This window comes from Carassius gibelio, chromosome A5 (assembly GCF_023724105.1).
Source record: "Carassius gibelio isolate Cgi1373 ecotype wild population from Czech Republic chromosome A5, carGib1.2-hapl.c, whole genome shotgun sequence".
Classification (NCBI taxonomy): domain Eukaryota; kingdom Metazoa; phylum Chordata; class Actinopteri; order Cypriniformes; family Cyprinidae; genus Carassius; species Carassius gibelio.
The window spans coordinates 25,339,908-25,462,357 of record NC_068375.1 but is presented as its reverse complement, the minus strand read 5'-3'; the positions used below and the strand labels follow the sequence as shown (position 1 = coordinate 25,462,357).

Genomic DNA, 122,450 nt, shown 5'->3' with positions numbered 1-122,450 from the left:
CACTTCATGCTTCTTTCTGCTGACCAGCTTTTAGAAGATGATGATTTCATTTTCCAGCAAGATTTGGCACCTGCCCACACAAGTTGGTTAAATGACCATGGTGTTGGTGTGCTTGACTGGCCAGCAAACTCACCGGACCTGAACCCCATAGAGAATCTATGGGCTATTGTCAAGAGTAAGATGAGAAAAAAAGAGACCAAACAATGCAGATGAGCTGAAGGCCACTGTCAAAGAAACCTGGGCTTCCATACCACCTCAGCAGTGCCACAAACTGACCACCTCTATGCCACCCCGAAATTTAGACAGTAATTAAAGCAAAGGAGCTCCTACCAAGTATTGAGTACATGTACATTAAATGAACATACTTCCCAGAAGGCCAACAGTTCACTAAAAATGTTTCTTTATTGGTCTTAAGAAGTATTCTAATTTGTTGGTGGGTTTTTGTTAAATGTGAGCCAAAATCATCACAAATACAAGAACCAAATACTTAAACTACTTCAGTCTGTGTGCTTTGAATTTATTTAATACACAAGTTTCACAATTTGAGTTTAATTACTAAAATAATATGAACTTCTCCATGACATTCTATTGGGATGCACCTGCCTATAAATGGAAAAATTCAGTTTGGGCTGCAAGAAGCCAGAAATGTCCTATTTAAATTAAACGACGTTGCTCAGAGTCTGAGATTTGAATTCGAGACGTTTTCAGCACATTGTGAAAACAGCACTGTATCATCTGTCTGTTTGCATTTAATTAAATATTTAATTATGTAATTCGATATGTCATTGAGGTTTTTATGATCATTAATTGATTCTTGTATTTTATTTTCCAACAAACCTTGATGGAAGCATTCATTTAAAAAACGTGGAAAAGTTTTACTTGTAGGTTTAGCTTTGCATTACAATATGGGACGAATCTAATGTGTGACTTGGGTAAAGTTTAATTATTAGACCACTGTGGTTACAATATTAGAACACACAATTTTTTTAAATACTTGTGCACAAAAATATAGGGATAAGTTACATGCAGCCAGTTGTTATCTCAGAATAAACCCCGATAGGGTGATCAGGACCCCGAAGTGATTCTGACATAACAACCAGTTGGATATATATTGTCCCGCTTATTACATGGTTAAAAATATTTGTTTTGACCTTATATGTTGATTGTTAAGTGTTTTCAGTCAAAAGATGGCGCCAGACAGTCAACGGAGTGACTCATTAGTAGTACAGGTCTATCGACAGAAGACCGGTCAAGATAACTCGTAGAACCCGGATGAGCAGTGTATTAATAATAGTAAAAGGTCACGTTTTTTGTGCTTTTTGAAGCTTTGATTGTGTTTACAGTGTGCAATATAACATGTTCATGTTTCGCGTGTAAAAAAACACAGTATTTTTCACACAATTCACCTATCTGTATACCGCTGTTTTCACTGTCATAAAAACGGGTTGATGACTTCCTTGTTCTATGAAGTCCCTCCTTCAGAAATACATAACGAGTTCTGATTGTGCCAGCGGTACCTGTGTTGTGATTCGACAGCAGCTGAGCGCACACTGCCCTCCTGGAAACGTGATTGGGCTAGGTTTGGACTAGTTTTGAGAAGCAAGTGGGCAGGATTTGTTTTGAAAACCTGGCAATCCTGATCTGAACCATAGACAGTAGAAGAACGCACGTGCTGGAGATGTACTTATAATCACAGGAGCGTTTTTACTGACGAGATGCCCATGAAAATCGCATTCAAATTTTTTGCACAGCCCTACCATCTAGTTAACAAAGCTAAACAGCGTTGCCCTTTGTGTAATAAGTTACAGAAACTGTTAAACGCACCAACTAAAATAATAAAATACACTTACCGCTTGTGGTCCATAAACAACGCCTTCTCCAGACAAAGAGGGAACTGCTCCATCTTTCAAGAATAATCTTTGTGCGAATCTGATATTAAACTGATTGAGACTGAGGAAGCTGTGCTCAGCAAAATGTGCTGCACATAGTTTTACATGTGGATTATAATTTTCGGGAACCGAGTTAAACATAAATTGCAACCATTAATATCCAAGTACAGTGTCCTTTGGAATCCCAAACAAAGGTGATTGGACTCTGAGATGAAAATAGCTGCGTTTCGACAACATGGCAACAAACACAAATGCAGCTTTTCCTCTTCTCCGTCAGAGCGCAACAAGGCCACGCCCCCTTTTTTGTGTATTCGTGTGGCCGGAGGTTAGTCCAAAAACTGTTTTAGTGATGTCATTAAGGGATGTAGTCCAAACGGGTCGTTTTTTTGTAGGCAAATTCTGTTGAATAAAATATCTCTCTTGGCATTGAACTTTGACCTTTAGAATTTTACAGACAACAACATAACACACTGACTAAAGTTTAAAACATGGGATCACGAAGAACGGGACATTTAATAAGCATGTCTGTAGTCTACAGACACCTGTTAAAACACAAACTACATGGTCAATTTCATAAATATTTATTTAATATCAATGAACAATATTAACTACAGCAGTGGGCTACAACACATTTCAAATAAATGTTATAATAATAATAGTAATATTTTGAGGCCACATCTGAAACACAAACATTTACAAGTAGTACTTGGCATTAAAAACAATGGCAATACAATGTTTTAAGACACTTGGTGTTTTTTTTTTTTTATTATTCATTTTTGTTTCATTTCAGATATCACAGAGTTTCTGAAACAGTCTAAACAGTTAATATTGATATAGATACAAAACCACTGCAAAAACAGGAGGAGTGGGAAGACAACGGACAGTTAGCCAAAGGGGGAAAAAAGAAAATATATATATATATTCCATCAGACTCTGGCTCACCCAGCGCTCATCAAAGACAACAAATAGCAAATAAATAATATGTAAAACTTTTCATTTACAAAAATATTATTGTTTTCCCTTTTTATTCCAGGCTGCTACTAGAGTTGAGTGGTTCACATTCAGATGGAGAAAGGCTGAGAGTGGGGTGGGGGGTGTGGGGTGTACATGCATTCAGCTAAGCAGTTTAATACTTACACCTCCTCTCGTGCTGTTCCTGAGGCTCTTGTGTTCGTGTCACTTTGATAAAATGCTTTAAACATCTCTGAGTTTGAACTGTAAACAGCAGAATCAATATTCTCATTCTCAAATTACACAGCAAAAATAATTTATCTGTATTTTTGTGTTGTTTTCCAGAAAAAATATCTAAACATTCTTAAATAATTCATGTTAAAAGACTTTTTTTCTAAGACTATATATATATATATATATATATATATATATATATATATATATATATGTATATGTATGTCTGTGTGTGTGTGTGTGTATAAATGCTTAAATCAAGAAAAAAATGGGGCAAAGAAAATAAGAAAAGTCTTTATCTCTTTGCTTCTCAAAATGATTGTTTTTTAAGATTATTTAGATTCTATTAAAAAAGACAAAGATTGGTGATCTATCAATCTATCAATCTATCTATTAAATCCAAGTAACCCTGGAATGAATTCCTAGAGTTTTTTATATTTTTTTATTTTTTAATTTCTATCAAATTCATGAGAAGAGTAAAGATAATATACATCCTAATTCTAATCCATTAATACATCAAATCCCTTTTATTTCGTAGTGGGATTGAGTGGAGGCATGCAGGTGATCTAGAGCCCTTTTCAAGAAACAACATCTTAACAACTTAAAGAATGCGTTTTGACTGTGTGCCTGTAAATGCGGATATTCATGGACAAAGCTCATACTGTTAGCATAGTAACCAGCTGCAGATTTACCAGATGTAGTGACCAAATTGTGTTATGATTTTTGTGCGCTTCTGCCTCATGATTTATGCAATCCATGGTCAGTCTGATAGAGGACGCCAGTGGTTGACGGCTGCAGTTGAAAATGGCACTTGTGGGAGACTCCTGCCCTTTCTGCAGAGTGATTGCATGTCAGGCTTTAAAAGCATGGTGAGGGTGAAGGCAGGTTAGATCATAACATTGATATACATAAGAAGATAGTTTTATTTCTCCATAATACAACTAGAAAGGTATATATATGTATATGTTTACATTTGTATGTTCATGTGCATCTGGCCTGAGATGCATATAGAGTTTTTTACAACTTTGATAATCACACAATGTACAGTACAAATCACAAACATAGAAAACATTTAAAAACGCAAAATAACAAGTTAAAAAATATGTTTCATTGTTTTAGGAGCATCAATCTTACATTCTGGCCTTGGAGTGAAAAGTAATATTTTGCCTTAACTTAAATTGTGGCTCAGACCTTTTAAGAAAGGTTTTAATGATCTTATTTCTGTTCATATGGCTACAAGTTTGCTACAAAGCTATAGATTTGTCCCAAAGCTTATGGAGAATGTGTCTCACCAATCCAGCCTTGAGTCATTTAGATTTTTGGAGTTTTTGGAAATTTTCTGTAAATTTATTTCTTCTTCGAACAGAATTTGGAAATGATAATCTGATTTTCTAGTTGTATTTTTATCTTTCTTATAGAGTAAACACAGGATCATACACATATGCACACACATGCATACATCCACCAGGAGTAAATTTTGACATCACCACACTGTAAACTCATTCTCCTGTAAAGTTTAAAGCTCAGGGGATGCATTTGCACACACAGATGACTGGGGAAAACAGAAAATTCTACGTAACATGGTTAAAAGAATAATATAAAGTAAAAGTTAGTAGGAGGTGAGAGGTGCACTGTGATCCACAGACTGTGATTGTCATCACTTAAGATCCAAAATATCCTCCTCAAAAGATGTGGCGAAGGTAAAAGGGCAGGACGTGGGTGGGCTATCACCTCGAGGCTCCACCTCAGAGCCAGATGAGCAAAGCTGCTGGACATCAGTTTCTCCATCTACAGACTCCATTCCCACTCTGATTGGACATACCCTATAGTCAGTATACATAGCTGGTATATTCATGTCTAACATGCAGAAATAACCTTTCATTTGCTGTACTGGACTGGGTTATATATATATCTTAAATTACAGCATGATATTTTCAGCCTATTACCAGAAAACAGTACTTTTTTATGAAATTACAGTTTTAAGCAAGGACACACTAAATTGATCAAAAGGTACACTAAAGAAATTGATAATGTTATGATAAAATAATTACATAATATTATTTTTTTTTTTATTTTGATAAAAGTATCATGTAAAATGTATTACAGTTTTAACAGCTTTGGTAAGAATAAGACTAAGAATAAATTATTCTTGAGTACCAAATCAGCATATTAGAATGATTTGTGAAGGATCATGTGACAATGAAGTAATGATTAATGCTTCAAATTCAGCTTTGCCATCACAGGAATTAAATACATTTAAACAAATATTTTACAATTAATAATATTTTACAATATTACTGTATTTTTAAAAACAAAACAAATAATGACTCCAAACCTTTGTGCATATAGTGTGGGTCTATATTTCCAGTAACTGTAAAATTCACAATTTTTTCACTTAAAAATATAAATATAAATCTGTAGTATAATATTTTAATAAATGTTTTTTTTTTGTGTGTGTGTGTGTGTGAAAATTTTTAATTGACAATTCTACAAACTGATAAAACGTCTCAGGGAATGAGACACTGCATCCTCTAGGGGTCGCTATGGGGAACGCCTTGTCGTGACCCTTGTCTAAAGCATACAATGAAAAAACAACAACAAGTTGGTTGTGGACAGCCCCTGATGTCACTACCGGTGCGGCTATAAACAGGCTCTGGGAGAACAAGTCATTCATTTCTTCATCTGAAGCTTGCGTCCGAAGCATGGCAGGAAGCTAGAGGACACAGTGTCTCATTCCCTACTCAGGGAACCATGGGTACATTCGTAACCTGAAATGTTCCCTTTCAAGGGAACTTCGAACTGCATCCTCTAGGGGTTGCTATGGGGAACAATATACCCATGCCGCCATGCTGAAGGAAGTGCAGACCAGAATCATGGAGAGCACAGAGTACCAACTCTACCATGCAAACTTACCACAGAGTGGATTTTAGAAAGTGTGCAAAGACTCATAGAAGGAAAGGTGCATCCCAAAAACAATATGTTTGAGAGTCATCAACTCGATCTATGGTAATAATGCTGGAGTGGCTAGCAGTAAATTTCTAGCTGAGGGGAGGGGTAAACCCCCAGCTGTCAAACGAGGGGGAGCTTGACCTACCGCATATTTCATCTGCAGTATGTTCCATGCTGGAACGGTCAGCAGTAGGCTACCTAGCTGAGGAAGCACAACCCCAACTCTCAACAATCTCAACAAAAGGGGGGGCTCAACCTACAGCCTGATCATGATAGTCAGAAGGGTAAGCGTACTTCTAGCTAGCCAAAAACTCAGCGCATCAGAGAGGTGAAGGAAGGACCTAGTTTACCTAATGCTGCTGGATGCCAGGTGCTCTGGGAAAAACAGAGAACTCTTACATGAGAGGAGAACTCAGAATTCAGAAAGGATGTAGTATGCTCATAGGAAACCCTTTTTGGTATAGGGGAGCGCTGCTAAACTACCATGAGAACAGCCCACGGAGCGAGGAATTCAACTCCTCACAAGGGGAGAGACCTCGGGCGCTGCTTGAAATGTATTAATAAAAACACACTAGTTGAGTGGTGCCCAAGGGACCAAGGTCTAACCAACTCGAAAGAATGGAACAAAGGTGAGCGCGTATCCCTTACCGTACCAAATATAATATATTTTATATATTTGAATACATTTAATAATATATTGATGATACGTATATTATATAATATATTACAAAATATACAAATGATTGCCACTTTCAATATATTGCAATATATTGGAAAAAATAAATATATATAAGAATATATGCCTAATATATTACATGATATTTTCCAGTATACTGCAATATATTTTTGTTTCATAAGGGCAACTCGGGTAAATTATGAAATACTCACATCCCCTTAGAGTCTCGCGAATGCATGTCAATGAGCACAGCAGAGCGCATCCAACTCCCTCGAGAGCTGAATGCTTGCGCTTGCTCTTGCTCTTCACTACACACACCACAGTATACGAGCAAAGCCTCTGTCGAGAAAACTGCACTCCTAAACGCTCCTAAAAAAACACAGTCAATGAAGACGAAGAAGACAATGATGTATTCTTCCAGCACCTATTTATCTATAGTTGCACTGGTAGTGATGTCAGGGGCTGTCTCTGACCAACTTGTTGGTGTTTTTTCATTGTATGCTTCAGACACAGGTCACAAGGTGTTCCCCATAGCGACCCCTAGAGGACGCAGCTCGAAGTTCCCTTGAAAGGGAACAATTAACAACCAATTAACACACACACACACACACACACACACACACACACAGACATACAGAGACAAACTTACTGCTGATCAGTGGTGCTGATCTCTGCTGTTCTCCTCTGGTCTTCCTCCTTGGTTTTCTTGCTCATTCTTCTCTGTTTCACTGAGTTACCATCTGCCTTACTGCTGGGTTCCTCAGTCAAACCTACAACAGATACAGAGGACACAGACAAACTCAGACACACACAAATTCATAGACTAGTGATCATAATTCAACATGTTTGGCTGTAATTATAAGATAACATTAAATTGCACATCCAGGAGGTGCAATAGTAGGGGGGTGGGGTTTGGGGGTTGTGTGAATTGTGGCAGTCTACTACATCTAGCAATTTATCTAATGTGTGATCAGGATGTCTAACTCCCAACACTTCATAATGAAAAATGTCTGTCTCATCTCAGTTTGACTGCAGAACATGCATTACAACAGATCAAGTATGCGAGTATCGTTACAGTTTTTTTTAACACTCATAATTGAAAGGTTAATAATAAATGGTGCTGAGCTGCACCACTTGGAGCTTTAATGTCCAACCCTTAAAACAGATCTCCAGCAGCACTTATGCTGCAGCAGATTTCTTTCGGTATGTTTCTTGCCAGCTTCCCACTGTGCCACACAAGCATAATGATAGCTTTCAGTTTAAGAGTGCACAAACAGAGAGACACTCACCCAGTAGTTCTTTCCGTGTACGGCTGGCGATCTCTTTGATCTCCATGCGAGACAGTGAGAGGGAGGTTGTGCTTGAGATCATGGGAGTGGGGCCGATCAAACTGGAGGCGGGTACCGTGAGCACTTTATTGACCAATGGAGACTTGAGGGGCCTTTCTATGCTCCGTCCAACTAGGTTGCTCAACGGGATCTTATAGATGTGTTTTGGGGGAACTTCACCTTGAAGAGAGAAAGGGATGGTTGGAGAGGGAAAAAAGGAGACAAAACTAAAGAATGAGAAGTTAGAATTAAAGGTGTAACTTCTACACTGTTAATCAGTGTAGGTCGAGAACTACTGCACATTAATATCTACTCAGCATAGAATGAGGTAAGAACACACACAGCCTTCTTTCGTAAAAACACATACAGAAATGCACTTGCAGACAAGAGTCACTGCTGGATCCATGACACTGTAATTAGCTCAAATGAAATTATTTTTTTGCATTTGTGGAATAACTAGAACACAGTTTAATATAATTCTGAAGCAACAGTCTATTAGTAAACATAGACTACCATTCAAAAGTTTGAGGTCAGTAATTTTTGTTTTAATGTTTTGAGTTGGTAAGCCCTTTACGCTCACGAAGGCTGCATTTACTTGATCAAAAACAGTAAAAACAGCAACATTAAGAAATATTACAATTGTATTTTGCATATGTTTTATCTCTCTAAAGTGTGGGCTTCAGACTAATGACTTGAACTTGAATCAGACTGGTGTCTGTTTTTAGACTTTTACTTGTGACCCAGTTCAATCTTGATCTGATGACTCTAGTTGTGTTATTTATTTACAGACTGGCATTGCTTGCTTTTTGGGTGAAGTGAGCCTACATTTATATGTGTTTACATTTGTCAACTGTCAAACATTCTAATCCAGATTAGGTAAAACACTTAATTCAACCCAATAGACAAAATAAAGCCCATTAAACTGGAACAGGAATGGGATTTTTAGGAAATTTGATGGTCCACTTCTAGTAAGTCTGATTGGATAGGACATTATTGATTTTTGTTTTTAATGCTGTCAATTAGCACAGAAAACATACAAAAACAAACAAACAAAAAAACATTAAAATTAGTTTTTTTTTTTTACAGTACATCTGTAAGGTAACCATTCAGCACCACAGATTTATCACAGTTGACTCATTTTCTATCCGTTTGACTTAAGACTTGACTAAGACTTGATATAGACAACTAAAAGAATAGATAGGGCAAGCACATGGGAATGACAGGTATTTAAAGGGAAAGTCAGTTAATCAGTGCTGACTGTCTGTCTGTTAATGAACTATTCCAGTGTTACTGGATATGCAGATGAGGTAGTGTTACTAGTAATAGTGATACTATATTTGCTACAGTATCTTGAATACCGTGGAAGCAGTATTGACATTTTTTTTTGTAAAAATTGTTACTTTTCTTTCTTTCTTTCTTTCTTTCTTTTCTTTCTTTCTTTTTACAGGCATATTGATTCAGAAAATAATTCACTCATATTTTTAGTATCAACAAACAAGAATCTTGAAAACTGTAGTCATGTTAAATAAAAGAGCGAGGATCTGAGACATGGCAGTGTCCAACAGCATACACAAATTTCCAGGCGAGGAAGGATGCTTCCCCTTTTAAGTTAATTTTGAGCAATTAGAGGGCCATAATCAAACACAGGACTATTTCATTAAAAATACATGCGTGCGTCTGGAATATACTGAAAGTATTCCAGAGTTATTTTTGTACCATGGGACAGCAAGATACACAAAAAATGTGTGTTTATATCAGTAAGAAGGTAATGGTACACTATGTGACTTTTTAATGTACAAAATTGATTTAATGAGTGATTACATCATGAATCCATCTTTCCAAACATGTTTTTGCCTCAACCTGCATCACTGAGGAGAAGCCCAGCATTTGAGTGACTCGTCATATACATAAACCAAGTAGGTATATTCACAGTGTTCTTCTGCAACACACATGCCCTTTTGTTTTATTCGATTTCAGTCAGGACCACTTATTAATGTCAAAATATTGTAGAGGTCTTATGTTTGGCTACACGCTTCGCACTGAAGGGTTCAGATTCTGAGCTATCCGCAGACAAAACCTCACTGAGGTTTGAATGCCCTGAAGCCTATACAATTTCCAGATATTTTTACATGCAGTTATATACCAGTAGAGTAACCCCGTACTGTGAAAATTTTGAACAATCTGAGCAACATGTGCTGGATAGATGATATATCTCCATGGGCGAGCAGTTAAGTGATCATGTATCTGCATAGGAGGAGTTGGGGATGGAGAAGGGTAAGTGCGTGTCTGTGCGACAGACTATGGCAAGCGTAAGTACGCAGGGTCTTATATATCTTATTAATTGTAGTGGGAGGAGTTACGATCAACTGAGCGTCAGCTGATGCTTCAGTCACGCCGTGTTCTGCCTGGACTACTTCAATTAGATTTAGTGTTACAAGAGATTTAGAGTATTACAAGAGATTTCAAAATAATTGCTGTTTCAAATAAATGCTGATCTTTTGAACTTTCTATTCATCAATGAACACTTGAAAAAATACATTATGATTTACACAAAAGCAGCTCAGCTAAGTTTCTTTAGTACCAAGTCATCATATTAAAATGATCTCTGATGGATCATGTCACACAATGTCATCCCAGGAATAATATATATATATACCAAACCCCAAACGGTAGTATATGTAAAATAATAATAATCTAATTTGTTATATACAGACTGAAAGAAAATAAAAACTTACAACAAGAAATGGTAACACTTTACAATAAGGTGAAATTGCTTAAATTTAGCTAATGCATTACACATTAACAGCATTTATTAATTTGTTAATCCAGGTTAATGTTAATTCACAAATATAACATTGTTAATTATTAATTCATGTTTGTGGGAAAAAAACTCATGTCAGTTTATACAGCTTGAAATGTTAGAAATGTCTATGTAGAAAGAACAGATTAATAAATGCTGTAAAAGTACTGTTTATTTTTAGTTCACGATACCAAATGAATTAACTAAGGTGCATATTGAGCCTTATAGTAAAGTGTTAGTAATTGGTGTATAACGCAGATGTATTGCATTGTGAAGATTATGTTGGGATGAGTCATGGTATGCTTTTTCCCATGGTGCAAAAATGGCAGACACAGACAGTTGGCTGGATGTTTAAAAACACCAGGATGTGAATTTTGTCACAGCATCTTTGACATCCCTCTTCAGGCCTCTTGTGTAGACAAAAGTGCTAAGCTCTGAAGGGCCGTCCAGACTGTGTGTGTGTGTGTATGAAGAGGGGCTTAGACAAAAGTATCCATGGTGACACAGCGATCTGTAACTCATGCTCCAGCAAATGTGTCCCATTTCCCTAAAGCGTCTCTGTCTCTATGTATCTGTATCTCTGTCTGTCTATTGATTTCCTATCCCACCTCTCTATCTCATTCAATTCTGTTTCTCTCTACTGTTCTTTTTTCCCATAGACTCCTCATGCCACCATTTCTCGCTTTTTGTTTTTTGTCATTCTTTCTGTGAGACTGCAAGAAGGAAGGGACACATTATGTTAGCTGCATATTTCTCTCAACACTGGCTACATGCGTCTGTTAATTGAATAAAAGACAGGGTGAGTCTCCGTGGTAACGTGCATTAGTGAAGCAGCATGGGAAATGTAGGCAACAGAAGTGCCTGCAGTACCTTCAGAGTCTTTAGACATGTAGAGGGATAGCTTGGTGCCGTAGGGGATCCGAATACAATCTGGACCAGGGATGGAAGAGAGCAATATATCAACCCAACCCACGCACAGATTAAAAGACCAATGCATTGTAAGCTAATAAACAAACACAGGTTGACGACTTGCATATGAAACTCTGTACTCTTAAACAGAAGAAATGCATCATATACTTATGCAAAGTCATATACATAGGCAAAAATATCATATACTTAAGCAAAATCACACACTCTCAAATACTGAACACAAATACTCAAGTTTAACTTCTATATTAAGTTCAATAGCATGGGAATTCAGTTTTAATCAGTAAGGTAGAATGTGTACATGTTCCATCAAGAGCAGAAGCCTACCATCTCCAAGCGGTGAAGGGAAGACAGGCATCTCGTAGCCGGTGGGAGTCTGAGGGGAACTCTGGGAACTAGTGTCTCTGGAGCTACAGTTAGAGGCAGAGTTTATAGGTGCTGATGAGATGAAATAGATATCCGACTACAGAAATAAAGAGAGGAAGAAATAAGAAGATAAAAACAATGAGAAATGTGACCTGTGTGATAAATGTTTGGGATGGAAATCTATAATTTATTGTCATACAGAAGAATGATACTGTCATCAAAACATTTTCTGCCATTGTTAATATGTTTTCCATGTGTTCAGTCTGTTAATTCTTTTCTAATAGAGTACACTACCATTCAATAGTTTGTGGTCAGTAAGATTTTTTTTTATATATAAAAAAAAAATAAATAAATAAATAAAATTATGCATTAAATTGACCAAGAATGCCGGTAAAGACCTTTATATAGTTACCTATTTTATACCTATCAAAAATCTATTTTAAATAATCTTACTATTCATCAAAGAATCTTGAAAAAGTTAAAGGTTTTCACAAAAAAAAAAAAAAATCAGTTTTTCAAAAATGATAATGACAAATTTTCCATCACATAAATTAATTACATTTTAAAATATATTAAACTAGAAAATGGTTATTTTAAATAATAATAATAATAATAATGTTACAGTTTTTACTGCATTTTCAATTAAAGAAATGCTTGAGCATCTTGGTGAGCATAGAAGATTTCTTTCAAAAACATAAAATCTTAAAGACCCCTATCTTTGAAAAGAACTCTATAAAGAGTGTTGTAGTATTACAGTAGATTTAGGCTACATTTACACTAGTGCATTTTCATTGTAAAATGCATAACTTTTGCTATGGTTACACTTTTCTTTTACACTACCCCCGTATTTTGGCCCCTTGAAAACACTGCAGACCCAGTTTTAGTTTGAAAACTCCAAATAAACATGCAATTTACACCAAATATATATATACAGCTATACAATGGTATTCATAGGTATAACCTTATGGCTGGAACACTTACTCTGGACGCAGTCAGTTGCAATTCTGGAACGACAGCTGTATATACTAGGTTGCCATTAACAACTAGCCGGATCTCTATGGAGTCAGTGGTGAATGCAAGTATATATGGAAACGCACACACTGTGACACAGGAAGTGACAAAGAGATTTGTAATTATTTCCACTAATGCAAATGCAAAATGATTGTTGGATTGTATAAAAAGTAATAATACAGAATATTCAAGATCCTAAAGGTACTGACCAATAGCATTGGGCATTTGGTTCCAGCTGAAATGGAAGTCTGAAGTGTTGGGTTGAATCATAGGAGTTGCACCGTTAAACGGACACACCTTCTTATAGATGCAAATATCTGTTGAAAGAGAAGTATAGCTTTAGAGGATATGCTTACACAGATACAGTCACTGATATTTTTACAGACACTAACTGTTATAGCAAAGAAGTAGTCCAGCCTCTCCATCTTCATACACATCTATGGCAGCAACAAAGTTCACCTGGAAAAAAGTAATAGACACTGATGTTACAAATCAAAAACTGAAAGCAGTTTTTACTGTATAATAGTACTGATAAAAGAAAGGATATCTGGATTATGTTATATTGTGTAAATTAATGTGTACACTGCTGCTCACCTAAGCTGCATTTTCTATACCAAAATACAGTAATATTGTGAAATATTACAAATGAGTGTTTTTATATTTTATTATATTTTAAAATGTAATTTATTCCTGACGGCAAAGCTGAATTTTCAGCAGCCATTACTCCAGTCGTCAGTATTCACAAATCATTTTATATGCTGATTTGGCGCCCAAGAAAAATTTCTTACTATTATCAACAGTTAATATTTCCTTGGTAAATTTGTGAAAAATGTGATAAGTTTTTGTCTGAATTCTTTGATGAATAATCCAAATGTACAGTGTTTATTTAAAAAAGAAATCTTTTGTAACATTATAAATATATTTACTGTCACTTTTGATCAAATAAGTACATCCTTGCTAAATAGAAATATATATATATATATATATATATATATATATATATATATAATTATAATTTTATTTTTTATTTTTTTCAAAAATAATAATCTTACTGTCCATAAACTTTTCAATGGTAGTGTATGTATTCAAGTGGTTGTTCCTCACCCGGTTGGAGTCTACATGGTGTAGTCTGTAGGCATCTCCTGTACTTTCATTGATCAAGTCAAACTGATGTCTGTAGGCCACACAGATCATGTGATCATTCTCTCCTGTTGGGCCATCGACCAGGGCCATGACCACCGGGGAGTCACATAAGCAGATCTCCTAAGACAGGGGACAGCAAGCATCCGAAATGTTGAGTAGCTAAATGTCTGTGAGAACCCTTCCTATAAGCTGCAAGTGACAGTGAAACACATTTAACTTAAACAGCAAACTTCAATGCATGATGTGTGAGAATCCGTGCTGAATCCGTGTCCTACTCTTATGTATTGGAAATCGTCCACAGGTGAGTCGGTGGTCCCTGTGACTGTAGCGATAGAGCTGAGGCAATCCAGCCGTGACTGTTTCCTGGTGATCAGAAGAAGCTTGTTTCTTATCGCCACAATGATTCTGAGCTCCACCCCATGATGCGTGTTTATGGAGTAGAGATGGCAGCCTGAGGAAACACAGTTCTGTTACTTGATCGTTTTATTAGATAATTATTAAAAACTTCAATTTTTTCAAAGAGATGGCATGGCTTTACTTGGCTTAACTACTTGTTTGTAAATTGAAAAGCTTCAATTTCACAAAGTTTCTTCACCAACACCCATATTTAGAGTTTTAATAATATTGTCATCATTTCAAATATTTGGGTGGGTGATGACTGAGGTCTTTCTTTCGTACCTTTGGTTTTCTCAAGCTTGTTCTCTCGACTGTCACACTTGGTGCGGACAAGCTGCCGCTCCTCGATCCCTCGTTTGAGCGTGCTCAGTCGGTAAACATACAGTCGAGCATCTTTCCCTGCAACACAGATGAAACTGGATATAAAGCAATGGAACTTAAAGCTTAATTTGATGTAAAAAGACTCAAGCACGTTGGATATGTTTAAATATTCAAATGAGTGTGATTAATTCTTATTGTTTAGTGAATTCTACAAACAACAGCTTTCAGTAATGTTACTATTTGATATTAGGCTCACAACAAATGAGAGACCGGTCTCATCAAACTGAATGACATCTCAGCTTATGCAACATGTTTGGTTTTCAAATGCCTGTCATAGTGAATGAAAGTTGCTTGGTGACCGAGTTGATGATGGATTCATTATTTTCCCTCTGCAGAAGCTGTGCTTTCCAATCAGAGTGAGAGTTTGCTGTACACCGTCTTGAACTAATGATCAGAATAGAAGATGGAGGTAGACTCTAAATTACACGGATCTCTACTCTGGGCTTCTCTTTATAATGAGCTAGACAATACAAACCAGAGATAGTGCATGTGTGTGTGCTGGAGATACCATTTTGTGCTAGTCCCTGTTGGCTGAAGATGCTCATTAGAGCAAATACCAAGAGTTTCCTTTGCCGCGTTGCTTTGGTCTCTTTCTTTCTCACGCTCTCTATCTTTTGGCAGATCATTTCACAACCCTTCTTCAACCCACATCAGAACAGTGCCATAATCATATGTTCATTTAAATATAAAAACAAACACATATCTTACCCTTATCTGCTCTTGCAATGAGGAGATCCTGAGGTTCAAGGACGTGCATTTGTTTTACAGTCAAGGTTTTGTCAAATACCTGCACCGGAGGCAGAGTTGGTGTATCTAGACCAGCATGCAAAGCAAGAATAGTTTGTGGTTTGTATGGTAACTCAATCCCCCACTGAGATTCGCTTGCTTCGATTAACAGACACATTTGCTATCTATCACTACTGGATACATTTAGAAATGTTTTGTAATATTATTTATAAGCATTTATTTCTACTGTAGTGTTGTGGTTTTGCATTACATACCTGCATTGGGGAAGAGTGGATCTGATGCTAAAAGAAAAGACAGAGGTGGTCAGATTTCAGTTTTTTTGTTTCAAAAAAGTGCTATGTGTCAGAATTTGTGCTCTGCATTTAACCCATCCAAAGTGTGTGTGTGCGCGTGCACCCGGAGCAGTGGGCAGCCATTTATGCTGCGGCGCCCGGGGAGCAGTTGGGGGTTCAGTGCCTTGCTCAAGGGCACCTCAGTCGTGGTCTTGCCAGCCCAAATCAACAGTGCAATTAAAGTGATCTATAATGTTACACAATAATTTTTCTATTATAAATTATATTATAAATGTTATTTTGAAGAATCCTGAAAACAAAAAAAAGGATTACTCATGATTATTAAGGCTATTAAAAAAAAATAAAAAAATAACAAAATCAGCACAACTGTTTTGGTTCTATCCTTTTTTATTTTTTTTTGATAAGATAGTAATTATTAAGAGGAAGCAAAGTGGGAGAGAGAGAAAAGGAATTTTCAAACTCGAAATGCCCGCTATATATCGGCGTGATGTCATCAGGCTATCAACACTGACAAACAACAGATTTCAACAAGGATATTTAAATGAAATATTAATTGAGCAGCAAAACAGCATATTAGAGAGATTTCTGAAGGATTGTGACAATGAAGACTATTCAGCTTTCCCATCAAAGGAATACATTACATTTTAAACCGTTAAAATAGAGAACTGTTCTTTTAAATTGTAAAAATATTTCATAATATTCCTGTTTTTTTCAAAATATTCCATTGTATTTCTGATCAAAAAAATGCAGCCTGGGTGAGCGTAAGAGACTTCTGTCAAAAACATTATTTATTTATTTATTTTTGCTCATGCTCACGTTCCAACCCTGTATGATTATTCTTTCTTCCATAGACCACAAAAAAATGTTAAGCAGGATGTTCACGTTGAAATCTGGTGCACAAATAGTTGGCACTAGTATTTTTGTGCTTTTTGTCATTTATTAGTTTGACAGTCCCTGTTTGCTGTTCCCTTATATTGTATGGAAAAAAGCGGCATCAAAATTTATTTTTGTGTTTCACATTTTGCATGTCATTTTTAAGAAAACAGCTGACCAATTGTGTTGTTTCTCATGAAAAAGCATTCTCACCCTCCAGTAGCATGACCCCTGCTGAATCTGTGGCGACCAGTAATGACTGTCCCCATGAATCTCCACAGACTATATCATACGGGAAGCTACTGCAGAACGACTGTGACTCCCATGGCTGCCGTGAACATAGGAACAAACAGTTAGAGATGGACCACAAGCAAAAGAACAGCCTCTGTCTCACTTTCCTCTTGCCCTCTCACCTCTTTCCTGCAAAGGCCAGTGGTGACTAGACTGGTGGGCGCATCCCCTCGAACGATAGTTTTCAGCTTCAAGGCCTGGACACAATATCATAGTTATAAATAACATTACTCATATTGTGACATTAACTTTTAGACAACTGTAGATCCTACCTGTCCCACTCGAACAAACTCAGCCTGACGTGCCTCCTCTTTTTTACGGGCGGATTTGGGCGACTCTGGCAGTACGTCGCTGAATGAGCGTCGGTTCAGCATGTTCTGCGGAGAGAAGGGAACCTACAGGAGCGGTACAGATAAAGATGGGTCTGAGAACTGACCCAGAAACAGCCAGAAAGACAGAGTAGAGCAGAGCAGAGCAGAGCAGAAACTTACAAGTTCTTACACCACGTTACATTTCCAGCCATCGTAGATAGAGAAAGGAATGAAATAATGTTTAAATTCTGATTCTACTTGAATTCTGTTAATAGCTCTTTCAGCAGCACCTTTCCCCTTTTTAAAAAAGATTTGTGCTATACAATACTTCATCTTTTTGATAAAGACCTGACTCAAGGTCTAAGATTAATTTGTTAAAAAAATAAAAAACCTCACTGGTTGAACTGTTTACTTGTTGTTGCAAATGAGAGCAAAAACAACAGAAAGGTTTACTGTCAGTTTAGTCTTTGAATTATTCAGCAAAAGTCTTGCTCTTTCATTAAAATAAACAGAACCGGTTCTTGATTCCCAACCCTATTAAATGAAGAACAGAAGATCTGTTCAATAGAAACATTCATAGACATCAATAAAAAGACAATGTCCATCTCTAGTGCAAGCTAATAGGGGACTGCAACAGAATTAAAGGGCTAAAAGAGAAACGTGTGAAGAAACTGAAAATTGAGGTAAAAGTTTGAGGATATATGTAGTGAAATTTATGAAAAAATATTGTGCTAAATCAGTGTTTCTCAATCTATTTAACTCCAAGGCCCCATGGCTCTTCTTTGTAATTTAGTGGATAGGGATTTTTTTGTTTTGTTTATATATCGTTTACAAGTTGTTACCAAAAAATATTTTAAAACTTAGCATAACTAGAAAAATGAGCAATCATATTGACTTTATTATTATTTTTTTCATGGAATTAAAAGGTTTTATTTTAAATAGGGCTGTCAAAAATAGCGCGTGAACGACGTTAATTAGTTGTTTGTCGTTAATTACGTCAAATTTTTTAACGCATTTCACCGATGCGCAGTGTGACAAATTATTTAGGTCAGGAAAGTGTCGTCGATCTCTGAATTCTCAAGATAGTAAAAAACAGCGGAAACACAGAAGAAGCTTAAGGTTTTACCCCAGTTACTCTCAAATACATTCATGCCAAGCTCGATAAACAGAGATGACTTTGGTAGTTGATACGCTGGAGCTTCTTCCTGTTGTAGCGTCCTGTGTTTCACACTGCTCATGCGCAGAACGCCTACATGCAATGCAGCGAAAATTACAGCTGTTTGAAAAAGCATTTGCATTTTTACTTGGTTTTACTGGCACTTGAAGCCTTCAGAACGTGAAAATATCGATCCTAAAGTATTGTGGCAGAGCAAATGAACACCTCCCAAAAACAAGAGTGCCCAGAGTGCAGAGGGCGCATGTTTGTGTTTCTGAGTTCATTCTTTCGAGTTTCTCTATGCATAATTTCATAGATATGTGGCTATATTTAACCACTGGTTCACCTAAAACTCTTACAGTATCTGTAGTTAAATGGCATGGTTTGATATAGTGCTCAGGTAAATTTGATTAAGTAAATGTTAAACTTTTGAAAATGAGAAAAAAAAAGAACCACATATTGATGAATCAATACATGAAAATTATGTATCTGTGTCCTGCATCTTTTGGTACGCATTTCAGAAAAAAAAATGGTTAGGATTCAGGTGTAATTGCAAATAGTGATTAATCATGATTAATCCACTGAAAATTCAGATTAATTTGATTAAAAATTTTAATCATTTGACAGCCCTAATTTTAAACCATCTTGAGGTCCTCTTGGAAGTTTGCTGAGGCCCTCTAGTGGGCCCTGGCCCCGACTAAGAAACAGTGTCCATACCTTGGGCATGTCAGGCATGAGATCCTGGTACAGGGATCTAATCAGCATGTCCAGTGTACGCTGACGTTTCTGAGCAAAAGTGGGGGTCTCAAGAGTGGCTTTTTCTCCATTTATTACTATAGGAGACAGAGGGATAAAGGTATTATGTAACAGAATTACCCTGACATGACACAACAACATGACACATTTTACAAGGTCTGTCTAATGAAAGCATCTGCTTTTGGAGTTCATGAGCCAAAACAAATCATTAAAGCTGGCAAGAGAAAAGCACAGGTGTACATTCTAACAGGAGATCTGTGTGCTGCAGACAACATGAATGCACATTTAAAATGATGTAATATAATCTATTTTTGACTGGGATAAAAAATTCACTGTGAGATGGAACATTAGTAGAGTTAGATTTAATGCCTTGAATATTATTAATAGTATGTGATATGGCTGGTGTTCACAGCTGACAGGCTTGGTTACATCAGCAGAAAAATGATGTTACATTTTGGTGAAAGATTATGAAAACAAACATTATGAAAAAAGGTGAATTTACTAACATTTAACTAGTAAAAAGTCCCTGAACTCCTGGTGGTCTGTGAACACTGGTGGGGAAGGGAGGGGAGGGCCAAACAGCGGCACACTCTCCTCTGAGAAAATCTTCAACCTGCAACATAAGAAAATGATTAAGATACAAATAATATACACTACCATTCAGTAACACTCTAAATGTCTTTACATTCATTTTTGATCAATTCAATGCATCCCTGTTGAATAAAAGTAATTTAATAAAATCTTTGAAAAATCTAACTTAACCCACATTTTGACCAGTAGTGTATATACAATAAATTAATATTTAATATATTTTTAAAACAACATTTAACATACTTTTAATTTTCAAATAAAAGTTTTTACCTGTAACTATCATTCTGGCTATTATATCGAACTAAGGCAAAAATATCTGTGGGGTACGTAAAGGAAATCATTGAATTGCCTGACGTGCAAAGCTAATTTACACAAAAATCTAAATGAATTTATATCTATTTTTAAACTTTTGTCTTGTAAAGAAAAAAACATCAGCCATAAATAGCCTAATCACTGTCATTGGGTGACTCATTGCATCATTTCCAGTCAGCTTGAGGATGAAGGATACGTGTGAAATGGGAGCGAATCATCGAGGGTTTGAAGGACGGCGAGGCGTCATCTCCCTCCTGAAACACAATGGTCACGATGTCGTTCCCAATGTGTCTCTTCCTCTCTACCTGCACAGAGTACAATAATGAAAACTATAATCATGCATTCATGAGCATATTTCAAAAGGCTGCTTTTGTTTCCTGAAAGTATATAACCATTTTATTTCTCTCCAGTATGAACAAATGAAGGATAAAAGTTTCATTTTGAAAAGAGCACATGCCTATGTGTGTGGGTTTGTTGGTGCGTTTGGCCTGTGCGCATGTGTGGACATTCAAAAGCTGCTATATGACCTCTGACACCTCAAGCCTGTTAGCCAGAAAGCATAATTGAGCTTGTTAATGAGTCTTGGCCATTATGGCCAGAAAGGAGCATTTATCTCAAGAGCACACATACACATAAAACACCCCCTTAAAGCTCAATTACTACATGGCTGCTTTTCACCTGCCCCTCTCCACCAGTATCTCTCTCATTCTTTCTCTCTCTCTCTCACACACACACACAGATGCATCCAGACACAGATACATGGGTGTGACCATGGGGTGTGACAGGAATGAATATTTACTTATTGCAGTGACAGATTCATTTCTACTAAGAGCTCTATTATGATTCTCTGCCACTTCCTCTCTTCCTTACACAAGAGCATCCTTCCAGTGACATACTGTGTAACACTTGAACAATAAAACAGGCTTTCATGACTGAATCCCACATCTTTCTAGCATCTGACAAGCAGGGTTGAGCCTTCTAGGATCAGCCTGTTAACCTCCCCCCATCCCCCCCAAAAATTGCTCGCCCTAAAGCCCTTCCAAACCTGTATGGTGTTCATGCCACAGTAGAATTTTTTGTATAAAATTTCCAAAATTGTGAATAACATTTCCTAAAAACAATTATTTGGCCGGAGAGAAGAAGAAAATATCATCAGACCAATATAATTGCATAGCACCATTCACTTTGATGACGCTTGTATGACATGGTTTTTTTTTTCTGTTTGGAGCTTCAGTGTGAATTCACTTGAACTGAAAATAGCTGTAAAGGTTCTTAAATACTTCTTTTGTGTTCCACGGAAGAAAGAAACTCATTCGGGCCTGGAATGACATGAGGGTGAGAAAGTGATGAGTGAATTTTTTGGTCAACTTTAAAGAACATTTTTTTTTCAAGGAAAGACTCCCCCTTCCACGTGAACTCTACTTGATTTCTGAGTCTTCTGACAGTTTGTTTTGCCTGCATGCTTTAATGGGTCAGCAATCGACTTTTAGAGCGCATCAGCTCTCCTGCTCATTTCATGAGCGGTTCAGCAATGGTAAAGGTAGCTATTGACATGAAGGGCTGAAGAGGCTCTCGGCTGTAGACTGCCGAGACCTTGAACCGACAGAAATACTTTGAAAATCCTGCTATTGTGAATGCTTCCACAAGCAATCCAGCGCACAAGAGCGCTACTTGTACTCAATCAGACATATGATCTGATAGAAAAGTGAGAAACAGAAGGAGAGAAAAAGAAGGATTACTGTGTGATATAATAAAGAGAAGAGATGGATATGAAGTGAGAGAGACTGAAGTGATTGATGCTTGATGTAATCAGGATATGGATCTGAGGGGGGAAGGGGGAATGGGAACGGAGAAAGGAGAGGGAGAGACTGACCGCTGTGATGTCCAGTGCTTTTGGATGTTAAATATAGCCTGTTTTCCCCTCACCACCTACTGAGCTGCAGACTGCCTCCTTTGTGCCTCAACAAACACATGCAGCTCCCTTTTCTCGATCTCACCATCATTCAGATTTCCCTTTGATTCTTCCCTACCTCTCTGTCTCTGTCCTCTGTTCTCTATTTGTCTTTCTCTCATTCTATTTGTAGTTTTACATTGATGTGCTGTTTTTGGTGGTTACTGGATTTTAGAAAAACCCATTTGGATAATGGACAGTGATCATATCAGAAATGGACTGAGAATATTGATATGAAAATCTGATATATATTGTCATACTATGGTTGATAATGGCTGTATGACAGATATTAAAATTCTGTACCATTTCGTCTATTAAAAAGTGTCAAATTAGTCATTTGGGAATTTAGGCAGCACAAAATGATAATGTACAGAGTTAAAATTACATCTAACACTGTTATTAAATTATTGATGTGTTCGAAGGTTAACTCTAAGAGAGCTTTAAATTATGGCAAAGGTAATCTAAATTTTAAAATAATAAGGATGTAAAATGTAATATTCATTATTGGCTGATATACAGTATATATATCCAGGACTGACTGATGTATAAATCCGCTAGATTGTTCTAAAGTTTTGGGTTAGTAAGATTAAAAAAATAAAAATAAAAATTAATGTTTTTATTCAGCAAGGACATGTTAAATAAATAAAAAATATTAAAAAAAGGTATTTTAAACTCTACAAATATTTCACAATATTAATATTTTAATGTATTCTTGATCAAATAAATGCATCCTTGGTGACTTCTTTCAGAAACGGTGGTAGTGTAAAAAACAAACATTACAGTACCAAGTTGTGTGTTATGTAGCTTATGTTAAGCAACAAGTTACCTGTTGCTTGTTCTCTTTAGAATAAGGTAACATGGTTGAAACATGGAACATGAGCTCATGACCCTGATAGACTGTGTAGATGGAATTTATTCCTGTAGTGTCATCTAAACACAGAGAGAGAAAGAGAAAAAAACATGAATGTGCAAAATTCACTTGATTCATTTTTTTTATGTGTATTTGTCCTACTCTTAGTATCCAGTCCTCCGCGATAACCTGCCCAGCCCTGCAGACAGATCGCGTCACCAAGGAGATTCAGAAATTTATCAAAAGTCTCACTTCCCGATTCTGAAAAAACAAAAAAAACATAAACCTTGAACATAGCGCATTAATACATTTAAGTGACATCAAGGGAGCTACCATGTGCTGGTCACATTCTACAGTTAATGTGAATTATAATAAAGAATAAATATGGTATATTTCTGATGTCTATCAGAATCTATGTCTGTTTGGCGGTTACTAATTAGTATTCAACAGTCAGCAGAAAGGGAGAGAAATATTTAGTATTATGAGCATGTTATGAGTGGTTCTGTGCTCACCATTGCTGAACATTTCATCATCTGTCAGCTGTCCATCTTTGGCATAAAGAACACCAAATTTAAAATTTACACTACCCTGTAACAATATAAAAACATATGTGATGAGCATTCAGAGTTAATTCATTCAAAAATGGATATAGAAATAATTAAGAAGGTCATTTGTTTTCATTTCATACACAAATCAACCACATCCACACATCTGACAGTACACACCTCTTGCTCCTCCAGCACCAGTAACTCCTGCCAACAATTAGAAAACGGTTCAAAACATCAACTATATCTCTGTACAATAAAACATTCAGTTTCCATCGAAGTTACATTTCTAAACACCAGTTAGGAGCACTAATAGTGTGGGTTACACAAACATTACAGAGAGCGTATTCATGTATTCAAATATCTGAATGCCTCTGACAATCGCCTTTGATTAGCGGCACACATTTCCACAAAAGCAAGGCTCTCTGGTGCAACAGCAGCTCAGATTGTGCCTGCATTCGAATCCTAGAGTGATTATGAAGCAGAACAACGAACCAGAGCAGAAACAGACAGTAATTAACAGAGCAGGTGACGTGATGTTGATTGACAGGTGTGGGTGGGCACCTTCTGAATCTCTGGGTTAAGGATCTCCCTCGGGCCCTTTTCAAAACGGTCCACATTCATGGCACTGGAAGGTGAAAGCTCGAATGAATGAATTTGCAAATCTCAAATTAAATCTTTTCATGTGCATTTGTTTACAGGCAAGAAAAATGCATTACAAACAGACCTACCTTAATATAGATTTGACTGATAGTGTTTTTGTTGGACTGTATGGAAGGCTGATTTTTAGAGTACCCTGAAGGAGAAGGCCACATTTCACAAATTAATACAACATGAAGTGAAATATGACACGGCATAACAAGCCAGTATTGCTGGAAGCTACGAAACAGGGTTTTATAAACGAGACCTTGTTGATCATTGGAAAGTGACATTAAATACCATGTGCTATTCATGTTTTTTTTAGGCATTTAGTCTTCACATACCACCTTTGAGACAACAGAGCCAAACAATGTAGAGTCACTTCATGAAGAGGTCAATCTGTTTTGTGAGTCACTGCACAGAGCCAAAGTGACGCACACACATGCTGTTACCTGTCAGTGGCTGACTCACCGTCTTGCGCCAGAGGATGGCTCGATACTGTGGGATCCTCTGGTTGTTCTGGTCTGACAGAACCACAGACAGGAAGAAGGGGTTCTTCTCAGCATCCGTCCCCACATAGTTTTGATGAACTACAGAATAAAGGGAAAGTCACTGCAAATCCCTGCAATGCCTCTGCATTTTTCATTGAAATTAGCTACGCAATGCACATTGCTTTTTGGTGGATGTACTTAATCTCAATGTTAAATACTTTCACAGATCTTTGTTGGATCAAAAATACAGTCACATTTGAAAAGAAATGTCTTCTATTGTAATATATAATGTGATTTATTCATGTGATGGCAAAGCTGAATTCTATTTCTTCAGTGTCACATGATGCTTCAGAAATCATTCTAAATGCTGATTTGAGGCTCAAGAAACATGCATTATTATTAGCAATTTTGAAAACAGTTGTCATGCTAAATATTTTGGTGGAAACTGTTTTTAAGGTTTCTTTGATAAATAGAAACTCCAACAAAACAGCATTTATTTAAAACAGAAATCTTTTGTAACATTCTAAATGTTTTTATTTCCACTTTGCATCAATACAGTGTGTCCTTGCTGAAATCAAGGAATCATTTCTTAACAAAAAAAAAAAACATAAAAACTGAATGACCCCAAGCTTTTGAATGGTAGTGTTGACACACACACACAATTGTTATGATGCTTTCCTTGTTGATCAATAGCTGTGTTATTGACAGTAGAATTGAACATCAGTTCTCAATTGCTCATCTTATGCATATTAAATAAAAGTTTTATTATTTGCAGATGGAACAGAAAGTGTCTTCCCAGTGAACTGAATACATGAAGGGACGCACCCTAAGATGTTGCTATTGATTCACATGTAATGATTTATACATGTATTTTATGTTTATAAAGATTTGAAGTAATTTAAAAGATTACTGACCAACAAAAATGTACAACGATTAACATATTTCAGGACCGATGTATATGAATCAGATGGAATTTATTCAGTGCATCAAGAAAATTAGTGATTTTTTTTTTTCTTCTGGGCTATTTTCTTTTCTATATAAGGTAACTTGTGCCTTCTTGATGTGCTGCTTGCACAATGATACTGATAGATGCCACACCAAAGTGCTGTGACCATGTGAACTGTCCTTAGAGACGTGACTATGAAGATGCCTGTTTATTTAGATCTATTCCTGGCGCATCAGAATAAAGAGGGGAAGAGGAAGGCAGGGATGGAAGCCTGCTGTTTGAGGAGAATATTTTGGACCGAGACATGCCTGTTTAAAAGACAGAAGACAAATGAAAAGAGGCTGAAATCCAATTAGAAGACAAGATCTGGTCTGTCTCAGCATCTGCACCCTTCCTCTACTGTGTATTCAGTCTCTCTCCTTCTCTCTCATTCAATCTCTCTCTCATAGAATAAAAGGTATTTGGAATGATTTAAATCAATTAAAAAGACATAATGCAGCATCTGCCTTGAGAATTTGACCAGTATTTGTTTTTTATGTGAGGAAGGGAGAGAAAGAAAGCCAGTTAAAAGAAAAAGAGAATGATGAAGCATATAGCAGAATGTTAAGTAGTGTCAAAGCATTTTATACTCTTTTTATACTAAAACACTAGTTTTAAGTGCTTCATTTTCTTCAGCATAAGAATGCAAACATTGGAAAAAAAGTTCCGTTTCAAATGTTCCTGTGGCTCAGTGGTAGAGCATTGTGTTAGCAGTGCAAAAGGTTGTGGGTTTGATTCCCAAGGAACACACATTCTGGTAAAAAAAACAATTATAGCCTGAATACAATGTAAGTTGCTTTTGATAGAAGTGTCTGCTTAATACATACAAAAATTATAATATTTAAGTTGATATTTTTAAATGGAACTGGTTTTGAATAGGAACTCAAATCCCAACCCTACTCAAACTGTGTTCAATTATTCCCTGCCAATTTAATTCACATTTTTCTATCCCATATATAAATAAAAATATGCTAGCCAAAATATAATTGAATGGGATTTCTCAAAATAGTGTTATGCCCCATTATAATGCTTTGTTGAGTAAAAAGAGATCAAATCCCAACATGGGTACGTGTGCATGTACAGTATGTGTATGCAAGAGAATTTGCAAATCTGTGTGTGTGTGTGTGTGTGTGTGTCTGTGTATGTGTGCATACTCTATACTTGGCAGTGGAATCCCACCTTTTCCCAGGAAGTACTTGAAGTACCATCTGGTGTGATACTCTGGGTTCTCCAGATGGACGTCAGTTCTCCTCCATGTTCCAGGCGTATGGTCAGAGGTCTACAGAAAAGTCCCACCAACAATTTAACCAATCAGAATTATGCATTTTTTTCCCGCGTCTTGCAACATTTCCATTAGCCCCAACAAAAAAGAGTGATCAATATTTATTTTTAGCTGTGAATTTTTGTTAGAAATATTTATATTTAATATAAATATAAATGTATATTTACTATATAAAATACATTTTCTTTAAAATTTCTGTTTATTCACAAATATTTTTTTTTTTCTTTAAACAAGGCAGTTTGCACAAAGCTGTAAATGATACATTTGTAATGTTACTTTACAATCAAATTTTGACATATGGTATATGATGTAAAACATTACTGATAAATATTTTTAAACAGTTTTTTTGTGCCTGCATGCACAGGACTATTACAAATAATTCTTGTAAATTCAAGAAAACCTCTATGTTAACCAGCCACATAATATCAACAGAATATCAACAGAAAAGTCAACAGAATTTGCAACAATAGGGTGACCATAGTACATCCTCTTTTTCCTGGAAATGTTCTGGCCATGATTTCTAAGTTGCCTAAATTGTGTGGGTTTTGGCTTTTTTTTCCTATTGCATTTGCAATGCTTGACCGTTTTCTGTAGATCCCACTCTCTCGCACACCATGATTGGCCAATTATGTACAATGCCTTGCACGCTATTGGTCAAACTACTTTTCAATCATTACCTTCAGCAACTATAAAGACGATAGGAAAACAAAGATTAAATGCAGACATTTAGGCAATTTAGAAATTATGGCCAGACAATGTCCGGGAAAAAAAAGAGGACAAATAGTTACCCTAAACGACAATGTAGAAAATTTCTGTCCCAAATACAAAAAAATAGATTAAATGTAAGATTTCAGCTGCAAAGCAACACTGGCTCGAGAGGGGAACTCTCTCACTTTTTTATTGCTTTGTTGTAGGGCCGCACACATACATACAAACACAAACATGTCTGGCACACCTCTGCTCATCTCATAATCAATCCTATCATGTTCCAGAAAAAAATCCAAACAATATTTTCACACTGACAAATTATAAATAACTAAACAACAGCCTCCCTATTTACTCAGAGGAACCCTAGGAACCCATCACTATTGGTGACAGTCCAGCCTAAATCATTAACAACCAATCAGAGGTCTGTTTTGGTGGGATACAGCATTGGGGGTTGGCATAGCTACAGTCTGGTGCTTGAAAAGAAAAGGACAAGTGGATGGAGGGAAAGAGAGAGAGAGAGAGAGAGAGAGAGAGAGAGAGAGAAGAGGGAGAATAGGAGAGCAAGAACATTGGGGACTGATTGAATCACTTGGCTTCGATTGTTGTTTTTGCTGATGCTTGTATGTTTCATTGAAACACCTACAGACACGCTCACAAAACAGAAAAGGTGGCAGTTTTGATTTGTTGCCCACTGCCAGATGAATACATCTGTTCTCTTTCTCTTTTCTTCATCCTTCCTCCCACTTCTTTTAATCTGTGCTCCTCTTCCTGTGCACCTTCACATCTTATGCATGTATTTACATACATTGTAGCGCCCCCGTGCCTGCAGTGCTGCACTGACTTGAACCCGCAGCCATCGAGCAGATGAGTTCAAACCCTTGTTCACTCTCTTTTCAACACTAGTAGAGCTATTTAACCTTTAGCCTGGCAATTTTCAGAATAGTTTTGTAATACTTTTGGATCTTTTACAATTCATCACATACTGTGGTCAGTCTGCGCACACACATTTCACACTGTACAATATTTCATCATATCTTACCTCTTCTATTGATCCATTCTCCACTCTGAATCTCCCAGCTCTCTGTATGGCCCCGTCTGCATCACTAGAGATGAGCTGAGGAGAAAGACAGATATGTCATGATGTTAAAAGGGAAGAGATTAAGGAGTACAGCTATACAGCAGGGTCCAAAAGACTAGTATAATGCATTTCTCTAAATTATTATTGCTAATTATATTATCAGCATAAAGATTTGAGTGAGAAATTGTGACAATTTTTCTTTTTGTTTCAATGCAGAATATCATTCTAATATGCTTTCCATTCATACGTTTGGGGTCAGCAAGGTTTTGCTTTGTTTTTTATTATTTTATTCAGCAAGGATACATTACATTGATCAAAAATGACAGTAAAGACTTTTACATCTGTTACATCTACCCTTACAGAATAACCACATGGACTTCACATGTGCTGTCACGTGTTAAAATGACATATGAAATATGTAAAACACATGTGAAGCACATGAAACATGGTTTTGGAACATGTACAGCCTTGTTTAGACATCTTTAAAACAAAAGTAAAAACATAGCAACACCAAACCTATAATTTTTATATATATTAATGTTTAGATTTCCTGAAAATTTCCTTGTATTCATATATGGAGCAGATATACTAAACAGGGCAAATTAGTGTGAAAGTACAATCCTATAAAACATTGATGGGAGTGGAAAGTTCTGTGGTTGCTCTACTGACAATGCATGAATTAAAGAATACGGACACAGTCAGATCATTTTTATAATGACCAGAGCAATCTACCCAGAGCAGTGCAAATTTATGTACATCAGATAATCAGGTGTGTGTAATATACTAATAACATGGGCGCAAAATGTATTAAGACATACATTGGGCATTAAATTATGGCACAAGTACCAGTAAACTGACTACCGCAAACCTTAGTAATTCACCTTGCTCAGGTCTGAGACTGCTGAAGAGATGCTCGTAGAAAGACACAAGAAAGACAGAGAAAAGGCAGCATATAGCGGAGACACTCTCAACACAGACACACACAGATGACTTTGTTTACATGAAAACCCTTCAATATGAATGCAGAAGCAGCTGCACACTAAATCAGAGTCTAATTACAGGCAAGTGATCCCTGTGTGTCTGATATGTGTGCAGCATTGATCGTTTCATCTGTGCTCACTCGCTCACACACACACACACACACATGCACACACTTCTGTCTTAACACCTATTTGTAAGAGAAGTAGTCTCACTGAAAGTGTATATCTGCAGATATTGTGTGTGTATGTGGGACAATCACTTGCACCTGACACGATGTAATCTGGTCTTTGCAGTAAAACTGCAGCATCCCCCCAGATGGAATAATGTTGGTTGCTAGGCAACAGAACACAGAACCTCTCCCATTTCCTTTTTCTTCAGTCACCCTGTTTTCCTCCTCACATTTCTCCCACCTTTCTTCTCCACCTGTTGGTCTGCCTCCCTCTCTTTCTCTTCCCTCTTTTCTGTATCTGGCAGACCAAGCTGCTAAAAACAGACTGCAGCTGCACTGCAGCTAGAGAGAGACTAGCTGGAAGGGTGTGAGATTGACGTTGTATGTATTTGAGTGTGGCAGATGGCCTGCCTTGGCCTCAGAATGCCAAAAGTCCAGGCAGACGATTTTAGATAAACTCTTGCACTCAGACTAATCACTTAATAAGCACCCATTTGACATCCTAGTTGAGATAAATCGAGACCAGAATGGAAAAAAATTGTTTATATGAAGTTGCTCTTTCTATAAGTGTATGCTAAGAAAACAAACTATCCACTTCTTCAAATATCTGAACATGATGCTTCTGTTCTTCTGATTAATCATCTCTATTATTATTGGATGGTGGTGTAGGTGTTTGTATTGGGTGTGTATTGGGGTGTACATTGACATTGTGTAGTTATTAATATATATGTAACACTTTATAGTGTCAATTTATTATTTCAAACATATTTCAATACATTTTTACATTTGTATATCTGTATTAGATAGTATTGTTCAGTAAACTTCTTATTTTAATATATTTTATTGACACTAAAAAAAATATATTTAAAATGTATCAGCAGTATTTGAGCTCAGTGTAAAATTAAAGCCTGTATTAATTTACATTGAATGTACACTGACTGCAAACAGTGGTGGTTAAATTATTAAAAAGGTTTTGTTGATACATTTCTTCATGTCCGAAATGGATGCAGGGAGATCAAAACCCTTGAGACAACTTGACATTTGCTCATGACACATGCCTACGATACACAAGATCCCTCTAATGGACTTACACTAATGCAGGAGCACACAGAGACACAATTACGTGTCTCATAAGATCGCTTTTTTCTTCTTCTTTTGCCCAGTGACATTCTGTGGTGCTATTAAGGTGTTTTAATAAATGCCATGAGGTTAATGATAGCAGGATAGTAACAGGACAGTCTACCAAACTCAAGCAAAAGTTCAGGACAAACACACACACACACACACACACACACACCAATATCAGAGAAGCACGAGAGAGAGAGAGAGAGCAAGAAAAAGAGTGCACAAGAGAATCAATTCTATTGTGACTGGGATGTAACATTGATCTTTTTAGAGAGCTTCTGTATGTGTTCTCATGCCCCACACAATAGAGTGAGTGAAAGAGAGAGAGAGAGAGAGAGGCAGAGAGACAGATGAGAGGAGGACAGAATATGGAGAGCGGCACAAATGGAGAAAGCAAAGCATTTGAGTCTGAGAGAAAAGCAAAAGGAAACATTTCCATAATCTAAATCAGTCTACGCTGTGGAATGAAGCTTTGGGTGAAGTGTGAAGCACAGAACAGGTTTATACAATGAGACCATCAAACAGTGGCAACTGCAATTACCATAAAATTATCACAAGTCTCTTTCATTTTTTGGAAGGGGCAGGAAATTAATCACTGCAAGTTTTGTGCTACTTAAACTTTTTTTTGCTACTTAATTTAATTGCATACAGATTAAAATGAAAGTATAAACCCTGTTTGCACAACCTGACATGCAGCTATGGACAAATGCCAGAGGAGCTGCTTCATGTGTCCTTTTGGTGAGTGGTGGACCTTTATTTTTAAAGTTTAAGGGGCACAGGTTGTAGCAGTGATATCAAACCAGCACTTTTTTTTTGTATTTTTATTCAGTTCACAAACTTAATAAAACTGTAAGTGCGAAGGCACACTTATATTAACCAATTTACTATATTTTCGACACGGTCATGTAAATTAGAGTGCATTTGATTAATTTAGAATAAACTTACCTTTTAATGTTTGACACTGTCACCCCAATTAAGTTTGTTCATTTATTTATGATTGAACTATTATATATGATATACAGTAAATTATATTGTTGGTTAGTTATTTTTAATTTATTAAAGTTACCTTTTTTCACTGCATTTTTGTTTGTACATGAGTTATATAACTTTATATAAATATAATTAGCTTGTAGCTTGAAAAGCCAACACTATCTGCACAATACATACCGTACATGTGAACTTGTCCCCCAAAGCTAATTGAAAAATTTCTTGCAGAATGAGTGGCAAAAAGGAGAGTGGAGGAAAATTATATATCTGGTTTTAGTTTAGTTATATTTAACAAATCAAAGGATTTCCCCCTAACACACACTCCAAACATACAAATTAATAAATCATACGGACTTTATTTAAATAAGTGCGCTGTTCTTTCCCACACAAGACATTTCACACCAGAACTACACTCAAAGTCCTTGACAAGTGGTCTGAACTCACAGATAACTTTCAGACAGCCCGTGAGTAAACAAATATATTGTGTCCCATCTTTTGAGTGACCCACCCACAGCATTGGACACAGTGAGCGTGAGTCATTCTCGAAGCTTCATATGATAGAGCTGCAGGCAACATGCTCTACTGAGCCCAACATGCTCATTTTACACAACGCAGTCTGCAGCCATCCCTCCCTCTGCTCAGCATATGTGTGGGCATGGGGTTTGAAGGCGTTTGGACTTGGTTAGAATCAAATAATTATAATAAGAGCAGTACGTCAGAGGCAGAAGATGCATACTGGGAGATGTGTATGTATCATCTTGCAGCATTATACGCATGTCTGCACATCTCCCAGTTCCTAACAGACAGCAGAAGTGAGAAAAAAAAGTGTTTATTACATCTGAAATCAAAAATGCATGGATTTGCTATAGGGGGCCTTTATTCGCCCCCCAGGCGTGTGAGATACGTTTTATTACAGATGCGCACACTTTATTTCACGTCTTCTGAACTGTTGACAACAAACACCCACTTACACCCACTGAAAGGCTTGGAAGAGCAATGACAATATTTAATATAACTTCGGCTGGATTATTCTGAAAGAAGAAAGTCACATACACCTACAATCCCGGAAAAAAAGGTACAAAGGTTGTCACTGGGACGGTACCTTTTCAAAAGGTACATGTTAGTACCTAAAGGTTTTCTTTTTGGTACCTTAAAGGTACATATTAGTACGTAAAGTGTGCATATTAGAACCTAATAGGTATAAACGTACCTTTTGACCGTCCCAGTACAGCTTTTGTACCTTTATTTCTGAGAGTGTATGATACCTCGAGGGTGAGTAGAAGATGGATGAATTTTTATTCTTGGGTGAACTAACCCTTTAAATGTTTTGGTATAGCAAATGTGTTTTTATTGCACACTTGCTTTTGTTAACAGTGTTGTTTAGGTTTTGGTTTAGGGTTTAGTGTTGGTGGTATGTTATTTTTAAATATGATTAACCTTTTAGCAGCACATATTACAAAAACCAGAATAATAAAATGTTGCCAGATTCACATTCATATGTTTGGAATAAAATGAGCACACATTTGTCACTGCTCACTGGATCTTTTACTTAGAACAGGTTAGCTACACAGCCATTTAGTGACATAACACAGTGTCTGAGTGCGCCTTGGTTTCAGACTGGATTCAAAGCTATTTCAAACTCATGTGTAATGATTCCAGTCCAGATCTAATTCAAGCAGGCTGTAGACATAACCAAGCAAATGAGACTACATGTAACACAGTTCCTGTTTCACGACTGAAATGGATTCTATGAAAAAGAGTAAAAAAACTCAATACTTGAAATTAGTTTGCTGTGTCCAAAAGAAAAATGCACTGAGCACTTTTTTTATATAATAAAGAAGATTGCTAGTATCTTGGCAATATCTTAGTGATATTTTTTTGGGATACACAGCAAACAGATTTCAAGTATTGAGTTGTTTACTCTTTTTCATAGAATTTATTGATGAATTGTCATAAATGGAGTGGATTAAAACAAATACAAAATCATCCTTTTCCTCTTTCCGATAGAAATGGAATCATATATATATATATATATATATATTTTTTTTACCTTTTCAATTGCTCCAACAGGTGCCATATAACAACAACAACACCAACAAAATTTTTTACTTCTAAATGTTCATTTAAAGAGCTGTAAGAATGACGGAAAATCCTCATGAAAACTTTTCTTTAAATCCATACAAAAGTAAGCTATTTAATGGTGAGAGACTGAGACAGAGAATTTGTATGAGGAATACTGAGGACATTTAAGGCAACGGCACATACAAAAATGTGTCTGGTTGGATAAAAGGTGATGAAATGAAAGAGGGACAATGAAGCATTGTTCTGTTTCACTCTATATCAGATTCCTGTTCCTCAAGATTCCTGTTGGTATTAGAAATATTCTCCAACACATCTTCAGCCTATGAATTGGTGGGTACAGTGGGTCAGCTGTGTTTTTTTCAATGATTGATGTTATCGGCTTTCACACACTGCAGCTGAGCACAGCTGAGACCTGTCATAGACTTCAGTGAAGCTGCTTTGATGATGACAAAGCATTTTCATCTGCTCTCTTTGAAACACTCCATCTTAGACTCCTTTATATACTGATTCCTGACCAGGTTTGATGCAAAAAGCAATGAAAGGAACCTCTTAATCCTTGACAGTGATAAGTGATTAGTGACAGTATATTTTATCAGCCAGTTAGTTTTATTTCTGCTGTGTCCCACCAGAAAGCACCACACAGAGTGAAATTTCACTAAACCAAAAACATGGAAATAAACATAAGAGATGAGAGATTGATTGTGGTAACTTTAAAAACATTAGATACAGAAACATTCTTAAAAAATTTTTTTTCTTTTTTTTGAAAAAGCATACCGTTTGTTGATGCATAACTGAAATCATAAATAAGGTAAAAATAAGGTATGTGCCTTTAATTTGTATGGTCTTCAGCTGTGCTATGTTGCAAGTGTGACATAATGAGTTATTTAAGAGAACTAGTTCACATACTCTTCTGATTGGCTGCAATTTTTCTGCATTGCCCAGCATTTTCACTTTTGATATGAACAGAAAAATAGCTTGTTGCTGGAATCAGGGTCATAACCATCATAGACACTGAAGGGGGCAATTTTTAGGTGGCCTGCCAGTAGTCTCGTAAATGTCAAATTGATCACATCAAACAAAGACTGGCTTTACCATTCACAGAAGAGCCCATGCTTCAGATTTAATGATAAAAGAGTAAAATAGCTCAAATGTAATATTTGACATCTGTTTTACAATAAATAGTAATGAATAATATCCACTGATGCAAGCTATTTTTATTTATTTATTTATGTTTTTTTTTTTCAAATGTTCCTGTTTGGAATTGAAATTAGTCTATATCATTAATGTAATTCATGTAATATCTTTTGTAATTGAATGTGAGAGATAACGTACATTAACAAAGAAATTTTCGGCATATTTGTCATATGATTAAGAGTTAATGGAAGTATATTTTAAAATACTTATAAATAAAAAGGTCCATTACATTTGTAACACCACCTAACCAAATAAAAAGTATTTCTCTAATGTTTGAGATATCGTTATGGCCTAGGTCGGAATTATATTTTCTTGGTATTTCATTAAATATATTAATTAAGGAGCCATTGATATTAAAGTCCATAGTTTGCAAAAAGCAGTATTAGATGCCAAATCAGTAGCATGTCCGAATTCAACATGGCTGATGTATTCCATCCATTTATACTACACACATGAATATTTGATCAACAATAGAGAAGTCATAAAATGCAGCACATTTTGCTTTCCAACAAAGATATTTTATTGGCTGATGTTCTTTGATCAGGTCTAATGTATTGCTTGAGTTTTCTATGATTATAGGTTATAGAATCAGTTTCTAGATGATATATAGCCTCTTTTTAGAAATGGTGTCTAAACAAGAATCACGTTGACATTAAGCCATCATGCAGTTATGAGAGGACGGGGGACTTGGGAAGCTTTTAACTCAAAAACCACTCTCTCACACACACGCACACATATTACATTCTTCAGCACTTAGATACACACTTTGCACTTAGAGGTCATACACTCACTTATAAAAGGATCTCTGGACCTAATGCACTTATATAAAACTGACTGAAACATACAGCTAGTCAGCCATGCAGAGATTTTACATCCAGAGGATACACATTTCTTAATCATTTGGTTCTCAGGTTGCAGCCTATGAAAAATATATAAAAAATGTATCCCTCTAACCATGTAGTGTGTGTTAAATCTGTGTGACTGTCTACCTTGTGTATGTTTGCACAATGTAATTGTATAATAATGTAATGTGGTCAATACTGCAATTTTCCCTAATGATGATTACACTATTAAATGCAAAACACACACATGAAAGTGGAAATGTAAAATTATGCAACCACTGCAATGAAAACCATAACAGAATCAATTAATAGTATAATATAATAATTTCAGAAAAACATTGTCAGACAGATACATACAGAAATCCATAATAAAGAGATAAACATTGTGGAATAATGAATGCAATTAGACAAAGCCAATCTTTAGAGAAAAAGAGAGAGACGGTAGAAAAATGTTTCATAATAAACTCAGCCTGGTTTAAAAAGAAAAACAAATAAACAATAAGAAACAGATTAAAAACAAAATAATCATATGGAAAAATAAAGACAGACAGCATAACAAAGATAAATATGGCTTGCATGCTAATTAAAAAAAAGAATTTAACTAGATATTTCTTGTTTTAAATTTACAATGGATATAAAAGATGGGTAAGCAATCAGATGGTCATTACTGCAAAATAAACCCCAACAGAGAGAAGAGGACACTGATGGGAAACATATTACACGGCTACTTACTAAATAAATTGGCATGAAATACTGATTTGAGTAGAAATTATTTTATTATTTGACAAGAATGAGACTTTTTGAGAATTTTTTTAAAATATTGATTTAAGATGCCTTGTTAGAAACTGTAGAGAAACAGAATCCAATCACAAACAACGGTCATTATTCAGAAATATCAGACTGCAAAATGCTACAATTTACAAGTACCAGAATCAAAATCAAGTACCCCTGAAAAAAGAACAAGATTACATAATTCTTTGAACTTCTATACAATTAATTTTCACTGTTCTAAACTTTCAAAACAATTACTAGGCTGATAAAATAAACTGTAATAAAAATAAATTTGTTTTTCACTACGGGTCTCACACGGCAGCTTTAAATACCAAATCACAATGGCTCATGCAGTAACAAATGCCCTTCTTGCTCCTTTTCTCATACAGACACATGCAGTTGTATATACACACATTTATATGCTCCATCTGTCGTGCATGATAACGCATGTGGTTTTGTGACACGGTTCTATCTGACACAAGGTCACACATTTCTTTCTACCCACAAACCTCCTGCACGTTTCACATGGGAAGTAGCATCTAGTGTGGTATCAAGCCACTTCCTCCGTGCAACAACTATCTGGCAGAGACAGACACCACTGAAAGAAATACAGCCACACCTACTCAATGAAACACGTGCGTTTGACCAGACAAAATTCTCTGAATCATATAAATGATGCTATACTTGTGCATATGCTCCCAGAGATCTTGGGTGAGGGTGAGATGATATTTAAGTGATAAATGTAATTACGAATATATTCAAATCTCATCTGATAAAACAGACAGAACCGCAGACATATACAGTATAAGGAATCAAACAGAAACACATAGCTACACCTTTTACAGCAGTGCACAGGAGGAGACAAATAAATTAGAAAAAGGGAAATACATAAGAGTTCAAATATGACAGTCCTCACCAGTTCAACTGATCCATAGTGTTTCCGGCTGAACTCTCCCCGCCTGCACCCAAGATCCTCTGATGCTGAGCTGCAAAATAGAGCACATAACCATTTCAGCTGAATTCATTAAGTTTAACAGCACACGATAAGATTTGCACTTTATTTTCTTGTAAAGAATCAGCTGAAATACTTGTATATTAAAACAACCATATTGTTCATGTGATTTCGCAGAAAATGTTCATGTGACATCACATCCCTGTGATGTCGCAGCTTGATACTTTTTGAGTGAAGTAGTTTCAGATTATTAGAGTGAGAACCACATGCTCAGTGACTCAGCTGAAAACTAGACACCTCAAAATCTCAAAGAGGATCTCTCCTGTTGAAACCACTTCACAGGAAGACCATAATGACACTAAAGGTGTGTAATTTCTGTGGCACTAGCATTGCCAAAACAAATACCATGATAATGACTGTTTCAAACAGGTTTCCCAAATATTCCCCTGCAGAGCTCAACATTAAGGGTGACCCACTAGACGGTATTATCACACCTGATCTGGACCTCACTACTTGAGCCCTGTCTGCCATTGGCTGGACAAACACATAGCCCCACCCTCAAACTGATACCATTTTTTGAGCCAGTGTTGCTATGTCAGGATGAGATACTCAAACCCAAAAAAACATTGTTTAGATGCCACCAACCGACAGTGTTTACTTTTCAGGGGCATCAACCTACAAATGGCTTACTTATAGTTGTCTCTGTATATTATAAGAAAAGTATTTAAAAGTTATACAATAGAAACATCACTTTTAATAATGCTGCTGTTTCAGTCAACTACTTGTGATTCTGGTTAACTCCTTTCTCATAATATTTGCTGTATCGAAGACAGCATTTCTTCTGACTGAGGTTTAAACATTTATTATTACTTCAAGTGCAATGTAAATCGTGCAAGTGAGCAAACACATTTCTTCTCTGTTCCTCATTATGTTTCCATTAGTGCAGAATTCAGCTAAGAATGTCTTTACTGACACCAGAAGAGATACTGTGCATGTCATGCATGTATATATATATATATATATATATATATATATATATATATGGTGCAAAGTTGTAAGCAGGCGGAATCTGCAGACTTAAAATACTGAGAAAATCTAAATATTGAGAAAATTGCCTTTAAAGTTCTTAGCAATGCATATTACTAATCAAAAAATAAGTTTTTATATATTTACAGTAGGATATGTACAAAATATCTTCATGGAACATGATTATTACTCATTATCCTAATAATTTTTGTCATAAAAGAAAAATCTATAATTTTGACCCAAACAATGCATTTTTGGTTATTGCTACAAATATACCCCAGCGACTTAAGGTCACATATGGTAAAATGTGCTTAATGGTACTCTTACATGTATTTAAAGCTGAAAGTGTTATAAAAGTAAAAATATTGAATAAATTAAATACTATGTTATGTATGTGCAGATCCCGTGTGGGCATGGTTGTATGCAATATGTTTCTGATAACAAGGCTGTGCATGCGTTCTTGCTTTTTTTTTTACCTAGCTTTAGAAGTTTTAACATAGATGCGTCATTTCCTATGCACTTCTGCTATGCACCATACTGCACAATGCTCTCAGATTGGGGGAAGGGAGATGGTTAATTGAAAGATTGAAAAAAAAAAATGAAATGAGATAAAAGGTCGACTTCAGAAATGGCCTCATAATCTTGTTAGAATGACCCACTGGGGAATTACAGTCAGTTACTTTTAAAAATGCACAAGTGATTCTGACAAACAAGACAAGGAAAGAAAGGAGTGGCTCATTAGATGATTTACTGTGGCACAGGGATGAAAGAAACCTGCTTCAAATTCAGAAACACTACCCTCGAGGAGAAAGCAATTAACACCCGAGGTCATAAAAACATCATAAGATGCAGAATGGCTTATTGTTTTACTCATATCTTCAAACAACCCTTTGATTGTTGCTCATGATTGAATGGTACTATTGATATAAAGAATCATCTCACAAGAATGAGATTTTTTCAAGAAAAGAAATCCTATAGGCTAATGGCGATGATAGTAGTAGTGTGCCGGCTAATGACCGTGTTTGTGATTATGATAAAGATGACAGCAGTATTACATAATTAGCGTAGCCATTATCCTCTGGTAATACTGTGAAACCAAATACGGTCAAGTTTGTTCACAGTAATCACTCCTGTTTTGCATCTGTGATAATTTTGTTATAATCTGGCATGATATCGTGTTTCCAATGATCCAGAGCTCAATGCTTTAGACATCTGCAGACCACACACTTCTGATATCTTGCCACATGACCGAAGAAAAGGTTACAAGTGAAACTGCTGCAGACAGTCTGACAACGGACGTCTAACACTGCAATCATTGAGAACAAAACTGCTCTCTGAGCTCCAACTTTCTCATTATGCACCAACTCTGCTGTAGAAAAGAACACAGCACTGTTAAAACAGATTGATATAATTAAGCCAACACTGCAACGGGAAGTCAGAGAACTTGCCTTCGAGAATGTGTGATAAAAATGGATAACAAAGACAAACACATGCAAAAACAGTATGGTAGAGAACCATTGAAAATAACTTCTTTTAATTGAAAATTTTTTTTAGGTTTGTGTTAATAATTCAATATCAGACTGGCCGGAATATGATATTGTATTTATATGAATTGAATGGATGGAAATGGTAGGCTTTATGTTTAGTTTTACCTCAAATGTCACATATCAAGAGTTGGAAATGGCTTATGTGTTGCATTGTTGTGATGACACATTTGTCATGCTGTGCCAAGTGGTATTTGTGTGGCTTTGTTTTGTAAAAAATTAAAATGTTGTGATCCGCTTCTGTTGCTTTAGTTGGGACACGTCAACAGGACAGATGGATTTTTGTTCCGCACTAGTTGGATGGCTATATTATGTTGTCATGTAAATAATTGCTCAGTGACATTATGCACACCTCATCTTGAGGTGTTGAGGAAAACCTCTTATGACTGTGGATGCCTCACTGTCGCAATGCTCTACTACAAATACAGCACAAACCATCTTAAAATGAATAATAAAAAAACACCTTTCCGTTGATTTTAACCTTAGAAAACATCATGTTTATTGTGACGCCATTCGTACAGTGGTGCATGGATGTTCACTCTACCGAGAGGCATTCGCATGAATAATTTACCTATTTTCCGTACTAGTATATCCTTCTACTACACAGTGGGAAAGTCTAAAATATGTTGTCTTAGCAGAATTGTAAGCAGGCTATACATAAGACAAAGCTACAAAGGTTTTCTCTTTCTCATCTGAATTCAATCTTCTTTAGATGAAAAGACTTGTGGACTCTGCTGAAGCGAAATAAGGGAATGTGTTCTCTGCTGAAGGGAAACAGGAGCGCAGTTTCTTAGAGACAGTTAAGCTAAGCCAAAAAAAAAAAAACACACACACACACACACACCTTCAGAACACACAGAGAGAGAGAGAGATGTTAGACAAACTGACAAGCCCATGTCACCACTGACATTTATATCATATTCCCATAACAGAAAAGTGAATGGTGACTAAGACAGTCATTCTTTTTTAACAAAGAAAGTCACAATAGGCTAATGTGAGGGTGAGGGAATTATGAGAATTGTCGTTTTTGGGTGAAGTGTCCCTTTAAAATTAATAGACCGCAACATTATTAAAACACACACACACACACATACGCGAAAATTTAGGAGAATTAAACTATAAGATTTGCATGCAAATTTGTAAAAAGAAAGATGATTTATGTTAAAAGTGCTTATTTCCATTCTCCGCATTCGATATGTTGATTGATTATGTGAGAGCGCAGCTTGTTGCACGTTCAGATGAAATGCAAGAGTCTAAAACACCTGATACTGCTGCAATACGACTGTCAGAATAACCTCCACAAAACAACATCTGGTCTTATATATCTGAATGTAAATATCTAAACGTATAAAACACACAGTGACTGAATGCTTTACCGTTGGTTGAAAGTCAACAGTTTCGCAGCAGGGTCTGCAGCGCTCATGGCCCCATGCGTTGTAATTCTCTCCCGCAGTCCAAGTTCTTCTGTCTCTCGCCTTTTTTTCTGAGTCTTCTCTTTTAAAGAGATAGATTAGTAACCATCATAGTCCCTACAGCTGCTCGTGCTTCTGTATCCCTTCATTGCGTTGCCCTTTTATAGTATTGGTAGCTCGTTTCTGCCGGTCTCTTTCTAAACGCACTTGATGGACGCAGTGGTTAGTTTCTTATGGACACACAGGACACACCTCGCGCATAACTGAAATTGCAAGATGCAGATTCTCGTGGACTGGAGTCCCCTCACGGCCGCGCGCTGTGCTCGTAACCGAGAGAGCCAGGTGGGGAGCCTGTTAACACATCTATCTGTCTCTTTATGTGTGTGTGTGTGTGTGTGTCTGTTTAAGGTTGCCAAATCAATACAAAATTAGAATAGACGAGGAAATATTAAAGTAGCTTATTAAAGACACTAAATTAAAGCTATGAACCAAATAACATACAAAGCAGCATAATGTTTAATACCAATTAAACGACTCATACTTTAATTGCTATTATTAAACAGCACAAAAATATAAATGCGTTAAAAGTTTAATAGCCCACAGTTAAGTATAATAATAAAATATATTTTTTTTTCATGAAAATCTATTAATACATATTTTATAAATAAATATTTTATGTTTATTCTTTAATTATATTTATTGTCTTTACGACAAATACCAAATATATATATATATTTTATTGTAAGGAAACATTAATTATAAAAGAGTTAAGATTTAACTTATTTAAAAAGTTAATTAATTAATAGGGTTTTTACTTTGTTTAAAAGTTAATAGACAAGACAGCTTTCTCTCTCTGTGTCTTACATAAACAAAAACACTTTTCAAATATTTTAATTAGAATATTTAATTGCCTTTGTGGCAAAATGATTTAAAGGATGAAAGATTGTTATTAACTGAGTGTATTCACTGAAATACTGAGCAGCTTTTTGTTAGAACAATTTCCTTCCATTTCTGTTAGTTTTGCTGTCAGCCTCATTTTTTAGACATTTACACAGCCGCTGCCTGAACAGAATGTAATGCTACGCAAGATCATCATGCTGTAGAGCCAGACAGTTTCTCATTAAGATGCTCATTTACATTAGAAAGATTCAAGCTTGTATGATTTTTAATAATGTCACAACTGGTGACTGTGACTTACAGCTGCTTCATCATGGCAAAGCAATAACTGTTTTCATCAGCTCTGTATGCAAACACATTACTTTATGAGGTAAGACCATGCAAATGAGGATAACCATAGTTTCCAATGTAAAAGGCAGAGCATTAGCCATATGTGTTTGCATGCACATGAGATGTGTCTGTGTGCATGTTTAGGCATCTGTCTCCAAGGTTGCTGTGCACTTTGCATTTACAAAATGAACACCTTACACTAATGACAAGCATCCCTCCTCCTGTGTATGTGGTTCTAGACAGTGATGCCATATGATCTCATAACCTTCATTCTTCTTCCCATTGCTCCAGGTCTACCCATAATCCTTCTGTCTACTACAGAAGTGAGGAGCGCAATGAGGTCATTGTTCAGACAATAACCTTTCCTTCTCATTTAATCTCTCTCTCCCTCGACTCACCCTCACTGTCTGATGACGTCACACACTCAGAAACATCTCCATGCCTGTTCCATTCACACCTGCACATGCAGAACATGTAACTCTTTAAATGCTAGGCAGTTAGTGAGACAGAGAGAAAGTGAGATTATGAGAGTCTTGAATATATTTAGTAATAGAAGAATCTTGGGATATATAGTAGGAAGTGGACGGAGACTAAATTCAGACTGATTAATGCTTTTCATTACTATTACTAGCAGAACAGCATGTTATCAGCCAAGCTGGGGCATACAGTAATAGACTCCAACACAAACGTAACATGAGAGCAGTGTGTTTCTGGTGGTATGTAATTCCCTCCCTGCAGACATCACAGGTAGTAATGGATGACTGGGAACAGTTCATGATTTTGAAAACCTATATTGAGAGAAAAATTGGGATGTGTGATAAAAAACATGTTTAAATATGAAATATGAAACTTTAAGGAAAATAGTAAAACTAATTATTTGACTAGGATAAACAATCTTATATTTTATAAATGACAAAGAAGGACTTAGTCCTCTTGGGGTAAAAACACATAAAAAAAAACACTGAAAACATGTAAAGTGTTTAAAGAACTGCAATTTTTGCCTGGAAACTGATGAACAGAGGAAATCAAACCATGTACAATGAGATTTTTACATAAAATCAAGCCGAGCGTTTGTGTGCTAAAGGGTTTGCGTGCAGGTGTGTGTGCACACGCTTTTGTGTGTGTTTGTAACCTAAACTCTTTTGTCTTGAGGCTTGTGGGTATTATAGCACCTAATGAAATGTGCGGTTGAGCACCTTTATTGTCAACATAAGAGTTCAAATTACAGGTGTAATTACATACAGCTCCACACACACACACACACACACACACACACACACACACACACACACACACACATTTTTTAATGACATTTTTTGACTAAAGTAGCAGACACAGAACAAAAAGGCTAACGACAATAAACAACAGACAGGTGCAAGGTAGTCTTATTAGAAGCAGCTAGTGTTTGAAAAATTCAGCACATGATTGCAGGGAGAACACCAGCGTTCATCTCACATTGGCTCTGCCAGCTGAATAGCACATTAGTCAGGACTGTGTGTGTGTAATTGTGTCATTGTTAAAAAGCTACGCTTTGCATATGTGGTCAGGAAGAGTGAAGCTATGGAATACTGAAGCAGATAAAAGTATTTGTGTGTGGAAGTAGGGGGCATGTGAGTGAGCTGTATTACAAATCAATCTCCACAGTAGTGTGGGTTATATTTACATGTGAAAAGTTAGTATACTAATGTTTAGTTAGTATACTTCATTAAGACCTTGTGATCATATGATCAGGAATCATACTTTTCATTCTTTTAAGACTCTAAAAAAATCCCTTTAGAACTGAAATGTTTGTTGATTGATAGCAAATGGGAAAAAAATTGCACTTAGTTCCACAACTTTCGGATGTCTGAATTAAACAAATGCACACATGCCTGCCAACATTTACACATTCACAATAACTATTCACTTTTCAGAAATTTGGCCAAAACTCCCTTTCTAAAGAATGAAACGTTAGGAACCTTAGTTTTTCAGACATTGCAAAGAGGCTGTTGTTGTTATAGACATTAATGTGAGTGCATCTCGGGGGCAGGGTTTCATATTTTATTGAAACTTCCCTGGGCGCCGCCGGTGGCTAGCTGACCCCCACCTGCTGTTAGCATCCCATTGACTCTCATTCATTTTGCCGTCACTTTGACAGTGAATAACTTTACATCTGAGGTGTTTAAAGACTCAATTTGTCTATTAATTATTTCTAAAGAAACACGAAAATGTATAAAAGGCTCCATTACCTTGTATCTTATGTTATGGTCCCGTAGAAGCAGTTTTTGTAAAAATAGGCTAACGATTGCATCATAACCTGAGACTCTCTGTCGCACAGTAGAGAAATTACCATGTGGACAGGAGGAGAAGCTCGCAGGCAATCTTTTACTGTCTATGAGGCTATCGGGGGGACGTGGCCCATAGAGAGTCCATAAAAGCAACGGGACAAAATTATTCAACAACGTCTTCAAGATTCGTTGGGTGATTCAGATTTCTCTTGGCACAGCGATTAGAAGACTTACAGTTTGCTCACGTGACATCTACGTCATCAAGTTCAGTTTGAGTCCGCGCAGTACGCCCGACCCCCAGGAAGTGTGTGCTTATAATTGACTTCACTTGTCTCCGTTGAATCCAATGGGGTCGCTTTTCAATTCTTTTACTGTCTATGGTGAAACTTGTGAGTAAATGCAACATTTCACTTGAAAGAGGAAATTTACATAGAAGCCTTACAGGCACAGCAAAAATACATTTAATTCTATAAACTGTGAACTATGATTGTTTCTGGTTAGCCTCAATGTTCACCACAATTTCTGATGAGTACTGAATTGTGAGAAAATTAAGCACAAAATTAAATCTAGACCATGGCCCACCACAGGACAAAAAAAAATTATATTATCCAACTTTATATTAAAGTTTATATTAAAGTTAAAATTCTGATCCAACTCCAACTGCTGATATGCGAAAGTCAGGTCAATTTTGCTTTGGAGCAAATGGACCGTCACTTACTATATGAGCTGTAGTTCTCTGACAAGCTAATATCTAGGTATATTTATCATGTCTGTGAGGCATTTATTCACTGCGTTTTGGTTCATTTGTATGAAGTGCTCATATTCAAGACCAGACGGCATAAAGCACATCATGTTGTTTTCTTTATTTAATAAAAGCACATCTAGCAGTTTAACGTTTAAACATTGTTATATGCTTGAACTGTTTTAGTATATCTCTAGATTTTATTGTAGGTAAGTCGTGATGATTTGAGAAGGCTAAATTGATCAGACATGATCAGCTTACTGTCTGCCGCAGGCTACTGGTCATTAAAAAAACAAAAACGTTTATTTAAAGAACAAAAAATTCTCCAAACATTTTTCAAAATTAAGTTAATAAAAAAACAAAACGGAATATAATCACTATGCCATTACATACAAAAACGCAACTATTTTTAATAGCTGAAACAGTAGGATAGTATAAGCTTTTTTTGGAGAAGGGGCGGGCTCAGGTCGGTTATTTTGATAAGATGTTGGACATGGCCGGGCTCGGGCATGAGTGTTTTAGGCCAGGGCCCGGCTCAGGCCTAAATTTGAGGCTCTAGTTTACGGACGATTGTGCAGTTAGCTGACACTTGCAAAAGCCTGCAATCACGGTGTTTATTTAAAGTTTCACTTTCGCTTTCTTTATTCTGCCAGTGCCATGTCATGATGCCATGGTAGGCACACATAATAGCATGCTCTCTCTGCCCAGAACCGTCTTGCAGCACTTCTTCGTCTTCGCAAAATCCTTGTTACAACATCATATAGATGACATTGTCTCATCTGGTGTTCATAAGTGTCTTCATATTGCATTTGTAGCTGATAACAGAAAATCAGCAAATATATATTATATTTGAATAAATATAAAATTACAATTGCACTATGAAAAAATCTCCAGGATTAGCCTTTTTTTCCCTGCTTGAGAATTTCTGTCCAATGAATGGATGACTTTAGCACACGTGTGGTTTTGTTTACAATTTCTGGTTCACTTGCAAAAAAAAAGGCAGAGTGAAAGCGAACCGCACAAACAAAAAAAATCAACATTGAATTTGGTTCGAACCAAAGCAAGTGAACTAGCGGACTTTCCTGGTGTAAATACACCCTCACTCTTGAAAACATCTTCCTCTCGCACATGTGCTGTGCGTTAAATGTGGGGGATATTACCAAAACTACTGTAAGGCATCATATAGCTGTGCATAAACAATACACTACATATTGCATAAGATTGAGTATGGAATATCATCTGAGATGTGATCACATTACAACACAGAACAGACATTTTCTCTAGCTGCTTGAAGCAATATAAGCTCAACAGCGAAACTTTTAGCCAATATTTCTATTGTGCCTTTTCAGATATCAAATGTGCTACTGTAAGAACCTTGACAATTACCTTTTCCTTAGAATATGACCCTTTTAATAAACCAAAATATATTTTTCCTCAGGTCAAATGTTGTGTATCGACAACATGCAGAAGACTGGTTTGACAAGACCATTACTAATAACAGTAAAATAGTAAACTAATCAGTAAACTAATCTCTCCAAAAATATCAGATGAATGGGAGAGTACAGCTAGATTCTGATCCCTGACACAGAGCTGATCTAAGTACAGGCCTTACAAATAAATAAACTTTCTGAAATTTATATTTCATTTTTTTTAATAAGATATAAGATATAGATATAAGACTTGCTCGGCTTCAGTTTAACAAAAACCCTCAAGGGGATCATCCAATTTAAAATGAATAAAATCAGCAGATTAAATGCATGTTTTTGTGTGCATGACTGGCAATGATTTAAATAAAGAACATACAATAGGTATTATTTCCCCACCCCGAATAAAACCTTACCTATTGATGTTCTGATATTTTAAGCAGATCATGGGTGAGTCCCTGACTTCTGGGGATTGTGGAAAAAAGCTCAAGATGGCAAAGTTGAAATCCTTGCAACGGTGAAGATGTCAATCCGCATTACGACAGAGAGAGAGAGAAAAAATAAAAATAAAATCCTCGATGCTCATCAACAGGATCCTCGTAAGTCAACTGGACTACCCTTTCACCACTCCTATCATGGATGTTGTGTTTAAATATGTGTAGGCCGATAGAATAACTGTCTGGCAGAATATTGCTTTGCGAGCTGTGTTGTTTGTTGGAATATTTTTGTTGTCTGTGTACCTGAGAACTAGAAATTACCACTCGACTGGTCCTCTGCTTTTCCTCACACACACCTTGGAGAGCAAAGATCGAGTGGGCTCAAAATCACATGAACATATTGTGTGTTTGCTTGCCAAGTACAGACTTAAGCACAGCACGATCTTTTCCCACATAGATCAGCCTTGATGTAAAACACCCTCACAGACATCATGCTATACAAGACCAGCATTTTGCACTATCAACAAAAAAACTTTCGGTCCATTCCATATTGAGTATTACAAATATTTGGTAGCTTCTGGCTTTCATAGAAACTCATAAAATTTTTTTTTTTTTTCTATTTGTACAAAGTACAATAAGAGTATCATCAATGCATCCAAATTGATTTGGACCCTACCCTTTTTGTTTTGGCAGAAGAAATCAATGCAAATGCATAGTTTCAAACATGCATTGAATAATATCGTATTTGTATAATTCTATAATATTCTTCAGCATAAATTTGTCTTTAGTGTGATTTTTACTTCTTATATTTGTCATGACATTTTATGTGCCAACATTTAACAAAAAGAAAAGAAAACAAAAACAAAAACAAATACCGTATCAAGAAGGATAATATCTACCTATATATACCTACTCACTATAAACATTAAATGGGTCGTCAGATGCCCATTTTCCACAAGTTGATATGATCTTCAGGATCTTAAAGGCCATGCTGCAGGTTAACCACCACTGTCGATTAATGGATACATAAATCACTCAAGATATGTATATCATTTTTAAAATGTCTCAAAAATGGTCTTAAAGACCAGTTTTTTACGTTTTTGGTTTAAACAGTTTTTTTCACACAACTCTGTGATGACGTGACGTTGGGGAGTCTCCAGCGTGTGGTGTCCTTTCACACGAGCGCAGCATGCAGTAAATAAACCTGTGCAGTTTAAAACACCTGGATCTCACATTATGACTAATTAAATTTTTGTGTGACCTTTAAAGTGACAGACACATCCGTTCTTCTAAAGGTATAGGCTTATTGTTTTAAAATTGTATGGAATGTATGGAATATTATATTAACAGACTATCCAAAATTTTTAATTTGGATAGTCTGTTAATGTAATATTCCATACATTATCAGAGCTTGGCAGACATAATAGTGAATGGGTGTCCCTTATTTGCCTCGCTGAAGGTGGCAACCCTAGTCTCATCACACCAATGCTATTTCCTCCAGGTGAAAATCTAGCCCTTAACACATATGAACACATACTTTATAAAATGATCATGTTGGTATTTTCCTTTTTGAAATTTTAATACTTAATTTAAAACATATTACAGTGCACATAACTGATTGAAGACAGTGACACACAGCATTCGGTCAGTTCATTCAGTTTAACTCAATATCAGAGTGATTGACAAAGATACAGTAGAAATATTATGTGTGGGTTTGTATTTAATATTGTTTTGTATTAGCCTTAGAGTAAGGGAAGCACAACTCGGGAAATGAGAGTATTCGAGGAGCTTGTGAATTCTATGTTTATTTATTTGAAATATTTTTAATGTTATGCCTTGTTTTTTTTGTTTATTTTTTTTTTTGGCTCTTTTTAAAAGTATCAGTTCAGGCCCTGTTTAAGCATTGGTACCATTTTAAAAGTACATATTTGTAATCTACCCTACTTAGGAGTCATTCTTGTTTACATCTGCTCCTGTGGTGAAACAATGGTGAACTGATGACAGCTCACTAAGGGCAGGTCTTAGGTAAGAAGCAAGTCCAGTCTGTGCTGAAATGCTACTGTCAATCAAACTATCATGGGAGGGTCCTGTCTGTGTGATGTCACAAAGACAGACATCTGAGATCGGCTCGATTTGAGAAAGGGGAAATTTGACAAGATTAAAAAAAAAAAACACTTTTATCATTATAGGGTGGTTGTGTACACACACTGCCAACACACACCATTCAGTTGTAAAAGTGCATGTAGCATCTAATGACCCCTTTAAATAATGTGTTAAAGCTGTATTACGAGTGACTTTTGTTAAAATCTTATGAGAGTTTGAGAGAAACTGTAGCCATCATGATGAGAATTTTAAAAAGGAAGACAGAAGGGATTAGGCCTGTCAGATCTGTAATGAGGACATTCTGACCAGACAGGGGATGAACATTTTCCCATTCAAACTGATCTGACAAATCAAGACTCAGACTCAAACATGCACACGTATCTAAATACACACATATCTGACTCTGGCCAGCTGTGTCACAAAGGTTAAGTCCTTTGATTATAATAAAAAGTGCGGTCATTCCTCATGTTGTGTGTCTGACAGGGTGACATTTTCAGGGTATAGTCTTTGAACTGCCGACATTTTAAAGCAGATCAGACTGAGGGCAGAGGCTGGGGCTAAGCTCTCCCTGAGGAATAAGAATGTACCAAAGCAAATATTCTTGAAAAAAAAAAAAAAAAAAAAATGCATTACACAAAATTCTTATGATCAGTGTGATTTATTATTACGAATACAAATGCAAAGTCTTTCATTTTAGCTGTTTATTTATACATGTTGGATGTTAGAATAAGAATACAGTTGCATAAGCAAAACTTAATACTAACCACATTAAACCTATGCCCTTTAGGAGAATATGACAGGCTGAATCGATTGGCAGCTCAACAGCAAAAATTCCTACTAGTCTACCTACTAATTTGTATTGCGCCTCAATGGGTGTCATATGGTACTGCAAGACTCATGGCAGGGGGTAAATAACACATAATTGACCTTTCTTTTGGTAAACATAAAAGCCTTTGGGCAAACTAAAAGATACATTGTATTTGTTGAAATAGTTTGTATCAACAGCTTACATACTACTAGTCAGTTCCAAAATATCAACTGACTTTGAGAGTACAGCTAAAATGTTTTACCTGGTTCCTTCATCTTAAAAGCCAATGCGTTTCATTTATTTAACCACAGTGTCCTCTAGTGGTTACTTATGTATATTGCAGGACCAGACACAGTTGGCTGTTCACCTTGATCTACACATGTCCTTTCATTAGTTTCATTAAAAAAGAATCTTATTCAATTCGTGATAGTCAGTGAAATAACTGATCCATCGGCAGCGAGCTCTGAGATTGTGAGTGACCATCCAATAAAAATAAGTCTTGCACATGCATAAGAATTACAGAAAATAAAATGTAATATATATATATATATATATATATATATATATATATATATATATATATATATATATATATATATATATATATATATATATATATATATAATAAAGCTACATTGGTAGTATACATATTTATAATTTGAATATACATATTTTTAGTCATGTGAATATATTACTTGTATTAATTATTTGCAGATATAATATCTAAATTATGTTGCAATATTAATGAAAAATTTGGTTTGAAACTGTAGATTTAGCTCCTCTGGCCTAGCTACAAGATATCAGCATTTTAATATTCAAATATTTTATTTAGAAAACAGCTGTGCAACAATTACATGAGAAAACATAAAACAACAAGCTTCTTTACAATATAATAACATAAAGCGCCATTACCATTTCCAAATATTTCCTTTATGTCTCTTTTTAGTCAAATTAAAAAGGCCTAGTAGAGTATAACACCAGTGGAAATTACACAGCATTTGCTTCAGTGAACTCCAGTGCTCCAGTAACTACACTTTGCCTTTCACTTTTTTTTTTTTGATAGAAAAACTTTATGTTAACCAAGTCAAAGATCCCTTGCCATCCTTAAACAAATTTAAGCAACCCACATAGCCAAATTATGCTACACACCCCCAGTGTGAATGCCCATGCCCTTGTGGTGGGGAGCAACCACCAGTATTTTAAACAGTTGTCCGACCAAAAACTAAACTCCGAAAAGCTCAACCATCCTACACTGGGTGCATTCCAGGGCTACTATAACGGGAAGAGAGTCTTTCCTAGTGAGGCTTCCTGGAGCCAAAAAACACTAATGTGTAGGTATGCGTCTTTAAACCTTAAATGGAAGCATATGTGGGCGCGGAATGAAAGTTTACATAGGCCTGTAATCAAAGTGGGAGTCTTTCTTTTGTTCCTCCACTTGATTTCTGTCTATTTTTCTCCGCAAATGAGGAGGTTGTGCTCATGCACATGCAGACCGCACAGCTGAGAGTGATTAGTGTTTGTTGTAGTGCTAGTATTATCAAATTGGTACAAACTGCAGGGCTGGCTGTGCACAAGCCAAAGAGAGAAAGAGAAAGATGGCTGAAAATAGCAAGAACTGTTCTTTCTTCTCTCTAATAGTCTCTTTGCAGGCACAATCCAAATGATTCAAATGAGATTCATGAGATACTGTTCAGGCCCATGCTCAGGTTACTGCATGAGTTTGTGTTCAGCTGCTCAGTATATATACATTCACACTCATCTCAACTCCACACTCTGAACAGTGCCATGAATGTTCTCACTCTCATTTCAAAGTTCATCAAAAATTATTATATATATTATTAATTATTGTATACAAATATAAATAACTTATGCAATTGTTAATATTAATGCAATACAATAAATTTTTTATTATATACTTTAAAAAAGTTATCTGTAAAGTGTTTTTTTTTTTTTTTTTTGCATGTGGAGGTTTGTGTTTAACTGCTAACAGTGATCCTTTGTAGTATTTTTCTGTGGAGGATGTGAGCAGTCCACTGTTATTGCTGCCTTTTCATGGATACTAAACAAAGGAAGCAGGTAACACAAAACCAACTGTCAAAACCACAAGAATATATTCATGCTCATTTCCTCTACTTAAAAAGAAAAAAGGCTATAAAACACTGCAATACTATCTATGATCGCATTATTGGGATCTGCTATTGTATATTTTACAGATTGTCTGCTTTGAAAAATGATATTATATTATCTGTTTTTATTAATTATATATTTTTAAATATTATTATTTAGTAATAGTAAGTGAGTCTGGAGTTGATAATAACATTGTTTGTTCATCTATTTATATTTGAAAGAATGAAAAAGACAAGAAGAAACAGGCATCTGTTGGAAATTAAAGTTGATTTTAGAGTTGCTTACAACTAATTCCTGACAGGGAGGCTTTAAAAAAAGAAGATGTAGAGAAAGCTAAATAAATGGTGCATACAAGAGCACAGAGAGGACCTTGTAAGTAAGAGAGAGATAGAAAGGAGGAGTTCACTACAGAAGGGAAAAAAGGAAACAAATGAGCAAAATAACAAAGCGATTACAGACATACCAATGGGACTCCATAATGGACAGCGATGTTTTGTAAACAGCCTTCAACAATTTCACAGTGTTTCACCAGAATTTATATGTGACTATGCACAATAAAGTGCATGTGTGTTTGTGTGTGGCCTTCAAAACATTGAATGATCAAGTTATCCTCTGCCACTTGAGAAAAATCTCTTCATGATAAAACAGTACGGAGGAATGAAGTGAAAGCTGTGGGCCTCTCGCCTACACATTGTTAGAGGCTGATGCATTCTCCTCCTCATCAATGTCCTCGTCTGTGCACAGTAAGTCTGCCCGAAGGAGTGATTTGTTGCTTGTTTAGGAAGAATGCAATTTGGGGTTTATATGGAAAGAGATTTGTGGAACTTTTATAGAAATAAGGTACACTCCATGGAGCCCATCAAAGATATTAAGCCATTTTGGTCACACTTTACAGACTTCATGTTTCTGTCTAAGCTATTACCTGTGAGTGCTTCCAATAATCACAGCTGTGGTGATTTCAGACCAGAAGCACTCTTGCTTGTGTGATACTGCTTTTATACAGTAATGGCTCAACATACAATATGTTAATAATGAAATAATTTTTAGTTAGTTTGTCTAATTTTATTCAATGAAATAAAACAGCAGAATTAGCCGCTGCGTTTCCAAGCAATACTCGATTTGTACCTGAATTAACCTGGTTGTATAAATGGTTCAATGACATGCTCATAAAGACCCTGGCTGTGTCTGAAATCACATACTAAGTACTTTTAATAAGTACTTGTTTTGCAAATGTTTAAAAAAGTGTGTTCTATAGAGTATGTATGTATTTGGTATGAATGTTATCTGTACTGCATTCCTTGTCATGTGACCTCTCTTGGCATCAGTTGTGTTGCTTTACTTCCATTCACAAAACCTGTCCCCTTTTGACGTTTTGTTGTTTTATGAATATTGTGAATTTGGACAAGTTATTTTTTCACATTCTATCCCCCACTGAACTATGCTATTCAGAAGCAGCCAGTCACTTGTTCAGTTCATGAATGAATCAGTGTTGTTGAACAAATCAGTTGAGTAAATGATTCAATGACTCATTCAAAGGGCAGTCACTTGTTTTGTTCCTGAATGAATCAGTGACTTGAAGTAATCTGTTTGGTTTGAATGATTCAACAGTAAGTTGTGCACTTGTCGCCACCTACTGGTGTAGCTATATAACCTGCAGAAAGGGTCTCTGAAAAATTGTCTGTCTGGAACACACAAACACGGACAGGTGGAGTAATTAGAGTGCTTCCACAGTTATATTTGAAGACCAGAACTGACCAGACATATTATATGCCTACTGGTCAGTTAAAATAACACGTACAATTAATGCAATGTTGTCAATTTCTACTCCATAAACACCGACAAAAATGCAGAACTAGGGAACTTGCATTAGGCTACTGTACATACAGACTCTCTCAATTCAAAAATTACCTAAGATTCAGCAGAAATATGCTGCACTGTACATAAAGCATTGTTTCAGCATAATACTGCAGTCTACATCACGATAGTCCCAGTACAGGCTATAGGCCAAAATGGGGTGTGACCTCTCTTTCTCCATTTCTGACATACAGACCACTAACAGCTCATCAGCTAAAGCATCCGGTACCTTTGTTGGTGTGTGAAATTGATGCACTACCATTATTGAGCATGAGCTTTAACACTGCTATCATTTTATCCCTTCACTTTAATTGAGCAAAATGGCACACTCCTCTTGCAAATGCAAGAACAACCAGTCGATGCTAGGTGCGCATTTATAGGAAGGAACCATTCTCAATCATAGCATATAGCTGTCTGAGTACACCTCCTGTTTTGCAGAAAACCCGGATCCCCTCTCAGCTGTTCACAGTGAATCCCAATGGAAAAAATGAGTTACTGCTGTTAGAGGCTGATGTTTCAGTGCTTAATGGACCAGGACTCAATTTAAACTCCCAAAAACCCACAAACCCTGCTGCAACAGTATCAGTCAGTCATTTATATCTATCTATCTATCTATCTATCTATCTATCTATCTATATATATATATATATATATATATATATATATATATATATGTGTGTGTGTGTGTGTGTGTGTGTGTGTGTGAACACAGTATGTGTGTGTGTACACAGTATGTGTGTGTGTGTGTATAAATTTATATAATACAAGCTTTTATTTATCGGCCTATATGTATGTCTGAATGTATTTAAATTCATGCCATTGTATTCTATTTTCCCTTTCTTTTATCTCCTTCTTTTCATACATTTATTTACTCCACTCTATTTATTTTCCGTTTTGTCTGTCTTCAGCATTTTTATTCTATTCTATTTCAATACTTTGAGTGCTGTATATGCTTTTGCAATATATGCAGCCAATCATGCCAATAAAGCTTTGTTGACTGAGATCCCTAGCGACAGCCTTAAGACCCTTTAATTTGCTGCTGGTCCATGCCAAATCCCTCCGAAAGCTCATCCAAACCCATACACTTGAGTAAACATGTATATCTCAGATGCCGTACACACTGCTGTGATAAATTACAACCACACCATCCGGTGCGGTGGTCTCAAAATACCCACTCCCCACAAGAAGCCCCTTCCCCTTATATCAACTCACCTCGTTATTTCGAAACTGCAGCCTTTCCTGAGTAGCAGGGCTCTCTTTCGCATGATTCCCGTTTTCTCTCGACCCAAGTACATATTAATATCCGAATTCATGGTGGTGGGATAGCAGGGCACACGGGTCCTGACTGCGAGCGCAGAGAGAGAGGCAGCGCGAGCGCTGATGATGATGGTGATGCGGCTCTGCTCCGCGTCTGGCGAATGGAGAACCGGGAGGGCGCACAAAGAGAGAGGGGAACATAAGATCAACAGCGGGTCCTCCTCCACGGAAAAAGCAAAAAAGTGAGCCACACACACCAGAGATGATATGATTTAAATGGATAAAATGTGCTCAGAGTTGAGGAAGAGATTCGTAAACTCCATTAATACCGGTTCCCTTGGATTAAAAGTGGAAAAACTCGTCGGCTAGATAATCTCCGGGTTGATTCCCCGTTCCCCGTTGTTTAGGGCACGTATACTGGAGTAATATATCGCTCCAGCCGTTGGGTCTGCGCGGTCCTAATGTCTACCCAGAAGAATGGAAGTAAAAAGAACCGACAAGAATTTTTATGGGTGGCGACTCTCTCAGAAGAACGAACATTCAGCGAATATAGTCATTTTTTTCTGGAGGTGAACATTTCTTCTGGTGAGAACAATATGTACAAGTTTTTATTTATTTAAGTAATTTCTTTATCTATAGCTATAGATTGCACTCTATTCTGAAGAATTTACTCCGGGTCAGGGAGCCAAACCTCAAACCATCACATGCATTTTTAGAACAGCAGATGACACTGACATCTAAGAAGTGTGAAAAACAAATGTTTGTGTACCTGGAATTGTCCCCACAAGTAAAGTTTAGTAATACCAGTAAATTTTGACCTTGTGTGGACAGGTTTTGGTCCCTTTGAGGAAACAAGCTTTTTCAAATTAGACAGAATGAAGTGTTTTGAAAACCTAAAATAGCTAAATGTTTTATGTGAGGGGTAGATTGTGGTAGGGTTAGTATAAGGGGGTAGAAAATACAGTTTATACAGTAAAAAGACAATTACACAAATGTCCCCATAAAACATGGAACCAATTTATATTTATATCGAGCAAAGGTTAGGCTACTTTTAAAATGTATTTCACTAGATTATACAAGTTATACAATAGATTAGTTTAATGAATGGACCAAACTTTAAGTGTTGATAATCCTTTATGGAGAAAAAATCGGCACAAAAGAATCGCTGAGTCAAAATCGACAGGGTTTGTTTCCCATGGTCGCAAGCAATGTCGTTATCAATGATGCTTTTAGGAAACACGCCTCAGGGCTTGCAAAATTTCTAAATCCCTGGTAGCACTTCGGCCAGGCATTCTTCAGGTTTTGGTAGCCAAAAATGAATTTAACTAGCCTGAGAAAGAGAGAGAGAAAAAAAAGACATCGGCTGAACTTTACTGTGGACAAATTTTCATGAGCAGCAAAAACTAGTAGCATATCAGGATATAATGATTCAATAAACTTGCATTAATGTAATAAAATTCACAATACAGGTTACACAATAAAATTTTCTGACAATTTATATATTAATTATTTTTTACAAAATGAAATTTAAGACAAATTATAAAAGAAAATGTGTCATTGTATTATTTCTCAGACAAAATGCTGCATTTTTATATGTATTTTTATATATATTTATTTTTATTTTACCATAACAGCCTACTATAGACACAGCCAGTTTTACTGAAATATTTATTTGTCATAAAATTATTACTTCATAATTGCATTAGAGTCTTACACACATGTCATACAGATAATAGAGTCGTGCATTATTTTGAGTGATGACTGCTATTATAAGAGTGGCTTGATGGAGCGCAGGAGATGCAGATAACATGATATTGACCCCTAATAAACTTTCATTAATGATGTCACGTAACAAATCTGTACAAATATAAAATGAAATGAATAGATAATTTCTACATTGAAATAAAAATGTAAAGACTGCACAACTATTATAAACTGCGAATCTAAATAATTGGGAATCATGAAAAAAATTCTAATACAATAAAAACATGTATCTATTATCTGTTTCATGTATCTATTTATTAACATTTATGTAGTTTTGTTTGCTTGGCTGTTTCCTTATAAAAGTCTAGAAATTTGTCAAGTTTTTCGTCAGGTGTCGTTTTAAATTATATGACGTCATTACATTGCCATCTTGCCACCAGCCAATCGCTGCACTGCTGATCATGGTTTCGAGTATCGATACATATCCCCTTTTAAGACAACACATGAACACGCAATTGTTTCCGATAACTCAATCCAGCGATACTAATCTTACACAACAGGTGTGTTCGAAGAACCCAATTAGCCGGATCAGGATTAGCACGATGATATCATCTTGGATGTGTCATTTGATCTCAGATGTAATAAGCGACGTACGAAGAACAGGCCCCAGGTGTTTTAAAGGCTGCTGCCTGTTTACGACTGAATGCATGGATCCAATATAATAATGCAAAGGAGATTTCTCACTTAAGACATAACCGACTGTGTTTACGATAATACTTGCAGAGACAATTATTTTGAGATAATTTTGTGTGGATGAGTTCATTCAGAAGCAAAGATATGCAAAAGAGGAATCAGTTCTGTGTAAGCGCATTGTCTGAAATACTTTGAATGAGTGCACACAAGCTCTGAATGCGCATGAATGGTTAAAAATTCTTGATTCGGCAAAACTTAGAAACAAGTGCAAACGATCAACTATGATCCGTTTCACCTCAAGCGAGCGAACAACACAAATCAAGTTATGAATTTTAAGATATATAAAGTTAAAAGTTTTACGCAGATCAAAGTGCAAAGAACTATAAAGACCAATAGGTATCACTTTACATTAAGACCTTATTAGTTAACCTTAGTTAATGCATTAACATTCACAATGAGCAATAGCTACATTTGCTACAGAAGTTATTAATCTTTGTTAAAATATACTCAAAAACTAAATCTTAGTTCCTGTCAGCTCATTTAATAACACAGTTGCAACTTTGGATTTTAATTACGTGTTATTAAATGTCGGAACAACTAAGATTAAGGAATGTTCATAAAGAATTTTTCATTGGCAGTTTATGTTAATTGATGGATTAACTAATGTTAACTAATGAAGCCCTATTGTGAAGTGTAATTGAACAAAAAATTATCAAAACACTTTCAAACAATATCTAGGGCATGTTGTAATCCAGATTAAAATAAAAAAAAGTTTGAAAATAAATAGCATATTAAATCTAAATATTTATGTATTAATTATTTAAACATGTTTTAGAAAGTAGAGCAGCTGCTTTATTTATGGGGTTTCCAGAGAGAAGGCTGCATTTTCTGCAGTTTAGAGCCATCTGCTGTCAGAGAGTGAATGTGCTTTCATTCAGCATCTCTCACCTGTTCCTCCATGTGCTTCTCATGTGTGCTTGTTTACATCAGAGTGCACACCTGTATTTCAAGTGGCATATATATATATATATGTGTGTGTGTGTGTGTGTGTACATTTGATCAGTCAGTTTTTTTTCAACTTGGCAACAGCTCAGGCAAACAACAAAGTGAATTATAAAAACTGATAAAAGTCAATGACCTGCCTATTTGTGCTATGCAAGAGAGAAACTGTGTCCAGCCTTGTAAGGATTCATTGTTGTCCAGATGGTAATACTGTGTACATTTCTCTCACTGAAGGAGAATGTGTGGTTTGTGTGTGTGTGTGTGTGTGTGTGTGTGTGTGTAGAACTTGGCTGGGAGGCAGTGTGTTGATTTTTTGGAGACAGCAGGATGGCAAGAAGAAAAAAAAAATTGGTTATTGTCAGGCAGACTTGTCTAATGTGCAAGACTGCGAGTAGATGATTTGTGTGTACTGTATTGTTATTGCACAACTGATTGCATCATTTGTATTCAATCAGGTTTCTTAGTTGTCACAATGATATTAGTGTATCTTTATCAAACGTATATACTGTTGTTCTGTCAACAATTAATATATTTGACAGGTTCCCTAGATACGTCAATGGATGATTGGGGAAGCTCTGATCAGCTGATAACATGACTCTGATGAATGGGAGCACATTGAAACCATAATTGAGACCATAATTATCTGTAAGCAGTAACAACCATAAACAAGTGTCGACTGACAGAATATTTTCAGACCTAGAGTCAAGATTTAAGCATTATAGGAATGTCTGTGTAAATTGATCATAATATGCTCCAGGGGATAAACAAAACAAAAAAGAAAGAAAAACACAGCTAACTTCACTTTTCGGTCCACAATTCTGTTACGGGCTGTGTATGCTGGCGTGGAGAACGGACAAACGAGTAGGATAATAAATCAAAAGAGGAGTCAAACATCAATAGCTTTAACAGAGGTAGACAGTAACATAGATAATCGCGGACAGGGAGGAACTAAACAGACAGGCTTTTACACACAAGGGAGGTAATCTGGGGATGGAGAACAGGTGGGAATTAATCAATTAACTAAACAAGGAACGGGACATGACCAAATTAAGGAAACAGAAAGTCCATGAATGTAACATACACAAGCATCACAAACAATTTAGATGAACACCCATTCAGTTTAAGTTTCATGAATGATGGCCTGACTGATTTTATTTGTATTATTCAAGAATACAAGGGGGTCAAGGATTTAATAGCTGACAAGATGTTTTCAAAATACATTCAAATAGAAAATGTGAAATAGCCATTTTACAATGGTAAAATTTCACAATATTGCTGATTTTACTGTATTGTTAAGCATATAATTGCAGCGTTGAAAAGCTCATTCTTAATGATAATTCTTACAAAAACATATAAACATCGTTAAAGGAAGATCATAGATCTTTAATCAGTGCCGAATTCTTAAGGGCAGTTTTCATGACATTTTGACAAGTTCTATGAGCAAAGACAGTTGTCAAATCACGCACTTACAAGACACTTTGACAGCTAGTGAGGTGAATGGGAATACTAGCAGATATCTTTCTCCAGGTAGGCTATTATCAATGTCCTTGAATGAATACCATAATAATACTTTTTTGTTGGGAAGTGTTGTGTTCTTGTTGAGTCAGTGCTAAATGAGTCATGAAGGTCCAGCTGGAATGTGGAATTATACATTAGAGTGTTAAGAACCCTGTAGCTCTGTATGCATTTTCTTACAGACCAAGCACACACTCACACACAAACATCTTCCAAAGTGAACATTTTCCAATGACATGGGGTGCTTGTGTTTTGATGTTCCACCCAGGCTGCATTTCTGCTCAGACAGTCTTAAGGTTAATCCTTGAATTAAAAAAAGAAAATAAAAAATACACACATACTGTATTTATACACACACAGGGTACATTGTGTCCCTGGGCATCTGGAGGAAAGATGAGAGCTACTAAGAGATTAATTAGACTCACTTCATTAAGTTGTTGACACTCTCTCTCTCTCTCCCTCTTTTTTTCTCTCTCAATCTTTGAAGTTTCATCTTACGAGAACTTTCTCTTTCATCATGTCTTCATTCTTTTCTTCCATGTGGTGACCCCTTTAGGAACACTTCCATAGCAACCACAAGCACATTTGGTGCACTTGACCCATCCAGCTGGTCACTATGTGCCCTGCAGAGGCCCTAAACTTAGAGCTAGTTTTAATGAGATTCATATTGATTGACCGGGGACAAATATAATGAATTTATGCATTAAACCTGAAGGAGATGATTTCATGAAATAAATGGGTGCAATGAGACTTGACATGCTTCAAACAATAACAAATTTAACATGGGAAAACATTATGCATTTAACTAATCTTTTATGCTAATTAATATTGGAACAGAACAATGAACAGAGGTACATTTATCTAAAAGTAATGGCAAAAATAAGTAGATTCAATTTCCACTATTGTCAGTTTCCACAATTGTTTGAAATTCACTTTGTCAGCTGGTCAGTTTTACACACAGTCTGTTATAAACATAATTGGCTGCTTTACCTGCCATTCAACACTGGAATGATGTGTGAAATATGTACAGTATGTGAAAGAAAACACACATACAGTGGGTATAGAAAATAATCACCCCCCCTTTAAAATAATACAATTTTGTTATTTTGCAGCCTGAAATGTAGATGTACACAGTTTTTGTTATATTCAGCAGTATTCACTTTAAGTGAAAGATATAACATCAACATGTCAGGAAAAAAACAAAACAGAATCGCTGTTGGAAAAATGATCACCCATTTGTTTTGTTGAACCACTTTTTGCTTTAATTACAGCCATTAGTCTGCTAGGGTAATTCTGTAGTAACTTTGCACCCACCGTACAATATTTTACATAAATATTTCACACATGATTCCAGTGTTGCATTTCTTCAAAATGTGCCTGACCAACCCAAATAATCCACATGAAGCTCTTTCTCACACACATACACCCACACTGAGGCAAGCAAAACATGGACACCTTGACTGCCTGGGAGCTCAGATTAATGCAAATTCTTTGGCTGCAACTGACCATAGTGCTGATAAATCTCATTTGCATCTTTTACCATGCAAAAAAAAAAAAAGATATTCTTTACATTATAAGGCAGCTGACTCTAACACAGACATGTAGATGATAAATAATCCGTGTATCATTCGTTCTTTCATTTTTCTAATTGAAACCAAAGTTGGAAAAATAAAAAAACGACTTTTTTTTTTTTTTTAAATCTGTTTCCAAAACCAAAATGAAAAAATTGATAAAGCTTCATTTTCCGATTTTCTAATTTGTGCTAATATAAAACAACAACAACAACAACAACAACCACAACAACAACAACAACAAAAAAAACGTGGTGTTATACTCCCCATGGGAAGATCACCATGGCAATATGAACTTGTAGTGAAATGTGTATGTGTGACTTTACTTTTTATGTAGGGATTACATTATATTGTATATAACAAATATCTTCATGACACATGATCTTTACATAAGTTCGTAATTATTTTTGGCATAAAAGAAAAATCAAGGGTCCAGGGTCACAAAAGTTGTTTTGAAAGGTTGCCATCCCTCTTCATTTTAGTCTATATTAAACAGAGGAACTGTTTGCATTGTTCTCAATAATAGCTCTAATTCTCCAAACCTACAAAAGGTCATCATATGCTGAGGACAATGTTTTATCAATCACTTATCCTCTTATGTGGGTATGAATCCTCTTTTGTATGCCTCTCTTCCTCTTGCCCTTTGTTTATGGTGCATGTGCATGTCTACATGAAATTACAAGGTAAAAACTCTTAAGTTAGTGTGTGATTTAAGTGATTTGTGATTTAATTTATGTGATTTAATTTTCTTGTCAGGGCATGTTCCAAACAGTGAAACCAGGGTCCAACCAACAAAATTCCAATACAGGAACAACAAACAAAAGTAAAGGGAAAAAAAGACAAAACAAATTAAAGCTGCAAGCAGCGATGAACGGGCCCTCGCACCCGGGCTCACCGGCAGCGAGTGGCTTTAGTTAATAGGTGAACGGTGAGAAATATGCGTTTAAACTCATAAATATAAGTAGAATATATCAATGTTTATTCCATATATGTGCCAATCTTCCTGTTGCCAGCAGGTGGCGCTATCATTATAATGGAATATTGGCCTTCAGATGTGTTCAGGGCAGGACTTTTATCGAACATGTGAGGTTTGGGGAGGATTGGACATTTTATGCCTGAGTTACAACAACATCCTATTTCATGGCGAAACAATGAAATTTGTCAGGCCGCCATGGACACGCCCTTTAACGAAACCTCAAGATCTTCGCAATTTAAGATCGCAAAAGGCTTTAGATTACACTGACCCAGTTTGGTGTTGATCTGAATAAATATCTAGGAGGAGTTCGTTAAAGTACAACCCCTGAAAATGGCCAAAACAACACTAATTTTGCAGAGAATATTCCAAATAACTGACTTCCTGTTGGGATTCGGACTTCGTACCAAGAGACTTTTTCGTAGATATTGGTGTGTTACATATGTGTACCGATTTTTGTACATGTACGTGAAACATAGCTCAAGGCGCACTCCGTTTAAAGTGTATACGCACTCCGTTGAAAGTGTATAGGTGGCGCTATTGAGCCATTTTGCCACACTCGATGGAATATTGGCCTTCAGATCTGTCCAGGCCAGGACCCTTATCACACAAGTGAAGTTTGGGCAAGATCGGACATTTTATGCCTGAGTTATAACATCTTTTATTCCCATGGCGAGACATTGAACTTCATCACGGCGCCATGGACACACCTTTTAACATAAACTCAAGATCTTCACAACTAATCATCACACAGGTCTTTAGATTAGACTGACCACAAAAAAGACATTGATGTCATAAAATTTCTAGGAGTAGTTTGTCGCAGTGTAAAATATGTAACTTCCTGTTGCCAATAGGTGGTGCTATGACTATAACTGAATATTGGCATGTAGATCTGTTCAGGTCAAGAGTCTTATCCAACATGTGAAGTTTGGGGCAGATTGGACATTGTATGTCTGAGTTACAGCAACTTCCTTTTTCATGGCAAAACATCGAAATTTGTCAGGCCGCCATGGACCCGCCCTTTAACGAAACCTCAAGTCCTTCGCAATTTATTATCGCAAAGGGCTTTAGATTACACTGACCAAGTTTGGTGTTGATCTGAATAAATCTCTAGGAGGAGTTCGTTAAAGTACAACCCCTGAAAATGGCAAAAACAACAGCAATTTTGAAGGGAAAATTCAAAATAACCGACTTCCTGTTGGGATCCGGATTACGTACCAAGAGACTTTTTTGTAGGTATTGGAGTGTTACATGTGTGTACCAATTTTTGTACATGTACGTGAAACATAGCTCGAGGCGCACTCCGTTGAAAGTGTATAGGTGGCGCTATAGAGCCATTCTGCCACACCCGGTGGAATATTGGCCTGAAGATCTGTTCAGGCCAGGACTCTTATCACACATGTGAAGTTTGGGGAAGATCGGACATCTTATGCCTGAGTTATAACATCTTTTATTCGCATGGCGAGACATCGAACTTCGTCGCGGCGCCATGAACAAGCCTTTTAACGAAAACTCAAGATCTTCACAACTGAACATCGCACAGGCCTTTAGATTAGACTGACCACAAAAAAGACATTGATGTCATAAAATTTCTAGGAGTAGTTTGTCGCAGCGTAAAATATGTCACTTCCTGTTGCCAATAGGTGGCGCTATGACTATAACTGAATATGGGCATGTCAATCTGTTCAGGTTCGGAGTCTCATCAAACATGTGAAGTTTGGGGCAGATTGGTCATTGTATGTGTGAGTTATAGCAACTTCATTTTTCATGGCGAATCATCGAAATTCGCCAAGCCGCCACGGACACGCCCTTCAACGAAAAGTCAGGATCTTCGCAATTTAACATCGCAAAGGCCTTTAGATTAGGCATACCAAATTTGGTGTTGATTTGAAGAACTCTCTAGGAGGAGTTCGTTAAAATACAACACATGGAAATGACCAAAATTACACAAAATATGCTCATAATATTAAAAATAACCGACTTCCTGTTGGGTTTAGAATTTCGCTCCAAGAGTCTTTTTTGTAGGTATTGGTGTGTTACATATGTGTGCCAATTTTCGTGCATGTACGTGAAACATAGCTGGAAGGCTGTTGATTTTCTTGGTATAGGTGGCGCTGTCGAGCCATTTTGCCACACCCTCTTCTGAATCCTATATCAGACGAAAATTTTCACCAGGTTTGACGAGTGTGCAAAGTTTCATGACTTTTTGAGCATGTTAAAGCCCTCAAAAATGCGATTCATTCGGGAGAAGAAGAAGAAGAAGAAGAATAATAATAATAAATTAAAGCTGCAAGCAGCGATGAACGGGCCCTCGCACCCGGGCTCACCGGCAGCGAGTGGCTTTAGTTAATAGGTGAACAGTGAGAAATATGCGTTTAAACTCATAAATATAAGTAGAATATATCAATGTTTATTCCATATATGTGCCAATCTTCCTGTTGCCAGCAGGTGGCGCTATCATTATAATGGAATATTGGCCTTCAGATGTGTTCAGGGCAGGACTTTTATCGAACATGTGAGGTTTGGGGAGGATTGGACATTTTATGCCTGAGTTACAACAACATCCTATTTCATGGCGAAACAACGAAATTCGTCAGGCCGCCATGGACACGCCCTTTAACAAAACCTCAAGATCTTCGCAATTTAAGATCGCAAAAGGCTTTAGATTACACTGACCAAGTTTGGTGTTGATCTGAATAAATATCTAGGAGGAGTTCTTTAAAGTACAACCCCTGAAAATGGCCAAAACAACACTAATTTTGCAGAGAAAATTCGAAATAACTGACTTCCTGTTGGGATTCGGATTTCGTACCAAGAGACTTTTTTTTAGATATTGGTGTGTTACATGTGTGTACCGATTTTTTGTACATGTACGTGAAACATAGCTCGAGGCGCACTCCGTTTAAAGTGTATACGCACTCCATTGAAAGTGTATAGGTGGCGCTCTCGAGCCATTTTGCCACACTCGATGGAATATTGGCCTTCAGATCTGTTCAGGCCAGGACCCTTATCACACAAGTGAAGTTTGGGCAAGATCGGACATTTTATGCCTGAGTTATAACATCTTTTATTCCCATGGCGAGACATCGAATTTCATCACGGCGCCATGGACACGCCTTTTAACAAAAACTCAAGATCTTCACAACTAAACATCACACAGGTCTTTAGATTAGACTGACCACAAAAAATACATTGATGTCATAAAATTTCTAGGAGTAGTTTGTCGCAGTGTAAAATATGTAACTTCCTGTTGCCAATAGGTGGCGCTATGACTATAACTGAATATTGGCATGTAGATCTGTTCAGGTCAAGAGTCTTATCCAACATGTGAAGTTTGGGGCAGATTGGACATTGTATGTCTGAGTTACAGCAACTTCCTTTTTCATGGCGAAACATCGAAATTTGTCAGGCCGCCATGGACCCGCCCTTTAACGAAACCTCAAGTCCTTCGCAATTTATTATCGCAAAGGGCTTTAGATTACACTGACCAAGTTTGGTGTTGATCTGAATAAATCTCTAGGAGGAGTTTGTTAAAGTACAACCCCTGAAAATGGCAAAAACAACACCAATTTTGAAGGGAAAATTCAAAATAACCGACTTCCTGTTGGGATCCGGATATCGTACCAAGAGACTTTTTTGTAGGTATTGGAGTGTTACATGTGTGTACCAATTTTTGTACATGTACGTGAAACATAGCTCGAGGCGCACTCCGTTGAAAGTGTATAGGTGGCGCTATAGAGCCATTCTGCCACACCCGGTGGAATATTGGCCTTCAGATCTGTTCAGGCCAGGACTCTTATCACACATGTGAAGTTTGGGGAAGATCGGACATTTTATGCCTGAGTTATAACATCTTTTATTCCCATGGCGAGACATCGAACTTCGTCGCGGCGCCATGAACAAGCCTTTTAACGAAAACTCAAGATCTTCACAACTGAACATCGCACAGGCCTTTAGATTAGACTGACCACAAAAAAGACATTGATGTCATAAAATTTCTAGGAGTAGTTCGTCGAATCGTAAAATATGTCACTTCCTGTTGCCAATAGGTGGCGCTATGACTATAACTGAATATGGGCATGTCAATCTGTTCAGGTTCGGAGTCTCATCAAACATGTGAAGATTGGGGCAGATTGGACATTGTATGTGTGAGTTATAGCAACTTCATTTTTCATGGCGAATCATCGAAATTCGCCAGGCCGCCACGGACACGCCCTTCAACGAAAACTCAAGATCTTCGCAATTTAACATCGCAAAGGCCTTTAGATTAGGCATACCAAATTTGGTGTTGATTTGAAGAACTCTCTAGGAGGAGTTCGTTAAAATACAACACATGGAAATGACCAAAATTACACAAAATATGCTCATAATATTAAAAATAACCGACTTCCTGTTGGGTTTAGAATTTCGCTCCAAGAGTCTTTTTTGTAGGTATTGGTGTGTTACATATGTGTGCCAATTTTCGTGCATGTACGTGAAACATAGCTGGAAGGCTGTTGATTTTCTTGGTATAGGTGGCGCTGTCGAGCCATTTTGCCACACCCTCTTCTGAATCCTATATCAGACAAAAATTTTCACCAGGTTTGACGCGTGTGCAAAGTTTCATGACTTTTTGAGCATGTTAAAGCCCTCAAAAATGCGATTCATTCGGGAGAAGAAGAAGAAGAAGAAGAATAATATAGCTGCAAGCAGCGATGGCGGGCTCAAGCCACCAATGCCATCGCCACCCCGGTGGCATCAGGTAAACTGTGTCCAGCGGGCACATGCATTCACAATATCCCTCTGGCAGTGAGGTTTTAAAGGATATGGCGGTTAAAGGGTTAATCCAAATCATCTAGACTTTAAAATCACATTCACAGAACAATATATATATATATATATATATATATATATATATATATATATATATATATATATATATAGTAACACTTTACAATAAGATTTCATTTATAAACATTATGTTAACAAGAACAATATTTATATAGCATTCATTCATGTCAGTTAATATTCCAAACTTAAACATTAAAACATTGTTTTATTGTGATTTTTTTTCCAAGCACATTTTACCAATTCCAAACCATATCAATCTTAATAACTACCATTATTTTTTATTTAATCATTTATGAGTGCTATACAATATTCCAGGAAAGCTGGAAGAGAAAAACTCCTTATATTCATGTGCAGAATTATTAGGCATGTTTTCTTTTACAGATGAAATGCGCTAAAAAAGAGTTTTAACTCAAACTGTTTTAACTCAAAGTCGAAAATTATGAAATACCCATGAGAAGTATCAAACACAAATGCAATACAGAAATAGATAAGTTAAGACGTGACCATTGTACAAAAATGCTCACTGGGTCATGAGGTCAGAAAAGAAGAAGAAAAAAAAACAGGTCAAGAAGAACTGACCGAAATAATTGCAAAATAATTAGGAATTAATGTGAAGATTAATTTTTAGTCAATTCTGCAAGACAGACTTTCAGGAAAGGAGGTGGAATAAAAATGAGCTCCTAAATCTTAATCCCGGATTCTGGAAGATATATTCCTCATACCATCGGACAAGAGGAGGTGGTGCTGGTCCTTAACAAGTCACTCTAATCTGTTCATAAAGCCTATATATAAAGTCTTAATATATAGTATTTCACAATACTTCATGGTATTCTAATTAAATAATTTTTTGGAATCTTTGATTTTTCAGAACCTGACACATTGTAATTCTGAGACTCCAGGAAAGTGGCAGTTCTGTAAAATGTTGGCACTGGAGACTAAATGCTCCCTGATAGTTTCACACCTAATTAACTTAACACACACACAAACACACATTACCCACAGTGACAGAGGGACAGAGTGACATCAGATGTATTATAGTTTTTTAATTTTCTATCATCCATATAGTGTTGTATAGTCATGAAACCATGCATATTTCCTCAGAATGACTTGTCTTCTATGTGTACATTTTTTTTAAGCGTTTAGAAGCTGCACTTAAAAAAATAAAAGACATTTACTGGTTACTTTTTTACTGTTATTTCAAAAAATCACCACGACAAAACCATTCAAGCTATTCAAAATTCATCCGCACCTGTTCTGTAAGATTAATTCTTTAAACAGTGGTAAAAGAGGATGTGGTGCTGATCCTTCAAGAGTCACTCCAAACTTATCTGTCCATAAAGCCTATAAAGAATTATTCTTAATATACAGTTCACAAAACTTCAGCTTGTTATTCTAATTAAGTGAGGGTCATTTTATCAGTAAAATACATAAAATTCATATTATTTTTCTTTGAAAGATTTCTATAAATGATTTAAATCATACTTGTTTCTACAATAATTATTTAAAAGTAATCCTATAGCTCCATCTGGTGGCCATTATTGGTACTAAGAATTGCAAGCTTGATTTATATGTTATGATAGTTTTAATTTTATGCTGGCTCTTGAAAATGATAAAGCTATGAAACTTACTGTGCTTCCTTCAAATGATGACTTCTACGTATATAAAAAATTAAACCCAATTAAACCCATTCGTAATTTAACATCTTCAGTATATTGGCTTCATGTTAAAAAAGTTTGGTGTGAACTACTTGTGTCTTCTTGGAGGAGAATGAATTCATTTACAGGCTGAGTTTATCATAAATCCACAATAACATTTCTGAGTTCTGTATCAATCTGTGTTGTTGTTTGTTTATTTTCATTTTTTTTTTTTCATAGGAAGATAACTGACCCTTTACTCTCCTTTTTAATAAATGTGCTTATAAACCAAGAACAAGCTATTTATAGCTGTATTTATAAACTGCTTACTACTGACTATTAATATTGGGACAAGGCTTTATGAAGCATGAACTGACTATTTACAAATGAGTGAAGTTATTATAAAGTGTTATCAATGCATTTGCTAATGTTAACAAATTAAATATTATTTTACAGTGTTATCAAATCCCTTAAATGATTTGTAAGTGTTTTGTAATGATTTTATTGGCCTACAAGCATTTGTGAAAGTTCTGCTTGCATTACAGCTTAGTCTTGATCTGTGAGCTGAACAGATTTACTGTTACATCCATGAGATTATGTAAATTCAAATAAATATCATGTCACAGGATGTCAGTATCAAATTAGTTTGAAATTATTATTTGCAGCACAAATAAGGTTTTTTAGGCGTTTAGATGCAGAAACGGAAAAATCAAATGTAAAATGAAATGTAATTGATTTAATTAAATATAGATTAAGTCTTGTTAGAGCAAAATAATAAATAAATACGTACACACATTAAAAAAGCAGCCAAGATGAATGAGTTTAATTTTTTATATAGATTAAAATTGAAGACAGAAGCAGCTGGTATATGCGGTCACTTAATATTAAAATCCAGTAGATCCACTTCAGATTTATTTCTCAACAGTTTATGTTCACGTGGCTGTTTTCGTTTATATTAGCCAAGCTATTATGTATTTTGAAATAATCTTGTCCGTGATGTGTTCGTTCTTACGACGAAAGGCAGAATCCTGCAGCTCGAGAGATATATGTTATTCTGCCAGTCGCGCTTTCAAACAGTCTTGCGCACATAAACGGGTCACAACCACCTGCATTTAGCTCGTGTTGTGTTATAATGGATGTATTGTGTGCATTTATGGCAATAATTTATTTTAAAAAGCTCTTAAACAAGAATAAATTCGTTAGTTTTGAACTTGTGACACTGTGCGCGCTGATCGGAGGCAGTGATTTCATATAGGCAGCCGCAAATATTTCATTTTCACACAAACAGTTCAAAAACATCTTAATTTAGCTCTTGGTGTGCTCTAATTGGTGAATTGTGTGATATCGCTGCAATACTTTATTTTTAATAGCTATAAAACAAGAATAAACTCGATTTTTCTGAGCTCGCCATTCCACACGCTGGTGCTCAGAGCGGTGATTCATCTCTCGTGTTTCTCACATATCACTGACCACACATCAATTATTAATGAGCCCTGACCTGATAATAATCATATATGTTGGTTTAGCTTGTCAGTGTGAATTAAATCCAAGTATTTATTTGTATTTTAACCGATTTAAAAGTGAAACCAAAAGACAGTCTCCTCCCTTTTTTAGCTGCACCTGTAGGGGCGCTATTTCTCTCAGACAATGGAAGTCTAAGCACACACACTCAAACAGAGGGACAGAGTGATATGAGATGTCTGACAGATTTTTTAATTTTCTGTTATCCATACAGTGTTGTAAAGTCATGAAACTATGCATATTTACTCAGAATAACTTTTTTTCTGTATGAAAAAAGGTTTTGAAGTGTTTGGAATTATAAAAATGCAGGAAAATTAATAATTCCATCTTTACTGTCATTTAAAAAAATCACCACGACAAAACCATCCAAGCTATCCAAAACCCATTCACAATTTAAGTTCCTCAATGTTTTTTCAACATGTAGACAAAGTTTGGTGTGTATAGTGTTACTCTCCTCTGAGCAGTATGCATTAATTCACAGCTAAATGTAAAAAACAATCCACATTCAAATCAAAATAGCCAACTTCCTGTTGGTCGTAGCTGATGACTGTGAATTAGAAAGTTGTCCATCTTGATAAGAACAATTTTTGTACTGAGTTTGGTGTCTGTAGCTAAAACTAACCCCCCCACTTTTGACAAAAGGTGGCGCTATAGAGTGCCTCTTCCACGCCCTCTTATGAAATTGTGCCAGTGTCTAGCTGTCACTAATACTGATATGTGTTCTGAGTTTGATGAAATTCTAAGCATGTTATATGCCTCAAAATCACCTGAGAAGTATTCCAGTTTGACATGTTGCCACGGCAACAATATTTTTAGATATCAATATCCCCCTTGCAGATTTATATTGGCTGTGTTTTAACATTATTCTGATGAAGTTTGAAGCAAATCGAGTAAAAATAAGATGCTGAATTCAAAGCATTTTGAAAATGACACACTTCCTGCTGCCAGTTGGTGGCGCTATAACTTTGACTCCTAATAGTCACATATATGCGATCGACATCATACAATGAATAATCTGATGAAGTTTGATTAAAATTAGGAAATGTATGTGGATAGTATTAGACACTTCCTGTTTCTCATTTCTCGCCATAATTTCAAAGCCTCGCCACGAGCAAACCGTTCGAGATATCAAAAATCCCCTGGCAATTTTTCATCCCCAATGTCTTGAGATCATGTTGTCCGAGTTTGGCGGCAATCGAGTAAAAAACCTATGACAAGTATTTCAAATTCCAGAGCATGCGCTTTTTACATAACTCTAAATAGCTGACTTCCTGTTGGGCGGAGCCTATGATATTCAATACGAAAGTTGTTCGGCACGATGAGATCTATATGTGTACTGAGTTTCATATGAATATTGGCAAGTATGTGTGAGGTATACATCAACATTTCTGACTGTGATCCAGGGGGCGCTGTAGAGCCCCTGTGCCGCGCCCGGGTCCCAGCTTTTGCAGGCTCCTAAAGGCCACAGATTCCAAAGTGTGCGCATATTTTCAAGAGTTTTTGAGTATATTAAGGACCCCAAAAGCCCCCACAACTTTGACGAAAAATATGAATACTAAACTGTAAATAGCCAACTTCCTGTTGGGCGGAGCCTATGACATGCAGTACGAAAGTTGTTTGGTTTGATGAGATCTACATGTGTACCGAGTTTCGTGTGTCTACGTGCAAGTATGTATGATATATGGCCCTCAGTATTCCAGGGGGCGCTGTAGAGCCCCTGTGCCACGCCCGTGTATCAGTCTCTGCCCGGCCCTAATGGCCGCAGGTTCCAATGTGTGTGCCAATTTTCAAGACTTTTTAAGCATGTTAAGGACCCCAAAAGCCCCCGAAACCTTGGAAAAAAATTAGAAGAATAAATAATAAATATAGCTGCAAGCAGCGATGGCGGGCTCAAGCCACCAGTGCCATCGCCACCCCGGTGGCATCAGGTAAACTGTGCCCAGCGGGCACATGCATTCACAATATCCCTCTGGCAGTGAGGTTTTAAAGGATATGGCAGTTAAAGGGTTAATCCGAATCATCTAGACTTTAAAATCACATTCACAGAACAATATATATATATATATATATATAACTTTAGTAACACTTTACAATAAGATTCCATTCATAAACATTATGTTAACATGAACAATATTTATATAGCATTCATTCATGTCAGTTAATATTCCAAACTTAAACATTAAAACATTGTTTTATTGTGATTTTTTTCCAAGCATTTTTTACCAATTCCAAACCATATCAATCTTAATAACTACCATTGTTTTTTATTTAATCATTTATGAGTGCTATACAATAGTCCAGGAAAGCTGGAAGAGAAAAACAGGTCAAGAAGAACTGACAAAAAGAATTGCAAAATAATTAGGAAATAATGTGAAGATTAATTTTTTGTCAATTCTGCAAGACAGACTTTCAGGAAAGGAGGTGGAATAAAAATGAGCTCTTAAATCTTAATCCCAGATTCTGGAAGATATATTCCTCAAACCATCCAACAAGAGGAGGTGGTGCTGGTCCTTCACGAGTCACTCTAATCTGTTCATAAAGCCTATATATAAAGCCTTAATATATAGTATTTCACAATACTTCATGGTATTCTAATTAAATCATTTTTTGGGATCTTAAGTCTCTCAGAGCCGGACACCGAGTAATTCTGGAGACTCCAGGAAAGTGGCAGTTCTGTAAAATGTTGGCGCTGGAGACTAAATGCTCCCTGATAGTTTCACACCTAATTCACTTAACACACACACACACACACACACACATTAACCACAGTGACAGAGGGACAGAGTGACATCAGATGTATGATAGTTTTTTTATTTTCTATCATCCATATAGTGTTGTATAGTCATGAAACTATTGTCATGAGACCAGTCATTCTGAGGAAATATGCCTCAGAATGACTTGTCTTTTATGTGTACATTTTTTTAAAGTGTTTAGAAGCTGCACTTTAAAAAAAAATAAAAAGACATTTACTGGTTCCTTTTTTACTATTATTTAAAAAAATCACCACAACAAAACCATTCAAGCTATCCAAAATTCATTCACACCTGTTCTGTAAGATTAATTCTTTAAACAGTGGTAAAAGAGGATGTGGTGCTGAACCTTCAAGAGTCACTCAAAACGTATCTGTCCATAAAGCCTATAAAGAATTATTCTTAATATACAGTTCACAATACTTCAGCTTGTTATTCTAATTAAGTGAGGGTCATTTTATCAGTAAAATTCCTAAAATACATATTATTTTATTTGAAAGATTTCTATAAATTATTTAAATCATACTCGTTTCTACAATAATTATTTAAAAGTAATCCTATAGCTCCATCTGGTGGCCATTATAGGTACTAAGAATTGCAAGCTTGATTTATAAGTTATGATAGTTTTAATTTTAGGCTGGCTCTTGAAAATGAAAAAGCTATGAAACTTACTGTGCTTCCTTCAAATGAGGACTTCTACTTATATAAAAAATTATGAAGAGTTAGAATGAAAAATTTTAAAGATATAGTAAAATAACTATTGTATTTTTTTATGTTACATTAATAAATCTCTATGGCAACACCATTTAAGCTATCCTAAACCCATTCACAATTTAACATCTCAGTATATTGGCATCATGTTGAAAAAGGAGTATGGAGTAGTATGAGGAGGAGTATGAATTCATTTACAGGCTGATTTTATCATAAATCCACAATAAAATTTATTTTTCTGTTCTGTATCAATCTGTGTTGTTGTTTGTTTATTTTTATCTTTTATTTTTCATAGGAAGATAACTGATCCTTTACTCTCCTTTTTAATAAATGTGCTTATAAACCAAAAACAAGCTATTTATAGCTGTATTTATAAACTGCTTACTACTGACTATTAATATTGGGACAAGGCTTTATAAAGCATGAACTGACTATTTACTTTTTGAGTTTGAAATTATTATTTGCAGCACAAATAAGGTTTTTTAATATTTTTAAAAATCCCTAAAACTGTCAGAAAAGGATAAGGCCTAAGATTTCTATGTGAGTGGCTACATTTATTTGTTTTATAACTATAATGCATAAACTATGAAATTATACAAAATGTATAAAAAAGTACAACAGTCATTGTTTTCCAATGTTTTTTTTTTTTTTTTTTTTTTGGATTTACATTAAAAAAAATTAGCCTACTGCAATCATTCTAAACAGCTTGAATAAAACCTGTTAATATTTATTATAGACCACTGTAACTGTGTATAATCTAACAAACAAGTTTATTATGAAAATAAAAGTGTGTACACCAGATAAATTGGACGATAAAGAAATTGCTAACAATAGTATAATAGAGCATGTTTTAGGTTTTTAGGCGTTTAGATGCAGATATGGACAAATAAAATGTAAAATAAAATGTAATTGATTTAATTAAATATAGATTAATTCTTGTTAGAGCAAAATAATAAATAAATAAATAAATACGTACACACATTAAAAAAGCAGCCAAGATGAATGAATTTCATTTTTTATATAGATTAAAATTGAAGACAGAAGCAGCTGGTATATGCGGTCACTTAATATTAAAATCCAGTAGATCCACTTCAGATATATTTCTCAACAGTTTATGTTCACGTGGCTGTTTTCGTTTATAGTCGCCAAGCTGTTATGTGTTTTGAAATAATCTTGTCCGTGATGTGTTCGTTCTTACGACGAAAGGCAGAATCCTGCAGCTCGAGAGATATATGTTATTCTGCCAGTCGCGGTGTCAAATAGTCTTGCGCACTTAAACGGGTCACAAACACCTGCATTTAGCTCTTGATGTGTTACAATGGGTTTATTGTGTGCATTTGTGGTAATATTTTATTTAAAAAAGCTCTTAAACAAGAATAAATTCGTTTGTTTTGAGCTCGACACTGTACGCGCTGATCGGAGGCGGTGATTTCAAAAACATCTGAATTTAGCTCTTGGTGTGTTCTAATTGGTTGATTGTGTGATATCGCTGTAATAATTTATTTTTAAAAGCTTTAAAACAGGAATAAATTCGTTTTCTCTGAGCTCTTTACTCCAGACGCTCGTGATCACAGCGGTGATTCATCTCTCCTATTTCTCACGTATCTCTGGCCAGAAATAATTTATCCATGAGCCCTGAACCGGTAATAATCAGATATGTTGGTTTAGCTTGTCAGTGTGAATTAAATCTAAGTATTTGTTTGTATTTTTAACCGATTTAAAAGTGAAAGTAAAAGTCCGGGAATTGAACCTGTAGGGGCGCTATTTCTCTCAGACAATGGAAGTCTGAAGCACATATACTCAAACAGAGGGACAGAGTGAGATGAGATGTCTGACAGTTTTTTAATTTTCTGTTATCCATGCAGTGTTGTAAAGTCGTGAAACTATGCATATTTCCTCAGAATGACTTTTTCATCTGTATGAAAAAATTATTTGACGTGTTTGGAAGCTGCAATTTAAAAATACAATAATGATTCCCTTTGTAAGGTCATTTAAAAAATCACCACGGCAAAACCATTCAAGCTATCCAAAATCCATTCACAATTTAAGTTCCTATCAGAAATACTGATGTGTGTTCAGAGTTTTGTGAAATTCTAAGTATGTCATTTGCCTCAAAATCACCTGAGAAGTATTCCAGTTTGACATGTTGCCACGCCAACAATTTTTTAGATATCAATATCCCCCTTGCAGATTTATATCGGCTGTGTTTTAACATTATTCTGATGAAGTTTGAAGCAAATCGAGTAATAATAAGATGCTGAATTCAAATCATTTTGAAAATGACACACTTCCTTCTGCCAGTTGGTGGCGCTATAACTTTGACTCCTAATAGTCACATATATGCGATCGACATCATACAACGAATAATCTGATGAAGTTTGATTAAAATCAGGAAATGTATGTGGACGGTATTAGACACTTCCTGTTTCTCATTTCTCGCCATAATTTCAACGCCTCGCCACGAGCAAACCGTTCGAGATATCAAAAATCCCCTGGCAATTTTTCATCCCCAGTGTCTTGAGATCACGTTGACCGAGTTTGGCGGCAATCGAGAAAAAAACCTATGACAAGTATTTCAAATTCCAGAGCATGCGCTTTTTACATAACTCTAAATAGCTGACTTCCTGATGGGCGGAGCCTATGACATGCAATACGAAAGTTGTTCGGCACGATGAGATCTATATGTGTACTGAGTTTCATATGAATATGTGCAAGTATGTGTGAGCTATACATCAACATTTCTGACTGTGTTCCAGGGGGCGCCGTAGAGCCCCTGTGCCACGCCTGGGTCCCAGCCTCTGCAGGCTCCTAAAGGCCACAGACTCCAAAGTGTGCGCAAATTTTCAAGAGTTTTTGAGTATGTTAAGGACCCCAAAAGCCCCCACAACTTTGACGAAAAATTTGAATACTAAACCCTAAATAGCCAACTTCCTGTTGGGCGGAGCCTATGATATGCAATACAAAAGTTGTTTGGATTGATGAGATTTATATGTGTACCGAGTTTCATACGTCTACGAGCAAGAATGTATGATATATGGCCCTCCATATTCCAGGGGGCGCTGTAGAGCCCCTGTGCCACGCCCGTGTATCAGTCTCTGCCCGGCCCTAATGGCCGCAGGTTCCAATCTGTGTGCCAATTTTCAAGACTTTTTAAGCACGTTAAGGGCCCCAAAAGCCCCCGAGACGTTGGAAAAAAATAATAATAATAATAATAAATATAGCTGCAAGCAGCGATGTCGGGCTCAAGCCATCAGTGCAACGCCACCCCGGTGGCATCAGGATAACTGTGCCCAGCGGGCATAAGCATTTACAGTAACCCTCTGACAATCATGTTTTAAGGGATGCGGCAGTTAAAGGGTTAATCCGACCAATCTAGACTTTGAAATCACATACACAGAACAATATATATAACTTTAGTAACACTTTATTTTAATATCTATAAAAAATGTATAAGGTGTGCATTGTAGCTGACACCTATATGAACACATTACAATTGTTTTATGACTGCAAGTCTTTCTTCTCAAATGCTATTGAGCTTCAAATTTGCATTTGAGCCCATGTGAAAAAGTAGCATAATTTACATATGACTTACAGTTTGTTGTAATAAATATCAAACATTCAATTTAATTGTGCATTATAGCTGTCACCTAGATGAACAATTACAGTTGTTTTTATGACTGTAAGTCATTCTCTTCAAATGCTACTGACGTTAGAAAAGTGTATAACAATATCACATGTAACTTTAGAGACGGTCCCTAAATTTGAGACTCTAGAAAGTCCAATGTCAAGACAACTTTATGCCTGTTTTATTTTCTTTAGTTTTCTTTTCTCTGTGCCGGATTGCTGATGTCCTATACCCAGGCATAGATGTCCATCCATCAATTACGAACATTCATCCGCAAACATGAGGTGTGAGCGGTCGTGAGCGCGGATGGGAGAATGGCGCATGTTTTTTTTTTTTTTTTTTTTTGAGCAACTGGGATGGTGCCCCCTCTGGGAGTTGGTGCCCTACGAAGACTGCATACTATGCATATAGGGAGCGGCGGTACAGTCTCGAAGATATATTCCTCAAACCATCTTACAAGAGGAGGTGATGCTAATCCTACAAGAATCGCATAAAAGCTATTCAAGTGTACAGTTTCCTTTTATTGCATCTTGAAATAAATATTTCTGAATTCTGAATCAAACTGGGTTGTGTTTATTTATTTATTTTATAAGACAACTGAGACTTTAATCTCCTTTGTAATATATGTGCTTTTAAACCAAGAACAATTTATTTATAGATGTATTACTGCTTAATAATGACTATTATTAAGGGAAAAGGCTTTATAATCATGAACTATTTACTAATGCTTAGCTAATGAGTGCAATTATTATAAAGTGTTACCATTGCATATACTAATGTTAACAAATTAGACATTATTTTACAGTGTTACCAAATCCTTAAATAATGTATTAGTGTTTTGTAATGATTTTAATGACCTATAAGCATTTGTGAAATAGTTTTGCTTGCATTGCAGCTTAATCTGTCAGTTGAAGAGTTTTACTGTTACATCAATGAGATTAATAAATGTCATGTCAAGTCACAGGTTGTCATAGGTCAGTATCAAATGAGTTTGAAATTATTATTTGCAGCACAAATTAGGGTTCTTAGGATGTTTTTAAATCCCTAAAACTGTCAGAAAAGGATAAGGCCTAAGAGATTTCTTAACCTGTAATGAAAGGAAAAAACACCACCATTAGCAACAACAAAAACAATAACAATTTAAAATACAGATTTTTTTTTTTCCTGATTATTAAAGGGATGATTAGGTCTCTCTCTCTCTCTCTCTGCCAGACAGCCCCTCCCTGCAGTCCACACACACTGTCACAGTCACCAACCCCCTCACACTCCCCCTCCCTTCCCTCACACAGACAGGGTGGCCAGAGTGAGATCATGTAAGTTGAGAAGTCTGACAGTTTTTTAATTTTCTTTTATCCATACAGTGTTGTAAAGTCGTGAAACTATGCATATTTCCTCAGAATGATTTGATCTTTGTATGAAAAAATGCTTTGAAGTGTTTGGAAGCTGCAATTTAAACATACAAGACAATTAATGTTTCCCTTTTTACTGTCATTTCAAAAATTCACCACGACAAAACCGTTCAAGCTAACCAAAATCCGTTCGCAATTTAAGTTCCTCAATGGTTTTTCTTAATGTAGACAAAGTTTGGTGTGTATAGTGTACTTCCCCTGGGAGGAGTATGCATTAATTCACAAAAGAAAATTCCCAAAAATCCATATTCAAGTCAAAATAGCCAACTTCCTGTTGGTCGTAGCTTATGACTGCGAATTAGAAAGTTGTCCGTCTTGATAAGAACAATTTATGTACCAAGTTTGGTGTCTGTAGCTAAAACTAATCCCCCCACTTTTGACAAAAGGTGGCGCTATAGAGTGCCTCTTCCACGCCCTTTTAAAAGCTTTTGCCATGGTCTAGCTATCTTTAATACTGATATCTGTTTCGAGTTTCATGTAAATCTGAGCTAGTTATCTGCCTCAAAATCACCAGAACAGAACATTCAAGTTTGACACGTTGCCATGGCAACACTATATTAGATATAAATATCCCCACGACAGATTGTCTTCGGCCGTGTTTTGTCATTATTCTGATGAAGTTTGAAGCAAATCAAGTAAAAATAAGATGCTGAATTCAAAGCGTTCTGAAAATGATTCACTTCCTGCTGCCAGTTGGTGGCGCTATAACTTTGACTCCTAAAAGTCACATATATACGATCGGTATCATACAACGAACAAACCAATTAAGTTTGATCAAATTCAGCAAATGTATGTGGATGTTATTATACATTTCCTGTTTCTCATTTCTCGCCATAATTTCAACGCCTCGCCACGGGCAAACCGTTCGAGATATCAAAAATCTCTTCGCAATTTAGCATCCCCAATGTCTTGAGATCGTGTTCACCGAGTTTTGAGGTGAACGGGTGGAGTTCCTCAGAGGAGTATATCAAATTCCAGAGCATGTGTTTTTCATAAAACCCTAAATAGCCAACTTCCTGTTGGGCGGAGCTTATGACATGCAGTGTGAAAGTTGTTTGGTTTGATGAGTTATATATATGTACCAAGTTTCATATGTATACGTGCAAGTATGCATGATATATGGCCCTCGGTACTACAGGGGGCGCTGTAGAGCCCCTGTGCCACGCCCGTGTATCAGACTCTGCCCGGCCCTAATGGCCGCAGGTTCCAAGGTGTGTGCCAATTTTCAAGAGTTTTTGAGCATGTTAAGGACCCCAAAAGCCCCCGAAACCTTAGAAAAAAATTAGAAGAATAAAAAAAAAAAAAAAAAAAAATAATCCTAAGGAAAACAATAGGGCTCTCGCCCTCCAGGCTTGAGCCCTAATAATAATAATAATAATAAAAAATAATCCTAAGGAAAACAATAGGCCTCTCGCCCTTTGGGCTTGAGCCCTAATAATAATAACAAATAATCCTAAGGAAAACAATAGGGCTCTCGCCCTACAGGCTTGAGCCCTAAATAATAATAAAAAACAAAGCAGATACAAGAGGGTCCTCGCACCTCGGTGCTCGGGCCCTAAATATTTATGAGAAACATCAGACACTTTGGCTACTGGCCCAACAGTCAAACTCAGTTCTTCTTTTTTTTTCACACCCTTTTGCCCAGACAATTAGACTCTTTATAGTTAAGGCTCCTCCCCTCAAATTCAAACATACAAATGGCAGGGCTATTTCAATTACAATCTGCATAGCTCATTTATTATATTTAACATCAACATTCAGATATGAATGTCAGCATCTTCTTTATCCAGCTCCATTTTCATCATGAAAACCAACAAGAAACTTAAAAATGTATTCAGTGTAATATCATTCAACATGCTCAGTGCTTGAGCTCCTCCTCCGTTGGGATGGTATAAATCAAGCTTCATGTTCACAGGCCCCTCCTCTCAGGAAGTTCCAAGAAGTAGGTAAGAAAAAGAGAACCACCATTAACAAACACATCATTATTTGTCTAATTTCCATTCATCTTTTTGTATTTTCATGCACAAAAGTCTAAGACTGACAAACATTAGTTTTTTATTTTGATAAATGTATGAGACAAAATACTGAACAAAATTATCTTGAAAACAAAACCCACTGTTTGGTTCTTTGAATTGCATGTTACAAACCTCACTTTATCTCACGTTCTAAACCTACAAAAGGTCATATGCTGAGGAAAATGTTTTATCAATCACTTATCCTCTTATGTGGGTATGAATCCGCTTTTTTTTTATTATTCCTTTCTTCATCTTGCCCTTTGTTTATGGTGCACGTTCATGTCCAACACCCTGACACAGCACAATCAAAGTGAGAAATTACATTTCTCATCCCCTTAAGAACTGCTGCATCTGCCTTTCCACAGCGGTCTGTATTTATTTATTTTATACACACACACAGAGCGATCACTAAACAACATGCCATTAAGTGAGGCCATAGTTTTATTGGGAAGGAGGCCAAGTGAGCCACTTTCCTCCAATTGTTAAAAATAGCCATTTAAAGCATGCACATAGTATAAGGCTGTGTGCATGTTTGTGTGTGTGTGTGTGGTGCAGCTACTGTACTGTACTGTACTGCGGGGATCTCAGTTAAATGAAAAACCTCTCTTGCTTCTGTATTTTCATTAATTAACCTGTAATGGACAAAATTTACATCGAATGAGTGTAATTCGCATGTAATCTCCCTCTCGGTTGAAAGGTCACACAAAGCACTCCAGTGAAGAACTCTGCGTATTTTAGTTGGTGAATAATTCCTTGATGGCCTAAAGAAAGAAAAGAGCACTTGTTTGCTCCCCATTACCTGTTATTTGAGCCTCATTGTAGTGATTGTATTGATTTTTGTAGATGAGATGGATCATTTGTGGATATGGACACTCTCTTTCTGTTTTTACACAGGGTGCTTGGAAATTGACAATGTGTTAGTTTAACAAAAAATATTTATTTATTTATTTGTAATTTTTGTCATTATGAGCCATAAATTGTCTTCAGGTATAGTGCTGCTAAAAAAAGTTAATCTGCTTCATTTCCTGTACTGCTCAAATACACCACAGGGGGGTGCCAGGATATTTAAACACTTAGATTAACAAACAAATCCAAAGACATGCATCTACAGTATTTTAAATGTCTAACTTCCAAAAAATATTTGAATGCAATAATCAAATATTACATAATTTATACATATTTAAAGGAAATATACCTCTATTTTGAGTCTCTCCGCATGCACAATCAAACCGTAATACATACTGTAATTGTTGCATCCAATTGACAACATTGTCTTCTTGATTTTTGTATGAGATTTTAATTGTCTGAGCTCTTTTAGAACGTTCAAAATAATCTGCACTGTTTTATCATTTTATTATACAGTTATAGTTTAATTACTGCTGTTTAAAGAGCTGTAGAAAAAAAAAAAGCGGCAATAATACAACATTTGATCAGATCTCAAACTATATCAGAAATAATTTTGGCCCAATAGTTCTGAAAATGATCATTACTTTTTGAAATAAAAGGAATTATTTATGCAACACTGGTCCTTTTAGGAAAATGAAGGTGCATGAAACAAGTTAAAAGTTATCCCCCTGATTTTGCTTTCCTCAAAAAAAAAAAAAAAAAAAAAAACTGCAGAGATTTGATTGTGAGGACACAGAGCCACTTCATGGATGGTATCGATCTGCTCAACTTCCTAATAAGTCCAGCTTTTGGTCCAGACACCGGTTCTTGAATTTTCTGGCCCAGAACTGTATTTTGAGTGGTCAGTGCTTGGCTATTATTGATTCAAGATTGCAAAGGTGTGGAAAAGTAAAGAATGAAAAGTATACGGAGTAAGGAACAGCTGACAACAGTCCAGATCAGTGCTCATAATAAAGACAGAATAATTTATCGTTGGAGAGGTCATTAGTTCCCAATATAAAATTGCTAATTTTATTCTTACAGGACGTAGTGCTTTTTTACAGGTTGGTAACTTTTTTTTTTTTTTTTTTTAAACAAAGATTTACATACAGATTAAGACAAGAGTTAAATCTTTCATTATGACACACATTATATATATATATATATATATATATATATATATATATATATATATATATATATATATATATATATATATATATATATATATATATAAATAGTAATACGTAAGTGAACTCAACAATAACCTTAAAAATAAATACATAAATATACTAAAATAAAATAAAAATTATAAAAAATAATACAGCAATAACATACTTGCCTATATATTTTCAATGTCCATCAATTCCACAAAAGAGTCGCCATCTAGACTCTCCAAAAAGTCATAGAACACTTTTCAGATGGACCAAAATACTTGAAGCTTGTTTTAAAAAAAATAGGTAATCTTTTCTAAGGCAAGGCATGATGTCATACCCTTTATCCATTGAGACACTCCAGGACTTTCTTTTTTTTCCCCAAGAACATGCAATTACACGTTTAGCTTCCAGCAAACAGAGATTTAACAACAATCTTTAATGTCTGATCATTTTAAAGTTCAGAGGACAAGTAATATACACAGCCTGGGATCAAGAGGAATTACTTTACCAATAATTTGACTTGTAATATTCAATATTTTAACCCCAAAACAAATAACTTTAGTGCATTCCCAAATACAATGGAATAAAGTTCCCTTCTCTTGTTTACATTTGTAGCATATATCAGGAATATTCGGTTTGAAGTGATGTAACTTAACTGGAGTGATATATTGTCTACTCAATCATGTATACTGAAGCGGTCTCAAATGTGTACTCGTCTGAGTTTGGGCTTTTAAACATGCTATTTGCTTCCTCCGTTATATCAGCCTGCAGGTCAGCTTGAAGTCTGTCATTAAATGATTCTTTAGATTTGGCCACAAACTGTTTATATAACACCGATATCTGTCCTCTACCTTTCAAACAGTTAAGTGTAATATTTTCCAAAGTAGAGAGAGGAGGCTCAACCAAACTTTGGCCTTGTCTTGACAGAATGAAGCTACATAATTGCAAGTGTTTGAAAAAGTGCTTTTGCGGAATTCCAAACCTTGTCCTAATTTCTAAGGACATAAAGTTTCCTTCATTATAGAGATCAGATACCTTACAAATACCTTGAATTGACCAGATTTTAAAACCTGGATCATCTCTACCAGGACGGAAATTTTCATTACCAAAAACTGATGAAAAGCGCGAGAGTTGTGGTAAGTCACCTAGATGAGCAAGAGCCTCAAACCAAACTGATACAGTGTTTCTGGTATATGGATTTTTAGTACCTTTAACTGCTTCGCATCAGCTGAATACAAATATAAATTCAAAGTAATTGGAATAGAGTGAGCCTCTATAGATACCCAGGTCGGGGGATAATCTTTCTCAAAATAAAACATTGCTGCTCTAATTTGAGCTGCCCAGTAGTACCATTAAGTTTGGTAGGTTTAACCCCCCTCTATCATAAGGCAAGTACAGCAAGGAGAACCTGAGATGAGGGCGCTTGTTGTTCCAAATGAAGCTTGTAAAAGTTTTTTCCTTAGGACAAAAAAGAGGAATATGGAGGGAGGGGGATGAATTGGAAGAGATAAAACAATTTGGGTAAAATTGACATTTTTAATATTAACACGGCCAATTAATGAAATGGGAAGTTTTGGCCATCTGTTCAGCAGACCAATTATAGATTCTGATATGGGCTTATAATTTGCTGATACAATTTCACTTACAGTTGGTGTTATTTTAATCCCGAGGTAAGTAAAACCTTCTTGTGAGATTTTAAAGGGTGACTGAACTGGGGGGAGAAGCCTTTCTGCCTTATGGAGGAACAGCAACACAGATTTAGAATTATTAATTTTATATCCTGAGAATTCTCCAAACATTTCAATCAAATTTAGCAATGCAGGAATAGACTGTTCTAGATTAGAAGAGAATATAAATATACCATCTGCGTACAATGAAATGCGGTGTTCTGAGGAGCCAATTGCAATAGCTGAAATATGTATGTGATTACGAGTTGCCATAGCCAATGGTTTGATCGCTAAGGAGAGAAGCAAGAGAGAGAGCGGGCAGCCCTGGCGTGTTCCCCTAAAGCCTGAAAGGGGAAGATACTGTTCCATTTGTTAATATCTCAGCTGAAGGGTTAGCATACAGGATCCGTACCCATTTCATAAACTTATTCCCAAACCTCATTCTTTCCATAGTTTTGAACAGGAACTGCCACTCAATCCTGTCAAATGTTTTTTCAGCATCTAATGAGATTTGTGCATTATCACAAGTATTAGATTTCTCATGTAATATATTCAATACTCTACGAATATTATGCAAACCTTGCCTCCCCCAAACAAAGCCATTTTAATCCATGTGAACAAGCTTGGGCAAATGTATTTCTAATTTTTTTGCTAGCTCTTCTAAAGAATCTTTAAAGGGGGGGTGAAATGCTATTTCATGCATACTGAGTTTTTTACACTGTTAAAGAGCTGGATTCCCATGCTAAACATGGACAAAGTTTCAAAAATTAAATTGTAAGTTTGAAGGAGTATTTTTGTTCCAAAAATACTCCTTCCGGTTTGTCATAAGTTTCAGAAAGTTTTTTTTGAGTATGGGTCTGTGTGATGTTAGATGGAGCGAAATTTCCTTATATGGGTCCTAAGGGCACTTCTGCCGGAAGAGCGCGCGCTCCTGTATAGCAGAGCAAAGACATTCACTGATCACTGATCAGAGCGAGAGACCGAAATGTCACAAAAGGAGTGTGTTTTTGGTTGCCAGGGCAAGACAACCCTGCACAGATTACAAAAAAAAAAAAAAACAGCATTAAGGGACCAGTGGATGAAGTTTATTTTTACAGAGCATCAACAGAGTTGTGCAAGTGTTTTTGTTTGTTCCCCTGCATTTCGAAAATGCTTGTTTTACAAACAAGGCCCAGTTTGATGCCGGATTTGCATATTGTTTATTTCTTAAGGATAATGCAGTCCCAACGAAAAAGGGTCACGATCGTGTGTTGGAACCGCAGGCGGTGAGTAAAACTGCTTCAAATATCTCTGTGTTGTTAACTTGGCTATTGGCGCATAAGCACATCAAGCCAACAACATGTGATGTTGTCATCAAACTGCACTTTCCACATGTACACCTTAAAAAAAAAAAAAAACTTTGCAGAACTTAGTCATTTCCCAAGTAAATATATACAGTTTCAATACATACCACATAGAGACGTCGTTGCTGCTGCTCTTGTTAAATTTCAGCATCTGGATCTGATTCTGGACCATAAATATACGCTGAATCTGACTGTTAGCCATGGTTTGTTTTGGATGATGTTTTTTTCCTCATGGTAATGTCACAGCTTCCAGCTGTCAATGCAAAAGCCTACTGGCGCTCGTGATTCTTTAGTTCCGCCCACACGTCACGCCTCCAGGCACTCGTGTTTTTCCGGGAAAAAACGGTACAGACTATCTTTCTCTTATAAATATAATAAAACTAACGACTTTTTGGAGTTATGAACGATGCAGTACTACTCTATTGGTACTCAAGATTAACAGGATATTGAGTGAAAACGAGCATTTCACCCCCCCCCCCCCCTTTAAATCATTATTTAGGAGAGAAATTGGTCTATATGAACCACAATCAGTTGGCGACTTTCCAGGTTTTAAGAGCAAAGTGATCACCGCAGTATTTAGAGAGGGAGGCAAAGACCCATTCAGGGATTCCTGGTACATATCCAAAAGGGGGCGAATTCACTTATGATGGAAATTTTTTAATATAACTCTATTGGTATGCCATCAGGCCCTGGGGTTTTCCTCCTTTCATACTGATAATGGCCTCGAACAGTTCCTCAGACTTTAGGTCATCTTCAAGAGATACCATGAAACCCAAATCTGTGGACTTGAAGTCCAAGGCATTCAGGAAAGCTTTTTGTCTCTCTGCAGCACTCTCCGAATATTCAGAGCTATAAAGAGTCTGATAGTAGTTCCTAAATATCTCATTAATCCCAGTTTGATCGAATGTTATCTCACCCTCCTTTATCTGAATGGAATTTATGGCTCTTTCAGTTTGTAACTGCTTAATACGCCAGGCTAGTAACTTATCCGCCCTCTCCCCACCCTCATAATAAGTCTGTTTTAGTCTCATCAAACTTTTCTTTGCATGATCTAATGAAAGCTCATTATATTCCAAAAGAAAATCAGGAGTAATTTTTGGGTATATTTCAGATTCAATTTTCTTTATTTTGCTTTCAAGGTCTACCATTTCTACTTGACAGCGCTTATATTTATAATTTGTGTAACTAATCATTCGCCCTCTTACAAAAGCTTTATATGCTTCCCACCTGACTGAAGCAAATGTTTGATTTGTGTTTATTTCAAATAATTCTCTGTTTATCAATGAAAATTCGGGATCTCTCAACCAAGTTATATGTAAACACCATCTTGGGGATCTGCGTAAGAAATTAGGAAAGTTTGATGTAAATTAAACTGCAGCATGATCTGAAATTAATATGCTATCATACTAGCATTTCCTTACTTTGGTGATTAGATCAGTAGATAAAAGAAAATCTATGCGAGAAAATGTTTTATAAGTGCTAGAAATCTTGCATGTACTGTTTTAACTCTCTTCTGACAGTTCGGCCACTATTAAAAATAGATTTCTGTAAAAAGTTGGATTATCCACATTGGGCCCATAAACAATCACTAAATTCAGTCTAACAGATGGGATCTGGGCTTGGATGATTATGTACCTCCCTAGTCTGTCCTCAATAGTGTTAATTATTTGTAAAGGTACAGATTTATTTATAAGTACAAGAACCCCACCTACTGTATGAATTACAAGAGGCCGAAAACCTTTGTCCTGGCCATCTCTTCCTCACCGTAACCACATCCTCTGGGACTAAGTGAGAACACTTGTTTTAATTTTACAATCTTCTTTAGACTTCTTACATTCCAGGATGTAAATTGAATATCAGATAGGGGAACCATTATCGTTAGAGTGTATTCCCATCCTTGCAAAAAGTACTACATTAAGTATATAGACTATTATTTTGAAGAAAAAAAAAGTTGGTAAAAGCAAAGTACAACCAAATAAAACAACTGGTCAACACACGTTAACTTCCCCAAATGAAACACAATCCCCCCCCCCCCCCCCCCAGTTAAACACTTCCCAAGGACTTCTCGAAAGAGCCTGATTATGGTACTATGCTGGTCCACCAGTGATCTTTTCACAGTGAGGAACAGCTTGCCTGATGAGTCAGAAATGTCAACCCAACATCAAAAGAAAAAAAAAATTGAAATTGAACCCAAAAAGAAATGTCCTCCTTTAAGACTTGCTAAGCATCTTTCAGATCTTGCAAAAACCTCTGAGTTTCCGGAGGGTTGTCAAACAAGTATCGCTTTCCCTTGTATGTCACGCTCAAAGTAGCTGGATGCAAGATGCCATAACGCAATTCGGGAATGTTGAGATTGTGAAGATCCTTCTTCACCGGGTCAAATTGTTTCAGTTTCTTGTGCAGTTCAGCTGACAAGTCAGAAAAGAAAATAAGCTTTCTTTCGTCCAACATCACTGTGCCTTTTTCTCGAGCTGCTTTCAGAGTACGGACTTTGTCAGCGTAGGTTAGGAATTTCACTATCACGGCTCTTGGTGGAGAGTCAGAACGAACTTAGGAGAATCTGCCGATTAGGTGAGCTCTCTCAATTACAAGAGGGCCTAAAAATTTTTCCATCCTGAGGATCTCGGGGAGTAATTTTTCTAAAAAGACACAAATATCTTTCCCCTTGATTTTTGTTCCCCTCGACATGAAAAGGAGTGTACATATTATGAAGTTACAAAAAATGCATTAAAGATATTTATATCTATAGTATTTAGTATTTTGAGGGTTGCCCTGGACCTTTCTTACCTCACACTTCTTCATTGGGCAGAATGCTTTTTGGAGACGTTTAATTTCTACCACTCCAAATTCAAATCAGTGTTTGAGTAATGCCTTGCTGTTTTATATGTACTGTTTTATATGGGCCCGTTTTACCTAAGGAGGTTTGAAGATGAGGGCAAGTCATTCTGAGATGACTTGCCCTGAGACGGGAAACTCTGAGTTTTCGGTTACAGAACAGCTGAAATGAGTTGGTTTAATCAACTCTATATTGACTGATTCTGAGTTAAGTGCATGCACCACAACTATTAAAAGCCATGATGAATGGAGAGCCGTTATTACGATTCATCATGGCAACAACAGCTCCCGCCAAAAAGCCGTCTTCACACTCAATACAAATGTAATTCTTCTCAGTGTTATAATATCACATGTGAAAACTGGCAGAAGGTTAGATTAATGAACTAATAGCTAATCATGTTATGGTAACTCATGGGCAAAATGTATATATAAAATAATATTAATAACATTTTAAGTGCATTTTTCTTATTTTACAAATGATCTGCCAATACAGTAAGAAAAATACAGCAGTGGCTATTTACACTAAGTGGAATTAACATACTTTCTTATCGATAGATCCTGTAGGCTAAGTGCAAGTACCGTATTTTTCAGACTATAGGTCGCACCTGAGTAAAAGTCGCATAAGTCCAAAAATACGCCATGATGAGGAAAAATATATATAAAAGTCGCACTGGACTATAAGTCACATTTATTTAGAAACAAGAACCAAGAGAAAACATTACCGTCTACAGTCGCAAGAGGGCGCTCTATGTTCTCAGTGGTAGACTATAGAAGCACTGAGCAGCATAGAGCGCCCTTTCTCGGCTGTAGACGGTAATGTTTTCTCTTGGATCATTTCTCTTTGTTCATGTCAAATTAATTTAAAAGTCGCACCTGACTATAATTCGCAGGACCAACCAAACTATGAAAAAAAAGTGGAAAATACGGTAAATGGGATTAGAATCCCGGCAAATGTATTGGAGTCACAGATCGAAAAATAAGCATAAATAAAATATTTTAAAACACATGTAAAATAATAATGCACAAAACGAAAAACAAATGCAATTTTTTTACATAACAAAAAGCACAGTCATGGATTGCACAAAACTGAAACATGAATTAAAAATTTTCCAAATCACAAACAAAATCATATTTCCTGCTCATGTTATTTTTTTGTGTGTGCTTGTGGTCTTTTCCCTTTTGCTCTTGTTTCCATGTTCTGCGCTTGCGTTTCTAAATGTTGCATTTTGAGTTTCATGTAAATCAGGGCGTCTTCAGTGTCACCATTGGCCCGCGAGTTCTAGATTGATAGCTCCCCCTCTAGCCAATTAATGCAAGAGGGAGTTGACATCACTCTAATGCGACTCCTGACTGCTGTGGCAGGTGTGTGAAGATGGATAACCCGCGTTATCAGACAAATCCCGGATAATCTCAGGTAATTAGCCATAAATATTTTGTTAGTGGGTGACAGAAACATTCCCTTTGCGTATTATTATATTTTCTGCAAGCGCTATGTAGTCCGAGTAGGCTGATATCTAGCCTGTTAAAACATGCACGATAAATCACATGCGATATTGTCAGTTAAGCCTGTAATCAGTGGTAAATCTCCATCACCTGCGCACTATATATATATATATATATATATATATATATATATATATATATATATATATATATATATATATATATATATATAGATATAGATATGAGACTATGTATTTTCCGGACTATAAGTCACACTTTTTTACATAGTTTGGCTGGTCCTGCGACTTCTAGTCAGGTGTGACTTATTTATCAAAATTTATTCGACATGAACCAAGAAAACATTACTGTCTAGAGCCAGGAAAGGGCGCTCTATGCTGCTCAGTGCTCCTGTAGTCTACACTGAGCAGCGTAGAGCGCCCTCTCGCGGCTGTAGACGGTAATGTTTTCTCTCGGTTCTTGGTTCTAAATAAATGCGACTGATAGGATAATAATAATGATACGAATTCTTATAATAAAAACTATAAAACACTAAGGATTACTAAGGATTAATGAGCTGCTGGATTCATGAATATTAATTGGGCTTTGTGCATTCGCTTGAACTGATTTGCTGAAATCAAAACAGGGAGGATAATAGGTGAGCGCCAACCAATGGGATTGCAGTTTTAACTGCGCATTAACTCCAGCCACTACCGGAAAACCCGGCTTTTCTTAAAAGATGAAGACTTCCATATGAACGCTGTTATTTTGACAGGAAAATACAACAAAGAGTATTGTTTAAATGTAGCATGTCAATTAACTCTCTCTCTCTGTCTCTGCGTGTGAGAGAAAGCAACTGCTGTATGTGCCCCTTCACACTAGAGTTTATGGTAAATTAAATACAGGTGTGCTGCATATCCATTGAGATGGACTCAGTGGCGGCTACTGGTCTGTCAGAGAGGGGAAGCTCATTTTCGGCCTACATCATAAAATTGTCTATTTATTTAAAAGTAAATTCTGCCCTACATTCCTTTTCAAGAAAATGGTCTGTGACCCTGTCATACCAACTAGGAGTCATTTCAAATGACTTGACCAGTGTCCTCTCAATGGCCAGCAGAGCTAGGCTGCTTAAACGGCCTTGGCCCATTGTGTTTCGGGTGTAGGACTTGAGTCGCTTTAAACAGGAGAAGCTCCTTTCTACACCTGCAGATGTAGCTCCAATTGTTGCGACTAATGAGAACAGTTTGTAAAGCTGAGGCATTGCACTGTCCAACTCCATGTCTTTAAGGAACAGCAAGTAATCACACAGCTTTCCTCTGTTACCCTGCAAGTCCTGATCTGAATACAGGACTTGAAGTTCTGACCTCAGTCTTCCTGAATCAAAGTGATGGCCATAACTTTTCAGGACACTTTGGAAGGCCTCCTCTGGAAATACCTGTCTAATGTCATCAAATTTCCCTGGATTGACTAATTCTAAAAAGAGCATGCTTTCCAAATTTGAAAAACGTAAAGGAATCTGCTCCAAGATGTTATCAAGGATGGCCATGTACAGACTTCTGTATCGTACTTGGGGATCCTGCAATTGGGTCAGACGGCGCTTTCTCATGGGCTCATCTCGTGGGTCTGATGTGAGATCTGCTGTTTTGGCATAAATGGCTTGGAAAGCCCCCTCTGACCTCTTCTCTTTGACAAATGCAAGAAGAGATTCAATTCTCATTTCATGTTCTCATTTAATATTTCAAAAACGGACTGGGCATTTCGTGGCCTAATGGTTAGAGGGTTGGACTCCCAATCGAAGGGTCCACCTTCCACCTTCAATACCACGACTTAGGTGCCCTTGAGCAAGGCATCGAACCCCCAACTGCTCCCCGGGCGCCGCAGCATAAATGGCTGCCCACTGCTCTGGGTGTGTATTGTGTGTGTTCACTGCTGTTAAATGCAGAGCCCAAATTCTGAGTATGAGTATGCCACCCCCCCCCCCCCCCCCCCCCGAAACATAAAAAAAATCCAATAAAGCGCTCCTGAATTTTACCTGCACTATCCACATAGCGAACAATGACAGAGAGTTGGGCACGGCAGAATATATCAGTTGTTTCATCCACCATCCAAAAAAGGGAGCATCCTTGAATTTCATCTCTGATCTGATCAGAAACGGTGGCTGCAAGAGCAGAGATCAAATCATTTTGAATAGTATGGGACATACCAGAAAACACAGTTGAGGACTCGAATTGTGTGGACAGGACAGAGTCATAACTAACTTAATATAAGCTAACTTAATCTTGCACATGCACTCACATGTTAATTGCTCTTTTCATGTCTTTTATATGCCCTGTCAAAGTTAGACAGATCTCCAAACCCCACCTTTGAACAAACAACACATCCGTGAGATGGTTTCATCAAGAGGCATGGCCAGCAGTACATTTTATTTGTCAGAGCACTTCTATTCAGCCAGCTAACTTTGTCATACCAGGAGAGCTGGAAAGACCTGTTATTTGTCCCTATCTTTTGCACTAAATCAATTTTAGGTGTTGATCTGCCCTGCTGTTTAATTCTAAGTTTTTCCTCGTAAGGAACACTTTCAAATGGCTTCGCCAAAATCAGGTCGACAATATTAGCACCGTCTGCCATCGTGCGCAGTTTCACCCACGACGCTAGCCTAGCCTACTAACCTTATATGAATGAATGAATGAATGAATGAATGAACGATCTAAAAAAAAATATTAAACTCTGTAAAACTGAAACAAGGAATGTGGTGTATAATTGTGTGAAATGTATGATGAAAATCAATCAATTTCGCCAAGCAAATATAAAAGAAATAGGTTGCTGCAGTTTTTATTTCGACTGAACTTGAGAAATCCGCGATGGGACTGAGCGCGAATAGCTTCAGTGATTCCTTATTGTACAGAATCGCTGTCAGTCAAAAGGAGATGTAGTCTTTCGACAGACCCTCCAATCATCATGCAGAAGCTCTGAGTCCGGGCCAGCCCACTCCCCATTCACCCCCAGAGACGCTGAGCGTCCGTGGGCGGGACATAATCGCAGCGTTTATCCAATGACCGTCTAGTTTCGAAGCGCTGAAAAAAAAACGTTCAAAGCAGCCCCATTTAAGTCAATGGACGCTGGGCTTCAATAGGGAAATGCACTGTGACGCTGCGGGAATGTATGAGAAGGAAATCGAGTCAGCCGACCTGCTATATCTGTAACTGATTCTGAACGAACTCGTCTTTGAGATGAACGTTTTCTAACGCATTTTTAGTCAATAAAATGTTAATACAATAGTACATATTTGACCATTAATTTTGTGACATTATAAGGGAAGCCGAGCATGTAATTCTCATGGGAGTTGTAGTGTCACACTGCAATATGGCTTATTTCAGATGCCTTTTATTCAGATGCTACAATTATTCAACCCGTCAAAGTGGCTAGTTGGAGTCACTGTGTTACCCGCCGCAAGAAAATCCACCCGCATTTGGCGGGTTGGCGGGTGTTAATGTCAAGCCCTGCATACATAATATCATGAGATTAACATAATATCAACCACAAAAAAAAAAAAAAAAAAAAAAAAAAAAAAAAAATACAATTTTCTAACAGTCCTTATAGATTTCTTATTAGTAGATGATGAGATTGCATTCAAATAGTTTTCCATTTCTTTTAGAAAAACAGAAGACCGGTTTACAGTTGGAAAATTTGTGAATGTGAAAGTTACAAAATGTAAATTTAATAACAAAACTAATATTTTCATTTGTGGGGTCCGAGTCATAATACCCAAATATAATGTTTTTCATATGTACTGAGAAGCAGGCAAAAACACTTGACAAACACACCCACTTCCCAAAGTTTCCGAGTGTAGTGACATGACCAAAATAAGTGTACAGTTTCTTCAGAACTCAAACAAAAAGAGCATGTAAGATCAATGCCAGATTTAAATCTTTGTATAAACTTCTTTACAGGTAAAACCTGTGTATGAGCTTAATTTCATTTTGTCTGTGAAAAATAATTTTCGTGGTAGAGACCAGATTTAATCACCGTGAGAGCTTTCAATATGCGCGGCGCATGCCACTGAGTGACGTCTGTACTTTAGTGATGTCCGATTCGCAAAACTATTCTTTCAATTTAACGTTTTTTTTTCCTAGTGAACCGGTTGAACCAGTTCACCAAATTGAACTGAACCGTTTGAAACGGTTCGCGTCCCCAATAAGCTTTAACCCACAAATGACTTAAGCTGTTAACTTTTTTAACGTGACTGACACTCCCTCTGAGTCAGAATAAACCAATATCCCGGAATAATTCATTTACACAAACAGTACACTGACTGAACTGCTGTGAAGACCGAACTGAAGATGAACACCGAGCCGAGCCAGATAACGAACGAAAACACCCACTGCCGGAGCAGTTCTCGTTCTCGAATCAAGAACCGGTTGCATCGGTTTTCGGATCACTATCCAATCAGAGTAGATCACTGTTAACCCTGCCCCCATGAGAGGTTTGCGTCAAAACACCAAACGAAAAGCTGCAAAGCAAAAGCGAAATCTGTGGCAATGCATTCAGAATCCACGATTAGCTAAAATGAATCTTTGAATAATATTAACAAAGAATGAAGCATATTTGAAGAGCCTGTTAAATTTGTGAGTTATTTATTATTATTTCATTGTTTTTCTTATTTTGTAATGGCATATTTTTGATAGTTTCTGAAAAAGTTTTGTTAAGTTTTATAAAGTTACGTTCATTATTATTGAACCAAATATAATTCCATAGTCTCTGTGTATGACAAGAAAACATGTAATTTGTGAGTGTTTGTGGTAATCAGTTCATCTGCATCAGTTCTCAGTATTTCTGACCAGCGTGTAGTGATTTTAATATTATAGGCCTACCTTGAATTAGACATTGATCAAAATATGGCATCATGTTTGTTGTTCACGTTCTTATTTGGTATGCATTATGCTTGATTCCTATTTGGTCAATGCTAAAAACAGGAAACAGACATTTTACTGAAGTTGCAAAGGTGACAATTCTGCTCACGTTAGGGCTTTATAGTTAGAGTTAAATAGGTATAGTTAAACTGTTCACATTACACACACCAGCAAATGTACAGCTGGCAGACTGAAAAGGAAATACGAGACAACCACAAATTTTCCATGGTAAACCACCATCAACTTGTTTACTGTGACACTAGAGGAGTCCAACGTGATTTCATGAGAATTGGTATGTATTGTGTGTCAAAATGTGGTTCTACAAAACTTGACGTTTTGCATAGAACTCTGAAAGGTGTTTACTTATGGTCTGTGTGATTTCCGCTGCCAACTTTTTTTCAAAGATAAATGTTATTCATTTTAAGGATTTAGTGTAAACATTTCTGCAATTGTTTAGCCATTTCTTATCATGTTATATTTACTTTGTTTGCTATGGGACACAAAAAGGCATTAAAACAACAACAACAACAACAAAAGGAATCAATTTAATTTTTTCCGTGATCCTCTGCAGCGACCATAAACATAAGACACTTGTTGACGTTTTCGTAACAATTTTTTAAAATTTTTTTTATTAAACACTTGCTTAGGGAATACAAATTTTATTTTCTTACAAAATTACGTTTCTGGTGAGGTGTGTTTTAATGAGAAAACCACGACTTTGGAGATCAGGGGCCTGTTTCACAAAGGAGGTTAAGTGAAAACTCAGAGTATGTTAACCCTAAGTTACCATGGTAACTTACTCTATGAACCTAACCTGGTCAGGAGCAGGTTTTCTTCAATAAACCCAGAGTTTCTTTCAGTCTCCTCCCCCTTTTTAAACACTTCATTGATGCACGGTGGAAAAATGCTCTTCTTACTAAGTGTTTTTTTTTCTTTTCTTTTTTTCACCCAAGTACAAATATAAATTGGGGTAATAAATATGCCAGTGTGGTAATAAAAATTATCTAAATGCAAATGGAAAACAAGATTATTCTGAGTGTCAGAAATTCAAATGTATCTGCCAGTATAAAGTATATCTAGCATCTAATTATTACTTTTACATAGTAAATAGAATATATCATTATTTTCACTGTAATTTTTTTTCTGTAAATAGCATCCAGAGTGACTTGCACTTAGCCTACTGTAAATAGGACCTATCATTAAGAACGTATGTCAACTCTACTTAGTGTAAATAGCCACTTCTATATTTTTCTATTTGCAGATAATTTGTAAAACAAGACAAATGCACTTAAAATATTATTATTAATATTTTTATTTTATATGTTTTGCCCATGAGATACCATAAAATGATTAGCTATTAGTTCATTAATGTTCTGCCAGTTACGGAGAACAATTACATTTTCATATTGAGTCTGAAGTATGCATACGGCTTTTTGGTGGGAGTTGTTGCCATGGTGAATTGTAATATCGGCACTCCATTTATAATGGCTTTTTATAGTTGTGGTGCATGTGCTTAACTCTGAGTCAGTCAATTTAGAGTTGATTAAACCAACTCATTTCAGCTGTTCTGTAACTGAAACTCTGAGTTACCCATCTCAGGATAAGTCAACTCTGAGTTCAAGTTGAACCTCCTTAGTGAAACGGGCCCCTGTATGACACATGGATCACTTTTTTTTCACTTTTTTTTTCTGTTTTATTCAAAATATTTGCAAAGATACTCACTATATTATGAAATCTATGATATTCCGATTCAGAAATATTTGCAAACAGCTTAAAGACTTTTATATAGACCGTGTTGATCTATACCTTAATTCTGAAAATGGCTAAGCTCACTAGTGGGACTGGGACTTAGTTGGGAACACGTTTTATATTTTTTAACTAGAGGCAGTTAAACTCTCTTTCTCTCTCTCTCTCTCTCTCTCTCTCTCTCTCTCTCTGTGTGTGTGTGTGTGTGTAACTTGCATAACGTTTGGAAAGAATTTCGTGAAAATTGCAAAAGTGAAATTCTCACCTTTTTCTAGATCAAAACTGCCAGTTACCTTACTGCTAGCGAGTGTGATATCATGGTCCGTGAACTTCAATGGCGGATGATGTTGGGATCATTTGCGTGTTATTGTTTCTTTGTATGCCAGGGCTCGAAGGCCGAAACAAAGTGCGTGATTCAGATTGTGTTTCTAACTGCAGGTGAGCAGGCAACACATCAACTGATGGTAATTGATCTTATAATAGTGGGAAAAGAAAGAACATTCCGCAAAATGCTTCATGTGTAGCACGATCCCTGTCCATGATTGCAAAAGACATAATGTGGTGAAATCACATATGTACATGAATATGCACGGATCAAGTTTATATGTATGAGCGAGTATAGAAACCACGCCTCATAGGTGTGTTTGTATGAAGCGAGTTTATATGTACTGTATGTGCGAGTGTTTAATAGGTGTATGTACGTGTCAAGTTTATATGTATACGCAAGTTATTCACAAATGTGTATGCATACATTGCTAACATTGTATGTATTGGTATCGATTTCATTTGTGTTCACGTGTATTTTATATTTGTATTTTTTAACATCCAGTAGTATGCATGTATATGCGAGTAATTTATAGGTGTATGTGCACGTGTTTTATGTATGTATTGATAAGTGAAGTATGATTTAAATCCTACACGGCGCGGTCCTATAGTGACGTCCCTGGTTAAGTTGAAACGGAAGGCAGGTTAAACGTGATCAGGGTCACCGGGACCGGTCTTGATCAGCATGGCTGAGGCAGATGAGGAGTATTTCAGCAAGCTATCTGGGTTTAAAAAAAAAAAAATAATTAAAGCTGCAAGCAGCGATGAACGGGCCCTCGCACCCGGGCTCACCGGCAGCGAGTGGCTTTAGTTAATAGGTGAACGGTGAGAAATATGCGTTTAAACTCATAAATATAAGTAGAATATATCAATGTTTATTCCATATATGTGCCAATCTTCCTTTTGCCAGCAGGTGGTGCTATCATTATAGTGGAATATTGGCCTTCAGATGTGTTCAGGGCAGGACTTTTGTCGAACATGTGAGGTTTGGGGAGGATTGGACATTTAATGCCTGAGTTAAAACAACATCCTATTTCATGGCGAAACATCGAAATTTGTCAGGCCGCCATGGACACGCCCTTTAACGAAACCTCAAGATCTTCGCAATTTAAGATCGCAAAAGGCTTTAGATTACACTGACCAAGTTTGGTGTTGATCTGAATAAATCTCTAGGAGGAGTTCATCAAAGTCCAACCCCTGAAAATGGCCAAAACAACACTAATTTTGCAGAGAAAATTCTAAATAACTGACTTCCTGTTGGGATTCGGATTTCGTACCAAGAGACTTTTTCGTAGATATTGGTGTGTTACATGTGTGTACCGATTTTTGTACATGTACGTGAAACATAGCTCGAGGCGCACTCCGTTTAAAGTGTATACGCACTCCGTTGAAATTGTATAGGTGGCGCTATCGAGCCAGTTTGCCACACTCGATGGAATATTGGCCTTCAGATCTGTTTAGGCCAGGACCCTTTACACAAAAGTGAAGTTTGGGCAAGATTGGACATTTTATGCCTGAGTTATAACATCTTTTATTCCCATGGCGAGACATCGAACTTCATCACGGCGCCATGGACACACCTTTTAACAAAAACTCAAGATCTTCACAACTAAACATCACACAGGTCTTTAGATTAGACTGACCACAAAAAAGACACTGATGTCATAAAATTTCTAGGAGTAGTTTGTCGCAGTGTAAAATATGTAACTTCCTGTTGCCAATAGGTGGCGCTATGACTATAACTGAACATTGGCATGTAGATCTGTTCAGGTCAAGAGTCTTATCCAACATGTGAAGTTTGGGGCAGATTGGACATTGTATGTCTGAGTTACAGCAACTTCCTTTTTCATGGCGAAACATCGAAATTTGTCAGGCCGCCATGGACACGCCCTTTAACGAAACCTCAAGTCTTTCGCAATTTATTATCGCAAAGGGCTTTAGATTACATTGACCAAGTTTGGTGTTGATCTGAATAAATCTCTAGGAGGAGTTCGTTAAAGTACAACCCCTGAAAATGGCAAAAACAACACCAATTTTGAAGGGAAAATGCAAAATAACTGACTTCCTGTTGGGATCCGGATTTCGTACCAAGAGACTTTTTTGTAGGTATATGAGTGTTACATGTGTGTACCAATTTTTGTACATGTACGTGAAACATAGCTCGAGGCGCACTCCGTTGAAAGTGTATAGGTGGCGCTATAGAGCCATTCTGCCACACCCGGTGGAATATTGGCCTGCAGATCTGTTCAGGCCAGGACTCTTATCACACATGTGAAGTTTGGGGAAGATCGGACATTTTATGCCTGAGTTATAACATCTTTTATTCTCATGGCGAGACATCGAACTTCGTCGCGGCGCCATGAACAAGCCATTTAACGAAAACTCAAGATCTTCACAACTGAACATCGCACAGGCCTTTAGATTAGACTGACCACAAAAAAGACATTGATGTCATAAAATTTCTAGGAGTAGTTCATCGCAGCGTAAAATATGTCACTTCCTGTTGCCAATAGGTGGCGCTATGAATATAACTGAATATGGGCATGTCAATCTGTTCAGCTTCGGAGTCTCATCAAACATGTGAAGTTTGGGGCAAATTGGTCATTGTATGTCTGAGTTATAGCAACTTCATTTTTCATGGCGAATCATCGAAATTCGCCAGGCCGCCACGGACACGCCCTTCAACGAAAACTCAAGATCTTCGCAATTTAACATCGCAAAGGCCTTTAGATTAGGCATACCAAATTTGGTGATGATTTGAAGAACTCTCTAGGAGGAGTTCGTTAAAATACAACACATGGAAATGACCAAAATTACACAAAATTTGCTCATAATATTAAAAATAACCGACTTCCTGTTGGGTTTAGAATTTCACTCCAAGAGTCTTTTTTGTAGGTATTGGTGTGTTACATATGTGTGCCAATTTTCGTGCATGTACGTGAAACATAGCTGGAAGGCTGTTGATTTTCTTGGTATAGGTGGCGCTGTCGAGCCATTTTGCCACACCCTCTTCTGAATCCTATATCAGACGAAAATTTTCACCAGGTTTGACGCGTGTGCAAAGTTTCATGACTTTTTGAGCATGTTAAAGCCCTCAAAAATGCGATTCATTCGGGAGAAGAAGAAGAAGAATAATAATAATAATAATAAAAAACAAAGCAGATACAAGAGGGTCCTCGCACCTCGGTGCTCGGGCCCTAATAATATCATCATCGTGAAAAGGTTACACGCCTCGTCCTTTGAGGACACAGGCTGAGTCGTTGTGTTGCCAGATACATGTATTACAAGGCAAGTTTTGGCAAGGCAAGTTTATTTATATAGCACATTTCGTACACAATGGTAATTCAAAGTGCTTTACATTAAAAGTAAAATAATAATGAAGAATAAGAATAAAACAAGCAATTTTAAAACTTTTAAAATTGTTTAAAAAATTACTTATTTAAAATGAATTTAAAACGGTTAGAAAATTATTTTACATAAAATAAAATAAATAAAAAAACATTGGACATTCGGACATTGCACAGTGCTCATTCAATAAATGCACAGCTAAACAGATGAGTTTTAAGTCTGTATTTAAATGTGACAAGTGTTTTAGCACATCAATTTTCCAAGTCGAAGGTTTTTTTTCCACTTAATTTAGGAAATTAATTAAGTGTATATATTGTTATATTTATACAATATATTTTTATATTGTAAAATATATTGTTTCAATAAATCAAGAGTTGAAATCATTACAGTTTATTTATTTTTTTCTTTCTTTATTTTTTTCTTTATCTGGCAACGCACTGGGTTGCGCTGTGGAGCATGCAGTGGAACCTGAGATGTTTGTGCTGAGGGTCTAGGGAGGACGTGAGAAGAGGCGTTTTCCCTGTATTCTCCAAGTTAACGATGTTTATTTGTTGCTTGAAAGATGCTACAACAATGTTCTTGAATTCGGTCACTTTCTGTGATTCTCCTCTGAATATTTATTTGAAGATGTCTGTAGACACATAATTAATGAATGAATAAGAACTGCGGTCTTCAGTATATAATTTATTTTGTAATTGATCTTTTAGATAAACCCTGACTGGAGGCACTTATCAAATTAATGTAGCTAGATTTTATTAGTTTGAATTTATTTGCTTATATTAAAAAATAAAGATAACTGTCAGTAATAAAAAAGAGAAAGCTCCATCCCTGGAAGAAACCCTCACCTGCCTGTAGCCTGAAGACATTAAAATATCTTGTCTGTGACTTCACAGAGATACTGAGTCACAGTGAGGAGGATATCCTACGCTCCAAAGAAATAGTATCTCATATTATTTTCCCCTATTTATTTATTTTAATTTGTATGGATATTGGAAATTTCATGTTTGACACAGCAGGCACGCGCACACATACACAAACATGTGCATGGCACCTAGTACTCTGAGACAGACATTCATCTGAGACATTTATTTATGTGTGTGTGTGTGTGTGTGTATGTATGTATGATGCCTGCCTGCCTGTATGTATCCCTTTAAATTTTAGGAGGAAGAATGATACATAATCATTAAAAGTATAAAGTGAACTCCTATGACACAAGCTCCTACTTAGTGGTTCTTCATAGTCCACACACACAAAGATACACCAGCAGAGCAATCGGAAATCCATGTCAACAATACTAGTTTCATTTCAGGTAAAATATTTTATGCAGCTGTTAACATCTACAATTATTTTCATATATACATAGATAAGTGCACACAGTTTGGTACATATCCTTGTCAAAAATATTATGATTATTATTATCAACTGATTATGATATAAGTATATGTAAGAGTAACAGCATTTTTAGCTTTGCCGTCTTTTTTTCTTATTACGGAGTAAGCTAATGTAAGTCTTTTAAATATTCTTGTTTGAGTAACTCCGGCAGTATTACAGTTTTGTAAGTCACTCTAGATAGGAGCATCAGCTCATACTTTAGATATAGATGCAGATGAACTGTACATGAAAAACTGGAAAAAAAACAACCGCATTAAATGAGTTGTGAAAAGCAGAATTTTAACACTTAATGCTCAATTACAGGTGGCACAAGATGCTGTTATTTGTGGTAATGAACAGAAGGCCAGAGGAACATAACAAAATACGGCTCTTACAGATTTTTTCAAAGCACGACCAAAGGCACTAGGGGTAATGTTTAATGCTAAATTATAATTATGAATAATTTCAGAATACTTTTATTATGTAAATTTCTTCCATGTAAAAAAAAAAAGAAAAAAAAAGTAAATTGTCATAAGTGAAGAGGTTTGCCCGTTGGATTGGTTTAAGACTGTATATTGCATAAAATATTACTGCACTGTAGCTTCCCTTTGAGTGTGTGTGTATCCAAACATGAATGATATGCCATTAGAAAACAAACCAACAAACAAACATTTGACTGATATCTGTCCTGTCTAGACTGTCCAGATAATGTTTGGAATGATGGTTTTCTTATCTGGTATTGTACAAACTGATGATTACCATTTCCAATACACTACGATTTCCATTGTTACTGGCATCACCTACTGGGGATCCTTTATTGTAAGTTTCATTTTAATGGCTTTGCTTTATAGCTTCTAATTTTTATTTCCATAATGAACATTTAATATGTCTAATGTTACTTCCTCAGTATATCAGTGTTTGCTCTCTGTCTGTTGCTGCGCAGAATAAACTTCATATGTGTGTGTTATGTACAAAAGAATGTGCTGAAGTCAGTGACTGAGAACTCTTTTGCATTGTTTTCAATGTATTCATACACTAATTCACATTACTTTATTTTGCAACTTAACTATAATCACAAAGCAGGTCTTTTTAATCATCTGTTCATTGAGTAAAGACTTCAGGTAGTAAGGCACAATGGGGCTACAAGGTAAAAGGCCATCCAGATTTTATTTCCATCACTTAACAAATACGGCAGCAACAAAAACCACAGCACTTTTGTATATTTAACTTTTTCCTATATAAATATATATATGCTGCATTTATATTTACACTATTTTTAATTAAATCTTCACACACACACAAAATAATCTCATAGGGGCTTTTAGCCACACTGGTATATTTGCATAAACAATAAAAAGCAACCACAAGACTTTTCATGATAAACACTCAAACCATGGTAGTCTGAAATTATTTAAAAAGATGTGGACTAAAAAAACATCTGACTTATTATCAGTTTACAGTTCAGAATATTTTACATGTGTCCACCATTATTATTACTGTTACCTTTTATGTTTCTGCTTCTCTTCCTGTAGGTGAAAGCCTCTTGTGTAATGAATGTGCCATAACTGCAGCACTCACCATTCTTCTGATGGGTTCCGATTCATTTCAGAGTCTTATCACGGATTCTGTTATGACTCCATGTGTATGAAAATATTAATATAGATAAATATAAATTTTATATTTATATATTTATACACACACAAACGTGTGGTAATTGGTGTGATGGTGTGAGTAATTTCTGTCTCCCTATATATATATATATATATATATATGTGTGTGTGTGTGTGTGTGTGTGTGTGTATGTCCAAATACCGACTTTTTGACTATTTTTTTGCAGCTGGATACATATAATTTGTTGTGTCTAAATATGAATGAGGATTCAGTTATTGATATAATATAATTGTTATTGACTGTTGTTCGTATTATCATTTAGGGGGGCTTAGGAACATTTTGAGGTGGCTTCAGCCCCCCTAAAATAGGCCTAACAATGTCCCTGATCTCGAGTATATAAGTATTACATTACTGCAGTTTGCTCATGTCAGATAAAGCAATCTCTCCACACCATAGACAAAAACGTAAGGTAAATTTCAAGTAACCACATTGTTAAACTGCCTGGCACCTGATTGATGTGAAACAAGGGCATTATGCTGTTGTTGTCTGAACTTGTTCAAAACAAGACATCTACATTATTCATTATTCATTATTATATTACATTATTACATCTACTTTATTATTATTATTATTATTATTATTATTATTATTATTATTATTATTTTCCAGACCAACTCACATTGCATTCAAGGGACTTTATCAGTCAATCATTGCACTAAATAAGTCATTTTGACTTTTTAGAGTTACTGTCCATAAAATTAAAAGATAAAATTCAATTTTAATGAAATGTGGAAAAATATTGATGAGAGCATGTAGGTCTATAGAGCTCATTAAGAAAGTCAAACTAAGTCCACATTTAGATTGATTTTTGTTGGAGAAGGAGAAGGCTTGTGTGGACAGTAAAAAACTGAATAAACTATTATATAAATACTGTATACCATATAATACCTTTCATTAGGAACAGTATGTACATGTACAGGATTGTGGGATAGTTGTGGCCTATTAGTTAGAGAGTTTGAGTCCTAACCCTAGGGTTGTGGGTTTAAATCTCAGACCGGCATTACTATGACTTAGGTGCCCTTGAGCAAGGCACTGAACCCCCAACTGCTCCCCGTGTGCTGCTTTATAAATGGCTGCCCACTGATCTGGGTGTGTGTGAGCACTTTGGATGGGTTAAATGCAGAGCATGAATTCTGAGTATGGGTCACCATATTTGGCTGTATGTCACATCACTTTCCCTTTTTTACAGCATTATTTAAATTAAGTCTGTTAACAAGGTGGAAACATTTGTTATTTAAAATGTGCCATTCAGTTGGCAGTAGCTCAAAGACTGAACTGTAATGTGCCACACACACACACACAAAACTTTGTCAGGGGCCAGGGTATAGTCACAAAAAAACTAAAAAAAGAAAAAGAGCCCCTTAAAGTGTTAGTTCACCCAAAAATGAAAATTAGCCTGTTTTTTCATCCATCTTGAATCATCCTAGGCGTATATTACTTTTTTCTTTCAGACGAAATCCAGTCAGAGTTATATAAAAAATTGTCCTGGCTATTCCAAGCTCTATCATTGCAGTCAGAGATAAATCCCCAGATAAATCGTGTGCATCCAAAATAAAACATGCTTCACTTGGCTCCAGAGGGTGAATAAAGGCCTCCTGTAGTGAATCCATATGTATTTGTAAGAAAAATATACATATTTTAAACATAATAAATACTATGGAGTTGAGCCTCATGCTCACATCCGGCAAGAGCTCAACAGACACTTTACATGATTTGACTGATTTAGATGTTATGTATAAGGGCAACAGAACATCCTGTATTCATAATTGTTGGAAGCTAAACTGTAAAAAAAGGAAACTACAATTCGAACTGCACAACTAAAGTCATTAAATAAATATCAACAGAGCAAGGGGTGGTGATTGACCCTGGTGACTGCTCAAATGCCTCTTCAGTTATCCACAAGCTCCCTGACAACAGTCACGTTTATTATGAGAAACTTAGAAGTAAAGTAACTTAGAAGTGTAACTTAGATCTCTGGAGCATCCAGAACACACACATGCTGCTGTGTGTGGAATGCGTCTTTCACTCTTATATTCATCTTTGAGCAAAACTGATGTTATGCATGTATCACTCTGAATTTAATTCTCATTGTTTCATTATGTAGTTGGCATGATACATTCTTACCTGACAAATTAAATGTTATATTTGATTTATTCTGAACTCTCCTCAATTCACTATTACTAGAAGAATATGTGGATCCAGGAGATAACAAACTGAAGGTCCATGAATGAATGGAGCAGTAGAAATGTCCTTTTGATTTATGTCTATTACTGACTTAGCAAGTTGTATAAAAATATTTAAAACTACACTTTCTGTTATGATCAAGCACTAGACGGCCAATTTATTTCTGTTTTTACTATCCTAGTAAGGACATTTGGTCCCCACGACGTAGAGAATACCTGGAAAACACACACTTCTGTCAATGGTAAAAAAATAAAGGTGACTAAGCTTTTTCAGTGGTTTTAAGTCATTACTTAAGACACAGCTGTATTCCTTGTCTTTTACATTTAAATTTAATCATTTAGCAGACGTTTTTATCCAAAGCGACTTACAAATGAGAACAATAGAAGCAGTCAGGTCAACAAGACAACAACAATGCTGTACAAGTGCCATGACAAGTCTCAGTTAGTCTAGTACAGAAATGCATAGCCAGGTGTTTTTTTTTTTTTAATATGAAATATAAGAAAAGGAAAAGTGCTAGTATTAGTTGGTTAAGTTGCAACTGGTAGCCAGTGTAACCTGATGAGGAGAGGAGTAACGTGAGCTTTTTTTTTTTTTAGTTGAGCCGAGATTTTTTTGATGTTTTTACTGTATTTGTCTTGTTTGTGTGTGAGTTTTATCCAGAAATGGTTAAGCCCTTTGGTCAGCCATGGTTGTTTTTACAGTAAATGTGCTATATAAATACAATTTGACTATACTGAATGGTACGCGTTTGTGATTTGTGTTCAATTCATCATCTGCATCATCTTTCAGTCTGACCAGTTTTTCACTAAACATTTTGATATGGCATGTATGTTGTTCATATGCCTTATGCTTGTCTTTTAAGAGATTCCAATTTGGTCAATGCTGAAAACAAGGAAACATTTTATTAATGTGGCTTTACAGATGAATACCTCACATTAACCAAAGGGGCAAAGGTACAACTAGCAGACTGAAAAGGAAATGCAAGTCAACCACAGATGTTCAAATATAAAAAATTCAACCTGACATTACTCTAGACCAGTCTGTTGTAGTCATCTAAGCTTGTATAAGTGACAAACATCAAGGTAAACATTATTGTCTGTTCTTGCATTTTTAAAGAATTGAAGCCATGACCTCCATGGATAGTGCCAAGCTAAGGTGAGCTGCAGAAAGGCTAGCTTTCTGTTCAGTACAGATCTTGGAACCTCTCCTTACAGCTTTGCTTATTGTAATATGGTGTATTAAATATTCCTTATATGGCATGTGGCAGTTGTTATTAAAAGTGCTGATGATGAGTCTACTGTGGACTACTGTAAGTTCCTTGTTGTGCATAAAATATAAAAAATATGAATACATTTAAATTTTTGTTGTTTGAACATAAACACATGAACTGTCGTTCTATGAACATTTCTGATCATCAGTTATAGAAAACGAACCGAAATGACATGTGTACTGTCTAATTAGGTTGAATGAGTTCATGGTCTCAAGGATTTTTGCAACCCAAAATGGTTGAATTTACTGTGGCTTTTCTCATTTGCAATATTTTTTCTATATTTTTGTTTTCTTGCAGTGAAACCCCACAAATAATCGTTATGTATTAATGTTATTAGTGACAGAAAAAGTAGTTACCTCTAAATATTTTTATGCACAATTATTGAAATTATTGCACAAGCCAATAGTAACACCCAGCATAGAAACATAATTATGCTTTGGTTAGACAAAGATGCAAGAACACACTGATTAGTGCATATTTTATGTAAAGAATAATTGACGATGGGCCGTTGAATTATTAGAAAAATAATGCACACCTGAGTTTGCATCGTGGCCGTTACACCTCGGGTGTGCATTATTTTACTAATAATTTAACTGTCCGGAGACAATTATTCCGTTTATACTACGGTTACCACACCTCCATCATTGGACATCCATCCAATGATTTCTTTAAAGGGATTTGTATGGTTTTTGTACTTAAATTGTAATTGTGATAGGACTATTTCTTCCACATCTCATACACTGCCTCTTTTGATTGTTCCAAAACGTCATTTTAAAGCTGGTTATGGAGGCTTGAGCTGTTGATAGCATTCAGTTATTAATGAAGTTATTACAAAGAGAGTGAGAGCGACAGACACACACACACACACACACACACACACACACACACACACACACACACACACACACAGAGAGAGAGAGAAAGAGAGAGCTTTTTTGAATTACGCTAACCTCTGTGCATCTCTGAACACTCTGCTGCTGCAGCATCTCTAAACAGTGCTGTTATTACATCGCTAGTGGTAAATGTCATGTATAGACTTTACGTTGCTACACTATATGGGCTGCTAACTGATAAAATCGAGCTGAAAACAGAAAAGAGCTGACGACACCTTTTTGTGCAAACTGTGTGTCCATTATTACAGTTTTACTATGAGAAGTGATATGGAACCGTAATGCGGTCAGGAGAGATACCTTAAACTAAGTTCGCCGTGCCTTTCCAGAAAATAATTGGACACCTCAGAACGTTCGTCACCCAATCAGATTCAAGCATTCAACGGCCCCGTAGTATAATATTGTTTATTGTTGTTGTTGTTGTTAGTAGTAGTAGCAATAGTAACAGTAGTGTTAAAATGTCAATGTATTCTCTATTTAAAGGGACCGAGAAACATTCTGCCTTGTTTATTTTGCATTTATATGTGCTTTGTATTAGGAAAGTGCTGACCCCCCCAAAAAAGGAAAAAATAAAAACCTTATTAGCCCCTCCTTACTGTTACGGAGTCCAAACACACACAAAGATACGTCAAAAGATCTAAGAGATGTCAACAAATCTCATTTCAGGTAAAATATTTTCTGAATTAACATCCAAGTTCTTTTTTATTATTTCGCTGTATTGTCTGTTTCAAACAACTGAATAGCGATGTTTTGACAGAGGTTATGTATTCATCAGGAATTTTTTTTGTTGTCTTTTTTAAATATACACAACTTCTTCTGTTCACATTTCCTAGTGAACTTGAAACATACCACAGGTGAAATTCAAAACTTGTCTAAAATGGAAAGTAGCAAGGTCATCTCTACAGACAAACTAGAGTTTTTATCCAAATAAATCCACAGGAGACAAAAGACAGCGTTATTTTTGTTGATGGACAGCCGGCCATGGGAACAAATCTCAATACAACTCTTAAAGAATTTTTTAAACCACAACCAAAGGCACTGGGGGTAATGCATTTTGTGATGAATTATAATTATATATATATTACATTTATGTCATCATAAATCATACATACATTTTACATACATTTTACATACATACATTTTATGTCATCATAAATCATCTAACCTATATCTGCTGTCTAGACTGTACAGATAATGATTGGAGTGATGGTCTTCTCACTTGGTATTCTACACACCAGAAATTTCTACAGACACTCTGCTATTGTTGTCTTTAGTGGCATCACCTACTGGGGATCTCTCATTGTAAGTTTCATTTGATGGATTTGTCTTATTTCCCTTTTAATTTTATTTTCCATAATGAAATTCCTGTTTTTCTTTCTCAGTACATCAGCGCTGGCTCTCTGTCTGTTGCAGCGCAGAAAAAACGTAATCCATGTTTGGTATGTACATACAAGATCACCCACCAATTTTAGCACATTTTAACTTTTATTTTATCATATTGTTTCTGAAAGTACTGATTTTGTATCAAAGCTGAAAGGCTGGGATGGTTGTAAAACTTCTACATCTGTAATTCATTCTTGCCCTATTTATGTTAAAGTTAGAATCAATTTTGTACATCAAAATGCATCAGATGCAAAAAGCATCAGATTTTTTAATCAATTATACTTCAGTCTCCATTTATAAAAATACATTTTATTCTAAAACGAACACTTTTCATTATTTTGTTCTAAAAGAAACAAAGCAAACGAAGAAATAATGAATACCAAAAAAAAAAAAAAAAAAAAAAACATTGGCTAACAATTTAAAAAAATTATTCATATACGTATATACATACAACATAAAATGTCACAATTGTCAGTGGTAGCTGTTCATTGTCCCATTTGTGCACTCTTTAAGTGTCCAGTAGAAGTAAATGGGGAAATAATTGTTTGTCACAGTTTCTCCCTAATCAACATCATCATCATCATCATCATCATCATTATCACCATCACAGTGTTCACCCGTCACTGACCTTCACTGCTTTAGATACCTAAGATAGATCTGTCATTCCTTGTAGTTGTCTCCCCTTGTTGTTCAGTAAATCCTGCGTTTGAGTTCACCTCCTGTCTTGTTCACCTCCATTGTCTGTTACAATCCCTCTTGTTTGCTCATATATGATTTCTAGATTTTATGCTTAAAAGTAATAATGCAAGCCTTTTTCAGTGATCTGTTCTTTAAGAAATTTTATGAAATTAGTAAATTCTGTTCCTGCAGGTGAAAGCCTCTCTTGGATTGAATGTGGCCAGTGCCATAACTGCAGGACTAGCCATTATACTGATGGGCATACAATTGAAACTAATATCAATGGATCATCCACATTTTCATGCTGAGGTATTGCATGCATAATGTGCAATATTTTGTATTCATGTTTAATGTTTACTAATTTAAATAATAAGTTTTAAAAGCTGCTATTTATTGAAAAGGACAGTTCATTAAAAAATAAAAATTCTGTCATCTACTCACTCGTACATGACTCTAAACCTGTCTTTCTTGCATAAAACACAAATGGATAAATTCTGAACACTGGTCGCTCTGTAACATAGAGTTACAATGACTAGGTATCGGATATTTAAAGATATTACAAAAGAAGTCCATATGATCACTGAACTATACTGCTGGTCAAAGCAGATCTTTGTGAGAAAAACATGCTGGGATTTTAGTCATTATTCACTGAAAATGACGACATCCTTGAGTAAATAAAGACATATTGGTCTGTTCCTAATATAAACTGAAAGAAATCTCCACGTCATTTTAATTGGAAAACGGTCTTCAAAAGAAAGAAAGGCACATAAGTTTGGCAGAATTTGACCTATTGATTGGATATATGTTTGGAACTACTTTCATATATTTGTGCATGTTGAATGTCCTGTAGAAATTGCGGGTCGTTGGAATAATGCTGATATTCACCATCCCTCAGTTCATCATCTCCATCTGTATCTCAGCATTTGCCTGCAAAGCTACAAGCAACATCCAGTCTACAGTCATCAATGTTTTACTAAACTAGGTAAATGATTTAATGGCAGTGATGCTATTATTGCTATTAAAAGCTTGGGAATCAGTTTTATCATAACAATCAATAGTTATTTTATTTTTACCACCATTTATAACACTTCATTTCATATGAAATAAATAACCTGAGTCATAACCATTTTTTTTTTTCATGTAGTGATTTTATGCATAATATATATTGAAGGGGTGAGTGGAGGGGGGGGGGGGGGTGACCTTGCTACTTGTACTGCATTTGGCTAAACGAGACTTGTCCTTTGCACTTACATAATGTTGCTCTTTTGTTAGTTTTTGATTGCTCTTATTGTCCTCATTTGTAAGTCGCTTCGGATAAAAGCATCTGCTAAATGTAAATGTAAATAATAATAATATATTGTTTTTATATACAGCCAGTTATAAATATGAATGTAGAACTAGTACCAGTTCTTACTCTGGAATTTTTTTTTTTTTTTAGCAAATGCTTTATACAGTTAATGCAGATGTACTTAAATTAATGCATTTAGCAGACTATTATGTCCAAAATGGCTTACAATACAGGGACATTTGTAATTTAAAAATTCCAAATTAATTTGTGAAAAAAATAATAATAATTCAAAAAAAGAAAAAAAGATTTTGTGTGAGAGTCTGTATGTGTTTGACTTGTGAACTGGTTTAGTGTATGTGTGCTTTTGATGCTCTGATCACACATTGTATTTATGCACAGACACATTTCAGTATATTTACATTTCCACACACATTTACCATAATGTTGTGATATGCCTTGTGTATGTTACTATGTTTACTAACTGTAAATGGATCTGTGTATATTAGGTAAATGCAGTCAGGTCAAGGCAATTTTTTTTTCTTTTTTTGATTATCTGCATGTGGTCCTTTTATATTGTAATTTGACTTATCTAAAATGTAAACAAGCTCTAAAAACCTCTAAACAAGCTGTTGCTGTTGTGCTGTCCACATACTGTACACCGTGAATTCTGATTTATTATTATTTTTTGGATCTGCTTCTTTTTTCATGCGTGTTTTGGTGTTTGGTATGAACTATATTAACTAATTGTTTATTAGGTGTCCTTTTGCAGTGTGCAAAGTATATATTTGGAAAGATACCTAAATTTAACTAAATAAAAGCTTGCAGAAAATACAGTTTTGTGTGAATCAACCTTCAATATTATTGTTTTCTTTGTTAGATAGCAAATTATTTAAATTATAAATGGTGTAAGCTTGATTAAAAGTGTGTGATTAATCATTATTTACTGCACAAAAAGGGTTTGATTAATCACACACAAAAAGATAAATAATAATAAAAAAAAATCTTTGATAGCTATTGTCTAAACATATTTTAGCACATCTGATCTCTTCTGGAAGCTGATTCCAGCTGTGTTTGATATAATAACTAAAAGCAAAAGGATAACCTCTCTGAACTCTGGCAGGAACAGTGAGCGCTGTATGATGTTTCTTGTAACGTTTAACGTGCTTTTTAATTCTCTCTCTCTCACACATGCATTTGTAGTTTACGGGACTCTCCGTAGCCGTAACGGTTTTCTATACTGTATATTCTATCCCCATACACTAACGTTACCCCTCCATCACGGAAAAATGCACGTTTAAAATGTCAAGTAAACACTCTTTAGTATTTTTTTAAGCCATTTGGTTTTCAAGCAGTGTTGGGGTAGTTACTCAAAAAATTTAATTAGTTATTAGTTACTTCTGTAAATTGTAATGAGATTACTTTACTAGTTACTGCATTTGAAAGTAACTTCATTACTTAGTACTTTACTTAAAAAAAAAAAAAATCTAATTTCCGTTTAATTTTTTTTCTTCATTTTTTTTCTGTTTTATTCTTTTCTCAACTTCTTTTTAATGATTAAATTTAATTGTATTTGTAATGACATTTGTAACGCAGGAAAGCAGGTTCCTAGTAAAGAAGTGTAGTTACCAATATTATTAATGTAATGCTTTACTTTACTTTGTTACCCAAAAAAGTAATATAGTTACTGTAATCTGTTACTTTGTAACTCGTTACCCCCAACACTGTTTAGGAGGGAACAGGAATTGTCCTCATAAACCATGTTTAGGTGCATTGTAATACATTTGTCAGATATTTATAAACCATATACAAGAACACACACACACACACACACACACTGGGGTGACCAGACGTCCCGGTTTCCTGTTGCTGTAAAAGAACATCTATGTTTAGGAAACAGTCATGGCTTATCAAAATTTTATATGCAGTTATTAGAGAGGGAGGGCAGTTAGGCGCATTCGACTTGAAGCTGCACAGCATGATCACTTGTTTGACATCAAAGTACTGCAGGAGTGACTCGAATGCATTAGATCCGTGTGCTCTCTTATCGTTCTCGCGTTACTTTAATCTCATACAGTGATTCTTCTGTGCAGCGGTGCTTCAAGTCGAACGCGTCTATCAACTTCGTGCGATTGCTTCTGAAATCGGCAGGTCGTAAAATCGTGTCGCCCGCCTTTAATGATCTCAGAGGTCTGTTAGGTTTATATTCAGTGAGCATATCTGCAATGTATTTTGGTCCTAGGTTATTGAGTCATTTATAAACGTAAAATTAGACTGTATTTTTAATTAAGTACTGATCACAAATACTGGGTACTTACTAATATCGATATCTGATTATGTTGTATATCCCACACTTTCAATCATTCATTAATCGGGGACCCGATGTTGCATTTGAGTCTCACATTGGCTGAACATCACATTGCCTCACGAGTCACGATTGCAAATTCGAAAAGTCTGGTTTTAGTCAGAGGGTGTAGCTTGACTAATACTTTTAAGTCATCAAATGAAGAAATAGACTAACCAAAGTGACAGGTCCCTGAATTTCTTTTTTTATTGTAAGTAGCTTTGGATAAAATATTCTGCAGAATGACTAAATGTAAATATATTTTACATTTCCACATTCAACTTTAACATGTCCAATGCTTCTTTCTCACCACATCATTGGCTCCCTGTCGGTTGCTGCGCAGAATAAACGTAATCTTTGTGCAGTATGTAAATTTAATTAGCTTAAATCAGTGTGAGAGAACTCTTCTGTTGTCACATTCTTCATAATGTATTCATACACTATTATGTTGTCCAATTGCTGTGTAATTACACCACTAAAAGTACAAAGCAAGCATTTATCACCTGTTACTTGAGTAAAGACCTACAATGGACCTACTGTACAGTTTGTGGTAAAATGGACATTAATTTTATTTTCATCCCTAAACACCAAATATCAAGAAAAAAATTAAATCAAAAACCAAAAAAACACTACTTTCCTATATAACTTTTGATGCCTTTATATTTAAAAAAAAATCCCACAAGAAATTTTTTTTCTCCAGTATTAAAAAAAAAAAAAAAAAAATAAGGTGGCTTTTAACCAACATTGTACTCCACTGATGCATTTGCGCAAATAGAGTAAAAGGCAACCGCAAAACTTTTCATGCTAAACTCTTTACCACATTGGTATCAGCTTCCGTAAGCAAAATGAGAACATTGTTCTAGTGTTAAAAGAAGACAAGGGGAAATACATATATATATCTCTTATCTCTTGAAAAGAGTTTATTAGGTCAGTAAATGCAAGTCCTAATGCATAATTTGTATTATCAACATCCCTAAACACCAAATATCAAGAAAAAAATTAAATCAAAAACCAAAAAAACACTACTTTCCTATATAACTTTTGATGCCTTTATATTTTAAAAAAAAATCCCACAAGAAAATTTTTTTCTCCAGTATTGAAAAAAAATACAAAAAATAAGGTGGCTTTTAACCAACATTGTACTCCACTGATGCATTTGCGCAAATAGAGTAAAAGGCAACCGCAAAACTTTTCATGCTAAACTCTTTACCACATTGGTATCAGCTTCCGTAAGCAAAATGAGAACATTGTTCTAGTGTTAAAAGAAGACGAGGGGAAATACATATATATATATCTCTTATCTCTTGAAAAGAGTTTATTAGGTCAGTAAATGCAAGTCCTAATGCATAATTTGTATTATCAACATGAATATTGTAATCTCCCACGATTAAGCTTTTTTAACTGTAACCAAAAGGTCTGAGCTTAAATCTGCTAATTATTTTAGGAATTCTTTATACGTATAAATGCACACACATTCATTTCACTAATTTGTGAATTTAGTGTAGATTCCAAAGGACTTGATGTGAAACTTTGTGAACACTTCCTGTCTGCTGTACTGCGGAGTGGTTTGTGATTGTAGCTCCATGTAGCTTTGTTTTTTCAGTTGTGTCTTATTATTGTATTATTATTGTATTACTGTTGTTTAAACTGCTAAAAAATATTTTAATTCTCTCCATATTTCTGATATTATCCACCAAACTAATTTGACATTGTTCACTTTAAATTTAAACCTCTAGCACAGCACATTAGTCTGTTAGCTTGTCATTTGCATTTCCATTTGTGCTTCGTGTTTCCTACTGTTTCTCTATCTCTCGCTCCATTTCTTTTCTCTCCCAATCTGTTTTTCACAAATTCATCAATCAATTGTGTTACGTCCAGTGACGTATTCAATTGTGTTGTCTGTATTGTTGCATGGTTCTTTTGTTGTTTTCCTCTTGCTCCGTGTCTCCTGCTTCTCTGGCTCCTCCCACTCTTTCCACTCGGGCAGGTAGCTGATTCCCTTTTCCAGCTGCATCTACTTACCAACCGAAGGAGTATAGCAGTATATAAGCTGAGCAGGAACTACAGTAGATGAGAACTTTTCTCCAGAGCATGCCCTTTGTCCAGCCTAGTCTCGTGCAGTTTGTTGTAGCCTTTTGGGGTTCTGTGTTGTAATCTTCATTAATCTGAACTGAAGTACTGTTGATTTAACTCTGTTGTTTGATTGTTACCCTTTTTGGGAGCTGTGGGGAGATGGGTGCCTTTTTTCTTTTGTCCTGTACATATTTTTCTCCTGGTTTGAGGATTAGATAGGGAGTGAGTGTATAACTTTGTTGCTGTTTTCATTTGACAGGTTTAGAAAGAATCTAATTTCCAGAATAGACACCCTTTTGTTTGTTATTTTGGCATTATTCCCCCTCCTGAAGTGTTGCTTCCCTCTTAATGTTATTTCTTTGAGAATTGTTAACTCCCAGAATTCACGAAGCTCTTAATAAACCTTTTTGACAGCGACGTTGTTGTTGTTGCTGCTATGCAGTGGCAGGGGCTCGGGTAAATGCTCTTCCCAAATACTTAATATTGTTACGTTACCGTCTCCATAAAGCTTGTGAGGTGGCAAAACTCATTTGGTGACCGCACAGTCCAAGATGTAGTTGTTTTATGACCAAACCAGTGTAAAACGTATCTTCAAACCTGGTGATTTATTTTAAGTTTTGCTTGATGTTCCAGGCTCAGCGCTGCATGCTAAGTTTACAGGCCCTTATGCCGTTGAAAAGAGACTTTCTGACACAGATTATGTGATCTCGACTCCAGATCGTAGGAGAAAGAGTAGAGTGTGTCATCTGAACATGTTAAAGGCTTATGTCACAAAAGAAACCTCCAAAGCTTGTGTTGACAATGTTACATCTGTAGTTGCGGCTACTGTGCTGTCTGCACCATATTCTCCTGTGGAGGATAACCTGATTGTACATGAAGACCGAATGTCCTGTACACGTCTAGACAATTCAGCGGTCCTGAATGACTTGGATGCATATCTTGCTCATTTGCCAAATGACAAGCGAACAGATATCATTGAGTTAATGAGTAGATACCCTACCCTGTTCTCCGATATCCCCAGCCAGACTACCGTCCTCATGCATGATATTGATGTAGGTAGCTCTGCTCCTATAAAACAACACCCCTACCGTGTAAACCCTCATAAACGTGAGATAATGAAGTCAGAAGATGAATACCTGCTGCAACATTGCAAATTGCAGGTGGATGCTAGTTCCTCTGGGGCAGGGGCTGTACTACTGCAAGAAGATCTAACTGGTTTAGAACATCCTGTGAGTTATTTCTCCAAGAAATTTACCAAGTGTCAACAACAGTACAGTACAATTGCGAAAGAGGCCTTGGCCTTACTGTCAGCGTTGCAGCACTTTGAGGTCTGCCTGGGGGGTAGTTGTACTCCAGTGGTAGTATACACTGATCATAATCCCCTAGTATTCCTGGGGAGAATGTGTAACTCGAATCAGCGACTGATGCGGTGGTCCTTGATCATCCAGGAATATAACCTCGAGATTCAACATCAAAAAGGTACAGAGAACGTGGTAGCTGATGCACTGTCTAGGGTGTATCATGTAGATAAGTAAATTTGTGTGTTATAATGAGAGGATTTGTGAGTATGCAAATTTCAGCACTGCATTGCTCAACGCTGCAGACAAGTTATAGCAGAATTAGAAACTCTGCATGTCAAGTCACCTTTATTTATATGGCACTTTAAACAAAATACATTGCGTCAAAGCAATTGAACAACATTCATTAAGAAAACGGTGTCAATAATGCAAAATTACAGTTAAAGTCAATTCATCATTGAATTCAGTGATGTCATCTCGGTTCAGTTTAAATAGTGTCTGTGCTTTAATTTACAATTAAGTCAACGATATCGCTGTAAATGAAGTGACTCCCAACTAAGCAAGCCAGAGGCGACAGCAGCAAGAAATCAAAACTCCATCAGTGAGAGAATGCATAGACCCTCTGATCTGGATACAGACTGGATCTGGTGGCTACGGTGTCCTCGGAATAAGAGAAAAACAGATTAATATTAGTGTAGATGCCATTCTTCTAATGATGTAGCAAGCACATCGGGTGTTACGGAAAGTGTTCCCGGTTCTGGTTTACCTAATTAATGCAGCCTAAAAATCCTTTAACGGATTTTGATATTATGTACACTTGTAGACTTGAACCAGTTAATCGCTTACATTTTATATTAGTTAATGCTGCTTCTGTCTAATAGATGAATAACAATTTAAATTATCTTTAAATATTTCTATTTTCTTAGAGTCCTGTGAATCAATTTAATTCTCCCACATCTTGCACACACACGAGTGTATGCACTATCAAGTCTTTTCATTACCTATATTACCAAACTACAACAAACCAGATCTGCCGCTAGCCAAAAGAACATAGAATCCACTTTTACTATTATAAAACCATGGTTCAGTTTTTATGATGGCTGGTGTACTGTAAATCTCTGAACACGTCCAGTGTGTGCATTCCAGAAATACCCTGTGTCCGGAAATCTCTGTGCATCTCAAGTGTGTGGTCATGTGGGACTCAGCACACTTGCCTGGGAAATTTTCATACATGGGTACGAAAATACACGAGAACCTTAAGTTTCACTGAAATTTCCCATGTCAGATTTATCCTGGAAATTCCTCTTTTCACGCATTGAAAGCTGTTCAGTACAAACACACCCGAGATGAGCAGGAAAAATACTGCAAAATTGCACAAACTGGGGAGACGTCGAGTCTCGCAATGTGTATGCATAGCCATCTTGTTCTGTATCCCGCCATCTTGGTCTATATAATGATTTATTGGATGGTTGCCCTGTGAGCTTAAAGGCATCAATGTGATGTCATTTCAATATTTTCTTTCTCTTTGGGGTGTTGCAAGCTCTTCAGAGACCCAAGTGCTATCGCTGCGGTGAAGACTGGCATTTTGCCAACAAGTTTACCTCTCCCGAGAACTATCCCAAAGTTATTCAGAAACTGCTGCAAGCTCAAATAAAGTCCAAGCAGAACCACAAATCTGATAACGAAACAAGAACCAAGGCCACAAATGCTAGTGTCAAGAGAAGCTTGGTAAATGTACAGACCAACAGTTTGCCCGGGGGACTCGTGGGACTGCCTTCCACTGCTCAGTTCAGGATCAATGGCAACCCCTGCACTGCGCTGATGGACAGTGAATCTCAAGTTACCATCATCTTGGACAGCTGGTATGCCAAACACCTGTCACACATCCAGTTAAACTTTGTTGATCAGTCTAGCCATATGGGACCTAAGTGAGTCAGAGAGCAGTTGCCCATACAAAGGTTACATCCAGGTTGAGTCCAGGAGCTGCCACAAAAATCCAACAAAGTTAAGTCTGTTCCTGTCCTGGCCCTGGTGTACCCTGATCCACGTTGCTCTGAAACTATACCTGTCCTGATCGGCACAAATGTCATGGGGGTTCAGCCCTTCAAGTCCAGAACAAAGAAAGAAGAACTGGTGAACGTCAACTCAGTCAAAATCCAAGTTCAAGAGAAAAAAACGCCCATTCCTGCAGGGATGTCCATAAAAGGCAACAAAGACTTGCCTGTGGCTGAAGTTAAGTGGTCTGGGCCTGGTCCTCTCAGCGTCCCTCCTGGCACTGAATACGTTGCTATCTGCAAAGTTAAAGAGAAACAAGACATCAGAGACAGCATACTTGAATGATTATTGAATGAGCCCACTCACCTGCTCTTCCTCCAAGTGTACTTGTCCAGCCAACTGTTTTGTTCTTTAAGATGCTAGATCCAAACAACTTCCTGGTGCTCCTGTGTAGTGAGTCTCTAAAGCAAACTGCCATTCCAATTGCCACTGACGTCACTGACATTGTGACAGATGCACCAAACCCTAAAGCCGAATCTGTTCCAGCGATGGATCCTTCTCTGTTTGACTTCAGTGAGTCACCCATCAACAAAGAGTGAAAAGAGAGCTGTGACACAGTGGAAGCAGTCAACGACCTTCCTTCTCTGCAGTCATTCCTGGGGTTCTGCGGCTACTAACGCAGGTTTATAGAAAACTCCTCCATCATCGTACGACCACTTACAGAGCTGTGCAAAGGGTATCCTCCCAACCAAAAGAAGCAAAAGTCTATGTCTTCATCAGGCAAGACCTACTACAAAGTCAATGAGCCTTTTGGTGACTGGTGGGACCAGTCATGTTCAGAGGCATTCCAAAAGATCATCCACTGCCTCACAAACACATTTTCTGACCCCACCAAGCCTTACATACTTCACATTGATGCCAGTTTTCATGGACTCAGCACTGTCCTCAACCAAGAGTACCCTGAGGGCTTGAGACCTGTTGCTTTCGGAAGCTGCAAGCTGAGTGCCTCTGAAAAGAACTATCCAGTGCACAAGCTTGAGTTTTTGGCACTTAAGTGGGCAGTTATGGACAAGTTCCACGACTACTTGTATGGAGCCCCGTTTACAGTGAGAACCGATAACAACCCCCTAACTTATATTCTCACAACTGCCAAACTCAAAGGGACAGGGCACCGCATGCTCTCAGCACTCGCCACATACCATTTCGCACTGCACTACAGGCCTGGCAGCAGCAACATCAACGCCAATGCCCTGTCACGCAACTCTCTTCCAACCACAGAAGAAGGCTGGCAGAGTGTACCAACTGAAAGTGTTCAAGCTCTGTGCAAGCAGATCAAGTGCCATGAAACTCAGACAGAGTCCACAACTATTGCTGAGTCACTCAGAGTGTCACCTGATGGTATACCAGATTGTTTTCCCTTGCCAGTTCAGTTGGATCTCGGTTCTCTGAGTCAGCTCAATCACCAAGACCTGGTTCCCGCTCAAGATGTTGACTCCACTATCGCTTCAGTCAAACAGTCACTTCGTGGTGGTCCATCATTCCCCAGCCCCGACAATCCAACTTCTGTCCTGTTTAACAAAGAAGCAAGCAAGCTGTTCATTCAAAACAATCTGCTCTACAGAAAGGTTGAGAAAAATGGAACTGAGGTAAAGCAGCTAGTACTTCCCACAGAGTATGTCCCGATGGTCCTGAGATCTCTGCATGATGAGTCTGGTCACTTGGGCATGGGCAAGACCATTGAAATTATCAGAAATCGGTTCTATTGGCCGAAAATGGGAGTTGAGAATGAGCAGTACATCAAGAACTGTGGCAGATGCATCACTCGCAAAACCCTTCCTCAGAGAGCTGCTCCCTTAAAATAGATCACCAGTCAAAGCTCTCTAGACCTCGTCTGAATCGATTTTCTGTCACTTGAGCCAGACTCCCAAGGTTTCACCAACATCCTTGTAGTGGCAGACCACTTTACTCGATACGCTCAAGCTTTTCAAGCCAAAGACCAGAAGGTGGTCACCGTTGCCAAGATACTGTGTGTACACTACTTTGTACGGACTTCCTGCCCGCATACATTTGGATCAAGGCCGCGATTTTGAAAGAAAACTGATCCAAGACCTACTGATGATGTTGGGTATTTGTAAGTCAGGAAAATCACCTTACTACCC

General features: G+C 36.4%; 1 protein-coding gene and 1 pseudogene across 5 annotated transcripts; one reads left to right on the top strand and one right to left on the bottom strand.

Moving 5' to 3' along the window:
- Positions 1 to 2,454: 2,454 nt before the first annotated feature.
- Positions 2,455 to 56,625, bottom strand: LOC128006182 (GTPase-activating Rap/Ran-GAP domain-like protein 3). Of its 5 annotated transcripts, none has more exons than XM_052592722.1 (31): positions 56,197 to 56,625; positions 37,978 to 38,047; positions 28,872 to 28,946; positions 27,022 to 27,121; positions 24,838 to 24,956; positions 24,459 to 24,523; positions 24,292 to 24,355; positions 23,908 to 23,934; positions 23,695 to 23,770; positions 23,345 to 23,443; positions 23,159 to 23,262; positions 20,578 to 20,686; positions 20,340 to 20,385; positions 19,985 to 20,091; positions 19,440 to 19,555; positions 17,528 to 17,632; positions 17,378 to 17,452; positions 17,178 to 17,292; positions 16,053 to 16,079; positions 15,760 to 15,864; positions 14,953 to 15,069; positions 14,550 to 14,725; positions 14,236 to 14,394; positions 13,524 to 13,590; positions 13,341 to 13,448; positions 13,102 to 13,220; positions 12,082 to 12,217; positions 11,698 to 11,757; positions 7,989 to 8,207; positions 7,349 to 7,469; positions 2,455 to 4,897 (listed from the first exon to the last, which is right to left on the bottom strand). In XM_052592722.1, exons 1-31 carry the CDS (start codon positions 56,295 to 56,297, stop codon positions 4,732 to 4,734), a joined length of 3,153 nt encoding a protein of 1,050 aa, XP_052448682.1. In that variant the 5' UTR covers positions 56,298 to 56,625; the 3' UTR covers positions 2,455 to 4,731. The 5 variants fall into 5 exon arrangements, with proteins under 5 accessions (XP_052448682.1, XP_052448680.1, XP_052448681.1 ...); XM_052592720.1 differs by having other exon boundaries at positions 17,528 to 17,650; positions 56,197 to 56,624; XM_052592721.1 differs by having other exon boundaries at positions 2,455 to 4,882; positions 17,528 to 17,650; positions 56,197 to 56,621.
- Positions 56,626 to 110,112: 53,487 nt separating this feature from the next.
- LOC128014974 (membrane-spanning 4-domains subfamily A member 12-like) lies at positions 110,113 to 112,386 on the top strand (annotated as a pseudogene).
- The last annotated feature ends 10,064 nt before the right edge of the window (positions 112,387 to 122,450 follow it).

Coding starts and splice junctions, on each gene's coding strand:
- LOC128006182 (XM_052592720.1), bottom strand. CDS start 56,297: ATGAATTCGGATATTAATATGTACTTGGGTCGAGAGAAAACGGGAATC. Junction 38,048..56,196: donor TGCAGTTTCGAAATAACGAG/GTGAGTTGATAT, acceptor TCTATTTTGCAG/CTCAGCATCAGAGGATCTTG. Junction 23,771..23,907: donor TGGTGCTGGAGGAGCAAGAG/GTGTGTACTGTC, acceptor ATATTGTTACAG/GGTAGTGTAAATTTTAAATT.